At 40.5% G+C, this 109,134-nt stretch overlaps 2 protein-coding genes and 1 pseudogene across 5 annotated transcripts; 2 read left to right on the top strand and 1 right to left on the bottom strand.

The window, feature by feature from the left end:
- The first annotated feature begins 11,981 nt into the window (after positions 1–11,981).
- Serbp1 (SERPINE1 mRNA binding protein 1) lies at positions 11,982–27,365 on the top strand. Of its 4 annotated transcripts, none has more exons than XM_013020605.1 (8): positions 11,982–12,413; positions 16,021–16,171; positions 16,702–16,842; positions 16,970–17,041; positions 17,518–17,637; positions 20,765–20,942; positions 25,114–25,287; positions 26,751–27,365. In XM_013020605.1, exons 1-8 carry the CDS (start codon positions 12,101–12,103, stop codon positions 26,805–26,807), a joined length of 1,206 nt encoding a protein of 401 aa, XP_012876059.1. In that variant the 5' UTR covers positions 11,982–12,100; the 3' UTR covers positions 26,808–27,365. The 4 variants fall into 4 exon arrangements, with proteins under 4 accessions (XP_012876059.1, XP_012876058.1, XP_012876061.1 ...); XM_013020604.1 differs by having other exon boundaries at positions 16,952–17,041; XM_013020607.1 differs by having other exon boundaries at positions 11,983–12,413; positions 17,563–17,637.
- Positions 27,366–38,482: 11,117 nt separating this feature from the next.
- On the bottom strand, positions 38,483–102,272 carry Il12rb2 (interleukin 12 receptor, beta 2). The gene is made up of 16 exons (XM_013020654.1): positions 102,073–102,272; positions 90,149–90,256; positions 89,139–89,411; positions 87,548–87,653; positions 86,163–86,347; positions 84,011–84,153; positions 80,030–80,177; positions 73,541–73,620; positions 64,088–64,307; positions 58,773–58,973; positions 57,602–57,700; positions 57,356–57,514; positions 52,263–52,400; positions 50,428–50,518; positions 45,113–45,212; positions 38,483–39,778 (listed from the first exon to the last, which is right to left on the bottom strand). The coding sequence occupies exons 2-16, from the start codon at positions 90,222–90,224 to the stop codon at positions 39,251–39,253; spliced, it is 2,547 nt and encodes an 848-aa protein (XP_012876108.1). The 5' UTR covers positions 90,225–90,256; positions 102,073–102,272; the 3' UTR covers positions 38,483–39,250.
- LOC105988883 lies at positions 45,601–47,046 on the top strand (annotated as a pseudogene).
- Positions 102,273–109,134: the final 6,862 nt, after the last annotated feature.

Below are 109,134 nucleotides of genomic sequence, written 5' to 3'. Positions count from 1 at the left end.
TCCTCCTCCTCCTCCTCTTCTTCTTCTTCTTCTTCTTCTTCTTCGTTGGTCAAGAGGCTTGAACTCTGGGGTATGGGTGCTGTACCTGAACTCTTCTGCTCAAGGCTAGTGCTCTACCATTTGGGCCACAGTGCTACTTCCAGTTTTCTGGTGGTTAATTGGAGATAAGAATCTCATAGGCTTTCCTCCAGGGCTGGCTTTGAACTGTGATCCTCAGATCTCAGGCTCCTGAGTAGCTAGGATTACAGGTGTGAGCCACCAGTGCCTGGCTTCTTTTTCTTTACTTCCTTCTCTTTCTTTCTCTCTTTCATTTTTCTTTCTTGATTTTCTTCTCTTTTTCTCAGACCTTAACTATATGACCACTTATTACAAATGTTGTAGTTGTGCTAACTCATTGAATATTCACAGTCTTAATTACAACCCTACTTAATAGATGAGATGATTAAGGTTGGAGACATTCAGAACTGTACCCAGATCATATGGCTATGAAACAGGTGATGGTTTGATGGGAATCTTTATTCCTTGGTAGCTCATGAGAGCCAAGTTTGCATCATCTTTTCATATAGACTAGAGGCTGGAGGCATGGCTCAAATGGTAGAATACCATAACCTATGGGCAAAAGCTTCAAGTTCTGGTTCCAGCAAAACAAAATAGCCTCAACATACAGACCAGGCTCTGCCACCTCCCAGAATGATCAATAACTCACAATTGCTTACGATTATCTGTCATATCCCTGAAATTTTCACATTTCAACCATTTCCAAGAGGGCCATCCACATGATTCCTAAAAGATATTAAATGTATTCCAGTTCTAAGTGCATCTTCTATCCTCCCTCCTTAATTAGGCTGAGGGACTCTACTCCTGCAAAAAGTGGAAGAAATTCTATTTATTAAATCCCTCATTTGACAAGCAGTTATAGGTATGCATGCAACATGGCATCATTTGAAAAGTGTTTAAATTTGAGAGTCGTTTAAATTGTGTGTTTGACAATTACTTGCTCAAGGTCACACAACTTGTTATTTAACCTTTCAATGTCTCAGGTCTCCAATGTAAAATGGGTTAATGAAAATATTGACCTCACATAGTTATTATGAGATTATATTCATAGGGAATACTGAAAACAGTGTCTGGCACGTAGTAAGCACCAAGGTATTATTAAGTAGATATTTAAGGAAAAGAAGTATACTAGGGAGTGGAAGAAAAGGCCTCACAGCTGAGGATACTTTGATTCCTTCAATAGATACCTTCATGTACTAAGCACTAAGTACAGGGTGTATCCCTTACAGCTAATATTTACAAACCATTTGAAAAACCTAGGAACATGCCAGAGCAGCAAATGACTGGGCAGTCAGGAGAGCCTTGTCACAAATGAACACAAGGGCTGGAAATGTGGCTTAGTGGTAAAGTATTTTCCTAGTATGCATAATGCCTTGGGTTCAATTCCTCAGTACCACAGAAGCAGAAAAAAAAAAAAAAAGAAAGAAAGAAAAGAAAAGCGAACACAAGGTGAGGCCTCCTGGAGAAGAAATTTGCCAACAAATTGCTAGAGAATGGGTTATATGTAAAGTGGCTGTGACAGGTGCGTGTGCACAGGACACATATGGAAGAAGAAAGAAGAGTATCTTGGATCACTTGAAGGTTGGATACATGACAGATGGGTAGGAAAAATTTGGCACCAGCTTGTCAAAGACTTCAAGTTCTTTGCAAAAGATTTTGGATTTTATTCTTATATGTAGTGACAACAATGGAAAAGGTTTAGAATTACAGGCTCAAACAAGGTAATAGGATCCAGATCAGATGAGATCTGAAGTCAGGACTCCAGTACAGAAATACTCCTGGTGATGAATGCCATAGAATCCCAGCCACAGGGATGGAGAAAAGTATGTGTTTGGAGGATGAGAGGAAGAATACCTATTGGAATATAATGACTGATTAGAGTAGAAAGGAAGGGTGATAATACCCTATATTATCTAGCCAGTAATATACTGTTGGAAAAATTTTATAAGTGTAATAATCTTCCCTTATTTAGGATATACATTCTAAGATTCACTGTAGATGCCTGAAACCATGATAGCACTAACTTTTTCTTTTCTTTTTGCCAGTCCTCAGGCTTGAACTCAGGGCCTGGACACTGTCCCTGAGCTCCTTTTGCTCAAGGATGGCACTCTACCCCTTGAGCCACAGCACCATTTCTGGCTTTTTCTCTTTATGTGGTACTCAGGAATTGAACCCAGGGCTTTATGCATGCTAGGCAAGCATTCTACCACAAAGTCACATTCCCAGCCCAGTACTAAATCTTGTGTATAATCATTGTAATAGTCATTCTGATAGCTGAAAGAACTGCTAATTGACTAACAGACAGGTAACACCCACAGCATGGTTACACTGGACAAAGGGATGATTTACATTCTGGGTTGGACAGAGCAAAATAAGAGAATCCATCATGTTATTCAGAGCATCATATAAATGAAAACCTATGGAGGTTTAGTGGTAGAGTACTTACCTAGCATGCCCTATGTTTGATCCATAGCAATGTAAAACAAAAAAGAAAAGGGGGGAAAAGTGAAAACAAATTATGTATTGTTTACTCAGGAATTTTTCCATTTAATGTTTTCAGACTGCAGTTGATGGAGAGTTAACATGAACCATGTAAAGCAAAATTGTAGAATCAAACCATGGATAATTGGGGGTTTAACAGCTAACGATAGCAGACAAAAGACAACCACTGTATTGGCAGTATAACTGAAAGAACATGAGTTTTTTGGAGCTCCAAACAAATGAATTCTAATTAAGTCTTTACCATTGGCTGATTCTGTGTTTACTGTGGATAGCAATCCTCCTTCATTTTGTTATGATTATTCATAAAGTACCTATATATAAACATTCAGTATGGGAGTATTGTGAGATTTGAAAATAAACCATGGTCAAAAGGTTCATGCCAGAGAGCAGGTGGGGCTTTGAATGAGGTGCTTTTGTTTTTAATTCTTTTTAAATTTTTTAATGTTATTTTTATTGTGAAAATACCATATACAGGGATTACAATTACATGAGCAAGGTAATGAGTACATTTCTTATCAAGCATTGTTCCTTCTCCTTTGTTTTTCTGCTACCCTCCCTGCCCTCTCATCTCCACTACACCCCCCCCCACACACACCAAAGTTGTAAAGTTCGTTTTTCAACATAGCATCTTGTACATCTCATTGTTGCAATGGGTTCACCTGTATCCCTATTTAAACAATTTGTTTTTTTCCCTTACTCTCCCCAAATTATACCAACATCAAATACAGTGAAAACAGGGGTTATATCGGAGGGACATACAAAGCAGCAATATAATCATCTTATAAATATGTTAGAAATAATAGCAAGAAAGAAAAAAAAAAACACTTGTGTCCTTATCTTGGGGTTCATTTTGCCTAACATCATCTTATATGACTTTTTCTGCTTGTCTCAGACATATACTAGTTATTGCAAATAAGGGAAACCATGGTGTTTTAAAATCTTTTATCAAGATAAAATTACATACCCTATAACTCACCCATTTGGAGTTTAAGTCAGTGTTGTTTACTATATTCAGAGTTGTGCAACCACTTTTACAATCTAATTTTAGAACACTTTTATCACCTCTAAAAGAAATCCAATACCTATCAGCAATCACTGGACAATCTTCCCTACTGACCCGCCACAGTCCTAGGCAAACACAAATCTTTTTTTTTCCCCTGAGTTTTCTTTTTCCTCTGCCAGTCCTGAGGTTTGAACTCAAGGCCTGGCACTGTCCTTGAGCTTCTTTTGCTCAAGGATAGCACTCTACTACTTTAGCCACAGCATCACTTCTGGCTTCTTCTGTTTATGTGCTACTGAGGAATGCAACTCAGGGCTTCATGCATGCTAGGCAAACACTCTACCGCTAAAGCACATTCCCAGCTCTCCCCCACATTTTTTTTTAAATCTGGGTTTCACTATATAGCCAAAGCTGGTCAGAAACTCATAATCCTCCTGCCCCAGCCTCCCAAGCAGTGGCGTCACAAGTATTGGTTTAAACTACTTTCTCTGTAGATTTGTTCTTCAATTCTTCTGATGATTGGGTGAAAGTAACTTCTACCCTGAAAATATGCACAAATCTGGTGTGTAATTTCTATGTAGGAAGCCTTAGATTAAAATTTACAAAATAGTATTTTTAATACATTCCAACTTAGTAGTGTTTACTGAGTTGGCCCCAAAGGGAGGAATCCTCGTGGTGGTGTAGGGGGCAACAGTGAACCCTGGTAATTTTCACATGCACAATTTGCTCCCAAATTTCCACAGATAAATCTCCACTCTGGATGTCAGCTATGGAGTTCCAACTCATTTACCTTCACCATCTGTTTCCTCTGAAAGCAGCAGAAATTTAAAGGATTTTAGCCAGCAGTCAAGATTAGTGAAAGCTATTGGGATACAATGTTATTAGATGCGTATCACTAGTAAGTAATATGCTAACAATTATTGATCTTAGTTTTTCAGGTCTAGGAATATCATTGAACCTGCTCTGTATATGATATCACTATGAAGATAGCTTCTGTCAATCTCTATTTTGTATCAAATTCACTCCACACAAGCCAAGAAAAGAGTATGGAGAGTGAACTCAAACCTTAAATAGTTAAACACACACACACAAAAGCAATGTTTGAGCTAGCTCCCTCTAGAAGAAGTATGTCTTCACATTTCTATTACCTAAGACCTCAGATTAACACTTTAAGAAGCCATTGTTCTGGCCTCTTTTAAAATAAATGAAAACTTGAATTAAAAAAATGATTTTTTGCAGGGTGCTGGTGGCTCACGCCTGTAATCCTAGCTACTCAGGAGGCTGCAATCTGAGGATCGCGGTTCAAAGCCAGCCCGGGCAGAAAAGTCCGTGAAACTCTTATCTCCAATAAACCATTAGAAAACCAGAAGTGGCGCTGTGGCTCAAGTGGTAGAGCGTTAGCCTTGAGCTGAAGAGCTGAGGGACAGAGCTCAGGCCCAGAGTTCAAGCCCCATGACTGACAAAAAAAAAGGAAGTGAAAAAATGATTTCTTGGTTTAGATTTTGATTATCATGTTAGTTAAAGGTTCCTTTTTAAAAAAGAAATAGAAATAATGTGAAAGCACACACGGACTCAAGTACCTCTGTTTACACTGGGTTTGTCTTCCAGCTCAACTTTTTTTTTTTTTTTAAGATTATTACAAGGTTTATTAGAGGTGCCATATTTCTCCAAAGAGGGAGTACATGGCACCTGTCCTTATCCAGGTAGCAGGAAGGCCTCCAGCTCAACTTTTCTAACCCCAAAGTCTTCATAATATTTTTTTTTCTTTTCTTTTCTCTTCTTTTCTTTTTTTGGTTATGGGGCCTGAACTCTGGGCCTGGGTGCCGCCTCACAGCTCTTCAGCTCAAGGCTAATGCTCTACCATTTGAGCCACAGCGCCACTTCTATCTTTTTCTGCTTATGTGGTTCTGAGGAATTGAATCCAGGGACTCATGCATGCAAGGTAAGCACTCTACCACTGAGCCACCTTCCCAGCCCAAGTTTTATAATTCTTAGGTTTATTTATTTATTTGTTGGTCATGGGCTTGAACTCTGGGCCTGAGTGCTATCCCTAACTCTTCAGCTCAAGGTGAGCGCTCTATCACTTGAGCCACAGCACCACTTCCCTTCATGATCTTTTCACTAGAGGCAAGAAGAGAGGTGGGTTTGTTTTGTTTTTGTTTTTTTAATTTCAGAGCTTGTAAACTCCTTCCTATTTCATGCTCTTTTGCTTGCTTTTATTCCTGTTTTTTTTTTCTCCTTTAAGTCTTTGCAAGGCTGTTTTCTTCTGATGCAGGTTTCAGCTCAAAGGGCTTTGTGACTCAATTGTATGAGAATTTTTGTTCCTTACCTCACACTTCATAATTCATATTTCTTCCTGAAAATGATCGTGGCAATGTATTAACTCCCTGTTTATTTACTTCAGAATGTAACTGCCATGAAAGCAGAAAAATAGGGGCATTCTTAATTCATCCATCATAGAATCTGCAAGGTTCAAAACAAGGTTAAGCATACAGTTGAATGAATAGTTGTTGATTTTATAAATCAAAGTTTTTGATTGAATAAATAGTTGTTGATTTTTAACAACAAAATTATCATCAGAATTGATTAACAGCAGTAAGTATGAAATACATTACTTAAAATGGTTTGTATAGATATACTTAGAATATCATTGGATGTACTTAAAATAAAAAACATCCTGGGCACCAGTGGCTCACACCTGTAATCCAAGCTCCTCAGGAAGTTGAGATCTGAGGATTGTGGTTCGAAGCCAGCCTAGGTAGGAAAGTCTGCGTGACTCTTATCTCTAATGAACCACCAGAAAACTGGAAGTGGTTCTGTGGCTCAAAGTGATATATATAGCATTAGCCTTGAGCAAAAATCGCTCAGGGATAGTGCTCAGGTCCTGAGTTCAAGCCCCATGACTGATGAAAAAAAAAACCCAAAAAACTCCAAAACCTTGATATCCATCATAATGGCCACATTATTTTATAGAATATAATGAATAATAATAAAAAACCTTTTTTAAAGTTTTTCTTCTGGCTATGACAGTCCAAAATTAAGTTAAAAGAGGATATATTGAACACAAAAGTTAATTTAAAATATAGCCCCAATTGTAAAATCCTATAAATTCTTAGAAAGCATGCAAATGGTTTGTTGTTGTTTTGTTTTTGCAATAGCAATCAAAGACAGGGCCTTCTCTAAAGTGACAGGCAAGCACCCTACCACTGAACCCAGCCATTGGCTTTTTGAGATAGTCATACTGAGTATATATGTAGCTTATATGGCCTGCACCTTGATCATCATGCATCCATCTCCCTCTTGGTGGGACTACAGGCCTGTACTATTAATCTTGTGATACAAAAATCAATTGGAATAAAACATAGAGATAAATCTTTGTGAACTTGGGTTAGACAAAATCTTGGTTAGAAGCTTGGTGCCAGGAGCCATTCCTAGCACTCAGGAGGCTGAGATCTGAGTGAGGATTGAGATTTGAAGCCAGCCCAGTCAAGAAACTCCATGAGATCTTATCTCCAATAAAGTAAAAAAGAAAAAAGCTCAGGGACAGTGCCCAAACCAGAAAAAAATTAAACACAGAGTTAACATATAATCCAATAAGTCTCCTCTATCTTCTTCTCCCACTCCCTTTCCCTCCTTCCCTCTCTCTCTCTCCCCATATATATCTTTATAGATATATATTTCAAAAGGAATTAAACATATATACACATAAAATTTGTAAACCAATATTCAGGCCATTATTCCTAACAGTTAAGATATGTAAATAGCCAAGTTTCCATCAACTGATGACTGTATAAAATGTAATCTATTCAAGCTATGAAACATCATTTAGTCATAAGAAGCAATGAAGTATTGATTCACGCTACAAAATGCATGAACCTTGAAAACATCATGACACCTGAAAGAAGCCAGCCATAAAAGACCACACATTTTGTGATTCTATTTATATAAAACTTGCAGAATAGGCAAATGCATGAGAAAGAGAGTACATTAGTGGTTGCCTAGGAGTGAGGATGAAGGGAAAGAAGAGTGACTGCTAATGGGTATGGATTTCTTTTTGGGGTGATAAAAATGTTCTAAGATCAGATAACTGTGATGGCTGCACAAGTCTGTGAATATATTAAAAACTACAGAATAGTATTCACTAGGTAGTTGAATTGCAATGAATTATATCTTAATATACTTTAAAATTGTTATTGTTATCATAAAGGTGATACAGAGAAAAAAACTTTTATTATTTTTAGATTTTTGAAGAGAGCATAGAGTAGGAAAAAATAAAGGTTTAAAATCAAGAGGCTCAGGCTTCAAAGTTAAGTTTGAGATAGTAAAACAGCATGTAATATTTCTATATTTAGCTTTGATATTCTAACTTCAGCAAGAACCCTGACCTGCAATACTATACTTATCATTCCAATATGAGGCATAGAGGGTTTGCCCTCACTAGAAACTAGAACCACTTTTATTTATTTTTAATTAAAAATGCTTTCTGTATAAGAGTACACCAAAAAAATCAGTCTTATTTACTTTTATGTAAATAAGTGTTATAAATGAGTGAGAGTTTTATTCTGCTACATGTGCTAACCATAAGAGGGTAAAATGTTTTTCCCTCTACTATATGTAATACAGCATAATAGTTGAGTGCCTAGGCTATAAGAACAGGCTGCCGGGACTCTTTCAGTCATTGTGAATTTGTGATAGTTACTCAGTTTTCCTATATGCTATTTATTTCATATTGTTGTTCTGAGAACTCAAGGAAGTAAGGTACTTAGCATAATGTTTAGAACATAGTAAACACTAAGATTGTAAAATTATTAGTTACAGCAACAGTCATAGGGAATTGAGATTTTTATGAAATGGGTAAGGACTGGAAGAGTAGGTCAAGTGGTTGAGCAACTGCCTGGCAAGAACAAGGCCTGGATTTAATCCCCCATAAAACACACACACACACACACACACACACACACACACACACACACGATAACACGATAAAAACAAGATTGTGTGTAATATAACAGAATTGAGCATTAGTGTCACACACACACACACGATAACACGATAAAAACAAGATTGTGTGTAATATAACAGAATTGAGCATTAGTGTCACACACACACACACACGATAAAAACAAGATTGTGTGTAATATAACAGAATTGACACACACACACACACACGATAAAAACAAGATTGTGTGTAATATAACAGAATTGAGCATTAGTGTCCTGAAAGGATATTTTGTTTCGCAATTTTGCTAACACTAGGCAACTACTTTGGGTATTTAGTTAAGGTATTTGGATAGTTTTCAGCATTTATTGCTAGAGCTTTTTTTAGAGAGGCTTGCTATATACAGTTGCTACTGTGCTGTTACTTGAGTATTTTTTAGAGAACATGTGATTCAAGTATTGCTACAGACATGATATTTATACCACATTTCTGATCAGTGACATCTCATAACAAACTTGTTGCTTTATAAATCATTCATTGAATTTTAATAAAAGTCTGCTAGGAAGTCTTCTCTCCTTTGAGGATTTTTCTACCGATATTTTCCTATAATAGGAAGCTTTTAATATTTTAATATTTGGATTAGGGTGTGTGGCTCCATGCTTGAGACCTAAATTCAAACTCCAGTTTCACTACCCCCCCCCCGCAAAAAAAAGCTAGGCACCAGTGGCTCACATCTGTAATCCTAGCTACTCAGGAGACTGAGATCTTAGGATCGAGGTTCAAAGCCAGTCCAGGTAGGAAAGTATGTGAGACTCTCATTTCCAATTAACAACCAGAAAACCAGAAGTGGTACTGTGGCTCAAGCTGTATAGCACTAGCTTTAAGCTGAATTGCTCAGGGACAGCGCCCAGGCCCAGAGTTCAAGCCCCACAACTGACAAAAAAAAAAAAGGACTATGTATTTGTGTGTTGTGTTTTTGTGTATTGTTTGTGTTATACTATGCTGTGGTTTTAAATCAAGGCCTCATACATATTAAGTAATTACCACTTAGGTACTTCCTCTGCCCTAAACACTAATTTGATTTCTTAGGACAAAGAAAACATTAGTTAGAATAACTACATATAATAATACCTCAATAATTAATAACATGAAAAAAAGGTTTACCATATGTAGCTTTATTTACATACTTTAAAAATGGACTTTGAGTAAGTGTGGGTGGCTTACTCCTAGCTCCTCAGGAGGCTAAGATCTGAAGATCACAGTTTGAAGTCAGCCTGGGCAGGATAATCTGTGAGATTCTTACTTCCAATTAACCACCAAAAGAGCCAGAGTGGAGCTGTGACTCAGTGGTGGAGCACTAGCCTTGAGCAAAAAAACCTCAAGGGCAATGCCCAGGCCCTGAGTTCAAATCCTATGATTGGGAACCTTTTCATATATGTATACAATCTACACCAATCAACAACTACTCCACATCCCATAACCCTCCTTTACCCCCTCCCCTCTTAAAACAATCTCAATGTTTTCTCTCTCTCTCTCTCTCTCTCTCCAGTCCAGTCCTGGGGTTTGAACTCAGGACCTGGGCACTGTCCCTAAGCTTTTTTTTGCTCAAGGCTAGCACTCTACCACTTGAGCCACAGGACCACTAGCAGCTTTTTTTTTTCTTTTTCTGTTTATGTGGTAGAGGAATGGAACCCAGGACTTCCATGCATGCTAGGCAAGCACTCTACCACCAAGCCACATTCCCAGCCCTGTCAATAAGCTCTTTTCATACATGCAAACAAACTACTTGGATCATATTAATTCTCATTTACTACCTTTTTAACCCAGCACTTCTCCATTCCTCCCCCCCCCCTCAAACAAAGCCTGTTTTACTTTCTTGTATTCATTGCCCCAAAAGGTTTCAGCATGGTATTTCAGACGAACATCTTTTGCTCAGAGTAACATTATTGATCTGGGCTATTTTCAAAACATGGGAAAAGAATGGTTGAGAGCCCATTGTCTCTTGTCTCCCCGAAGAGTTACAAGAACCAGAACGGCAGGAGGGAGAGTGAGGTGGTGGTGGGGATGATCAGAGGAATGACAACAGCGAAACAAGTAACTTTGAGGAGTGGGAGAGGACTGCAAAACACAGTCATAAGGCTTGCTGCTACATGCCTGCAATATAACTTGTCTTCTACTTTCTGGGCCTTAGAAATTTGCTCAGTTTTGCTGTTGCAAACCTTAACGGATTTGCAACTATGTTTACACTTATTAGCTACTGGAAATTAAATAATCGTCCAACTTCTAACTGAGCAGTGTCTAGATTACAGAATTGATGTCAATAGTATCAGTTGTGTTAAAAAAAAAAAAAAAAAACTAAGGTCAGGCCCGAGCACCTACTGAGGGTGTAAACCTATTAAGTCATTTAGTCTCCCGAAATGGCTTCATCACCAGTGAAAAAAAGAGAACCTACTTACTTCAGATATTGAGATTGAAATAGTTCTAGCATCTGCCACTCGAGAGAGTTTGGTGTCCACGCAGAGAGGTTTTAAAATCACGACATATCGGAATACAGAGTTACTAAATTCTTTGACACTGTATTGCCTCAATTGGACTTACATTCGCAACGGATGCCAATGCTTTCCGTCACTGTTCAATAATTTCTGACCTACTTGCTCAAAGGGCTCTAAAATAGTATTTCTAAGCTCATTTCACTCCCATCACCGCCACCTAAGCTTTGGGTTGTCAGAGATCCCGGGCAATTAATTGGATCGATCCTAGAACACGTTTCTGCACGCCCTGCCCGGCTTCCAGCGCTGCAGACTCGGGGCTAACCACCGGGGTCCAGCACCGGTCGCCACGTCCGGCCAGGCGTGCCAGCGCGGCCGCGGGATGGCTCTACTTGGCTTTGTGGCTAGGGCTGCTCCCCCAGTCCCGGCGCCGAGGGAGGGCACCTCGCCTCCCGCCCGCCCAGCCCGAGCACCACGGCCGCGGTGGAGGGTCACCCCTTTTCCCGCCTCCGGCACTCGCGGCGCCGCGGACGCAGCCTACAGGAGGCCGGTGCGGCGCCTCACCTCCCACCCCCGGAAGTTTGTCTCCACTGGCGAGGTCTCGGAGTCACCTTGACTCTCCCCGAGAGGCGGAGAAAGTTAGCCCCGGCCTCAAGAGTCCGGTGAGTGAAACCGAAGACACAGAACACTTTCATGAGCTAAAGATGCCGTCACGTTTTCCTGTTTTCACCGTCAAGACCTGGCGAGTTTCGGGGTGACAAGAGCAGGTGGCAGGACTCCGCCCACCACCAGGCTTTTTCCCCTCCTTCGGCTCGCACGCTTCAATCGCTCCCTATGATCCCGCCTCTCGGGCGCGCGCGAAGAGTGGTCGCTCGGAGGATGCTGGGAATTGTAGTCCCGTCTCGGTCGGCAGCCTCGGTACAGACGACGGGGATCTACATATCCCATGGTGCAGCGCGGCATTGGCCGCTCCCGGATGTGTGCCTGGCGCCGGAAGAGAAGACGGCCCCCCTCTCTCGGCCCGGCCATCTTGTGGGAAGAGCTGAAGCAGGCGCTCTTGGCTCGGCGCGGCCCGCTGCAATCCGTAGAGGAACGCGCCGCCGAGCCACCATCATGCCTGGGCACCTACAGGAAGGCTTCGGCTGCGTGGTCACCAACCGATTCGACCAGTTATTTGACGACGAATCGGACCCCTTCGAGGTGCTGAAGGCAGCAGAGAACAAGAAAAAAGAAGCCGGCGGGGGCGGCGTTGGGGGCCCTGGGGCCAAGAGCGCTGCTCAGGCCGCGGCCCAGACCAACTCCAACGCGGCGGGCAAGCAGCTGCGTAAAGAGTCCCAGAAAGACCGCAAGAACCCGCTGCCTCCCAATGTCGGCGTGGCTGATAAGAAGGAGGAGACACAGCCGCCCGTGGCGCTTAAGAAAGAAGGTAAAGCCGGGGTGGCAGCGCAGGGAGCGCCGGGGATGAAGGGAAGGCGCCGGGGGACTCACGGCCACCACTTGCTTGTAGGACAAGTTGCGAGGATCGCTCGGAGACTCGGTCCTCTTCTCCGCACGTTTCCCCCACGCGACAAAAGCCAGGTTCCGCGCAGGTGCTGGGAGCCTGGCGGCCGGTCCCCAAGTTCACGCCACCGCCTGCAGGATTCGCGGAGCCACGCCGTTCCCGCCTAACCCTGGGCGAGGAGCCGGGTCCTGCGGGCCGGACCCTTCCCGCCGATTCCCCCGGCGGGCGAGAAGGCGGGCGGGCTCTTTTTGCAGCCTTTGGTTCGTAGGAAGAGTCTTAGTGGCCACAGTTCCTTCCCGGGCAGAGCTCTTCCTTCAGCGTGCTCCTAGGAGGTGTTGTGGTTTGCTTCGGGCTCTAGCTCTGCCATCTTGCCCCCACGATGGCGCGGGGCACCCTAAGTGAGAAACTGGGGCTCGGAGTTTGCACCTGAAGGTATCAGGTGTGGTTGGAATAGGTGCTGTTTGGAGCACCGCATGTGCTTTATTGTCCCCACTCCTAGAATCTTGTTCTAACTTGCAGAAGTGGATTGAACTGTGGAGAAGGAAGGGATTTGGCCCCTTTGGGTGAAGTGGGAATTCCGAATAAAGACTTGGTTGTTACAGAATTGAAGATTGGGTATTATAGAAGCGTCCCCGTGACCCATCCTTTCTCCCCGTTTCCAACATTCACGTTTGCCTTTGATCTGGTCTGGGCCTCGTGGGTGAAACGAGGATTGAGGCTGTCAGTGTTCCGCAGCCGAACAGTATAGTCTGTAGCTTGCCCTGTACATGTGCGTGAAGCATGGTCAGGACTTCGCTGTTCCTAGGGTGGTGCAAGATTCAATTTTGCATTCTTGCTTGTTACTGGTTTGTTGTGTGTGAAGAGGGACCGGACAATTATAAGAAAGCATGAATAATCTGTAACAAATAGGTGTGGACCTAAGACCTAAGCTCTGAATGTTTTGAGAGTCCCAGCATACATTGAAAGTTGAAGTTAGCCTATACTACCACGTGCTCCTGGAAGGACTTGTTTCTCGTTAGCGGAAGGACTTGTTAGCTTGGCTTTGGTGTAGGGACATTTTTAAAAAGAACTTTCGTGAGGCTTGGAATACAAAAATCTTGCACCTAGATGGTGAATTAAACACAAAGTCTTGCCTAAAATTATGTATTTGGCGGGGAAAACATACTGGAGTATTAGGAAGAATTTATACAAGTTAGGCTTTATAAAGTATTTAGCCTCACAATTGTGAATAAAGCGTTTAATTTCTGTGTCAGAAGGAGCACAATTGATTTATTTAAACTGCTTAAACTTAACTGTTTGGTCACACTAATTAGAACATGAATGAGTTGAGTCTAAAAAAATAAATACTGGGTAGACTTGTTTACTCGTTTGAAGTGTTTAAAACCTGAAACATGGTTTCAGTGTTTCAGATTTGATTATAAAGACCACCTTTTAAATAACCTCTGCAGTTATAAAATGTAGGAAAACAGTTTATAAATTGATAAAACTTTTGATATAAAATTGAATTGATTTTTGACATTAAATAATCATTCTTGGCTTGAAAAACTTTCAGATTAGTTATCATTGTGCTCCTTAGTATTTTAGTGGATGTTTCTTCCCCTCCCCAAAGTATTGGGTATTGAACTCAGCTCTTGGCATCCAACAGTTCTCAGCTATATCCCACATCCTCAACACTTTTTGATGTGACGTTTAAAAAATCAAGCTTATAAATACAGAGGAAATGTTGAATGGGAAAAGTAGTCATTTTCAGTTCTTAATGCCTGTTAGTCTTTTTTGGGGGGAGGGAATGGATGATACACCTGTAAACAAAGTCCCTACGCTGTAGAGTTGGAAAGATTACTCAGGTGTTGTGCCTTTGGTAATAGGTCCTAAGGCTGGGCTATAGGTGTTTGATATTTGTTTTACGTGAATTTTGTATTATAGCCTATTGCTAGCCGTTTAATTTACTTAGAATGTCAGTGAGTATAAAGAAATAACACCTAGATTTGAGTGCAGTTAGCTTGCAAGTATAAAGTACCTCAAAATAAGCTTGCATTTAAAAAATTAGTCATTTTTCACTATGTGAGGGTGTGTGTGTGTGTGTGTGTGTGTGTGTGTGTGTGTGTGTTTGGTTCTAATGGTGGACCCCAACAGATAACGTGCTAGGAAAGTACTTTTTTGCTGAGCTATATCCCCAGTCCTGCGATGAGTTTTTAAGATTTTTAGATTTTGTAGGCCTGATGTTGCTACTGGGTGGGGAAGCAAGCCATTGTTCATTGGGTGTGTTTGGCTTGGATATTGTTATGAGGGCTGGTTACATAGCTTTTCCCGAATACCTTACACCTCTGATGAAATTTATTTAAATGCTTTGGTACAGGCCTACATTTTTTTGTCTGCTCTGAGAGTTTACAGAAAATGAACTTGAAAATTTTATTAAAGAGGTACATATTTGTGTATGGCTGAGGTGGTAGGCGTTTTTGAATAATTGGGTGTGTCTTGATAGTGTTCCATTCTTAGAAATAGTGAAATACTGTAAGATCTTAAAAAATCATGTCTCAGCTGTGTTGTCAGAAACTGATTTGGGAATTACAGCATTCTTGAAGTCTTGGTCATGTATTGAATGAACAATCTCTTTGAGACTACCAATAATTCATATTGATTGCTTTTTGGGTGACTCACTGGTTCATTCTAATTTGGAGAAAAATAATAAAAGTAGGGAAATAATAAATGCTTTAGCTATTACTTGTTAATCATCTTTTTCTTCTGTGCTGGGCTTTATCCAGGATCTTGGGCATGCTAACATGCCACTGAGCTGTATCCACAGTTCTCTTACTGCATTTTACTTAAGGGAGGGGTCTTTCTGTGTCTGTTTTTAAGAATTATTTGGAAACAGATTCATGAAGGGAGGCCTTAATAAGAGACTACTGAATTATTTCCTAAAGGCTATATAAGTCCCCTCCCGCTCCAGGCTGGGACTCGAATTTGATATCTGATACTTTTGCCCGTTGTCTGGCACTCTACCATCTGAGCCATGCCTCCAACCTCACATAATCGTATTTTTTAAAAGTTCTGGGAGTGCATGCACTTTGTGTAATGGATATGAGGAAGATGATACTATTTTTCTGGTCAAATAGGTGTTTCACTCTTAATCTGAGACAGGGTTTCTGTAACTCAGAACTCATTCTAAACTGGAGATGTTCTGTAGAGGTCTTAAATGCCATTTGCTACCCTTTCACGCTTGTCATTTTAAGGAATTATGAGTATTCCATTTCTTCCCAGGTTATATATAGTATAGTACAGACATTCACTTTTTTGACTGTGTGACATCTTTAAAAATTCCTGATGGAAGTTAGGGTTACCCAAATGACTTCCAAGTCAGAATAATTGTAGATATGTGAGGGATAACTTGGCAAACTAGAGAGAAAGTTAAAACAAGATCATGAATGATGAGAAATTTACTCTAAAATATTTGGTTATACACTGGGGTGTTTTCTAATCCAGGCCTAAATTTCAATTGCAAAAATGATTTGGTGTGCTGGTTATTCATTATTAGGAATAAGACGAGTTGGAAGAAGACCTGATCAGCAACTTCAGGGTGAAGGGAAAATAATTGATAGAAGACCAGAAAGGCGACCACCTCGTGAAAGAAGATTTGAAAAGCCACTCGAAGAAAAGGGTGAAGGAGGCGAATTTTCAGTTGACAAGTAAGTTTTTTAAATAGTACTTCATGTTTTATTACTTTGTAGTTACATCTTAACATGTAGCTATAAATTGGGCATAATTGCCAGTAATAATGTAGCTGATTACTTCTGTCAGTTTTTCAGAGAAACTTGTGTGTTCATTGTTGTACTTAGATTTTGGATAAACATTTTCAAACATATATCTTGTACACTTTGGATGTTGATTTCTTTCACTCTCCAAATGTTGGGCTAAAAGGATGTTAATACTAATTTATTACAAACCAATAATTTATGTTGGTTAGATGTGTTTAAACTTTTGTATACATGTAAATAGTTTAATAGTGAATAGCATTGAAAATATATCACTAACAATTTTTAAAACCAAAGGCCAAATAATTTCGTTTCCTTTGTGTTCGGAAACAGACTTGAATTTTCTAAAGTGTGTGATTAGTTGCTATGAGTCAGTAAACATTCTGTATTTACAAGGCTTTGAATGGGTATCTTATTCCTTTTTCTGGAAACTTTGGAGATGTAATTGTTAATTTGTATTGTAGACCGATTATTGACCGACCTATTCGAGGACGTGGTGGACTTGGAAGGGGGCGAGGAGGTCGTGGACGTGGAATGGGCCGAGGAGATGGATTTGATTCTCGTGGCAAACGTGAATTTGATAGGCATAGTGGAAGTGATAGATCGTAAGTTTTATGTTGATTATTTCATTTCTTAGATGTTAATATGCTTATTTAATAAACAAAATTTGAATTTCTAGAACTAAAGAGTATTATGTTAACTCAGTTTTGTTAGTTCTTTTTCACATTACAGTGGTCTGAAGCATGAGGACAAGCGTGGAGGTAGCGGATCTCACAACTGGGGAACTGTCAAAGATGAATTAACGTTGGTATTCTGATTTTTAAGTTAAATTATTTCAATAAATTGAACTTGGAAGTTTTTTATATGCTTAAATTTTGCTCCTTAGACAAAGATGGATACTTTATCAAAGCTATTACTTACAAAATAATGTCTTAAGAGATAGGTTTGGTTTTTATATCATGATCATTTTCTATCCTATCCTTAAGTATCCTATCCTTAAGTATGTTATTAATGTAGCTTTTTCTAAAGCCCTACACTTGACATTTCAGTATTCTCATTTCATTGTGCCTGCAATAGTTCCTTGAATTTTAGTCTTTCCCATATGTAAGTCAGTAATACTTTGTTTAGGTTTGTTTAAGATTATCTTAGAGTTCTTGTCTTCTAGGGAGCAAATTTAGTGGGAATGTTAAAAAAATGTGAAAAATTTCTGTTTTTGTCTGAAGAACTCTTTGGTTACATGTAAATGGACCTAGATGCCTTTCTTTTCTTTCTTTCCTTAGAGAGTCCCCCAAATACATTCAGAAACAAATATCTTATAATTGCAGTGACTTGGATCAAACAAATGTGACTGAGGAAACACCTGAAGGTGAAGAACACCCAGTGGCAGACACTGAAAATAAGTAAGTGGTTCCTATGAGTGAGGGTTCAACACTGAATGCATTTAGGTTTTTACCAGTAAGGTAACTCATAGATTCAGTTCTTACTTAATGACAATAGAGATTTTATTTTGGGTCGGGGTACTTGCTGTGTATGTAGCCCAGGATGTCTTGAACTTGGAATCCTCTTGCTTAAGTTTGAGTGCTGGAATTGCCTGGTATATTATTTTTGTTTGATTAGTTGTTGACTACTTTCTTATTAAGAGGTGCACTATTTTAGTAAAGCCTATTAACACTAATCACAAAAATAACCTTTGAAATCCAAAGGTAACAGGGTTTTATACATTTGACCTGTGTCTATCTCTCTCTCTCTCTCTCTCTACCTCTATTTATCTAAAAGAGGTTTTTTCTCCCAGATATGTTCTTAATATCTTTGCAAAAATCAATTGACTGTAAATATGGCTAATAGGGTTTTGTTTCATTCCATGGGTTTATGTCTTTTTAGATTATTCTCAACTAGAGCACAGCCAAACCAGTCAAGAAGAGGATTCTCTTTCTAAAATTTTCCTTTTCCAGGAAGAATTGCTCTTAGGGTGAAACACTGATAATGATGAGAAGGGAGTACCATATTCCCTGACTTGGTGGCCTGAGAAAAAATGATTTATTATTGGAGAGAGCAGATCAGAGTGTTGTGTGGTATTTTGTACTTGCGGTAATATTAATTTATATGAAACTATAGAGTCCTAATTTTGTGTTGTAAACAATGAAATTGTGATGGTGACTTACATGAACCCTGTGTAGGATTAAGTAACCCCAGACTGCTGAAAACAACTTCATTAGAAAACCAATGCTTAAGTCACTTTCAACAAGAGCTACACAATTGTAATTGTATACCAGAAGTAAATGATAATATTGATAGGATTTGGCTCAGTATGAAGAAATAAATTTGGGAATAATGGGTCTAAAAAAGGTAATGATGCTTATCAAAACATTCTCTTAGTATTATATCTTGTATGTGGTAATATAAATTAAACAAAGCTTAATGTCTGAAGTTTCCAGACATTCTGTTGGTTTAATGTTTAGTTACACCTTACATCAGTCCTTAAATGTAGGTGTCATAACTCATTGTATTCAAATTTATGTTAAGTTATAATCTTGGCTGTGTCAATTGATAAATTACTAAATAGTAAGCTGATAAATATTCAGTACCTAAGACTTTTTTTTTCTTTGTCCATCATGGGGTTTGAACTCTGGGCCTAGACACTGTCCTTGAGCTCTTCAGCCTCCAGCTCAAGGCTAATACTCTGCTACTTGAGCCACAGCACCACTTCCAGTTTTCTGGTGGTTTTATGAGTCTCACAGACTTGTCTGCCTGGGCTGGCTTTGAACTATGGTCCTCAGATCTCAGCCTCCTGAGTAACTAGATGATCGTGAGCCATTGGTGCCCTGCTAAGGCTCTCTAACTTAATGTAAACTTGCTTTTGGAAATTTTAAGATAGGATTTGTCATATAATAAAGGGCAGTTTGGAAGATTAATAAAAACTTATGGTTAACTAAATTACTTGCTATCTTTGGAAATAGGGCTCCCCAAATAGGGAATGACTTGTTTAGTGGATTGACTAAAGTAACTTTAATGGATTCCTAGGCCTGTATTTCTGTAAGAATTATATTTAGAAATAACTAACTTTGTATTATGTTGAAACAGCTTTTGTGAACATATTACTAGTGAAACCTTAGATTGGTTTGAAGGTTGGATTGTACAGATTGTAAAATGTGCAGAAACTTGGCTTTTGGTTTATTTTGCATTAAGTGTGGGTGTTGAAGTGAAAAAGGATCTGTTTATATTAGGTTTTTTTTTTTTTGCTTGTTTTTTGTTTTTGTCAGTCCTGGGGCTTGAACTCAGAGCCTGGTCCCTGTCCCTGAACTTCTTTTGCTCAAGGCTAGCGCTGTACCATTTGAGCCACAGCGTCATTTCTGGCTTTTTCTATGTATGTGGTACTGAGGAATTGAACCCAGGGCTTCGTGCATGCTAAGCAAACACTCTGCCACTAAGCCACATTCCCAGCCCAAGATCAGGTGTTTGTTTGGTGGTTTATTTTTGGCTTTTTTTTTTGTCGGTCATAGAGCTTGAACTCTGGGCCTGGGCGCTGTCCCTCAGCTTTTCAGCTCAAGGCTAGTGCTCTACCACTTGAGCCACAGCACCACTCCTGGTTTTCTAGTGCTTTATTGGAGATAAGAGTCTTACAGACTTTCCTGTCCGGGCTGGCTTTGAACCGTGATCCTCAGATCTCAGCCTCCTGAGTAGCTAGGATTACAGGCGTGAGCCACCAGCGCCCAGCCTTTTTTTTTTTAACTGTAATTTTTTTGTCTTTTCTTTTTTGGTACTGGGGATCGAACCCAGGACATTGCACCTGATAGGCAGGCAAGTGCTTTGCCACTGAGCTACATCCCAGCCCCAGGATCAGTTTTTACATTGCATAATAAGAAGCCTGATAGCTTTACCATGCGTCCTTACTAAATTATTGCTTCAGGTATGTTATGAGATATATTAATTAGGGTGTAGAAAGTAAAAAATGTCCTTCAGGAGAATATAACCAGAGATATTACTGACAAAAGATGTTTTAAAGAAAGGCGTAAGTGGCTTATGCTTATACTACTAGCTACTCACAAGGCTAAAATGTGGAAGATCACAGTTAAAAGCCTGCCTGGGTGGAAAGGTCTGCAATACTCCATCTTCAGTTAACCAGCACAATGCATACTAGAAATGTGGCTCAAGTGGTAACCAAGAATAAGAGAGTGAGACCCTCTGTTCAAGTTCAGGCCAGTGGCATAAAAGTAGTTGGTTTGGTTTCAAAGAAATGTATGCTGAAGGGTTAAAGTCAGTTCAATATTGTTTTTATTGATAAATGATCATATGAGTTTAAGAGAATAATATGTATATTCCTAAGTTATGTATGTTCATTAATCAATAAAAACTGATCTCTTGGTCTCTACCATGTTAACGTGTTAAAATTGGATTATACAGAGAATTATAATGTTGGCAATCTTTCTAGAGAGCCAGAATTTTTTTATAATCATAACTATGTTTAAAATCTTACTGAATTGTACTAGCTACCTACCAAGTATAAAATTGAAACATCTTTTTCTGCAGGGAAAATGAGGTTGAAGAAGTTAAGGAAGAGGGTCCAAAAGAGATGACTTTGGATGAGTGGAAGGCTATTCAAAATAAAGACCGGGCAAAAGTGGAATTTAATATTCGGAAACCAAATGAAGGTGCTGATGGGCAGTGGAAGAAGGGATTTGTTCTTCATAAATCAAAGAGTGAAGAGGTAAAATTAAGATTTGTGGTGTTTGATGTGTTCAAGTGTGACTTGAATGAATTTGTAACTTTTGCTGTATATTTTACATTGATAATTTGTATAAAACAAAAAGGTTTTTACATAGATGATTGAGAGCAGATAAAAGTTGAACCTATTTTTGGAATTTTACTTGGAATCATTAAATGTTTCTTTTATTAGGTTGAAATGTTGACATTTTCCTGTAGTTTAACCTAAAATACTAGGCTTTCTCTAGTTAATACATTTCAAGATTATCTATCTGTGTTGTGTACAATAGTTAGAACTTGGTAAATTTTAGAAATCTTTACTAAGGAATGAAATCTTAGAAGACCAAATAATTAACTTATATAACATTTCCTAAATTTTGGAAGCATAGAAATAAGTGAAAATATTTGAGAAATGCTTCCTGGTGACTTTTGATTCAGTAGCCTTTATTTATAAGTCTTGGGGCATGTTGTTAGAAAAAGATCACAATGCTATCTCTGATTAAGGTTTGTTAAGTGTGAGATCTTAGCCATTATTTCTTTCTACTAAATTCTTTATCAGCTTCTTTTGACCTTTTGAGGTATGTACTTACATCATAAATTGGCTGTAACAAAACTACAGTGCATATATCCTATTATCCTAAGGTAAAGTTAAATGTTACATAGTTAAATGTTACATAGGCATAATAGAAAGATTCAATAACATTCTATTTAGTTTTGATGCTGGGGATTGAACTCAGCATTTGAAGTGCATGTGCTCTGCCACTTGGCACATTTACACCCAACTCAGTAAAATCTTATAGTAATTCAATAAGCAAAAAGCTGTGAAACATTTGGTGAATATTATGAAATAGAGGTTGAAAACACAAGTGGTTTTCTGAGTTTAGAGAAGAGTTGTTTTTAACAATTCTATCATAAATGAAAACATGGTCTTAAATGTATTACAGAAAAAATTATTTTCTTTCATTAGAATGCTTTTTGTTTTATTTTGCCTTTGGTGCCTGTACTAGAACTTGAACTCAGGGCCTCAAGCTTTCAAGCAAGGCTGGTGCTCTACCTCTTGATCAACATATCCACTCAGCTTTTTGCTGATGAATTTGAGATAGCAGTCTCATAATTTTGTGCCCAGGCTGACATTAAATTGTGATCCTCAGGTTCTCAGCATCTTGAGTAGCTAGGATTATGACCTTGACCCAGTCAGTGTCCATCAAAATGAACTTCTCAAATCTGTTTTATTGCCTGGTATTTGAACTTGGACTCACTTTTGCTCTTTCTTTGTCAGTAATTGAGGTAAAATCATCATTATGTCAGAGTAGAGCAGTATAGAATTTCTGATTCTGGAGCCATGAAAGTTTATGTTGGAGGATAGTTTTTTTTATATATAAAATTCTATTTGTAACATAAAGTGGATTTATTAAAACATTGAAGTCTACATTTTGTAAGCATCTGAGTAGGTATCCCAATTTAATATTTTTGCACTGGGCTTTTCAAGTAGCCTGGCCTTACCCATAGTTTTGAACATAAAGTCCAGAAATATTAAATGGAAAATCCCTACAATATCCATTCCATAAACTTTATGGATTGTATACTATTCTGAATAGTGTAGAATCTCAACACTGTCCTGTCTCTCAGAATGAATTATCTTCCTGTCCAGTGTCATTCTGCATTATATACATTACTTGCCCCTTAGTTGCTCAGAATCCTAAGTGTAGAAAAGCGGTGTATAAAAAGTACCAGCTTGTGGGCTGGAAAGGTTGCTCAGTGCTCATGTGCTTGCCTTGCATGATGAGGCCCTGGGTTTGATTCCTCAGCACTACATAAGCAGAAAAAGCCAGGAGTAGGTGCTGTGGCTCAAGCAGTAGAGCGCTAACCTTGAACTGAAGAGCTGAGGGACAGCTCCCAGGCCCAGAGTTGAGGCCCCACAACCGACAAAAAAAAAAAGTACTTACTGGTCTTTAGCACCCCATGTGTGCTTAGAATGTGTGGTCTTGGAATTTGTGGTCCTTTGCAGATAATGAGGACCACTATATCATGCAAAGTAAGTATATGACTACACGTTTTAGAAATTATAAAACATGAAACTGGTTATGAGGAGTTTTGAAACCAGGACCTTTGTATTATTAAGCCACTAAAAATCTATTAATGCCCTTGGAAATAGATGCTTGTTTAAACTGGTATGTATGCCTTTACCATTTTGGATGTCTAGGTCTTAAAGTGTGCTGTCTGTAATACTTTTACAGATATTTGTCTTTGTTACAAAGGAGGTTGAGGAAAAAAGATAATTTAGGAGTGGGGAAATGAGATAACCTGCTGTGTTACTGACAGCTTAATCAGAGTTAATCCTCATTCAGCAATTCCTATTCTAGACACTTAGGAAACTGTTGCACTAGAGTTAATATTTAGTTAGAAATGTAAACAAAACAACCGTTTTTCTGGCAGTATGGTGTTTGAACTCATGACTTCATACTTGGTTGGTTCTCATACTACCACTTGAGCCATGTTCTCCAGCCAGCTTTTGCTGATTATTTTGGAGATAAAAGTCTTCGAGACTTGGCCAGACTGGCCTTGAATTTCTATCCTTCAGATATCAGTATTCTGATTGTCTAGAATTATAAGCATGAACCACTGTTACCTGACTCACTTTGCCTGCTCCTGCCCTCCTCTATTTTCTTTTCTTTCCTTTTCCTTCCTTCCCATCCATCTGTGTGCATGTACCAGTACTGCAAGGGCTTATAGGGCCAGAGCATTGTCCTTGAGCAGCCACAGCTCCACTTGTAGTTTTTTGGTGGCTAATTGTAGGTAAGAGTCTGGGATTTGTTTGTTCCAGCTGACTTTGAACCACAATCTTAAGCTCTCAGTCTCTCAAGTAGCTAGGATTACAGACATGGGACACCTGTGCCTGCTTAAGACTTTTGTAATTGTACCAAAAGCCCTCTAGGGCTTTTTTGTTATTTGCTTTTCTGTTCTAAATTTTAAAATAAGTTCTAATTAATGAATTGGTATAATTTGTTTGAGATAGAACACATTTAAACACTACATCGTCTATATAATTGATTTGTAATTTGCTAGAGGTTTTTTTAATATTTATATCAGCTTTTTAGATTCCTTTAAAATTAATTTTTTTTGGGGGGGTCCGGTCGTGGGGCCTGAACTCTGGGCCTGGGCTCTGTCCCTCAGCTCTTCAGCTCAAGGCTAGCGCTCTACCACTTGAGCCACAGCGCCACTTCCAGCTTTTTTTCTTTTTGCTTATGTGGTGCTGAGGAATCGAACCCAGGGCCTTGAGCTTGCATGCTCTATCACTGAGCCACCTTCCCAGCCCAATCCTTTAAAATTAATTTTAAGAGAGCCTTTGAGTTGGCTTGACAGTGATGTGGATATCGGATGAAGAAAATGTACTTTTTCTCTTCAGAAATGAGGATTATACATGTACTTAGAGAAAGGAATAATGTACTTTTAATCAGCATAAGCAACATTTCCATCGGGGGAATAAACGTTTTATTCAGATGTACAAGAAATTTGATATTAAGCGATATAAAATGATTAATATATTCATTCATATATATAACTAATGTAAAAAAAGAAAAAGGGCTAGAAGAGTGGTAGAAATTCCTATCTTGCAAGGGGAAGATCTTGAGTTCAATCCCACTTGATATCAAAAGAAAAATTCTTTTGATTATATTTTAAAATGTGGTTTTATGTGTGTGTGGCTTTTCAAATCAGATGTTAAGCTTCATAAGTTGACCCAAATTTCAGATATATGAGTGGACAAACCTAAAATCTGTACATACTTTCCCAGACTGTAGTTTTGAAAGTGTTAAAAGAGAATGTTTAAATGTCTTATTACTAGTGGATACCTTAGGTGCACTTTCACAGATTACACTGCCAAAGATTACCATTCAGTAGTTCTAGAGGGGGAAGGGGACCAGCTACTTTAATCTTTTGAAGACTGTTGATAACTTGCAATTCAGAGCAGGTTGAGATAGAGGAAGGTTATAGGGAATACTTACTTTAAGGATGATGGTAGCTGAACCCAAAGCTAACTTCATTACCTATGAAATTTCTTCACATATGTAGAAGGTTGGATAGTTGGTCTTTTTGTAGGAGAAAGCTCATTACTTAGAAATTTGGTGATATTGCCTTTCTAGTATTACCCAGAATTCTTCACTTAACATTTTTAGGCTCATGCTGAAGATTCCGTTATGGACCATCATTTCCGGAAGCCAGCAAATGATATAACATCTCAGCTGGAGATCAATTTTGGTGACCTAGGCCGCCCAGGACGTGGTGGCAGGGGAGGACGAGGTGGACGTGGGCGTGGTGGACGTCCAAACCGTGGCAGTAGGACTGACAAGGTAATTGTAGTACTTCTTTTTCCCTTTTATGTAGTAAATCACTGGCTGAAGCCTTTCAGAATATGAGAAGCAAAAGTAGGCTTTTAATTTTTTTTAAATAGGCTGCTTAAGTACATTTCTGTTCAAAACACTTCAGTAACTTATTTTTTCCCCCATCCTGGGGCATGAACTCACTAGTGCCCTGCCACTTGAGCCAAAACACCACTTCTGGCCCTTCCTGCTCAGGCTGGTTTCCTACCATGAACCTCAAATCTCAGCCTCCTGAGTAGCTACCAGCACCCAGCCACACATGAATTATTAGGTGTTGGTGACAGTGCTGTGCTAAGGTACTTAGGTCATTTTTATTCTCTGTGGTGATGGCATCATTTAATAATGGATGAGGAAATTCAGATATGGGATATCAAGCTCATTCTTGGTTTACTTGAAATACCAATCTATTCCCTTTATTATTACTGTTGTTATTGCCAATTCTGGAGCTTGAACTCAAGGCCTGGGCACTGTCCTTGAGCCACAATGCCACTTCTGGCTTTTTCTCATTACTTTATATCCTATCTGTTATACTATTCATTGTTTGACATGTTTGTAAGACCACTGTTTTTTTGTTATTTCTAACTCTGTGACAGTTGGGATTCATGTTTCGTTTGGGTAGTATTGGGCTATGAATTTGTACTGTGCTTGATTGTTGGATAGATACTCTACGATGGAGGTTTGCTCCCTAGCCTGTTGTTTGTTTTTTGTTTTTTTAATACATAAACTATGTGGCTAGGTGGTTTCTTAGCCTGTATGTCACAAAAATCTACAAATACTAAAGAATCCATTATAAGGAAAGTAAGTTAGATATAATGATAAACTATTCCAATACTCTTAGACAGTAAAGAAGTACGAGGATATCAAGTTTGTGTGAGGCTAGCCTGGGCTGCTTAGTAAGACCCTGTGGTGCAATAAGGTAGTATAAGGCAGAGTGTTGATTAGCTTGCATAAAAAAATGCCCTGGATTTTTATTCCTGGTACTAGAGGGATAAAAAGGAAAAGGAGGGGCTGAGAACGTGGTTCAGTGGTAGAGTGCTTGCCTAGCATGCATTGAAGCACTGGGTTTGATTCCTCAGTACCACATAAACAGAAGAAGCTGGAATTGGTGCTCTGGCTCAAGTGGTAGAGCGCTAGCCTTAAGCAGAGGAAGTTCGGGGACAGTGTCCACGCCTGGAGTTCAAGCCTCACAACTGACAACCCAAAAAAGTGAAAAGAGACACTATCTGTGTTATTGTAGGGAATTTTAAGTCTTGATAGAAATTGAAAATGACTTATTGAAAGTAATTGTGATTTCCTTCTGACAATACTATCCAGTATATTAATTCAACGTTTGTTTTTGGAGGTCAATGGTTAAATGTGGATGCTGGTAGTATAGTATATTTTCAAATTTTGAGAATCGTGGCTAATTTTGGTTTTTGTTTTTTTTTTCCCAGTCAAGTGCTTCTGCTCCTGATGTGGATGACCCAGAGGCATTCCCAGCTCTGGCTTAACTGGATGCCATAAGACAACCCTGGTTCCTTTGTGGACCATCCTGTTCTAAAAGCTTTTGCATGCTTAAGGATCCCAAACAACTAAGAAATTTAAAAAAAAAAAACAAAAAAAAAAACAAAAAAAGACTGTCATTCATACCATTCACACCTAAAGACTGAATTTTATCTGTTTTAAAAATGAACTTCTCTCGCTACACAGAAGTAACAAAAATGGTAGTCAGTTTTGTATTTAGAAATGTATTGGTAGCAGGGATGTTTTCATAATTTTCAGAGATTATGCATTCTTCATGAATACTTTTGTATTGCTGCTTGCAAATATGCATTTCCAAACTTGAAATATAGGTGTGAACAGTGTGTACCAGTTTAAAGCTTTCACTTCATTTGTGTTTTTTAATTAAGGATTTAGATGTTCCTCTAATATACAGACTGGTATAAATATCGGACATTATCAGTTTTAATACCTGCTTTGCATTTTCACACATAGTCAACTGGGACATGTAAACTTTGATTTGTCAAATTTTATGCTGTGTGGAATACTAACTACTTTATGTATTTTAACTTAGTTTTAATTTCATTTTTGGGGAGAAATCTTTTCACTTCTCATAGCTGTTATATACGCTAAATCTTTATATACAGAAGTATCAGTACTTGAACAAATTCAAAGCACATTGGTTTATTAACCCTTAACTCCTGCATGATTCATTAGGTTTGAATTATATCTGATACACAATTGCAAATACATTTACCTTTAAAATGTGTGACTTTCACAGCTAAAAGCTAAACTAGATACGTTATTAGTGAAAGTTGTTTAAGATACTCTGGATAGACATCCTGTCAAGTGAAGTCATTTTAATGGGTATGAGTTTTTCTCCCCTTCCTTCCAACAGATTGGGTGGAATAGTTGGGTTAATGCACAACATTTATACTTCATAAAATAAGTGTCTAGCCACTTGCTGTGATTGGTGTATGAAAGATCCCCAAATCAAAATGATATATCCATAATAAATAACTCTTCTTGTTCTGAGGACACCAAAGGGCACTGGTTAGTGTGGTGAGATGGGGAGAGTATTTTGATTTTTAATATTTGAAATTAGACAGCTTTACAAGATTGGAACAGCAGCACCTTCCATAAAATATAAACCAAATGTATTAGTCTTTATACTATATTATTTGGCCTGAAGTTTATAGGTGAACGTTCCACTGGAGGTGATAAATATTTTTCTTCTTCCTCCATTAGAAAGTTAGGTAATGAACTAATTCCTTGAATGGGAACGATACCACTAATTAAAAAAATACATAAATAGAATTATCAATAGAGGTTTTCTAGATATTTAAAAGAAACCCGCCACATTATTGATTAAACAGGGAAGGAATTTAAAGTTTAAACTCATTTGTTATTCAGTTTTGTCAGTAATTTTCTACCTCTATGTCCTGTTTTTAAAATATTGGAGATCTTAAATCGTAAACACATCTGCTATTTAGTAGATTTGTTTTCACATACCCTTCTAGAAAATATTGTACAGTACAAGTTATTCATTTGATAAGATTTATTGATTTAGTTACCTACTAATAGTCTTGACATCTTAGAAAGGGGGTAATTGTTTTTTAATGATGGATAAACGTGTGCTGGTGTTTTAGAACTTATGATGTTGAGCATGTTCTGCACTGGTGCTATTGTCTAATTTTATAATCTACAAGTATACTTGCTACCACTAGGCAAGTATGAATTTAGTCCATATGGGCTGTTGACCCCTTTTGAGATTGCAGCATATGTACTCTTAAATCAGTGTGTTTCAACTTGAAAGTATCTACTTAATTTCTGGACATGTAACATATTTACAGACCCCTTGATATCCAGCAATATTTTAGAAAATATCTATTAAAACACAGGTTGTGTTAGCTGTTAGCTATTGTCACCAGAGAACACACAGCAATATTTGTTATGTTGCAAGCTTGAAGGTAGCTTAAACTTGAAACAGTTGGTCCATTAGTTGTACCTGATGGATGTGAAATTGCCTCCTAGTTCACTTTGTGTCAAGAGCTAAAACTGTGAACCTTTATTGGTGGGTAATAACTGAAAATAAAGATTTATTTTCATGCTCACTTCTTAAGAAGTCATACAAACAATCAAATAGGAGCCCATTTATCATGTTTCTGATTTCTGATCTCTGTATCCCTAAGGTAATGCAAGCAAATATTTATACAATGCTTCTTGATCATGATTACTCCTATCATTCTTCCTCCTTTCTCAGAACATCAAGTTTCCTAATGTTTTAAAGTTTGTCAATGTTTAGAAATTATATGAAGTTTCTACTTAAGCAGGATGTCAAATTACACTTGGGAGAAATAGCTATGGCAATAACACAGTCGGATAAAAAATTTAAAATAAGAATTTCAATGGCTGATAGAACAGCTGACTATTTTCTGTTAGCACTCATACTAAATATTTTTTAGTGACAAACTGGGTATAATCTAGAGCAGGGGTGGAGATTGACCAGTCAGTGAGTTGTGATCATTTGGTATGGAATAGGACAGCATGTATGTATGTTTACAAGCTGCACAAGGTGGCCTGCCTATATTGGTTTTCTGTTGCCCTTTGCAGAAAAAAAAATACCCACCACTGCTCTATGGACATGCTCTTAAAGGGTGGATTCCTAAGATACTGACAGTGATGCTGTCTTTTCAATTTTGTGTGTAGGTGGGTATGCAGTGTCTGTCCTTGGGCTTGGAAGTCAGCCTGGGAAATCTGAAAGTCTGAAATTTTAAGACATTCTAGCTTATATTGAATGACTAGGTATAGTACTGTTTTGTAGCCTGTGGAGTTACTGAAATATTTTAAATTTATCATCAGTTCCTATACCTTGAGTTCTTTAATTCAGATTTGTGTTAGAAATGAAAGCAAAATACTGACTACTTAAGTCATAATTCTGATATGGGTTGGAGGAAGAGTATTTGATTTGTATTTTGTAATTGCTAGAGATGCTTGCTAAAAATGTTAATAAGGAGTTGCATGCAACATCTAAATATTGCTTGTTGAACTTTAATAACAAGTCTTTAAGAGCTGTCAGATAAAGAAAGCAACAGGTATTTAAAGAGACAAAGCTAGTACCTGACAGTTTGATTTAAAGGTAAGATGGTGCAGTTTTAAAGGGTTAAAAGTAAATTTAGTGTCTTATTTTCAGACAAGATTTTATAGCTTACTGCTTAAATCTTTTAAAAAATTGGCTGTAAAATTGAAATGCCATTGTTCATAATGTTTAGTGGCACTTCAAACCACTTAGTTCTCAGCTTTCTGTTCTATACATATTTTTTTTCCATGAGACTTAACATGTCTTTTTATATAGGCAAGTTGAGCTAGGTCTGTAATTAATGGCTACTTGAATTTAGAATACCCATTTAATTTGGAGGCCCTTATTTGGGATACTGAGGCAGGAGGATCTTGAGTTTGAAGCCAGCATAGTGAGACATTGTGAAGAAAGAACCCAGTAGCTGAAATTGTGATTGGAAGTGTGGAGCCAGCACAGGCAGATAAGTCTTTTTCAGACTAACTAACCCCAGTTAAGAAGCAAGAAGCCAGAAATAGAGATTAGGCTCAAGGGATAGAGTGCCAGCTGGAAGCAGGAGCTCAAGGTTGGTAATACAAGACTCCAGACATGCACCAATAATTAAATAACCACTTTCACAGAATGTAGATTTGTGCTATATTCAATAATGAGTTCTCTAGTAAGTGGAAGAAAAAAATGACATGGCACATGATTGAGCTGTGTAGTTATTAATATCCCCCCCATTTGGGTGTGGCAAATATGCTTGGTTGGAGACTTGTGAAGGAAAAAATACAGGTGAAATATAGACTTGGACTTGGTTAAACTGTGTAGGCGATGGGTTCCTGCCAGATGAGACGACTAGTGGACTTTGTGGATTTGTCCTAGGAATATATTGCATTTCTGATATGAAATAGGGAAAATGAAGGAGGAGGAGTCAGGATTTCTATGTGTTGCCAAGTGAGGAAAATAGGGTTTAGTTTATCTTTGGATTTTGGTTTGCACTGTATAGTTGAAATTGTAGTTGGAGCTTAGCCATTTTTCTTCCAGAACTTAGAACCTACAAGTAGCTAATTTGGAAGAGGGTGTTGGTTTTCTTATACCTAGGTGAAGACTTAAAAAATGGTCCATGTTACAGCTGGGCTCTATAATTTTAGATACCAAGGAAGCTGAAAAACATTTGGGAGCCAGCTGGGCCAGAAAGCTGATAAGTATAGTGAGCCCAAAGCCCTGACTGAGTTCAAGGCCCCAGTACCATCAAAATAAAGCTCAACTTCATTTGGTTTCTGGCATTTAACTGCCTTCATATCCCTCCCCCCCCCCCACACACACACACATTAGGACTAAATGCTAGTCAATGAGTAATACCTGGGAAAATTGAACTTTAATTCTTCCTTGTTTCAAACCTGGGGTTGAATCTACAAAGGCATTTACTCAGCTTACAACTGACACTTCATGTTTGGAATTTTATTTCAAAGTTTTTTCAAGACTGTTAGGCTATTTGGGGAAGAGGTCTACTTCCAAGAGTGAGTGGGTTTTTATCCCACATTGCATGGCTTAAGCATTAGAGGCTTTTAGAGATGGGCAATTCCAGTTGCAGGATCTTAGATGTCCCAGGGCATCCTTAAACTCAAGCTCTTACCGCCTCAGTCTCCTGAGAGGGTTATATTACTCGCAATTGATTTGTTTCCCTGTTTTTCTTGGAAATTCAGCTTCCCAAGTTTCTTTTTTTGGCGGGGAGGTGTGGTCGTGGGGCCTGACCTCTGGGCCTGGGCACTGTCCCTCAGCTCTTCAGCTCAAGGCTAGTGCTCTACTACTTGAGCCACATCCCCACTTCCGGCTTTTTCTGCTTACGTGGTGCTTAGAAATCAAACCCAGAGCCCCAGGCATGCAAGCTCTCTACCACTGAGCCACCTTCCCAGCCCCAAGCTTCCCAAATTTCTAACTAACTAGATGTACTGTGAGTTGCATGTGTGTTTTTCTGCCTAAGCTGGCTTTGGCTGACTTTGAACAGAGATATCCTCAGAACTCTTCCTCCTGAGTACAGACAGTGAGCCATGAGTGCCTAGACAGCAATAACATTTCCTTCTTTGTTTTTTGTTATCCGTGATTTGGCTTTTAACTCAGGGCCTTGGTGCTGTCTCTGAGCTTTTGAGCTCAAGCCTAATTAATCCTCTACTACTTGAGACACAGCTCTGCTTCAGGTTTTCTTGGTATTAAATTGGAGATAAGAAAGAATCTCATACTTTATTGCCTGGGCTGGCTTTAAACCATGAATGATCCTTAGATCTCAGCCTCCTGTAGCTCAGATTACAGGTGTGAGCCACCAGTTTGTGGCAATGAGGCTCTTTTTAGGCAGTTATTGGCCACTAGTCGTGGTTGGGTGGGGATAGTATACATAGCCAGGTATATTTTGTGTACCTCTTTATTTGTTTAGTTTACAGTCTATTATACCTTGAAGAATAAAAGATCAAGTAGGCATTTGGTTATTTATCTCTAACAGTTGTAACTTATTAAAAGGTGGACATTACATTGACAGAAGTAGGGAAGTTCTTGATGCTGTGTAGCTAAGTGAGCTTAACACCTGAGGGGGAAAAGTTACCTTCAAGAGAAAGAACTTATTAAAATTGCTAACAAATATAATTGAACATAACCAGTACTAACCAGTTAAGAGAGCGTGGATATTTTTGTCTCATGCCTCATTCCCCTTCCTTGATCATTATTGTATCTTTAGAACTTTAACCAGATTTTTGAAAGTTGGTTTGAAGATTGGCTCTAGCTGGGGAGATTATATTTACAAATTATTTTTCTGTTACAAGCACATCAAACCTGGATGTCAATTTTTAAAGCTGTGTGCAACTTTTCTGAAAGCTACCCTTGCTGTAGACCAAAGGGGATGAACATGTGTACAGAACAAATAGTCAAATTGAGCTGTATAAGTGGAGGAAAAAGGGAAAGCTTTTTCTACAGTGTTGTGAAGATACTTTTTTTTGCTGCTTTGGTCATATAATTGACATTTTTAACAGGAGTCTTCGGATGTCCCATTTCCCTATAGTATCTAGGGAGTCTTCTGGCTCCTTTTTTGGGTCACTCAAGGAAACCACCCTCAGGTTATGAGGATCACATTCTCAGGACTAATTGTGGAGTAGCACATTTTGTTGTGAACTTTGTGATAATTCTATAGTGGTAGTAGGATTTGAACTTGAAGTTTCATACTTTATAGTTAAGTGCCCTTCCACTTGAGCCACTCCAGTCCATTTGTGAATTTTGGAAAGTGAATTGAGATTATTAGTTAGGTGGGAACCTTAGGCTATTGAGCTCAGGGTTTCCTACTCTACTACTTGAGTAATATCTGCAACTTCTTGGTTGCTTTTGAATCTTGCATCCCGGTGGGCCTGGTCTGCAATCCTACCCATGCTTTTCTGGGGATGATGAATTTGTGCTGTTTTCAGCCATTGGTTGAGATGGAATGTACTGGCCTGGGCTGCCCTTTGACCAAAACCTTGATTTCTCCATCTCCGCCTCTCAAGTTGGGATAACAGGTTTGAGTCACCACTTGCAGCTTGTTTGATTAATTTTCATCCAATTTTGAAAATGGATTGACAGTTTATTATTGTTTGTGCCAGTTCAGGAGCTTGAACTCAGGACCTGGGCCTTGTCCCTGAGCAAAAACGCTCAAGGCTAGTGCTCTACTACTTGAGCCACAGCTCAATTTTTGGTGGTTAAAGTCTCATGGACTTAGCTGCCCAGGCTGACTGTATCCTCAGATATCAGCCTCCTGAGTAGCTAGTACAGGCATGAGACACTGGTGTCAACCTAGGGAGGTTCCAGTCGTGGGGCCTGAACTCTGGGCCTGGGCACAGTCCCTCAGCTCTTCAGTTCAAGGCTAGCTCTCTACCACTTGAGCTACAGCGCTACTTGCGGCTTTTTTCTTTTTGCTTATATGGTGCTGAGGAATCGAACCCAAGGTCTCATGCATGCAAGGCAAGCACTTTACCACTGAGCCACCTTCCCAGCCCCACCTACAGTCTTTTATATGAGGGGAAATACCCTAAAGGTAATGGATACTCACTTTTCCAGTGGAAATTTAGTCCTTAAAGTTTCTTTTTAATTTATTAAATCCCAGTGTATAAATCATGTTATCTATCAGAGGCAAAATGTCTGAAATTAGAAAGGGAAGGTAGTTTAAATCTCATCTGACAAGAATTGTAGAACTTAAAAGTGGAACTTGGAATGTTATCTGCATTGACTTAAACGGACTCTGGCAGGTTTGGATGCTTCTAGAGATTTAGAGGAACCAACTTTTAAGTGGTTTTGACTTTGTATATGTTTTCAAATGACACAAAATAGACATTTACTATAGAGCATAAGGTATTTGTGTTTGAATAACAGGCAAGTTATATAACTTGAGTCAAATATAAACTATTTTTGTCCTAGAAATAGCCTTTATTTAGCAAAATGTGACTTAGGTGAATTGGGTGGAATTACACTTTTAATTACAAAGGAAGGGCATCTTAATAAGTCCACCCTTGATTATATAGTGAGACCCTAACTCAAAACCAGTCTCCCCAAAAAAGCATAATACGTTCACGGCTTTAAATACTCCATTTATTGTAGTTTCCTTAAAACTTGTTGGGACTAGTAGTTTAACACGTGGCTTGTAGAATTTATGTTAACTACTTAAATGCACGAGATTTAGGAATGTGACTTTTTTTGTCTTGCTATCATTGAATGTGACTGGTTTTTATGTTGATTTTTCAAGGGTCAAGATTAAGTTTAGGAGCATTGGAAATGCCAATTCTTGTTTGCACAGTAAAACTTTTGGCCTTGCTTCATTTCAAAGATTTTTGAAGAATCACAGTTATCAACTATAGCCAACCCTACCAGATAGAATTGTAGAAATGGTTATATAGAGCAGTTAGAGATTAAGCTTTGAAAATGACCTACAGTTGTGTGACTTCTGTTCTTTGTTTCCTCACTTGTACTAGTAATGATCACATCCAGCCTAACTTGTGGGAAGAATTTAGCTCTTAGATACATAAGGAAAACCTTTTATATCTTTGTTAGATGTCATGTTGCATTTTCTGTTGCTAGAACATAATGCCTAAAACCAGGTAATTTATAAGGAAAAGTGGTTTATTTGGCTCATTTGGGGATGGCAGAGCGGGCTAGCAAAAATGGGTTGTCAGACCTAGTGAGGCTCTTGTTGATGGAAGATTTAAGTCCTGAGGCAGCACAAGGTATCCAGTGGCCAAGGGGCTCATCCAAGAGATAATTCATTAATTTATGAGTGGATTAATCTCTCCCAACCTTGGCATAATCACCTCCTAATTCCTTATAGTAGGGTTACATTTCCGGTAGTTTGGGTGGGAAAATTGTTACATACACTTCTATTTAAATGGGAATTTGTTTTAAAAAAAAAGTTCAGTAAACTAGATATCAAAGACATTTGTTAAGATTTTTTTTATTGTGAAAATACTGTACAGAGGTTACAATTACTTGGGCAAGATAATGAGTACATTTCTTATCAAGCATTGTAGCCTCCTTTGTTTCCCCTTCCCATCCTCCCCCTGCCCCCCCAATCCTCCCTGCTTCCTCTCCTCCCTCCCCCCCCATGCGCACCAAAGTTGTAAAGTTCATTTTCAACATAGACATTTGTTAAGATCTTTACATCTCACTTGATAGGTCATCTCTTATCTTTCATCTCTTATCTTTGCTGCTGCCTGAAAGAGTACCAAGGGTCAAATGAAAGTGCAGACCCAAGGAAGAGAACTAAAGATCCATGGGTTACAAGCTGAGTGCGATAGTGCTCACTTTTAATCTCAGTACTATATTCAGAAGGCTGAGGCAAGAGGATGGAGAGTTTGAGGCCAGATACCACCTTAAAGTAAGAAGCCACAAAGACAGTAGTGTCTGTCTAGACCTACTGACCCAAGTTCGAATAGAAATTTATAATATTTAAATGGGATGTGTTGAGTTATAAGAATAATGAGTATTTTGGAATAAAAGTAAATTTATAATTGATAGGTAAGAAACAGCATTTTTAAGGTTCCAGATTTTGTGTTGGTTAGTAAAAGAAAAAAAAATTGTGTGTTGGTTGTGGGGCTTGAACTCCAACTGGGCCTTGTCCCTGTACTCTTCAGCTCAAGGCCAGTGCTCTATCCTCAGATCTCAGCCTCATGAGGAGCTAGGATTACAGGTGTGAGCCACTGGTGCCCGGCTTAAATGTTTTGATTGATTTGTAACTGACCATCTTGTCAAATAGGCTTTTTTTCCCCCTTTTCATTGTGGTTGAACTATGGCTCTTGTCAGTTCTAAGCTCTGTCCTAATTTCAGACATATTCAAATATGAAACCAGTTGGGGATGTTGTTCAGTGATGGAATGTTTGCCTAGGATGCACAGAACTGTGGGTTTTATCTCTAGAACCACTAAAGAAAAGTGCTCTTAGGACATAATGGCATATTACACATTAGCAGTTTTCTCTGTTTACAATTTTAAGTATTGGCATATGTAACAACTGGTAGAATCCGATTTTGTGAAGTTCAGTGTTTGATTATACAGATATTTCATTAGGTCCTTTTCTAAAGGGCATTCAAGACTCTTCAATCCTCTACCCTTTTAATTTGTGCTGTTGAAGAATCCATTCAGTTTAGTATATTTACACTGTCCGTTAGGCTAGCTGCACTGATGGGACTGGAGTTGCTTATTCAATTTTAATTCAATTTTAATGAATATCTAGCTGCTCTTCAGAACTAACACCATTTTCCCTGATTAATACTAGCTTACATAATACTGATATTGCTGGGTAGATTCTTCAGCAATTTGTTAATCTGGTTAGAAATATTATTTAATAGAATTTAGTATCCATTTCTTTAATTATAGATGACATCACATATACTGGGCATTAGTATGTACATGTAGGCTTTCTTTAAGGTACTGATTTTTCATATTGATCTGTAAAAGTGCCTTAAGAAGTGATTTTTGACATGTTGTAGATATCCGAATTTTGCAAATTAAAAAAATTAGTGTATTTTTGAGCTTCTAGGGTTTGACTCAGCCTTACAATTGTTAAATGTTCTGCCACTTGAACCTCCAACTGTTTGTTGTTGTTGTTGTTTTTGCTTATTTTTCAGTAGGTCTTTTTTTAAATTTTATTGTAAAGGTGATATACAGAGGGGTTACAGTTACATACGTAAGGTAATGAGTACATTTCTTATCAAACATTGTTACTCCCTCCCTTGGGTCTTATGTTTTTGCTTGGACTGGCCTCCAGGATCCTCCCAATGTCTACCTCCCTTGTATCTGGGATTATAGACTTGAGCCACTGCACCTGGTCTGTAAAATTTTCTTTTAATTTATTGGAAATTTATTTTGGCTTGTTTCTTTTCATCAGTTATCTAGTTGATTTTTTTTTTCCTCACTGCTGAAGATCAAAATTAAGACATTTTCTTGGTAGGCAAGTATTGTATCACTAAGCTACAACCCCATCCTGAATTGCTTTTTTTCTTTTTTAAAGGGGAAGTAGAGACTTTACTGCTCTTTTATTTGAGGGAATGCTTTCATAAAATTGTCTAATGTGAATATTTGTGAATACTATGGCCAAAGAAGAGGAAAATCAGCCTCTTTGGAGGTTTGAACTTTAATAGCAGGACTGGGACAAACTGCATCAGGTAGAAAAGGACCTGGTAAGCAAAATTAACTCCACGAATCAAATATGGGATGTTGTTGACTGTCTTGGCATATCTCTTTCCCTGGCCCGAGGACTTAGTGAGTTGTAGCTGTAGAGTATCAGTGGAAGCTGAAAAGTTAGGGCTAGGACGCGAAGAAAGCAGAAGGGGAAAGAAAGTGAACAAGAAAACTTAAATTAGTGCTCATCATTGTCTTTTAAGTCCTCATCCATAACACTAGGTCAGTGAAAAAGTATTTTTACTGGAATGTTCCTAGTTTATGTTGTGAGAAACAATTGTCTTAGAGACTCAACTTGAGCTGTGTGAGGGCCAGCTCAGAATCATCAGTAGTAAAGACAAAGAGCCCTCAGAGAAAGGGACAGCTTGTAAGCAAAACCTTGGAGGCTGGGTTGTAGGAACCTCATTGCTTCAGTCAGCTCCTGCTGTAGCAGAAAGAAAAGGAAACAAGAATCAAGTCTTTTCCAAGAGATCCAGAGTAAGAGTGGCTTGCAAAGGTCCTTTGGTGGCTTTAATAGCTCTCTACAAACTGTTCTTAGTTTGTTGAAGGGAAAATAAAACAACTTTCAAAACTAGGCAAGTTGCTGGGTGCTAGTGGCTCACACCTGTTATTCTAGCTACTCAGGAGGTTAAGATCTAAGGATTGTGGTTCAAAGCCAGCCCAGACAGAAAAGTCCCCATGAGACTCTCATCTCCAATTAACCACTCAAAAACTGAAAGTCGGGAGCCAGTGTCTCACGCCTGTAATCCTAGCTACTCAGGAGGCTGAGATCTGAGGATTGTGGTTCTAAGGCAGACCAGGCAGGAAAGTCCGAGAGACTTACCTCCAATTAACGACCACAAAGTGGTAGAGTGCTCACCTTGAGCTGAAGAGCTCAGGGACAGGGCCCAGGCCCAGAATTCAAGCCCCATCACTGATAAAAACAAAAATGCTAGCCTTGAGCCAAAACGCTACCACACCCAGTCCTTGAATTCAAGCCCTACAACTAACAAAAAACAAATTAGGAAAGTTGGGAAAAAGATGTCTAAAGATACAGTCATGACATCTTGAGTGCCCTTTTACATTAGAGTTCACCAGAGTCTTATGTCTCAGCCATAAAACTAGGTTGATTGAAAAATACTGGCATATTGTGCATCATAAGGTGTTTCCTCATGGCATTTTATTAATGTGTATGATATACTTTGGTCATATTCACACCCTATCTTGTTTTATTTGTTTTGAAGGCTTTCTAATTTACCTTTTAGAGTTGTATTCTGTATAGCAGCTATAAACCATGTATGGCTATTTACTGTAAACATTCATTTCTGTGGTCATGCTAGACACAGTCTAATATGTGAATATTGTCTACTCTATTGACTGCAGACAGAGCATTTCTGTGATGTCAATTCCGTTGAATAGTACATACTCAAAGATAGTTGTTCCATGAATGATCTTCTGGATCTTTACCGTTGTTACTCAGAATTTGGTCTCCACTCCCATCCCCTTTTCCTGGTCAGTGTATCTAAGAAGTTGCCAGGATCCGAAGTTACAGTTTCTAGGTCTACAATGTCGGAGTTGGCCCTGGGAAAGGCCAACTCTTAGAACCAAGAACTGGCTGGCCTGTCCTCTAGCTACAGCCAGATTTGATGCTACCAAAGATGGTGAGTAGGGGTGGGTAGATTGGGCATGCTGGGCTGGTTTGGGAACACATTGGCTTTCCAGATTTTAAGCTTCATTCAGTGTAGGAGGGAGTCACATCCCATCTTTAACTGATCCAGAGTCAGCTTTTCACCACAGGAGGTGAGTGGGTGAAGGGAATGAGATGCAAAAATAGAGAGAGAGATGTGCTGTGGCTCTAGTTCTTCTAAAGGGTCAGTGAGAGGAGCCTCCTGTGGAGGAAGCTCCTCTATGTTGGAAGGTAAGTAGCCCTCATGGTTGGGTAGGTAGTCCACTGGGAGGACCATCAAGGGACTGGCTGGGTTTTCTGGCTTTGAGTCATGACCCCTGCTTCCAAGCACCTTGTACAGTTGTCTTGTCTCAGCTGTAAGAGCTCTTGAAGGTTGTAAACTGGAGCTACTGTATGCAATGTCTTCTTTAGAGGTAAAGTGACCTTGCATATCTGGTCTTCTTTCTGGCCACTTGGTGCATTGTGAGTGTTGGAAAATTGGGGTCATTTGAAGAACTTCATTGATGACCAGGGGTTCCGGCTCTTCAGGAGCACACAGGGCCACCTGGATCCAGTCCCAGGGCAGCTGCATCTTTTCCTGAGAGGGAGAAGAAAGAGGCTTATATTACAGAGTAGATCATCTTGACAATCTACATCTCCAGGGTTCTCAAAGGTCTGATGACCTGCACTGCCTTAGCAACAGGTAAGAAACTGTCCATTTTCTCAGAGAAACATCAGTGAAACAATTAACAGTGGTTAGGGAAGTAGTGGAGCCAAAGACTCCTTAATCCCCTTTCTCCCTCACCCGCTTCTGCCAGGGGACTGAGTCACTACCCAGCTCAACCTTCAGCCAATGTTTCTAGTTTGAATAGAGCTGCACTACATGCTTTTCCATTTAGGATGGAGGGCGCCAGTACCATGGGTACAAAGGAGAGGTGGAGCTTTCCTCTAGGGAAGAGGTGAATGAAGTTAATCCTGAGGGACTAGGAGCATTTCCAGGTAGGACACAGTGGGCAATCAAATCTGCTGTTTAAGATACTGAAGATAAAACCAGGGGCCTCACCCGTAGAAGGTAAGTGCTCTACTACTTAGCTACATCCTCAACTCCATGGTTATTTCTATTCCTGGAAAGCACAGGCTTTGGAGATAGGAGAGGATCAAATCCTTTTCATGGAATGCCAAGGGGTTTGAAATATGGTGGGTCTCCTAGGTTTCAGGTAAGGTAATACCCTTGCCACATTTGCTTTTTAGGAAGACCTACCACTTGAATAACTTCCCTGGGAAAAATTTCCATTCTTTGTCCCCATTAGCTAGTTTTGTTTGTAACTGGGAATATTTGCTTTGAATTTCGTTAGTTCTCTTGCTTCCATTGATCACCAGCTTTGTAATGTACTCTTTTTCTCTCTAACTCTGCCAATTTGAGTCCAAGTCCTTACAGGATTTTGGGTTTCCCTTATATACTAGAAACTATCACGCACAAAGCCAAAGGCTTCCAAATCTTGTAATGACTAGGGTTTACCTATAAAGTCCTTATCCTGGTCAGGGTTCTGCTATTTCCTCTACCTTCCAGTTCTTTCACTGATTTCCTCCTTCAGCCCCAGGCCACACTTACTTTGTACCCTCTTCACAGTACCACCAACATACTCTTACTGCCTCTGTTTGTTCCACCATCCCCTGCTTGGCTCCTGCCTCTATCATTAGGCCCTTAATGACCATTCTTCCCATTGGAATCCTCCAGCTGTGGAGAAAGCACACTGTAGGTTTTTGGCAAGTGATGATACTTATTTTTTAACATGTTTGCAAACAATCTTATCATGTGGACCAGGTCTCAAGGGAGGAAAAAGATGATGTAAAATAGCCTTGGGAAAGGGCAAACCCTGAAGATTAATCCTAACTCCAATATTTTGGCCTGGGGAAGCTTGATTAACCTCTCTGGGCTATAGTTCTTGTCAAATGACAACTTGCTTGAGGATGTGGTTTGATCAGCCTCTGATATCCCCTCCTTGTGCCTTGGTCATGATAGATGAAGAAAGATAAGGGTGCAGTCAGACTTCCCTAAAGGCTTTTCTGGAGGAAAGGGGTGCTTGTGCAGTCTGTCTCATTTTAATCACTACCCAAACTGGCACTGGCACCTTGATCTGGATTGGAATACAGCTGGCAGCTGTGAGAAGCAGAGCTGCCAAAAGCACTGTCTCCATAGCTGTGGTAGAGATTACACTGGTTGTGGGAAGAGCTGGTTGTTTGCAAAAGGCGACGTGTTCCTCTGCCTACATTAAAGGCTGACAACACTGGCCAAGGTTGTTCCTTAAAGCTTTCCCAGAGAAGGACCTCTGGGAAGCCCTGCAAGAAGCTTTTTGAACCCACTTTGGCTAGGAACCTCATGGTCACTATTTTAAGCTTTTACAAGCTGGATAACATCCCCATGATCTCTTTTATGATTTTGCCTTTTCCTTCAGAGCTAGATCTTTAAAGGCACATGGTTACATCATAGGAAGTGGTAGGGAATATAAGTCCTAAGAGCTCAAATCATATTTTGCCTGGGGTGATACAATTTGATGTCTGCCTGAGGCAGGCATCAGTAGAACATTTGATTCTTTAAAACCAGTCTATTTGCTCGATGCTGGGTGCTCATGCCTGCAATTCTAGCCACTCAGGAGGCTGAGATCTGATGATTGCAGTTCCAAGCCAGTCCAGGCAGAAGTGTGAGAGTCTTATTTCTAATCAACCAGTAAAATGCCAGAAGTGGAGCTGTACCTCAAATGGTGGAGCACTAGCTTTAAGCAAGAAGCCAAAAGCATGAAGCTTTGAGTTTAAGCCTTGGGACCAGCATATCAAAAATAGTCCAGCTACTTGAAGGCTCAATCACATGCAGTTATAAGGCTGTCTAAATAAAGATGTTTTATCTTGAGATCATGTTTAAACTCATTAGTTTCTTTCAACTTTCTAATACACTATTTTGGCAGAAATATGTATTGAATTTTCTAAATTAAAATAAGTTTAAAATGAATATTTAATGAAAATCAAGTGTTTTTCATTTTTCCAGCTTTTTCCCCAAAAGCAACCAAATAGATGTTCTTTTTCTTTTTGGACTTAGGGCCTGAGCACTGTCCCTGAGCTGCTTTTGCTCAAGGCTAGTGCTCTACCACTTGAGCCACAGCACCACTTCCAGCTTTTTCTGTATATGTAGCACTCAAGAATTGAACCCAGAGCTTCATGCATATGAGGCATGCACTCTACCACTAAGTCACATTCCCAGCCCCCCTCAAATAGGTTTTCTATGTATGATATGTAGGCTTCTGGAAAAATCTTGTGCACACAGATGTGTGGGTATATTAAAAAATTATTTTGGGGGCTGGGAAGGTGGCTCAGTGGTAGAGTGCTTGCCTTGCATGCATGAGGCCCTGGGTTCGATTCCTCAGCACTACATAAGCAGAAAAAGCCAGAAGTGGCGCTGTGGCTCAAGTGGTAGAGCGCTAGCCTTGAACTGAAGAGCTGAGGGACAGCACCCAGGCCCAGAGTTCAGGCCCCACAACCAGATCCAAAAAAAAAAAAAAATCCTTTTGTTTCTCAACAAGTGAAACCCAATTCAGACAATTACACTTAGTTTGGTTGGTTTGAAATAAGGTCTCGCTACATAGCCCAGACTGGCCTCAAACTCAAACTCCTGCATCAGCTTCTTTGGTGCCAGGATTACAGCACATGCCTAAACTTTGCTTTTTTCTCTTTTAAGTATGTTGATGATCTTTCAAGTACATGTAGGTCTCGTTTGCCACTACCCTGTGGTGTGGATGTACCTGGATGGGCTTTACACTGTGTTCAATGTATTACTTCTATGTATAAGGCTGCAATGAATGTACTTCAGCTGTATGACTTTGGGTGTATACATTCCAGTCTGAGTTACCTCCCTGTCTTACTGACTAACCCTTTGTGCTTCTTTCTGAGAGATTCTAGGCTTATGGATCCATATGCCTATCACCAAGGCAGAGTCAGATAGAGCCTACGATGCCAAAGCAGCACTTGGAGGCCAGTATCCACACCTGATCAGAGCTGCTTCCATGCTGTGCTATTTTAGGCATTTAGGACCTTGGAATCTCAGCACTGGAAGAAACCTTCAAGCTCATCTGGTTCAACTCTTGCTACTTGAATCCCTTTTAACACAGGTAATGGCATCCTCTAAGCCTTGGTGCTCATGAAATATTCCCATAATTCATGTTAATATTTTCACCTAGTGTATGGACCTCTATAGTAAGGTGTAGACCACTAGAAGCATTGTTCATCCTCTGTTGGATTATGTAATATTATGGTCTACAGTGCAGTGGTGTGTAGCATAACTTGCTTGGATTTGAATCCAGGATCTACATTTATTTCTAATGTGTTGGCATGTTACTTGATCCTCTGTGCTTTAATGTTTTCATCTGAAAAATGAGGATACAGCACAACCTCTTATAGTTATTGTATGAATTGTTAACAGGAGTGCAATGTTTTTAAATGCCTAACATGTAGAAAGTTATATAATTATGTGAATTATACTAATACATACATATAAGATACTACAATTATATACTACAGTAACATACAACATGTAACATATTATACATATATTTTTGTCATAGTTATTATTTGTGCTGTGGTAACTGGGCCAAACTTGCTGCAATACAGAGGGATCTTGACATATGGGTCTTCTTGGGAAAAAAGTGAATGCTCTTTGCTGTGGATGGCTCATATGCTCTTCAAGATATCTTATTTAATCCTCATGACAGTTTGCATAAAAGATGCTGATCCTTGCTGTACAGTAGATGAATCTAGGACTTAGAGTTGGGAAAGTTGCCCACAGATGGAGAAAGTGGTAGAAGTACGTTGACTGGATTCCAAAAACACTAAAGTGAAGAGAAGGCTGGGATCAGCTCCTTCTCTAAGCAGAAGCTGGTCTACTGGCTTCTGTCTTGAGGCAAGGGTGTGGATGGCAGAAGCTACTGGGAGGAGGAGGGCTGTAAGGTTTGAGAAAGGGAGCCTGAGGCTGCCAAGGGCCAAGACAATGGAATGGATTATTGGCATGCCACTAGCCTTCCTTGGCTTCTCTGCTTAATCGTAGTCTTGCTCCATAACTTAGTTGCTTTAACTTTGCAGACTTGCCTCTGAGATGATCCGTCTTACCTATTATGGACTGTTCTCACTGCTGTCTTGAATAGCAGCAGCTCCTTTTCCTCTCAGTTTTTCCTCTGACAGCTGGGCACCTCTCTTTTATTTTTTATTTATTTTTTATTTTTATTTTTTGGGTCCGGTCGTGGGGCCTGATCTCTGGGCCTGGATGCTGTCCCTCAGCTCTTCAGCTCAAGGCTAGCACTCTACCACTTGAGCCACAGCGCCACTTCCGGCTTTTATCTTATGTGGTGCTAAGGAATCGAACCCAGGGCCTCGAGCATGCAAGGCAAGTGCTCTACCACTGAGCCACCTTCCCAGCTCCATGGGCACCTCTCTTTTAAAACCTTTCCTTTGCATAATGGAATTAGTTACTGGCTTCTTGCCACATCCAAAAGTATCTGTACTATGCTCAGACAGGACTGGGAAATTCAGGACTGGGTGAGTTTAATGCTCAGGCTAGTGGGGTGGCAAAAATGGCATGCTAATTGCAAAAATACTTGCTTGCTTCTTTTGAAGTAAGTCGAGGTAAAGATAATGGAGGGGAATATAAGGCCTGTGGAAGACTAAAATATTATGCGCCTTTTACTCTTTTGTTCGTAAGATTCAGAATTCCCAGTGCATGAGTTGCTGTTGAATCCAGGAAGAAAACCAAAAGCTATGAGTCATCTGTCATTCATCCTGAGTGTCAAGAGCTTATCTATAGGATCTCAGCCCTAGGTTTCCATGTAACTACACTGAGAATCAGATGTGGTCATCACTGGAACCCCACTTCCTGCCCTTCCTACCTTACCTCCACAATGGGATATTTCTTGGCCCAAGTGCTGTTTGCTGGGTCTGGGATTTCTCTGCTGCACCACTGAGGTCTGAGAGCAGAAAGGAGAACAAACACCCTACAGATTGAAAGAAAAAAACAAACCAATGACACTGAATGAACCATGTGCACAGTGTCATGAAAGCCCAACTTTTTGTGCAGTGATTTTCGAGAGGAGGTTTGCCTCTGCATGGGCAGGATAAAATACAAACCTGAAAGGCAAAGACAACATATTAGCCAAGGTTAGAACACTGTTCTGTGACATTTGGATTGATGATAATGAGTCACAATGCAGCTACTTAGGGTTTGCTAAATAAACTATGGAATTTTGGCTGACATAGTTTTTAGCAAACTATCCCTGTCCAGCCATGCATTCATTCAGCAAATATTGACTAAACCCCTAAATATGAGACCATCAGTGCCTCATGCTGGGGACAGAACAACAAACAAGAAGACATGGCCTGTACCCAGAGGAACTACTGTTGAGAATTAGAATGTTTAGAAAGATTGTAATGACTGATAAATTATGTGAAACACGTATATTAAAACAACAATGGGGGGAACTTTCCAGAACGCTCGGAGAGAGGTTGGAGGAGCGGCAGCTGCCCTAGCTGCGTATAGCTACACACTCCTTCCCACTCCCCCACCGGCCCCCGCCTACTCACACTCACCTGCTAGAAAATGGTGAAAGAAATGACTTACTATGATGTTTAGGGAGTAAACCCAATGCCACTCAGGAAGAATTGAAAAAGGCTTATAGGAAACTAGCTTTGAAGTACCACCCTGATAAGAATCCAAATGAAGGAGAAAAGTTTAAACAGATTTCTCAAGCTTATGTGGTTCTCTCTGATGCCAAGAAAAGAGAATTATATGACAAAGGAGGAGAACAGGCAATTAAGGAGGGTGGAGCAGGTGTGGTTTTGGTTCCCCCATGGACATTTTTGATATGTTTTTTGGAGGAAGGATGCAGAGAGAAAGGCAAGGTAAAAATGTTGCGTATCAGCTCTCAGTTACCTTAGAAGATTTATATAAAGGTGCAACATGAAACTGGCTCTGCAAAAGAAGGTGATTTGTGACAAATGTGAAGGCCGTAGTGGTAAAAAAAAAAAAAAAAAGGGGGGGGGGGGGACAGTGGAGTGCTGTCCCAACTGCCGAGGTACCAAGATGCAAATACGTATTCATCAGATAGGACCTGGAATGTTTCAGCAAATTCAGTCTGTGTGCATTCAGTGCCAGAGCCATGGAGAAAGGATCAGTCCTAAAGACTGCAATGGAAGGAAGATAGTTCGAGAGAAGAAGATTCTGGAAGTTCATAAGGACAAAGGCATAAAAGATGGCCAGAAGATAACATTCCATGGTGAAGCAGACCAAGAACCAGGTTTGGAGCCTGGAGATATTATCATTGTATTAGATTAGAAGGACCATGCTGTTTTTACAAGATGAGGAGACCTTTGCATGTGTATGGACATACAACTGGTTGAAGCATTGTATGGGTCCAAAAGCCAATCTCCACTCTTGATAACTGAACCATAGTTATCACTTCTCATCCAGGTCAGATTGTCAAGCATGGAGATATCAAGTGTGTGCTAAATGAAGGCATGCCAGTTTATGGACAACCATATGAAAAGGGGCGCCTGATGAGTTTAAGGTAAACTTTCCTGAAAACAGCTTCCTCTCTCCTGATAAACTGTCTTTGCTGGAAAAACTCCTTCCTGAGAGGAAGGAAGTAGAAGAGACTGATGAAATGGATCAGGTAGAACTGGTAGACTTTGATCCAAATCAGGAAAGACGGCACCATTATAATGGAGAAGCTTACGAGGATGATGAACATCACCCTAGAGGTGGTGGTGTGTGTCAAACCTCATAATGGGGCCAGTGAATAGCACCCACTACTGGCATTTTAAATGCAGTAGTAAATGATTGAAGGACTAATCATAATAAGTTCACAACTTGTTATTGTTTTTTGTTGTAATATTCACTGTAGTAGTGTTTTAAAAGTTAAATGAAGAATAAACAAATATAAAAGCTCTGACTTTGCTCTGTATGATGACTTCAGTGTGCAAGATGAACTTTTAATACCTGTAAAAACTACTTTTAAAATAGTTCCTCTAGAATCTGTTAAACTACATCTTGTAATTGATTCAGCTGTGTACATGGACAAAGCTTGAACTGAAATGCTAGGTATATGTGTTGACTTTGGTGTATGGCCTTTTATCATTAATCTATGGAGCTAAAACTTTGTATTTGACTGGTAATCTGAAAAAGAGAAATTAATTTGTAGAGAAATGTTGATTTGTCTAGCTATTTGTATTAAGTGGACTCATTGTGATACCTTTGCATATTATTGCCTCAACTATTACTTGAAGAGTGGCGTAATACATAATTTAGCAAGTGTTAACAGTGATACAGAAATGATACCTTCCTAGTGAAGAGGTTTATCATATGCTGCTTCTAAGGGCTTGCACTTCTAGAATTGCACCCCCTCTCTGTCATCTTTTTAAATATATAGCTCTGTGTGTGTGTGTTCATATATAAATATGCATATATATTATGTTGATTGGTAGTTATGTTCTTTTTCCCTTTGGACCATGATAAAGCCCTCGAGTAGTGACTTTCAGAGTTGGGTAGAAAAAAAAAAACAATTGAAGAGACCTGTACATTGAGAAGTTGTATGTATAACCCAGGAAGGTGTTCCTTAGATATGTTACAGGCTTACTTTAAATGCTCCAAAGTAACTGTAATTCAACGTTGGTAGTATAGCAAATTACAGTGAATAGCTTTAACTGTATGTTTAAAGTCATACGTTCATGAGCTTAAATCTGGATACCAGAATTTAAGCAATTACTGAAATGTATGAATGTCTCCTTAATATACTGATTACAAAGTAAAAAAAAAACAAAACAACAAAAATAAACCCAATGGGGCTGGGATGTAGTTCTGCGGCAAAGCACTTGCCTAGCAAATGCAGTGTTCTGGGTTCAATCTCCAGTACCAAAAAAGAAAAGACCAAGATATATGCAATTAAAAAAAACCCAACAGTACATAATTGTGTGAGTAGCTTGAACATAACCATGTTTTAGAAATGCCAAAAAATAGGCTCTGAGAGTGGCTCAGTGGTAGAGCGTTTGCCTTGCATGCCTGAGGCCCTGGGTTTGATTCCTCAGCACCACATAAGCAAAAAGAAAAAAACCGGAAGTGGCGCTGTGGCTCAAGTGGTAAAGTGCTAGCCTTGAGCTGAAGAGCTGAGGGACAGCGCCCAGGCCCAGCGTTCAGGCCCCACGACCGGACCCAAAAATAAATAAATAAAAATGCTAAAAAATATTTCCAGGGCCATATCTGAACTATTAACAGTGATTGCCTTTGATAGGCAAAGAAAATACAGGTTTTTATGATGTAGAAAGAAAAAAAATATTAAAACTTTTCTAATAAGTACATATGAATTAAATATCTTGCCTTCTAAAAATAATGGAGTGATAGGAAATGTTTTTAAACTTGGCATTAAAAGGTTTGATACAAAAAAAGTAAGCTTCTATAATTTTTTAACTTTTGGGCTAAGATGTGTTGTGTAATACAAAGCAATGTGTTTTCTCCTCAGAAATAAGAGCAGAAGTGTCTGTGTGCTGATATAGACCATGTTCATGGAGCCAGGTGATGGCTGGCCAATAAGATGGAGGAAAAGTAGGTTCACAGTGACTGAATGGACTGTATGAAAAGTAGGTTCCCAATGACTACACTCTAGGGAAAATTGGACTCTTTTATTGAAACCTCTGTATTTTGGGCCTTTTTTTTCTTCCTGCCTTTTTTTCTTTTTTTTTTAAGAGATCAGTAGGTTAGCCTTTACTCTAGCTGACTGTTTCCATGAACAGAATCCATGTGCTCCTAGTTGACTCTGGAGTTAAGCTATTCCAAAGTCTGCCTAAAGAGAGCTCTGTTTGAAGTATCTGCCACACATTGGTTCTTCAGTAAATGTAAGGCCTGGCAGATAAGTTCAATGGCAGGTAGAATGACTTTGGATCTATCATTTTATTTGGCATCTGTAGGAAGTGTTGTTTTGAACCATAAACTAATTAATTTTTATAAGTACTAAAGAAATTTTAGAAAATATAGTAAAATTTAAAAAACATTTCCTATAATTCTATCCCCAGATATAATCAACATTTCTATTGTATTCTGTATCTTTGAGATTGAGTTACTAATTGCTACCTGATATTTATGTTCCCTATTTCCTAGAAATAGGATCCTGATTTATTGAGATGACTGAGAATCCTGCTAAAAGACTACAGGTTTCTTTTCTTTTCTTTTCTTTTCTTTTCTTTTTTGTGCCGGTCCTGGTGCTTAAACTCAGGGCCGGGGCACTGTCCCTGAGCTTCTTTTGCTCAGGCAGCTTCACTTTTGGCATTACTATTGGTACTTTATTGGAGATGAGAATCTCACCAACTTTTCTGCCTGGGCTGGCCTTGCACCATGATCCTCAGATCTAAGCCTCCTGAGTAGTAGGTAGGATTTCAGATGTGAGACACCAGCCCCCCAGCTAAAAGACTATAATTTTAAGATTCCTTTGCCTCATGAAATGCTGTCCAGTGGGATGCTACCACAAGTGTCTGGTGTAATTTACTTCCTCTTGTGGTTGTAGAATGCGAATGTGGTAGCTGGAGTTTCTGCAGCTAAGGGAACATGAGATAAAAGTTGAGGATGGAAGCTATGTCAGGAGGATGGAGCAGAAAAGTAGAAGGTCCTGGGGAAGCAGGGAGCACTGTTTAATGACTAACTTCCTTTACCTGGACAAGAACTGCTAGTAGTTTAAATCTTACTATTTTGACTTTTGTATTATAGGCCACCAGCTTATCTATCTTATATATGTAGTGATTATACACTTTTTTAAAAAAATACTGTGTTGTAACCTGCTTTTTAAAATGCAGTATAGCAATCAGTAACATTTAATTTTCTTCCATATCCTCTTTATGGAAACAGATTGTGTTTTGAAATACACAGAGTTTTGTTAACCAATCTCATGTCATTGTACATTTATGTTGTTTCAAATGTTTCTTTATGAAAAACAGTTCAGTAAACACTTCTCACTAAATATCTGCATACATAAATATCTAGTTAGGAATCCTTAGATCAAAGATAAACATTTAAAATATGACACATATTGCCACCCAAAAGGGATGGACAAATTTATTGTGCCACTAGTAACATATCAACATTTCTATTCATCTGACCCACAGCAGCAATTCTTACTAATCTATTTAAAAAATGTACAATTACCAAGTTGGCAAGTATAACCCACTCACTTTTGCCGGAAGTACTGTGTAGAGAAGATGCCCACGATGACAATGGCAGTACAAATGCTTGATACCACAAATGCTTTCCAAGTGGCTTTACCTGAAAAGTTAGCAAATTATGTTAATGAGTTGTCTTCGATACTACTTCAAAATTCTCTGGACCCTAGCTACAGCTCCTGGGTAGCTGGGCATAGGAATAAAACCCATCCATTTTTGTCCATTTGCTTAGAGACAAAGGGATCTATGTGGGGCTTATTCTGTGGTACTGTGAGGAACTCCAGCCCTAAAGGGGCTCTACTATCTCACAGGCACAAAAACAGAGGTGTGGTATACTAAGTGCCAGTTGTGAATTTGGAACTCGGAGGTCTAGTCTCAGCTTTGTCACTAACAGATGTGGGATCTATGGACCTCAGTTTATTAATCTATAACATGCAAATGGGTATCTACTGTGCAGTTATGAAGATGGAAGATGGTGTTTTTAGAAAGCATGCCAATGTATCCAAACAAAAAAAATTCTCAAGGAATGGTAGTTTTTGATTTTATCAAACCATGGGTTTCCATGTAGACTAGGTCTTTGAAATTGTGCATATTCCTTCTCAAGAAAAGAAGTACATTTCACTACTTATTTATTAATCCATCTAACACTGAGCACCAACCAGAGATCAGGCAGGCCTGTGTTAGGTGCTGAGATACAAAGATAAACAGGACAGGATCCTGCCCCCCCTTTTTTTTCTTTTAACACCTATATTGGGGCTTAAATTCAGGCTCTCACATTCTCCCTTAGTTTTTCGCTCAAGACTGGACTCTATCACTTGAGCCACAGCTCTGCTTTTGGCTTTTTGCAGGCTAATTGGAGGTTAGAGTCTCATGGACTTTCCTGCCCCAGCTGTCTTCACACTGCAATTCTCAGATCTCACTCTCCTGAGTAGCTAGGATTACAGGTGTGATCTCCAACACTGGGCAAGGGTTCCACTGAGATCTGAGGATCACAGTTCAAAGACAGCCTGGGCAAGGAAACTCTGTGAGACTCTTATCTCCAATAAACCACTAGAAAACAGGAAGTGGCGCTGTGGCTCAAGTGGTAGAGCGCTCGCCTTGAGTTGAAGAGCTGAGGGACAGCGCCCAAGCCCAGAGTTCAAGCCCCACGATCTACCCTCCCACCCCCAAAAAAGTCATGATTACACATTCTTAGAGGAACACAAATGCTTAATGACTACATGCATCTGATCATATGAAGTAGTATTTATCAAAATGAACTCCAGAAAATGGAAACAAAAGGTTTTTTCAAAAACTAAAAAAAAGTCATTACAGTCCAGGAGACAGATTTGTAAAGAGGAAGCAATAAACCCCAATGCTATGGGCTATTGTAAAAGCAGGTATGAATAATAGTCTTGGGCAGTGTAGCATGGGTTACTGTTTCATAGTAGCTAAAGAAGTTTTGAGAAAGGCAAGATACCAAAAGTTAAGAGGTGAGCTGGATACCTGTGGCTCACACATGCAATCCGAGCTACTCAGAACACAGATCCAGAGGATTAAGATTTAAAACCAGTTCCATGCCAGTTCCATTTCCAAAATAACCAGCAAAAATCTGGACTTGAAGATCCGGAGAACTACAGATAACTTACAAGAGATGGAATATAGCCAGGTATAGTGGCACACATCTGAAATCCCAGCATTCAAAGGCTGAGACAGTGACATGGGAGAGCTCTACCATTTGAGGAAACAGCAAGAGTGAAATGTGGCAGTGAGAGGTAATTAGTGAATCTAGGAAAATCTGATTATCTTCATGGACATACATTGATACCAGTGTACTCATGTTTGCTGTCTTTAGAACCATCTCTTACCTTGTAGACGAAATTCTATCACATTTCCCTGGGGACTTTCACCAGCAGCTGTCAGAGCTGTCATCCACAGGATATATGTCACTCTGGTATGCAGCTTATTAATTGAAAATGAATTTTGGGAGGGTTTGTAAGGAATTTCTGAAAGGCAGATAAAGGAAAAAGTCATGTTTTCATTGAACAGTTGAATGCAGCCTTTTGCTTATTTATGTTGTTAATGCTTCATTTAGCTGGAAAGAGGAAAAAAGCACATCTTTAATTTCAAAAAGGACAATCCTAATTTCTCAGCACTTTATAATTCAATAGGTCTCAGCACTGTCATTTGTGGAGGTCTCCCTACCTAGTATTTCAGATACTTTTCCCATGTAAAAATCTTTTGAAAGAATTTTTTTGATCTTTTTATATATTTAGTCGGTCGTGGGGCTTGAACTCTGGGCCTGGGCGCTGTCCCTCAGCTCTTCAGCTTAAGACTAACGCTCTACCACTTGAGCCACAGCACCACTTCCGGCCTTTTTCTTTTTGCTTATGTGGTGCTGAGGAATCGAACCCAGGGCCTCATGCATGCAAGGCAAGCACTCTACCACTGAGTCACCTTCCCAGCCCAGATTTTGTCTTTTGAGCAGTGTTACAATGTTGTTTTTGTCTTCCAAGAAGCATGAGTGTTGGTGGTCTTTAGTAAGCTGTGTTTCTTCCTCCAGTACTCTGCTGGGTACATAGGTTTTGGAGTAACCTCTCAAAAGCTAGGGAGGTATGCAGGGAGTGGTGATGTGTACCTACAATTCTAGCAAAGATTGTAGTTCAAAGCCAGCCCAGAAAGAAGCTTGTGAGATTCCATCTCCATAATAACCAGCACAATGCCAGACTGGAGGAGTGGCTCACCTAGTAGAGTGGCAGCAAAACAAATTGAGAGGCCTTGAGTTCAAGCCCTAGTGCTGGAAAAAAATGTTGGGGAGGATTATAAATTCAAGACCGGCACTTGAGGAGTCATAGCTAGCTGTTAAGTTAATGCAGCTGTCCTGGGTCTGTGCCGGTGGTCAGACTGGAAACAGAACTCAGCACTTTGTCTCAGTCTCACAATGTGGTTCATAAGCCCTAGGCACACTCATTGATCTTCTGCATGTCAACCTATGGCAACAACCAGAACCTTGGTGACGGACTATACTAGCCAAGGCAGAGTGTTTGCATCAAAGAATTCACAATTTTATAACAAAGCCACACCACTTCCTCTGTCCCTCCACTGCACCCACAGGGGCTAAGGTCCGAGCAGATCATTCGATAGCTGTGATTATCAGAGCAATTTTTTTCATTTTATATCTTATTGAGAAAAGTTATCTTTGGAAAATTTCCAAGTCTACTCTAGCCTGGTGAAATAGCTTGCACAGACTTAAGCCATATGATGAGCTAAAAAAAAAACAACAAAAACCAACAAAAGAACAAAAAACCTTTCCCATTCCTAAAGCAAGGGATTAAAAAATTAATTTTAGAAAGAGCTTCTGCTCATCTTGCTTCAGCGAAGTATCAATGGGCAGCAGGGAATCAACTGCCCAACTGTGTACAGGAGTCCGGAGCCCAGCTGAGCTGGAGGAGTAAGCAATGGAGGAACAGAAGGGAAAAGAAGGGATTGGATGGAGGTTAGGCCCATACAGCTAGTTCACACACGTGTGTATTTGAAGAACAAAAATAGCAGCTCTATAGGGAGAGCAGCGATGAGGCTGATAGAGTCAGCAGTTTGGTTGGCAAAGTAGGCTGAGTTGTATAATGGGAGGAAGAAGTCAAGCAGGAAAAACTGGTCCTGCTGCCTCTGAGCTGTGATGCCCTGCAGAGATAGAAGGGGCCCTTCAAACCTTGGCAGAGGGCAGCTTTAGACTCTGGTGATTCCATTTAGGAAGATGTGGGAGCTGTCTGCCATCTGAAGGGCTGTGGGTAGGATGGCCAAGGGGACCAGGCCAAACAGCTGCAGTGTTGGTGGAAACCGGGTTTTCAACTGGTAGTATTTGTCTTCCTTATCAACTAATGGAGGAGACAGTAGTGAGCCAAGTGTATAGCTCCTGCCCTTTTACTTATTACCTTGGCCAAGATAATTAGATGGGTAGAAAGCATAATGTGCTGTTGGGAATGGAAGTGGGCTTGCCACTGTGGTATTGTAAACATCACTTTGTCTACAGACCCCCTGAGGAAAGCTGGGCTCCAGAGTGCCCCATGGAACTCACTGAACTGCAGATGCCAAAGCCCTCCTTTACAGGCAGGGCCAAGGCCCTCAGCTTTTTGCTCCTTATAGCACCTTAGCACTGCTTCTGGCCAGGAGTGCTAAACTCAAATAGGATGGAGCTCTTTCTCCATGGGACACCCTTCCTTTGCTGATCCCTCTCCTTAAAGACTGTTCTTTGGGTTCCCTACTGGTTTCTGGTTTGGAGCAAGTTGTGATGTATTATGAACTTCTTGCCTCTTTCTGTACACTCAACTATCTGACCATCAAGAATGTGCTACTAAAAGAGAAATTTCATCCAAACTGTTAGAACATATGAATCCATACCCCTCCTCCACTTTGACTTTTTTTTAGTGACAGACCGAAGGCTTGAACTCAGGGCCTCGGTGCTGTTCCTGAGATTTTGTGTTCAAGGCTAGCAGTTTACTATTTGAACCACAACTCTATGACCATCTTTTTGTAGTTTATTGGAGATAATAGTGCCATAGACTTTCCTGCCTGAGCTGGCTTTGAACTGTGATCCTCAGATCTAAGCTTCATGAGTAGCGAGGATTGCAGGTATGAGCCACCAGCACTAGCATCTTTATTTTAAAACCCTTAAGAAGCTTTAGATGCATTGGATTTGTGGCAAAATAGATGAGGATTTTCTTCCACATCTATAAGAATGTTGCTTCTTGGAAGAAGCAACAGACCACATTGATTTTTCTGGTTGTAAGCAAACATCTCAATTTAAATTCTACCAAAATGAAAATTACCTGGGGGCAAATTTCACCTGAAGAATTCCAAATAGCTCATGATGAATCAGGCTAAATGATTAGCTGGTGACCCCTTGGGGTACATTTCAGAACTGATAAACTTAGTGGGAAGTAGTGATCCATTCTGTTTATTAATGCTGGACTAATTAAACAATGACTGTAAGGCTTTGTAATGGAATACTATAGGGCCTGTTAAAAAGGGATTAAGAACTCAGGAGGCTGAGATCTGAGGATTAAATTTATAGCCAGCCCAAACAGGAAAGTCAGTGAGCCTCTTATCTCAAATTAACCAGCAAAATGCCAGAAGCAAAGCTGTGGCTCAAGTGGTAGAGCACTAGCATTGTGCAAAAAAAGCCCAGGAACAGCACCTAGGCCCTTCAATCAAGCCCCAGGACTCTCTCTCACACACACATACACATACACACCCAGGGGAATAAGAAATCCACATGGATTGATGTGGAAAGATCTGTAGGGTGTGTTACTGAGTGCTAAAAGTGTAGATCAGAATATAGAAAACAACTTCAGATCTATTCTTACATACGCATTATTTTTTTTCTGGGAGGAATGCATAAAGAACTTCCAAGAGCATAAGTGAGAAGAAAGGGAGAATTTTCATTTCATATCTTCTTGAGAAATTTAAATGTTTTTATCAAGGGTAAAGTTTTGTTTATGTGGTCAGTTTTGTCTTTGATACCAGAGTTTGAACTCTGGACCTTACACTTGCTCAGCTTGCTTGCTAATAAATGGTGCTCTACTACTTGAGTCAGCTTTTTGCTGTCCTTTTGGAGATGAAATCTCAGATATTTTTAGCCTTGCTTTGAACTTTAGATCTCAGCCTCCTGAGAAGCTAGAATTACAGGTGTGAGTCATGATGCTCAGCAAGTTTTATTTATATAATAAAAAATTAACTAGCTTTGAAAGCCATCATTTTTAGCAGAATAACACTGCAAATCTCCTAAGGTGAAGAGAAAAGACAAACTACTGAAGTTTGCTTGGGAAAGCCCTCCTGCAGGCATCACTACAGTGCATCCCAGCGTGGCTTCGTTTATTCTTGGACCTATTAACACTCATGAAAGAATAAAAATGTCCTCTCTTTATGATACATGCTACTGAAAACTAGCCAACTGCTCATGAGATAAAGGGGAGGTCAAGCCAAGAAAAAAACCCAAGCTCTGATTAAATACAAGATCGGAACATCTGATCTCTCAGTGACTATGTAGCTACAATGTAAGTAAGTCATCAAATCATTTGAGATAATGCTGGAGCTAGACTTTAATTGCTTTGACCTTAGAGTTATAGAATAATTATAGATCAGAAAAAGTTATTTAAACTGTATTGTATTTTATCCAGCTATGATAGTGATTTCAAATATAGGGATTTAAGAAGTTCTTTAAATGTATTCCTTACCATCCTTAAGGGTCTATATGGTTATCTTTCTATCTATCTATCTATCTATCTATCTATCTATCTATCTATCTATCTATCTATCTATCTATCTATCTATCTATCTATCTATATCTATCTATCTATCTATCTATCTATCTATCTATCTATCTATCTATCTATCTATCTATCTATCTATCTATCTTATCTATCTACCCACCTACCTACCTACCTACTTACCTACCTACCTACCTACCTACCTACCTACCTTCCTACCTACCTACCTACCTACCTACCTACCTACCTACCTACCTACCTAACTACCTAACTACCTACATACCTATCTATTGAGACAGAATCTTACTACATAGCCCAGATTAGCTTCAATCTTGTGATCTTCCTGCTTTACCTTCCTGAGTTCTGGGATTACAGGTATGTTACCACCATACCACACCTGGCCCTTTATGACTTTTTGAAATGATTCCTTGCCCTGTGAGGAAGTCTTTTGACAGCCTAGTCCACTTACTTCATTTATGTAATCTTAGAAATTTGGCAATGCATATATTAAACAATTTTACGTATGTGCATTTAAGGGTCTTGTATTTTTCTTCATTCATTCATTTTACAAGTATTGATGCTTACTTAGTGCCAGGTACAGTGCTAGCACTTTTGTGTAGCTGTGTCCATGTACAAACTTGTATTTCCTGACACCCAGGCAAGGAGGCCCCTCTGAAGTTGGTTTCCATACGTACCACAGAGCTCAGGCTGGGACTTGGAGTCTCGCTCCTTCCAGTATATCTTATAATGGAGGATGCAGCCCATTTGGTTTTGGATTGGGATGTGGTTCCAGAAAACAAAAGCACTCCCACTTTCCTCTGTGATGGTGTTGATGTGGGGGCCACTCCGTGGTTCTGTGAAGAAGACACAGGAGGTTCTGTTACCTTCTGAGTCCCACTCATTGACTGAAAGCAAAGCTTGGTAGAAGTTGCTGGGCTCACCTTTGTTCTTGGAGCTACCCTGGACACAGCTGCATCCTCTTCCACCCTCTGATAGCACATGCACGCAGATCTCATAACATATGTAGGGCTTTATATTCTCTGCCAGGAAAAGGATGTTCTTTTTTTTCTTTTTTGTCAGTTGTGGAGCTTGAACTTGTGGCCTGGGCACTGTCCTTGAGCTCTTTTGCTCAAGGCTAGTGCACTACCATTTTGAGCCACAGCGCCACTTTTGGTTTTCTGGTGGTTAATTGGAAATGAGTCTCATAGACTTTCCTGCTTGTGCTGGCTTTGAACTGAGGTCCTCAGATCTCAGTCTCCTAACTAGACAGGATTACAAGTGTGAGCCACCAGCACCTGGCCAAGCATGTTCTTAAACAGGCATGCTAAGTCACACAGGGAGCCATTTTATTATTGTTCTGGGTCTGGGGCTTGAACTCAGGACCTGGCATTACTCCTTAGCTTGTTTTGCTCTAGGCTAGAGCTCTACCACTTATATCACAGCTCTACTTTGGGGCTTGTTGGTGGTTAATTGGAGATAAGAGTCTCTTGAACTTTCCTGCTTGGGCTGGCTTCCAATTCTGATACTCAGATCTTAGCCTCCTGATTAGCTAGGATTACAGCTGTAAGCCACCAGTACCCAGCTGTCCAATTACTTTACAATATTTTTCAGCTGCTTTCTCTCACTTGATTCTAACTACTACCATCATGAACCTGAGGATTACAGATATCAATTATTATATACATAACTCTGGATTAATTATCACACTAATAACAAGTAGCAGAATAGGGAATAGAGATCTCCTAGTTAGCTTCCTTATCTGTGTGATGGTTTAAAATAATGACAATACACAAACTTACTTAAAGTTAAATGAATTGCTCAAAGACAAAGGCATGTATCACATAGACAGATTAACCACCTCAGCCATACTATTCTGTTGTTTTTTTTTCTGGTTCTATTTTTCTTTTGTTGGCACTGTGCCAGCAGCATAACATTTCAGTTCAGCAGTTCTATAGCTGTAGTAGTGGATTGTTCAGTGTTGTTGTAATGGGTTCTAGGTCACCACTGTCTCATTGTGATCATTGAAGGCAAGGCTCTGGGCCTCTGCCGGTAGCATCACCAAACAAAACTGGACATGGAAGCCCTCTAGAAGGAAGGTGAACTATTACACACCTGATACCAGAGCTGACACATTGTAGGAGGGGACCCTCAGCCAGTTTAGAGGGGGCTGCATGCTGGCCTCTGGATGGAATGACTTCCATTCAACCACATACTCCTGAATAGCAAAGGTAGCTTTTCTGGGAGGCCGCCAGGCCACCACAATGTCATCCATGCCCTCTGAGTTTGCAAAGACCTCACGAGGAGCCAAAGACCCTTTATGGGGGAAAAAAGAGGAGGGGAGAAAGCAGTGAAGATAAACATAGAAAATCACAATAGCTCATCCCAGCCACTATTCAGAAAGAACCAATCTGAGGACTTCCAGGTCACCAGTTTATGTTCATCCCATTTCTTGGGCCTTGGAGAACTAATATCATGAGCAGTGCGGAGCCCTGTGGAATGTTATTTGTGGAATTTTCTCCTTCGCATTCCGTTCCTGTGTTCCCACATGATCCACTCTAGTGAATTTAGTGAGAAGCCTTCTAATTCACCTTCCATATGTCTGTGTAGACATTTATACATCTTTGAAAATTAGCCTAGCTTTGTGGTTTGTTGGATTTTCATGGAACATACATGACAGACAGATAAATCTAACATTTTCTTTTTTTATTTAATCTTATGTGTCTGTTATATATTCATCCTCCTCCTTTGTCAATCTAGTTCATTCCTACAGACCAGTGCCCAAACCCTTTATGTGTGCGATCTCCAAGTGACTATCAGGAAGTTCCTTCTAGCTCTGTCCATACAGACCCAGGTACAGAGAAAATTCTGTTCTTGATCAGCTCTGGATATTCAAGCACAGAATTGCTTGATTATTGAGTAAACTTACATATCACTCATATATTACTTCATACCATCAGACTGATCTCAAAAGTAGCCAGCTGGGCTGGGAAGGTGGCTTAGTGGTAGAGTGTTTGCCTTGCATGCACAAGGCCCTGGGTTCAATTCCTCAGCACCACAGAAGCAGAAAAAGCCAGAAGTGGTGCTATGGCTCAAGTGGTAGAGCGCTAGCCTTGAGCTGAATTGCTGAGGGACAGTGCCCAGGCCCAGAGTTCAAGCCCTATGACCAAAAAAAAAAAAAAAATAGTAGCCAGCTGGCCTAGGGGTATAGCTCAGAAGTAAAAGGTTTCCTAGCAAAAGAGAAAAGGAAAGAAAGAGGGAAGGAGAGGATCTCAGTTCAAGGACCAGCCTTGAACTGAGATTCTCTTGATCTCTGTTTTCTGTAGCTGGGATTACATGTACAGGCATGAGTAACATTGTGCTTGCTTGGCTGGCACGCTACTACTTGAACTATGCCTCCAGTCTGGCTTTTTGCTGGTTATTTTCTGACTTCCAACTCTTCCTTTGTTTCAAGAGTTCTTGGGCACAAGTACTAGGTCTTTTACATCTTGGTTTATGGGTTTTACACATCTTTAATTTTCTTTTTTAAAAATATTGTTATTATTAAGGTGATGTACACAGGGGTACTGTTTTGTAAGTCAGGTAATGAGTACATTTCTTCCGGGCAATGTCATCCCTTCCTTTGCTCTCTCCAAGTTTCCCCCTCCTTTAATTTTCTTGACATGCAATGCTGTGGCAGATACGTTTTGCAAAAAAAATTGTACCTGCTTCCTCCACATCAACGTAAACTCACATTAAGTAATGTCGAGTCATTGTCTTTCCTTTCAGGTAGGAACACGCATAGGGAGGTAAACGCTAACATGATGGATGTGTCACTTTAATAAGCAAAGACTCTAGAATGAAGTTTTGTAACTTTCAGACTTCTATGCAGTGAGGTTTGAGGTTTCTTGAGATATGGTCTCACTAAGTCTCCTAAACTGGCCTCAAATTTGTGATCTTCCTGACTCCACATCCCAAGTACTGAAATTATAGATGTGTGCCATCACATCTGGCTTTAGCATACTACATTTTTAAAACAGCAGGGTAAGCTGGGCACCAGTGGCTCACACCTGTAATTCTGTTTACTCAGGAGGCTGAGATCTGAGGATCACAGTTTGAATCTGAATGGGCAGGAATGGGTATCTCCAATGAACAATCAAAAAGCCAGTAGTGGAGCTGTGGCTCAAATGGTAGAACACTGGCCTTGAGCAAAAAAGCCTAGAGACAGCATCTAGGCTTTGAGTTCAAGTCCCAGTACTGACAGAAAAAAATACAAACAAAAACCCAGCAGGATACTACCACAGACTTTACTTGAAAATTTTTTGTATGATGCCTATTCATTGAAGAAAAATTGAATCATTAAACAACAAAGGAGCCAAGTGTAGTGGACTTTACCTGCAATCCCAGCTATTTGGGAGACAGGAACAGGAGGATCTTGGTCTGAGATTGGCTCAGGCAAAAGTGTGAAACCTTTTCTGAAAACATACTGAAAGTAAAAGGACTAGAGGTGTGGCCCAAGTGATAGAGCACTCACCTAGCAAGTGTGAGGCCCTGGGTTCAATCCCCAGTAGTACCAAAAATACAAACAGGTAGAAAAATCACCTGCAATCCAATGACACAAAGAGAACCTCTGTTAACATTTCCATGTTTTCTAGCCTTGTTTTTCCTGTGTGGAAAACACAAGCTCATGTAAATATTTACATATTTTAAATAGATGGCATTGTCCCGTGTACATTTTTGAAAACATATTCAGTCACTTAGACTGTGTATCATTCCATGTCAATAAAAATATATCCACCTTGTCACTTGAATGCTAGTATGAGATTAAGACAGAGAGCATCCTAGTATGTTTAAACAGTCCATTTTCTATTATTGTACATTGGTGTCCCAAAGTTTCACCACTTGAAATAATTTTCAACAGACATCTTTGTACTTACATTGTAATACTTATTATTTGCTGACGATAAAGTTGTAATGGTAAAATTCCTTGGTCAAAAATACGTGCATATTTCAAGTTTGATATCTGTTGCCAAATTGCTTTCCAGACATTGTATCACCCACCAACAACTGACAAGTATTCCTTCCCCTTACACCCTCACTAACACCCAGTAGGTACTCAGATCTACTTATGCTGTCCATCTGACTTTGTCTTCCATGGTTTTCAGACTTGCATTTCATTGATCGCTACTTAAGCCAAACATATTTTAATATTTTTTTTATTTTTATCTTCTTTTTCTTTTGTTTTGGTCGGTCGAGGGGCCTGAACTCTGGGCCTGGGCCTGGGTGCTGTCCCTCAGCTCTTCAACTCAAGGCTAGTGCTCTACCACTTGAGCCATAGTGCCATTTCTGGCTTTTTCTGCTTATGTGGTGCTGAGCAATTGAACCCAGGGCCTCATATTTTTTTGGGGGGGGGGTCCGGTCGTGGGGCCTGAACTCTGGGCCTGGGCACTGTCCCTCAGCTCTTCAGCTCAAGGCTAGCGCTCTACCACTTGAGCCATAGCGCCACTTCTGGCTTTTTTCTTTTCGCTTATGTGGTGCTGGGGAATCAAACCCAGGGCCTCAGGCATGCAAAGCAAGCGCTCTACCACTGAGCCACCTTCCCAACCCCCTATTTTCATATTTTTATTACTCCTTTTATAAATTTTTTGGTGTGTATGTAGTGCAGGCCTTTAGCATGGTAAGCAAACACTCTGCAACTTCAGCCCTTTCCTCTGAAGTCTTTTGCTTTAATTAATTAATTAATTTAATTAATTAACTTATTTTTTTGGCCTGTTGTGGGGCTTAAACTCAGGGCCTGAGTGCTGTCCCTGAGCCTCTTGGTACTCAAGGCTAGTGCTCTACCCCTTGAGCCATAGTGCCATTTTTCTGAGTAGTTTATTGGAGGTAAGAGTTTCACAGACTTTCCTGCCCAGGTTGGCTTTGAACTGGGAGCTTTAGGTCTCAGCCTCCTGAGTAGCTAGGATTACAGCCATGAGCCACCAGTGCCTAACTGCAAAACTCTTAAGAGTGAAGCTAAGCCCTTCTTCTTTCCTTCTCTTCTGCAGCCTAAAAGGAAACACAGCTCTGGCAACCATCTTGGACCAGTTCCATGTTAGGGATGAGAGCCAAGCTTGGCAGAGGGAATGAAAGAGGAGCCCAGAGGCCTGAAGTCACAAAGCTGTCACCTACCCTGAGCCATCTTTCTGTGAACATCTTTCACATAAGATAATTAAGTCTCTGTAGTCAGTCCTTTGGTAAGAACAGTTCTAACTGCTAGGGGCCATGCCTAGTGAATGTGACAGCTCAAGGCCATGTCCAGAACTAGCTTTTCTTCCCTCAGTCATTTTATCAACTATATTATCTTTGGCTTTCTGATATATAACTGAGAAGAGACAGAACCAGGATGTAACAGTGAATTTGAGATCATGTTTTGGTAGACATTTCTTTAAAATGATTGTGCTAGACTCACATGTACCTAAAATTATTACATTAAATCTTAAGAAAGGGTCTAATTATAGAGTTTTATTCAGTTTACTCATTTTTTGATGTTAGGCTGATTGACAGTGTTGACATTGAATTCTTCTAGAATACAAATCTTGAGCAGTAGTATTAACATCCATTTTCTTGGCTAATCATGGACTTTTATTCTAAGGAGTTATTTTTCAAGACTATGACTATAAATGTGAGACTCTCCATCTCACTGGGAGTTTTTAGATGAAAATAATTGGATGCATATTTAAATTTGTGTAGTAAAGAGCCATGGTAGAGCAGAGTTTTTACTAGAGTTTCATCACAGTCAGAATCTCTTTTTAATATTATTGGTTGAAAAATACATTCTGAATAGTAAATCCAAAATGTTTTATGTAGAATTTAACAATAAGTATAAATCTTAGTCTAATTGAAAAATGTTAGCATTCAATTTAATGTAACTAATACTTTCCTAGTTAATATTTTATTAAGTGCTTGCTACACATTTGATCTTTTTTATAATTTTATTTTATTTTTTGTGCTGGTGTGGGAGGTTGAACTCAAGGGTCTTACATTCTCATCTTGCTTTTTCTGCACAAGGTTGGCACTCTACCACTTGAGCCACATTTCTACCAACAACTTTTTGCTGTTTAATTAGAGATAAGAATCTTATGGATTTGCCCATTTGGATGGCTTTGAACTGTGATCCTCAGATCTCGACCTTCTGAGTAGCTAGAATTACAGGTATGACCTACCAATGCTTGGTTTTGTATATTATTTACTCTTGTGGTGACCTGCAAGATAGGTAATACAATTCTTCTTTTATAGAGGAAGAAATTGGAGTGCAGAAGTGTGAAGTCACTTGACCAAGACCACTCAGCTGATTGAAAAAGACAGCTGTAGACTCCAGTGTTTAAACTCCCAACTCCTCATGCCAGGCTCCAAAGGCTGGGAGTATAAACTTTGGAGGTAAAAGACGAATAGGACAAAGGATCAGTACTTACCAGTGCTGCACAGATCCATTATCTTAATATAAGTGGGCAGGGAACTTCCTCTTGAGTTGGCTGCAGACACAGCTGCAGTCCACGTCCCAGTTCTGGGAATGACCCATGTCCAGGAGGTATAGCCCGTGATGTTCTGTAGTATAATTTTCCTCCCTGTCACCTCCTGCAAGGTCACCTGATAGTACAGTATTTGTCCTCTTGCCTCTGACACACTCAGATTCTGCAACAAAACACATCTACTTACTATTTCCTCTCCAGCAAGGTTACTGGATGCTCCCACCCTGGGCCTCCGTGTCCCTATGTTAGGTGGCTATATCTGAGTGGTTTTTAATTTATGCCTTCTCATCTCCACTTCATAGTTCTATACAAGGACCCAATTTAATCATTGTTGAAAGATAATACTCCAAGACACATGGACTTTCCTTCCTTTCTTCTAGGTGAAATTTACTAGTAGAAAGTAGCTCAATCTGGTCAATAAGACAGCATGGGATCTGAGCCATAACACAGACCCAGGACTAGGCTCTCAGTCCCTGTAGTTCTCCATTTCTAAATTTGTGAAACACAGACACACAGATACACACACACAGCTTTGTGTAGAAAATATAAAGCTGCTCAAAACATCAAACCCAAGACATTCAAGAGCTGAGTGAGCAAAATCTATACTTGGTGAAATGAACTAGCTATCTGTGCTGGGGCTGGGAAGGCAGCTCAGTGGTAGAGTGCTCACTCACCTAGCATGCATGAAGCCCTGGGTTCGGTTCCTCAGCACTACATAAACAGAAAAAGCTGGAAGTGGCACTATGGCTCAAGTGGTAGACTGCTAGTTTTGAGCAAAAAGAAGCTCAGGGACAGTGCCCAGGCCTTGAGTTCAAGCCCCAGGACTTGCAAAAAACAAAAAAGAAACCAAGAAACTGCTCATAAATGTGTGTCTAAGTGTTATAACTGGGGAGATTCCAGTTATGGAAAGTAAGGTGAAAACAAATGACTTACAATCTTGTTTGGGAGACAGAAGCCTGGAAAACGGACTTGTGGAGGGAAACCCACAGTGCCCATCCCCTCTCAGCATGGGGGCTCAAGCTTCATCTGCTGAAAGAAACACCTTAGGCACAGCAAATGCCTCCTGCTCTGGTTCCCTCATCACCAAGATTTCCTAAGTAGCTCATCTATCAGAAAGGCTAGGCTATCAAGAATGTTAGCTCACTTCCAATCTCTGTTTTTTCATTTTAAGAGAATAAAATGGCTGATTATAATTTGACTCCCAAAGCAATTAGCATTCTGGGAGAGAATGTTCAATGTTCCTATTTGCTGACTCAAGCCTTCTGTTTGGCCCAACAGCTGCACGTTTGCTGTGAATTCATCCGGGAGCCCCTGCCTTTTTTATTGTTGTTTCTGGGAGTCAGATCAACATAATACATCTGTACCACATGGCCTAAAATCAAATCTTCAACCATGGCTAGGTGGGTGCCAGTGACTTACACCTGTTATCCTGACTTCTGAGACCTGGATGATCACCATTCAAACCCAACCCCTATGCAGAAAAGCCCACTATACTCGGTCTGTAATTAAGCAGCAAAAAGCCAGGCTGGACATGTGGCTCAAGTAATAGACAATCAGCTGAGTCTGCAAAGGTAAGTGTGAAGCCATGAGTTCAAGCCCTGGTACTAGCAAAAACAAAAAAAATAACAACCCTGGTCAGTGTACGAGGTGAATGCAGGTTCCTAAAGTTAGCATTATTGAAGACAGTCCCTCAGTTATTTCTCACTGTATCCTTTTAACTGCTCTGTAGATCAAGCAGAAGTATATTACTCCTCCCCCATACCTCACCTCAGCACTTCCCAAGAGTTAAACAAGCTCAGTTAGTTCCTTCTTCCAGAGCTGGGTACAGGTGGCTCATGCCTATAATCCTAGCTATTCAGGAGGCTGAGATCTGAGGATCACAGTTCAAAGCCAGCCTGGGCAGGAGAATCCATGCGACTCTCTTATCTCCAATATATTACCAAAAAGCCAGAAGTGGAGCTGTGGCTCAAGTGCTAGAGTGCTAGCATTGAGCAAAAGAAGCTCAGAAACTGCACCTAGGCCCTGAGTTCAAGCCCCAGGATTCACTCTAAAAAACCCCAGAAACCAAAAGGCAAAACAAAGTTTCTACTTCCAGTGACCTGAGATTTAAGCCCTACTTTAACAAGTAAGTAAACAGAGAGTAATAGAAGAAAACTCCACAGGACCTTGCAAATCAGCCTGTATTATCTCTCTCCTTCCTATACCCAGACATCTCATTCTGTCCAAGAGTATAATACTGAAAGAGGGGAAAGAGTTACTGGGAACTTGCATAGCCACCCTTGCAGAAGTGCAACTGGTGGTAACATCTGGTAAATGAAGGGGCAGGTCAGAAGCTTATAAAGGTCTCCAGGACATAGTAAAGGGCCTGGACTCGAGCTTCTGGGTGGGTATCCAACTTCAGATCTCATGTTTCAGAGCTTAGAAGATGAGTGAAAAGATAAGGTGAGATTGAAGTGGTTAGACAGGTAAATGTGGCATTCTGGGGGTTATGCTTATATAAAATGTCAGGCTTGGGTAAAGGTTAGCTGCTTGTGGGTAGTTGGTCTCCTTAAGCAAATTGGAAAACACACCTAGAGTTCCAGTAGGGTCCATGGAACAGAAACCTTAAAAAAAAAATAAAGCACATTGAAACAAGTATTGAACTAAATAGGCTCTTAGTCTCCTGAAGTTGCTGGAGACTGTCTGGTTTTAATAGTGTAGAAGAATAAGAAGAAAGAAGAAAAAGGAAAGAAGAAGAGGAGAGAGGAAGGAAAAGCAGGAGAGGGAGTAGGAGAATGCGGAGCTCTCTCCTGTGAATCACTGCTCCTGAAGCTACAGGCATCAGTGAACTGGTAGGTTGGTTCAGGACTTGTTTCAGCACTGGGATCCCAGCCACCTTCCTGCCCCAAGTTGCAAAGCAGCTTCTCTAATGGGTTGTTGTGATGCACTCTGTCATATAGCATCATCAGCAGTCATAGATTCAACAGATGGGGGTGGGTGGAACCCCAGAATTCTTTTTCTGCCAGGGTCAGCAGGCTCTGAGTTACAGGAGTCAAGCTGTGAATCCAGAGAACACTGTCCTGGGAAGCCAGGCACCTGCTTACTCAGGTGACAGAAGGAAAAGAAACATTGATTAGTCATCCCAAGCCAGGAACTTTGTGTCCATGGTCACAGTTAGTCCGTGTAACCCCTTATTCTGATGAGTGAGCTGAGTCAGAGAAGGAACTGTCTCAAGCAGTCCCACAGGGGAAGCACGTGAGATTTTAAGGTGCCCTCTGGTGGATGCAAGGGAGAAGGGAGTTACCCCAAATGGACATCCTGTGTCCTTGGGAGCAACACCTAGAACCCCTTCTACTTTCTCTGGCCAGTGGCCCTACTGTCCTCATCCCACTTTCCTTCTGGTTAGAGAATGAGAAAATGGAAAGTGCTGTCCTGCTAGTTCCCCCCTTCCATTTCCTTTCTGCTCTGTTGTCCTGGGGGAAATGACTGAGACCTTGTATGGAAACTCTCTGACAGAGGTGCATCTGAGAAATGGTGAATGGATAAGTCTCTTAATAAACCTGTTGGAACAGTTCTGCCTCAAAAGGCTGTCCATCTAAAAAACAGTCTACAAGAAAAAAATCTCACACATGTCACAATCTGCCTGTTATATTTTTATTTCTTTATTTTTAGTGGCCTGGGGCTTGAACTAGGGGCCTAGGTACTGGCCCTGAGCTTTGTTACTCAAGCCTTGTGCTGTTGTACCACTTGAGCCATAGCTCCACTTCTGGCTTTTTTTGGGGGGGGGCGTTAACTGGAGATAAGAGTCTTAAAGACTCTTTAGCCCAGGCTGCCTTCAAACCCTGGTCCATTTATCTCAGCCTCCTGAGTAGCTAGGATTATATTTTATTTTTTAACTCAGACTCTATTGTAGAAAGAGTATCTCTGATCTGTTAAGTCATTTTTTCTTACTACTTAAGTCTATTGCAGTTATAAAGGAGTGCTTTATTCTAGTGTCTTCTGATGCAAATAATAAAAGAGAAACAAAACTTATAAACCTTAGCCTATGTCAGAGAGTTTATATCAAGGCCTCTGGAAGGCTGGGGAAATTTGAACAGATTAACCACTGCTCTTCTTTCCTTTGATTTTGGTTTCATAATACTGTCTTCCCTTGTGCCCTGCTCCCTTATCAGTGATGCTCAAGAATGAATCCAGGGTCTCGTCCATGCTAGGCAAGGGCTCTCATGCTAAGCTATATCCCCAGACCCAAATCTCATTCAGGAAACCTTTAGCTTTCTTGCTTTCCTGCATAGCAGCTGCATAACTTTAGGCCATTTTTTTTTCTCGAGCTTTAGGTGCCTCTGTATTCCCATCTGTAAGTTGAGAATAATTTCATGCCTACTGGAAGCTACTGGAGCATCCAAGGACATAAGCTGTTAAAAGAGTACATGTGGCACATGCAGGCCTAAAACTCTTGGTGAGTCCTCAGTTACTGTGGTCAGGCACGACCCTCATGATGGTGCCTTATATGCTGCATGCCTACGATCTTTCTGCATCTCTGCATGGATTCTGCAGCCCTGTTGCTTACAAAGTACATACAACTGATATGTTTAACCTGGCTACCTTGATTTTGGAAATCATGGCTGCCCTCAGCAATCCCAATCCAAAGTGAAGAAGTAACTCAAATTTTTTCTTGTTCCTTTTTTCAGGTGGGGTCTTGCTTGCTATGTTGCTTGGGCTGGCCTCCAGTTCTTGGGCTCAAGAGATTTCTCCCTACTCAGCCTCCCAAGTAGCTGAGACTAGAGGTACATGCCAACTACTTCATACTTACAACACAAGGGTCTCAAACTCATTCCCCTGAACTCTTCCATCTATGGATCTAACTCCCCCTAGCCTGTCAGCTCGCCTTCACATCCTTCACACCCACTCTTAATTTCATAATAATAACCTTCTTTGAAAGATAATACTGACAGGGCTGGGGACAGGGCTCCAGTGGTAGAGCACTTACAGAGTAAGCAGAAGGCCCTGAGTTGTAGTATTGGAAAAGCAAAACAGAAAAGAGGAGGCTTAATAACATATTTGTCATTTGAATGAATGACAAAGTGCATTCTGTTTCTTCTTCCTTTTTTTTTTTTTGTCATGGGGCTTGAACTCTGGGCTTGGGTGCTGTCCCTGCACTCTTCAGCTCAAGGTGAGCACTATGCCACTTGAGCCATAGTGCCACTTCCAGTTTTCTAGTGGTTTCTTGGAGATAAGAGTCTCATGGAGTTTCCTGCCTGGGCTAGCTTTGAACCATGATCCTCAGATCTAAGCCTCCTGAGTAGCTAGGATTACAGGCTTGAGCCACCAGTGCCCGGCTTCTGCTTCATTTTTACACAGGTTATTTCTCTCCTACACTCCTGGCCTCAACTATAACTTCAGAAAGATGATGGCTAGCTATAACCAAGACTGAAGAAATTCAGAGGAAAGTTTAAGGTTAATGTGGCCTATATTTTTTTAGTATTATCAAACATATTATGTTTCAGGTGACTTTCTTTTGAAGAATACATGTGGTATTAACTGGAAGAAAATGTCTTTGAATCATGGATTGAAATGCCTGATCAAAACAAAGGAAAACTGGGAAGAAGGAAAGGAGGGAAGGACCCAAGCTAGAGGCCACTGGGAAGGGGTCTCGGCCCTACCATGGCCTTTGTGATTCAGCAATACCTTCTTACTACATTTGTTGTTTAAATAATGCCCATGTTATTTTGTTTCATAGATCAAATGTCTTGGTTTCAGGAGAGAGACTACTTTTTCTCTTAAAAAGAGCTGTGAGATGCTGGGCTCCAGTGGCTCATGCCTATAATCCTACTCAGAAGACAGATCTGAGGATCATGGTTTGAAGCCACCTCAGGAAGAAAGTCTCTGTGAGACTCTTTAATAAACTACTTGAGAAAGCTGGAATTGGCACTGTGGCTGAAGTGGTAGAGCACTAGCCTTGAGCACAAAGAGCTGTGAGATGGTTCCAGTGGCTCATGCTTGTCATCTTAGCTACTTGGGAGACTGAGACTGGAAGGACCATGGTTGGGGGTCAGTCCAAGCATAAACATTTTCAAGACCCCTTTTCAATGGAGAGCTGTCAGTGGTGGCATATGCCTGTCATTCTAATGGGGATGGGGAGCCTAACATAGGTGAATTAAGCCCAGATGCAGGCCTCACAGAAAAAGAGACTTTTCCTCCACGAATAACCAGCTGTAGATAGGGCTGGAACATGGCTCAAAGACCTCACTGGGAATCCCATGCCACCGATAGACCTTTGCTCCTTTTCTTGGTGAAGTACGTTGGGCTATAAAGCAAGTTTGTGATCTAGCTGTATGTTCTCTCTTGGAAGACATTTAACAGAATCCCGGGACTGCCTCATGCCATTCCTGGAAGTTCCAAGTCAGCAGGGCTTGGCATGAGACTCACTCCTCATGGGAGCAGGCACGTGGGTCCAAACAGAAGAGGCAGAATTGTAACACAAGGTCAGGGTCTACTGGACGTGCTGGCTAACCTCCCTGTGGCTCTAGAGGCCTGTAGGCCTATTGTGCAAGAAGGCAGGAAAGCCCCTCCTGGTGACTGGTCAATGATTCTACTCCTCTGCTCAGGGGAGCAGCCTATTTGGGATCACTGGACAAACCCAGATTTGACTTGATCCTTGACAACTCTGCAAAACTTAACACTGAACCAGGAGCACATGACTCATGTCCATAATCCTAGCTACTCCAAAGGCTGAGATCCGAGGCTCAGGATTCAAAGTCAGCACAGGCAAGAAAGTCTGTGAGACTCTTATCTCTAATTAACCAAAAAAGCTGTAAGTGGAGCTGTGAGTAGTGGAGCCCTAGCCTTGAGCACGGAGGTTCAGGCCCTGAATTTGAGCAAACAATACTGGCCCAGCTTTCCTGGGGACCTACTAGGCTTGAGCATCATGGAATAATGGCATGTAGCCCTGTGATGACCATCTGGCTCCAAGTCATAGAATGTTCCAACTCGTAGAAACTTCTTGTTGACCTCTTACATAAGCCAGCTCTAGGCCAAAACATCCTTCTTGAGCCTCCAGTTTATGGTTACACAACAAGAAGGATTTTCTAACGGTAAAAGATGTCTTGAGTTTGGTCTGGGAATGTGGTTTAGTGGTAGAGTGCTTGCCTGGCATGCATGAAGCCCTGGGTTCGATTCCTCAGTACCACATAAACAGAAAAGGCCAGAGTGGTGCTGTGGCTCACGTGGTAGAGTGGTAGCCTTGAGCAAAAGAAGCTCAGGGACAAGTGCTCAGGCCCAGAGTTCAAGCCCCAAAACTGGCAAAAAAAAAAAAAAAAGATGTCTGAGCTGGACGTTGGTGACTCATGCCTGTAATCCTAGCTACTTAGGAGGGTGAGATCTGAGGAGTGTGATCCAAAGCCATGGCCCAGGCAGGAAAGTCCCCGAGACTCTTCTCTCCAATTAACCACCCCCAAACCAGAAGTGGAACTGTGGCTCAAAATGGTAGAGTGCTAGCCTTGAGCACAAAAGCTAGGGATAGCCCCCAAGCACCGAGTTCAATCCCCATAACCAACAAAAAGAAAGAAAAAAGCCTGATCAATCATAGGCTGCCATGTCCCAACAGACTTTTGTTTGCCCTGGCAGGAGTAGGCTGGATGTTTATGAGAGAATGGGTAGATTAGAACGGCACTGAAGTCCCTTAGAATTAGAGGAATCACTTAGCACTTCAGCTTTCTAAGCTAGACCAAAACGAGCAGCAGAGAAGAATTTGTATGTGCACATTTGCTCAGATAGCTGTGGTTAAGGAAGTATTTATTTGCCTTCTGTCTAAAATTGCTTTCAGAGTACCATGAAGTGTAGGGTAGAAAGTCTCTTTGCCACCATGATGAGCACAGAAGCAAGGCATGGGGCAGGTGACTCTGACTGTTAGGATAAACATTCGGGATGTATTACCATCTACTTTTACCTTGGTGGCACTTGTGATCTGTGCCTTCTCATTTATGGATCCCCACTATGGCCTTGTTGGTTTGGTGGTTGCCCATATAGTGACCTTCTTTCTGCCATGGAAAATCTTGAGAAAAGAGACGTGAAATGGAATAGCATGACAGTCTTCTAGACTACTGTGGAGGACTCTTGGAGGAAGAATCTTCCAGGGAGGAGGATTTTGTTTTTAACCAGTTACTTCCTTGTGAAAATGAGAACCCACAGCCAAGAATCCAGCTGGATTCTTTTTATAATATTCACAAATTATGACTGTTTTGCAAGTCTTACTTTGAGAATCGTCTTATTAAAAGTGGGTTTATTTTCAAATAAATTTTGAGCAGCAGCGTTAGTTTCAAAGAGCTTCACCAAGCTATTTTTAGTAGTCTTTCTTATACTAGACATTTCATGTGTAGAGAGAAGAGGAAAAGAGATAGAAGGAAGCCATTTCTTAACCTTGAAGAAGATTGCAATGATCAAAATCCATGAGAGGACTTCATCACCATGATTGTGACTCTTTAGGCTTCCAGCTCAGTGGGTGAATAGTTCAAAACTGTTTCTTTGTCTTCCACTGGAGGAGGAGGAGTGAAAGAATGTGAGTTTTGAGAAGGAGAGTGGAGTGTGCCTCACCAGGAAACTTCATGAGCATGCCAATCAGTAGTTCAATTCAAATAGTTTCAACAAAGATGAGTCATGGGGAAGCAGGAAAGGTCAAGATGTGGCCTCAGTCCCTGTTCTGTATTTAGTGACTGGGTAACTTTGGGCAGGAGCTTCATCTCTCTGACACTGGGTTTTTTCTATTATAGGAATACCTCTCTTAGACCCATGGGGGTCTTCTGAGGGTTAAATGAAATGGAAATAGTGCTTTCAGCATTTGGAGAAACTTTCAGTCTGTAATGACAAAGTTAGGCTCATTGTGTTCTGAAAAGTGGTTCAATTTATATATGTTTTGCAACCATTCCTCAAGGAAAGACCATTGCCTATTGCTATTCATGCTACTTTCTACTATTAGAATTCTGGTTGCACTCTCTCTTTCAATGACTATAGAAAATACATTTCTAACAGTGCTATCCATGCTTCTCACCTTTCAGTCATTCCCCAGCAGGTGAGTGAGAGAAGGCAGCCTGGTCACAGCTAGGCATATTTAGGGAAGGGAGGTGGTTGGAAAGGTGGATAAAAGTCAGAAGAAATGAAGTAGCTGGAGTCAGAGGACTCTGCCAGGGATGGGGAAGGACCTTGATCTGACAAGAGGGGAATGAAAGAAGTAAGTGAATGTGCAGAGAAAGTTAATGGGCCTGGCCCTCAGGAATTCTGGATATGTCTGTGAAAATGAACTCTAACAAAATCAGAAACCTCATGGCAAAGCCAGGGTGGGAAAGAAGGTTTCTTTCTGTCCTGAAAATACATAATCATTTGTATAGAATTTCCTTGAGTTTTAAATTGACCTTGAAAACTTACCTTCCAGAAAACAGAAATCTGTTGTCTATTGTAGTCCACATGCTGCTTCATGTACCAGATATCTAGTATCCCAGTAGGCTCTGATTTGAAGGGGGGGAAAAGTATTTTCATATGAAATAGGAAACTTTTACCAGTCAATTGGTCATTCAATAAATGATTCTAGAAATGGGATCATAGGATACATTCAATTTTTCCTTTACTGGTATTCTCTTTTGTATTTCTTTTCCAAAATTAACACAAAACAACAGACATTAACCATAAACATGTATATCTTTGACCCAAAAGTTGTGGAAAAGAAAGTTTTGAAAAATGATGAGGAGATTCATTTCCTAACTTACCCTTAAAATATATGAATGCATGGTTTCATTTGTGTACAAGTAATTAATAAAAACCTAAAGAATAGTAAAAAATATTAAATGATAAATGGGTGGCCATTTATTTCTGTAATGAAGTGGGAAAGAACTCTTGGCAGAAAAGTAATGACACAGGAGAAAACTGTTTAGGTATTTTTTTAAAAACAACACAAATACAAATGACAAACTTTGTATTTATCTGTGTTCCCGAATTCACACTGTAGTACAGTTTTTTGGTTTTTGATTACTAGACAATGAAGTGCTTGAATGGATGGCCTATATCTTTTATGTTGTCATTCTTAACACCTAGAACAATGTTTAGGATGCCATAAGGCTTCTGATAGTTCTTAAACAGTGAGTGAGCAAATGAATAAATTTGTCAATATTTTTAATGCCCAAATATATTCTGACCTGGTAAAAGAAATGAGAATTAGCCTATGAGACAGTGCTTACAATTGCTTAAAAGTTCCTGTTTAAAAGTCATCACTTCTATCACAGTTGCTTAAACCTTCCTGCTTATGGTAGCTTGACTCTTGTTGATTATTTTGCTAAGACAATATCAGCAAGTAAAGAAAGGGAAAGAGGAACTATGTAGGGATAAAGATTTTTGAAATATAAGGTTTTGTCTTAACTGGTTGTTCCAAGATGGAATGAAGGCACACCTCAGATTGTTCAAGAAAATAGCAGAAGGTATATGCTTTGAGATTGCTTGCATACTGTTAATCAACTTATCTCAAAATCCCCCTTTTTTTTCCTGTTTTTAAGTCAGTTCGAGGGCTTGAACTTAGGACCTGGACTTTGTCTTAATGGTGGCCATTTAATGCAAATACATCTTACCTTCTTCATAGTACCCAATCATGAACCTGAGCTGGGCCAATTTGAGCAGGGGGCAGAGCTTGTTGCATTAAGAATAGAAAGGGAGAAGCCTGCCTGCTCTGTGTGCTTCCTTACTTGAGTTTTGGCCAATAGTGCACACTTCAGTAGTAAACTTTGCCTGGGGGAGAAGCAGGGAAGCAAAAGGGAAAGGCGGGGGCGGAGTCCTTTCTGGATGGGCCTGTGTGGCCATTTACAGCCATGTCACACCCAGTGAATATATGATGAAGCTTCAGTGAGGGGTTAGCTCAGACAGTGGCTAACCTGTGAGCTGTGAAGCCAGGCAGGCCATCTACAAACCAAACCCGGCTCTGTGATCTTCAACACACACCACCCATGTCCTTTGGCAAGCTTCCTCATCTGTCAAACTAGAATGATATTTCTGTATATCACGTGAGGTTGCCTTGAGAAGTTAAACAAAAGAATAATGGCACCTGGCAAGCTCTCAGCAATTCTAGAGGTTTCTGTTCTCTTCCTTTGAAAATGGAACTGCTGAGAGGTTAAGGGACTTTGTTCAATACCCCAGAACTACAAATTAAAGAAGCCACAGGAACATTTGATTCCAGTCCATAGTTTTTGCTCTGTGTCACATAATTGCCTGGTTCTGAGAAAGATTGTGCTTTCTCTATAATCCACCCATTCCCCTCAGGTGGGCCTCTTGATGGCTCTTCTCTTCATTTGTCACTTTTTTCTGTCGTTGTGCCCTCTTTTCTTTTTTTAAACATCCCCTTTTGTTCTTCCCTAAAGCCTTCTCCCATCACCCCATCTCATCTCCCCAATGGTTCTATTTACCTTTGCAGGGAAGACTGAGAGGCAAGTTCCCATTAAACATTCTGAAAACCACTTCTTCAGTATCTAGAAGAGTGGCCCAGGAAGTGACTTGGGACATCGATGTACTAATAAGCCAGGATACAAAAAGAAACAAAAGTCACAGGCAACTAAAGAAAGGAGACAAGTTTCAGCCACTTCCTCGGCACAAGTTCTTTCTAGGAGGCTGATATGGCAGGACTCTATAAACAGTATGTGTCCGTCCCTGTGTTGCTTTGCAGACCGGCATGCACATCTAAAGTCAAGCCAAGTGCAGGACTCTAGGTATCAGCAATGGAATCACAATAGCTCAGGGCAAGGAGGAGAGGGAATGAGAAAGTCATATAAGGGCGAATCTGATCTAAGTGATGTGTGTGGAAACATCATGATGGAATCTCTTACAACGCTCCAATTAATAAACCAATATCATTTAAAACCAATATCATTTAAAAAAAGGCTAAACAAGAGAAAGTAGTAGTTGTACAGGTTTGTCTGTTTGTTCTTGCTCTTGTTTTAGTGGACACTAAGGAAAAGTAGAGAACTCTGTATAGTGAGATTGGAACCTGAACAAAGAAGAAAACAAGGCAAAGGCTTTGCGAGAACTTGCAGACAGCAGACCAAATGAAAACATGGGAGGCTTGCTTTTGGCTTCCCCTCCTTTGGCTTGATGCTCCTGCTGAGCATCAAGACAAAGAGGAGCCATTTACCTCCTGGGTTCCTTGACATATGCTTTCTGGGCTGTGATACATGTATTCAGATCTAGTTTTGAGCCAGGCACTAGTGGCTCACACTTGTAATCCTATTTACTCTGGAGGCTGAAATCTGAGGATTGAGAGTTCAGACCAGCCTGGGGGAAAAAAAGTCTGTGTAATTTTTATTTCCAATTAACCATCAAAAAACTGCAAGAGAAAGAGCTCAATCATAAATCAGTCACGGTTTTAAAGAGTACCTAAAAAAAGCTTACGAGTAAGTTTTTAAATGTCAAGTTGCACATGAGTACACCTTCAAAGGGTTAAAAGAAAGAAGTGTGAAAAAAAACTTCACACCTTTTAAGTTTACATCAGTTAGTGTTTCATAAAGAAACTGATGACAGAAACAGTGGTGAGGGGTGAAAAACCGCACAGCGTAGGGTAAGAGCAAGTGAACAGCCCAACAACAAGCCACAGAAAGATCAAACTGAGGAAAGGGAGATTGAAACTGAAAGGGAGCCCATGGAGCGTGGTGAGAGTCAGGTAACAGCAATGTGCGCACAGTGTGTTGAGTGTTGGTCACAGCCTGTGATAGTATTCACTCTAAGGAAATGGTCTCCTAGATCTGCTCACAGCCAATAACTGGGTCATGACCATTATGAGTCACTATACTCCGTATGATTGAGGTTTATTTCATAGGATCTTAGATTTACCACCTTGCCTTGAAGGAGTTGTAAATCCAACATATAATGTTTAAAAAAGGTCTTCACTAAATACAAGAATGACAAGAAGTCACAAGTCCAATTACCTTATTTTACAGTTCAGCCTAATGATGTTGTGTTAGTATTTATCAGCTTGTTACTTACTATTGGGTTGTAAAATATGGCCCATTTAAGATTATTTATCTGTATTATATTAACTAAACCTAAGCCATGAGGTGGATATATATATATATATATATATATATACATATATATATATATGTATATATATATATATACACACACACACACACATATATTACTTTGACTCTGTATAGAAGAGACAAAGCTCAGCCTCAAGCTGGTGGTTCATACATGTAATCCTAATTACTCAGGAGGATGATATCTAAGGATCACATTCCAAGCCAGCTCAGACAGGAAAGTCCATGAAACTCTTAATCCATGATCTCCAATTAAGCACCAAAAAAGCTGGAAGTAGAGCTGTGGTTCAAGTGGTAAAGCACTAGCCTTGAGCAAAAAAGCTCAGGGACAGTGCCCAGGACCTGAGCTCAAGCCTGAAGACTGACATACACACACATATACACACACACAAAAGGCAAAGTTCTGGATTATAATGACAAACAGAAAGCAAGTGGATCAACATTAAGACATTTTATCAAAAAGTAAGAGATAATTCACTGTCATTTGTTGAATAAATTCATTTTAAATATAGAGAAATGAAGTTAATATAGGAAGAAAGTAAGATTATTCTATAAATGGGATGTTAGGTATGATGCTCTTTTTGGACCTTGTATGCCACTGAAACATTATTACTAAGTGTCATCAATTACCCAAACCATTAGGAGTGCAAAGAATGTCACTAAAAGGCTACTTCATGCATGCACACATTCATAATGTTCAGGAAGAAGCATTTAGATTTTTGCACATTGGGGTCATTCTAAGAATGTGGATTATAGATTTTCTTACATTAATATTAAGCTCCAGATCATAAGCAATGGATTTTTTTCTCTGATCAAATTTACAAAAATTACTAACTTCTATACCATGGTATCAATTGTAGATTTTTTAGAGGTATTAATATAACTTTTATTTCCATTAAAATATCATCTGTACAATAGTGTGTGTGTGTGTGTGTGTGTGTGTGTGTGTGTGTGTGTGTGTGTGTGTTGCTACTAAGGCTTGAATGCTGGGCCTCAAACTCCTGCTTAGCTTTTTCTGCTCAAGACTAACACTCTGCCATTTGAATCATACCTCCACTTCTGGTTTTTTGCTCATTACTTGGAGGCTGGCTTCAAACCAAGGTCCTTTAGATCTCAGCCTCCTGAATAGCTAGGATTCTAGATGTGAGCCACCAGCTCCCAGTGTGTCTATATAAAATTTTGATTTACTTCCTTCTCCTTTACCTGTTCTATTCAAATTTGAATATTTAACATTGATTCACCATGTAGCTAACATGAGACTTACATATTTCTCAACCTTATGTTAATAAGATTTAGTTGAATTCAGTGTTCTCTTTCTTATTTCTTAATACTTCATGTTTCGTGTAATAAATTATCTTTCCTACACTTTGTCTACTTGAGTAACTATGTAATGAGTGTCTCTTCTCTCACACTTGGCAATATGAGTGAATATAACCACCATTTATAACATCAGTAACAGGACTCATCACCTAAGCCCTAAGTCATGTCAAATCTCAAAAATGACCTGGGGTTTTCACGGGAACTTTATGTATTTTAGTCACTCTTACACTGTTCAAAACTGATTGCCAAAATTAAGGTGTTAATTTAAAGGCACGTTTCAAATCCAAGACTCAACAATCCTTGCAGCTGCATATACAGTGTTGTGAGAGGCTCTGCTTAGTTAATGCTTCAAACTCAACACAGCTTCCTCTGGGCACAGCAGCACCCTGGGCAAGCAGCTCTAGAAAGAGATTTGCTCTGAAAATGCTGTTTGGTCATTTAGTGACCACTTATGTTAGCCAGTCAAACAATTATATCCACATTAGTGAAGGCACAGTATGAAGTTTTCAGAAGTTCACCATCTTTGTAAGAACTTGCTTAGTTTAGTCTTTTACTGGCACATGCCAGTAGAGCAACTCTTTTTTTTTTTTTTTTTGGTCGGTTGTGGAGCTTGAACTCTGGGCTTGGGCACTGTCCCTGTGCTCTTCAGCTCAAGGCGAACGCTCTACCGCTTGAGCCACAGCTCCACTTCTGGTTTTCTAGTGGTTTATTAGAGATAAGAGTCTCATGGACTTTCCTGCCCCGGCTGGCTTTGAATCGTGATCCTCAGATCTCAGCCTCCTGAATAGCTAGGATCAGCGCCTGGCTAGTAGAGGAGCTCTTAAAAGGTCCATACCTAGCTGTCCTGAACTGTAAATAGTCCTTTCAAGTTTTAAGTATGGCTTATAGAGTCATTTTAAATATCAGAGAATAAAAAATATGATAAAAAGGCATCAAGGTTTATGGAGAAAGGAATGAAATTCATTGCTAGTTACAGCTTTGTAGAATCACAGTTATGGAGACCCTAAGGGAAACAGGGAAAGGATTTAAGGAAACATGAATTATAAATTTGTACCAAAGTGACCAGGGGCATTTTATCTAATGTTAAAAATTTCTAGCTGGGCACTGGTGGCTCACGCCTGTAATCCTAGCTACTCAGGAGGCTGAGACGTGAGGATCACGGTTCAAAGCCAGCCCAGGCAAGAAAGTTCGTGAGACTCTGATCTCCAATAAACAACTAGAAAACCAGAAGTGGCACTATGGCTCAAGTGGTAGAGTGCTCACCTTGAGCTGAAGAGCCCAGGGACAGCTCCCAAGCTCAGAGTTCAAGCCTCATGACCGACCCCCCCAAAAAAAATTCTATCAGTATACATATGTCTTTGCACAATTTCAGTACTTAAGTTAATGCCAAAATCTACTTGTCAAAATTGATTAAGCATCAGTTAAGGCAATCATACTTTTAAATTCAGTACCAGTACTTCAGAAATTCTATTCTGAGGAATCATTATGTTTTCACTCCTTTCCCTCCCCCTCCTCCAACACTTACCTGCCTCTGGTGTTTGTATTCTCAATGATTCACTCCACTCACTCCAGCTTCCTTTATAATGTAGCTTAGAGGAAATCTGAAATTCATATTCTGTAAATGGCTTCAGATCCAGCAAATCATGTTTTCCTCGGGCAGTTGTGACATTAACCTTCAATCAGATAATATTTATTTTTCTTGAATATATATTTATATATTTTTATGGGTTACATTATGATTCAATACATGCATATAATGTGTAATAATCAATAAGCATTTCCATGTTTTCAAATATGAATCTTTTTTTGTTTGTTTTGGTTGGTTGTAAGGCTTGAACTCAGGGCTTGGACGCTATCCCTGAGCTTTTGTGCTCAGGGCTGGTGCTCTACCACTTGAGCCACAGGTCTACTTCCAGTTTTCTGGTAGTTAATTGGAGATAGGAGTTTCAGACTTTCCTGCTTAAACTAGCTTCCAACCTTTATCCTCAGATCTCAGTCTCCTGAGAGCTAGCATTATAGCATGAACCACCAGCACCTGGCTCAAACACTAATCTTTCGTATGTGTTAGCATTTCATACTCTTCTGGTTACTGAAAATGTACCATAAACAATTTCAACTTGTAGTTCTTCTATTGGGCTGAAGAAGACTCGAAAGCTGTCTGCCCAATCCACTATGTTTTGATGTATCTTAGTGAATTCTTTCCATCTATCCCCACCTGACCCCTAGTGACAAATACCGGTTGGTATTTGTGAGAACTAATCAGTTAATCTTATAGGAGAACAGAAAGGAATAGCTGAATGCATAAGGTTTTTTAAAGAAGCATCTGATATACTAAATTAACATAAAGACTTTTAATGTTAAGGGAAGAAACCAAGCCAGGTGCTGGTGGCTCACGCCTGTAATCCTAGCTTCTCAGGAGGCTAAGATCTGTAGATTGTACTTTGAAGCCAGCCGGGGTAAGAAAGTCTGTGAGACTCATCTCTAAATAACCATCAGAAAACTAGGAGTGGAACTGTGGTTCAAAGTGGTAGAGTGTTGGCCTTGAGCAAAAGAGCTCAGGGACAGTACTCAGGCCCTGAGTTCAAGCCCAATAACTGAAAGAAGAAGAAGGAGAAGGAGGAGGAAAATAGAACCTATGACCCTTTTGACTCTTCAAATCCGTCATTCAATGAGAAATATCAGTGATTGGTTACTGAGTACACATGATGTCAACCTAGAATAATAATTTCTCATAAAAGAGCAAAAGTAGAAACAAAAATCTCTTGGGACAGACTCCATCTGTTCAGGTTCCCAGTGGGATCATAAAATCAGCTGAGAATTGAGCAAAAGTTGAAAACTCAATTTTCAAAAGCCTTGGTGAGGTTTCTACACTAGATATTATTATTTGTTTAGTTACAGTTAGCATGTGATGAATGTTTTAACACAGTCATAGATTAAGTTTTGTTTGGTTACAATTAACATGCGATGAATGTTTTAACACAGACATACAACTGGCTTCAAAAGAAAACTTTAGTTAACCAATCTCAAGTATCAGCTCCCTGTGGAACTGATCCTTTGTGATGTTCATAAGTCCCTGGGTTTTGCAAAAATTCTGGAAGGAATTAGAACCCAATTCATTTTACTGCAAAAAATGTTATTCCTTGGAATATTTAGTCCTCTATAAGGTTCTGTGGAAATTCTCCCATTAACATTTCTTTTTAATGTTTAAAAATGTTAATTGGGCCGGGCGCCGTTGGCTCACGCCTGTAATCCTAGCTACTCAGGAGGCTGAGATCTGAGGATCGCGGTTCAAAGCCAGCCTGGGCAGGAGAGACTGTGAGACTCCTATCTCCAATAAACCACCAGAAAACTGGAAGTGGCGCTGTAGCTCAAGTGGTAGAGTGCTCGCCTTGAGCTGAAGAGCTGAGGGACAGCGCCCAGGCCCAGAGTTCAAGCCCCAGGACCGACAAAAAAAAAAAATGTTAATTGGGCAGGGGATAGTGAAACAAGGAAAAATAAATTATTTCATTAAAATAACTGTAGAAAAAATAAAATAACTGTAGAAAATTATTATTGGTTTAGAGAAATGTGTTAGAAAATTCAGAATCACAATACATAGCCTAAAATTTTTAAGAAAAGTGAGGGAGGGGGTGGTTTGGGAGGAGGGAGTGAGAATTTTGAAAGGTGTGACATAGATCAAGATCTACTATATTCATGAACTGCTTTCTTGAATGCCAACTCTTTTGTACAACTACCTAAAGAAAATAAAAATATTAAAATTCAAAATCAGTGATCATGTTTTTTTTGTCTAGTCCTGGAGCTTGAACTCAGGGCCTGGGCATTGTCCCTGAGCATTTTTGCTCAAGTCTACTGCTTATCACTTGTGCTACAGTTCTACTTCTGGCTTTTCTAGTGCTTAATTGGAGATAAAAGTCTCACAGACTTTCTTGGCCAGCTGACTTCAAACTGAGATCCTCAGATCTCAGCCTTCACTTGAGCTACAGCACCACTTCCAGCTTTTTCTGTGTATGTGGTCCTGAGGAATTGAACCCAGGGCTTCATGCATGCTAAGCAAGCACTCTACCATTAAGCCACCTTCCCAGCCCTATTTCTTTTTAAAAATATATAATTTTATTGTTGCTATTTAGGAGTTATACTGAGGAGTTAAAATACCATAAATCAGGTAATGAGTACAATTCTTCTTGGACAATACCATTCCTTCCTTCATTTTCCCTGTCATCAAGTTGCATAGTTCATTTTTTTGCAAGCTACATAGTTAATTCTAGTATATATTGGATATCAGGACTTTAATCCTTCCCTCCATTTCTGTGCCCTCCTTTTGCCCCCTAAAGAACCCACAAAAAACCTGAAAACAAAAACAAACAAACAAAGTGGCGCTGTAGCTCACGTGGTAGAGCGCTCGCCTTGAGTTGAAGAGCTGAGGCCCAGAGTTTAAGCCCCACGACCGACAAAAAAACAACAACAACAACAACAAAAACCCATGCTTCCATTTTCTAAAATGTGTTTTGATAATAGTAGTTTAGATGTTCCGAGGAGTTATGTCTTTGGGTTCCTCCCTAAGACTATCCGCCTTCAGTCTGTATGTGAATGCTTACAGTCCTGAATAAGTTATCATGTCTAACTGTATTTTAGATCTAGTTTCCACATGTGAGAGAAAACATGTGCCATTTGTCTCTCAGAGCTTGGCTCACCTAACTTAACATGATTTGTTCTAGGTCTATTTATTTTCCTACAAATGACATATAGTATTCTTTCTAATGAATGAGTAAAATTCTATTGTATATATGTACCACATTTTTTTGGGGGGGGTCTGGTCGTGGGGCCTTAACTCTGGGCCTGGGCGCTGTCCCTCAGCTCTTCAGCTCAAGGCTAGCACTCTACCACTTGAGCCACAGCGCCACTTCCGGCTTTTTTCTTTTTGCTTATGTGGTGCTGAGGAATCGAACCCAGGGCCTCAGGCAGGCAAGGCAAGCGCTCTACCACTGAGCCACCTTCCCAGCCCTGTACCACATTTTTTTAATCCACTCATCTACTGAAGGGCATCTAGGCTGTTTCTACAACTTGGCTATTATGAATAGTGCAGTAATGATCATGGATATGCAAGTGTATTTACTGACTGATATTTCTTAATAAAAAGAAGGACACATGACTATCTAATAGCTCTCCAAGGTGTATCTTCAGGCTGTGTATCTTCCTCCTTCCTGCTCCTCCCCATTCTGCTCTCCCTCCTCATTTTCCTCTTCCCCTTCCTCTCTCTCTCTCTTTCTCTTCCCTCCTCCCTCCCTCCCTCCTTCCCGCCCTTCCTTCCTTCCTTCCTTCCTTCTTCCTTCCTTCCTTTTTTTTCTTTCAACAGCATCTTACTATACATTGCAGGCTGATCTTGAACTCATTTGTAGTCAGGCTAAATACTCCAAACTCCTTATTTTTCTCATATAACAAGCCAGAGGTCTGTGAAATGATACTGAGAACTCCTTAATTATATCCCCTTTCCTTTAAAGAACATTACCATATTCCAGAAGCTGCTGCTCTTGGGCCGATATCTAAGTCGATTCAGCAGCACCCAGCCCTCATCTTCCCATTGAAGGGTGCATCTGCTTGAAGAAGCATTGAGAAAGTTGATTCTCATGTTCCATGGAGGGAGAGGCTTCACTAGTCACCAAGAGAAACAAAGTACAAGTCAGACTTTATAGGCAGTAATCACTTCATATATTGACATGAACTATAATAAAAAAGAGTTGGTTTTACCATATATCCTTTAATCCAATTTTATGTTTATGGAATAGTGCATGTGTTGACTTCACTTATGCCAGTAATTTAATGAAAACCAATGTGCCAATCTCAAGATCCAGTGGCCAAAAAGGCAGAGGTGGCTAGTGGTGATTGTCTCAGGAGGAAAAGAAATGTTGGTATGGAAATTCATAGCAATTGGAATAGAAGAATAGAACAGGGGGCCGGGGTAGTGGAAAGGTGGCCGAGAGACAAGTGTTTGTGAAGAGATACAAGGCAGGATGGGGAGAAGAGTAGAGGAAGGAGTTCAGCGAATGCCTATGGTCAGATGCTTGGGTAGCAGTATGTATGCAGGGAGGAACCACAGGAAGGGAGAAGGGAGACACCCAGGGGGAAGTGGAACCTTCAGGCAGCCCAGAAGCCTAGGTTCATTCAGTTTGACCAGAATTTGGGTTGTCTGAAATGGCTTCTGGTTCAATTGGGCCAATTACACTTCCTGAGACTAGCTTCCAGGCTGATGAGAGGGCATTTTCAGAGCAAGATGTTTTTGTACTTTGATACATTCTATACATACTGAACTATGAAATAACCATTGGGAAAAGAGGATTCCTTTATCAAGGGGTCTTTTCTTATTTTTTTTCTTTTTGTTTGGTGATACTGAGGTTTGAACTCAGGTTTTCATGGTAGCTAGTTAGGTGAACTACTGTTTGAACCCCATTTCCAGGCCTTTTAGCTGTGTGTGTGTGTGTGTGTGTGTGTGTGTGTGTGTGTGTGTGTGTGTGTGTGTGTGTCAATGGCCAATTCTGGGTCTTGAATTCAGGGGCCTGGATGCTGACCATGCGCCTTGAGTCTGAGCCTTGAATCACAGCTCTATTCCCGGCTTTTTACTGGCTAATTAGAGTTGTATAGTCTTTCCTGCCAAAGCAAGGTCTAATCTGAGATCTCAGCCTCCTGAGTAGCTAGGATTACAAGCATGAGCCACCGGCACCCAGCTCTATCTCTGGTTATTTTTGAGACAGTATCTCACCTTTTCCCTGGTTAGTCTGGACTACAATCCTCCCATTTACACTCCCTATATTGTATGGAATGGTAAGTGCACACTACTACCCTGTTCAAATGTTTTTTTTGTTGAGATAGGGTCTCATCGTTAACTTTTTGCCTAGGCTGGCCTGGAACTATACTCCCTGCAATCGCAGTCTCCCTCATAGATGGGGTGATAGGTGCCCAACACCACACTCAATTACTGATTGATAAGGAATTTGATGAACTTTTTGCCCTGGCCTTGAACAGTGATTCTCTTTATTTCTATTTTTGAATCAATCAGAATTACAGACATGAGCCACTGTGCCCAGCCTACACTGAGTTCCTTGAATGGCTCTTTCCAGTGAATGGTACCTTAAGTGACTGATGCATTCATGAGGTTTGAAGCCAGGCATCTTATTTCTCCAATAGAGCTCATTTTGTAAAGTCATCTCCTCATGGCTCCCATCACAGTAACTTCTATCTCTGCCTTGTGCCTATGGGCTACTTGCCATCAACCTTTATCCCTCCTGTAACTGCACATAGAAGGTATGAATGATTTTAGCTGGGTGTTGGTGGCTTACATCTGTACTCCTAGCTACTCAGGAGGCTGAGGATCGTTATTCAAAGACAGGTGAGGCAGAAAATCCATGAGACTCTTATCTCCAATTAACCAACAAAAAGCTGGAAGTAGAACTATGGTTCAAGTAGAACAACACCAGCCTTAACCAGAATAGCCAAGCAACAGCACAAGACTGTAAATTCAAGCCCCAATAGCAGTGAGTACACACACACACACACACACACACACACACACACAAGAACATACACACACAAGAAGTTATGAATGGTTTTAAAATTAATATTATATGTCAATGAATGACACTGACAAAAGGTGAAGTAAAATGTACCTATGTCTGAGAATGTAAATGTAGACAGAAGTGAAGAAGTGTTTCCAAGACTATTGGTGGCAGTGACCTTGGCTGTGAACGTGGATTCAGAATACTCAGAGGGTAGGTTGATTCCAAGATCCAGCCACTCAGGGCAATCCTTCCTGCATTGCTTCTGACAAGTTAAATTTTTTGGCCCATTAAACCTAAAAACAAAACATAATTGCATTTAGAAAAATATTTTAAGAGCTACTTTGTCTTTTTAGTACAAAAGAATAAAATGTTCAAACATTTAAAACTTGAGAATTTTTCCCTCCCTCCCTCCCTCCCTCCCTCCCTCCCTCCCTCCCTTCCTTCCTTCCATTGTTCCAAGACTGAGACTCTATCTACCTGATGCTTTGCTCGTTGGCTGGTTCTCTACCAACTGAGCCATGCCAACAACCCCTAAAACTTCAGAGTTTTTAAAGCTTAGTCTTACTATGAGATACACCATGGGAATATTTGCATTATATTCTTATAAACAAACCTGCATTTCATCCATTCTTCTTCTTCTTTTTTGGTATAACAAATTTATTTCCTTTTTAATGCTCATATAAATAAGTAAATGTGCCTACACTGAATTCTCAAAATCCAGGCTGTCATTTTGGCATCCCAGGGCAGGTTCAACATTTATCAGAGACTCTGTGACCACCGCATCATCTACTGCACAGAAATGTCAGCTCCTGGCACTTCAGGGGCCAGAACAGTGGTCATTCAAGCGCTCTTCCCCAAGTCCTGCACACTCAGCCACAGTGCCCATCAGCGCGATCTGTAATGGGCTTGTGGAATCTGCTCTTAAGAACAGAATCTCCCCACAATCTCTCTTCCTGTCGACTCTTCCATAAGCCAACTCTGTCTTAAAAGCAGTCTCTCCAAGCTAGTGAAAAATGACTACAAGAAAGAGTTATGAGGGGCTGGAAAGGTGGTTCAATGGTAAAGTGCTTGCCTTGCATGCCTGAGGCCCTGGGTTTGATTCCTCAGCACCAGATAAGCAGAAAAAGCCGGAAGTGGTGCTGGCTCAAGTGGTAGAGTTCTAGCTTTGAGCTGAATAGCTGAGGGACAGTGCCCAGGCTCAGAGTTCAGGCCCCACAACCAACAACAACAACAACAAAAAAAAGAGTTATGACCCCAAGACTACAACTAGAGCAGGGAAGAATATCCTCCATTTGGGCCTGGGTGACCTAAAGAGAGCTCACGACCAGAGGTCAGGTCTCCCAGTTTGGATGATCAAATGAGATTGCATTGATGAACTCTAAAATGGTTTTTTCTCAGGAATATAATTGTCTAGAGTATCCAGTTCCGCTTGCCCCTGGCAGAGATGACTGTGAGGTAAGCTAAAGGTCATGTGTGTGCAGTCTCCTACTCACTGTAATGTATACAGATACGTGTCTCTCCCTCGGCTCCATGTGCAGGCCACAGTCCCACGTTCTCCCGTCTGTTCACAAGACAAGTTTTGAGGCTGCTCTGGAACTACTTTCAAAAGAAATAGATAAGACTTTGCATTTTGAAATAGCATGTGGGAGAGATTACAGTCTGAATTGTTATTATTCACCAACAAATTCACAATACCTCCTCCCCAATCCTCCCCAATTCAGACAATGGATTCCATCAGGTTCAAATTTCCCCTAAAGGTATATATTTCTTATAAGAAGAGTAGTACTAGGGGCAAATATCAATCTATCAATCACTGTCAAGCCCTACATAAAATGGCAAGTAAGCACCTAGTACCAGCTTCATGTGCTCTTTCTGAGGATGTCCATAAAAGGCCAACTAACCAGATATACTTCCTGTTGAAACTACTACCAGCTCAATATCATCAGCACTTTTTTTTTTTTTTTGTCGGTCGTGGGGCTTGAACTCTGGGCCTGGGCGCTGTCCCTCAGCTCTTCAGCTCAAGGCGAGCGCTCTACCACTTGAGCTACAGCGCCACTTCCGGTTTTCTGGTGGTTTATTGGAGATAGGAGTCTCACGGTCTCTCCTGCCCGGGCTGGCTTTGAACCGAGATCCTCAGATCTCAGCCTCCTGAGTAGCTAGGATTACAGGCGTGAGCCACCAGCGCCCGGCCATCAGCACTTTTTATACCACGTTGTGTCACACAATGATGTGTTGGTCAATCACATATAATGGTAGTCTCATAGGATCATATGGCCTAGTGATGTCCTAGCCATTCAGTCTGTGAAAGTACTCTATGATGTTTGTATGGCAATGAAATCAACTAGTGACACAGGTCTCAGAACCAGCCTCAATGTTCCTTGACACATTAGTCATATTTGACCAAATTCTCATTTAGACTCGCCTCCTCACGCTTGGCTTTCTGAAAAGTCCTTCTCCCTTTTGAAGTGTTAGCATGTCCAGGCACTTGCCTAGAGAAATCAAGAAAAGACCATAAGTATGGTCACCATTTTAACCTCCACTATAAGTGATATCCAGGGGTCAGGGGTGAGCATGGATGGAATGATGACTTTCTATGTATGACGTGAGAGAGGGGAGAGGTGTTTAGCTGTATGCAGTCAGCCTGAGCTGCAAGATACTCTTCCTTAGCTTTAAATCAACTTCCAAAAGTCAAAGGGGGCACTATGATGTGACTGCAGACATCCAATTCCTTCCTAGCACTGCGGTTCAAGTGAGAAAGAGAGGAAGAGAGAAGAGTGAGCAAATAGGAGGGAAAAAGGAGAGGAAGGACAAGAAAGAGGAGAAAGAGGAAAGACAGAAGAGAAGAGAGAAAGCAGATGATGGGGGAAGAGAGGAATGAGAAGGGATAGAGAATAGGGAGAAGCCAATGACAGGAAAAAGAGAAGGGGGGGAATAAGACCCTCATTCTATTGGCCTCTGGCCATCCCACACTGAGGCTTTCATGCTGGGATCTAACTAACACCTCATGTGGTGAGAGAAGGAAGAATTCTGCTTAACACACAACAAGCACCACCACTCCTGTAGGAATGTGGAAAAGCCATTCACCTCCAACTGAGATCACTACTCCGCACACTGGCCAGATCTCTGCCCTGTGGGCAGAGACCAGCTTGCAGACAAACAAGGTTTTCCCCAGGGGGAGATGAGTGACTTGAGCACTGATGAAACTCCCCCGACCAGAAGCGATTTGTATGCCTTCCCGTTCGAGGATTAACTTGTTAGCACTGGCATTGTTCTTCAGAGAGCAGGAAATATTGACAGCTGATCCAAGGGAAATCACGTGGGAAGGCTTCGCTATGACATTGCCCTTGGGGCACACATCTGCAGGTGGAAGAAGGAAATACAGTCTCACTCTCAATTTTCAAATGTGACAGGAAGGCTCCCTTGACAATCTCTTTTTTTTCAAGATGGTTGAGTAACTTGAGGATTGCTTGGTTCAGCTACCAGAAAGATGAATTTTTTTTTTACATTATTTAAGTCAAGTAAAGAAAATAGTGAAAATTACTTTAAAATAAAAATGAAGTCTCACCCTTAATCTTACATGTTCGATCTTCTTTCATTTGAATGGGTTCTAAAACCAAAGCTAAACTCTCAATCTTCTTTTTTTTAAGCCAGCTTTTTTTTTGATATATGTATTTTTTTTGGTATGAACTTGAGACCTTCCATTTGCATATTACACTTGAGCCATACCTCTACCTTAGCTTTTTGCTGTTATGACTATGGAGTCCTGTAGGCATTTCTGTGCAGGCTGGCTTTGAACCTCAGTCCTCTATATTGCATCGTCTCTGGAGCAGTCTTGTGATACAATGGACTTTTATGTGCAACATGCATTCATTATGCCTTAGTTGCCCAGCCACTTTCTTAAGAACAATTGATATAACTGGACTCAATTGTTAAAATAAATGAAATAAAATGCATATTACTTATACAACTAGAGCCCTATATTTAGATGAAAAAAGACTATAAAAGACCACTTGGGATATTTACCATGAATGCATCTGTGACTGAGAGTTTGAGGGAGAAATCCTTGTGCAGACCAGCTTATAGAACTACCTTACCTATATTTGCTTGAATCAACAGCCACGTGGTTATAAAAACAAGTGCCAATGTGCATCCCCCAACAGTAAGGGCCATCAACAGTCAACTCCGGGATACAACTGGTTTTCCTGGTAAAGAAAACAAATTCATTCATGTGAAATACATCCAGAAAATACCAGAACCCAAATTATCCATAATAGTTTAAAGCAGCACTTTCTGTTTCTCCATGTTAAGATTTTGGTGTTTGTTTGGTTTTTTTTTTAAGGAAAAAATACCCTTGATATTAGTAAGCTGAAACATCTCAGTCACTTTGCAACCCCCATTTTAATGAAGCTTCTTAGAGTCAACACAGGGTTGGAAGACAGGTGCAGTGGCACTCATGTGTAATGCCAGGCAGGAAGATTGAAAGTTCAAGGGCAGCCTGGACTAGAAATGGAAACAGATGGACAGATAGATGAATAAATGAAACAACAACAAATTCAGAAGGCCTGGAGAGAAGCTGGTGGGTCATGTACATGTCTCCATCCATTACTGAAAAGTTCAAAATCAAGATGCTATATGATTCAGTGTCTGATGAAGACTTGTTTTCTCATTCTTAGTGCTCTCCAGCTGGGTCCTCAAGAAGTAGAGTAAGGCAGCCCAGGCACTAATCTATTCAAATGGGTTTTGCCCTATGATCTAATCAGCTCCCAAAGGCCTAATCTTCTAATTCCATAGAAATTCAGCATTCTCTTGCCCCCCATAGAGCTCTAAAAAGGGTCCCTTTGATTCCTTCTTTAGCCTGATCATCATTCTGGAAGTTCCAAGTAGTGAAAGCATCTTGTCTCTAGTCTCTGCTAGCTGTTCTTCTGTCTTCTGTTGATGCAACACTATGAGGACCACAGGACACTCAAAATATATAGGTTTTGCTTTATTTCTACTTTCTCCTTAGGAATCTCATCCAGTGCCATGGCCCTATCATCTATAAGCTAAAGCCCCAAGATGCATATTTACAACTCAACTACGCCTCTGAGCTCTGGTTCCCTATCTATCTGTCACCTTAGCTTTATCACCTCTTGGGTGTCTAACAGTCTTCTCAATATTAACAAAGTTAAGTCAAATTCTTGGCCTCTCTCTCCAAGCCAGTTCTGCCAGCCTTTTCTATCGCCACAAATGACATTCATGTTTCGATGTTGCTACAATCCCAGTAGTCACCTCTGATTCCACCCTCTTCTTCATCCCCCACAACTAAACCATCACCTGTCCTGTCATTTCCCTCCAACACACACCAGAAATCAATCCACTTCTCTCCACTCTACTGTACCAATAAGTGACATCTCTCCTTAGATTACAAGAGCCCTCTAACATGTCCCATCCTTGACCTTTGGAAATCATTTTTTGAGTACCAACTAACTTTTAGAAACTCACTCCACATGACCACAGTGTAAAACTTTCCTGTGGGTTCTCATTGCTGTTAGAATGCAATCTGAAGTCCTTATCACACAGGGTCTCTTAGCTATGGCATGACCTCCCTCCCCCTGCATCTTGTTCAAACAACTCTGTCTCTCTTACACTGGCCTTCAGGCATTTTGGGAAGGGGATAGGCTGTTAGCTGCCTGTGCCCTCTTATATCTTCTGACTGACTTATGTCAGATCTTATCAGAGAGCCTCTCCCTGGTTCTTGCTGACCAATGTGATCTTCCTTATTATTTTCTATTTACCACCTTGTTTTCTGTCTTCATGGCACAAGCTGTAACTACCTGGTTTCTTAGTTACTTGTTATTTATCTTCTATATTAGAACACATACCACGATAAGAAGAATATTAACTATTGCTCATTGCATTTATCACCAGGTAAAAGTTAGTGTCAATATATGTCTTAAAAGAGAGCAAGGGGGGAGATGAAGGAATAAGAGCTACAGAAATCTCCCAATGAATATCCAAATGGCAGGTAGAATGGACCACTGAAGCGTTCATCTATAATCCCCAGGACCTTGTGACTATATTACCTGAAGCAGCAACATGGATATGTGATTAAAACTAATGACCTAGAGATTATCTTGGATTGTTCACATTAACTCAATCTTATCATGTGGATCCACGAAAGAACAAAAGGAAGATGGAAGACTTGGTCAGAGAGACATGATGTAAGAAGGACTCAACCTACCACTGCTGAGTTTGAAATGAAGGAAGGGGCTATGAGCCAAGGAATGCAGTAGCCTCCAAAAGCTAGGGGTGGACTTCAGTTTACAGCCCACATGAAATACAATTTCTGTAAGTCTTGGTTTAAATGGAGAAACACAGATTTAACTCAAACTTCGCTGTTCCCCCTACTCTCCCTATCTAACCCAAGCATCCAAGGTCAAGGCATATAAAGGCCTCTGGAAATGAATTCTACCACTATCTGCTGACACTTCATTGTGTAACCACCCTGAGGAAACAGTGTCTCTGAACCTCCTATGTCTATCAGGCTCTGTGTCTCATATTCATGTGGGTCTCCTTGCATTTCTAGGATTCTTAGACTGATGGCATCTTTTTAAGTCAGATGATTAAATCAAGCCACTTTGGTAATTAAGCCACTGCTATGTTTCAGGAAATAGGAGTACAAGACAGATAGGATTGTAGCTCATGTGGAAACAACATTCTGGAGTGCAGAAACAGACAACAAAGGAGATGGTAACACATCCTTTCAGATAGTCACTACAGAACAGAAAAGAGGCAACAGAGCTTGGAGAAGAGAGGGACAGGGGATGCTTCCTGGAGGAGCTGGAGCTGAGCCCGATGGGGGCTCAAGCTGAGCCTTCCTGAGAGGGAGCATTGAGTGCAAAGCTGCAGGCCTCTGTCCACAGAGACAAGACCAGGGCAGCTTCACAGCTGTGGAGAACTGGAGAAGGCAGTAGACAAATCCCTTCCAAAATTAGGTCCATAGCAGAAGTGGCTCCTGCCTTCTCCCTCAGGCCAGCCAGAAACCACCACAGAGATCCAGGGACAGTGCCGCTGATATGCTCCTCAGCAGGGCCTCTCTGGGAGCCTTACTTACATGTTCAAGTCAGACCCAAACCTCCTCCCAGTATCCTGGTAGCATCCTGGCATTGTCTTTTCTTAGCACCTGCCTGTCTTGGCCATTGCTCTGCAAGCTCTTGAGGAGCAGGGGCCACATTCTGAGATGAGTAGCATGAAAACATTTAAGCAGGGTTGCTTATGCTTTCTATTTCATTGCTAGTTTACTTCCATATGGTTTCATTCAACTATATTCCATCTTCTGCTACATTGTGGCTGGCATCATTGGTACGTTTTTAATACTGTAGTGAAGAGATTTAAAGATGCTCTCCTGGGCTGGGCACTGGTGGCTCACCCCTGTAATCCTAGCTATTCAGGAGGCTGAGATCTAATAATGGTTCAAAGCCAGCCCAGGCAGGAAAGTTTGTCAGACTCTTATCTCACTCAGCTCTTCAGCTCAAGACTAGTGCTCTACCACTTGAGCCACAGCGCCACTTTCTGGTTTTCTGGTGGTTTATTGGAGATAAGAGTCTCATGGACTTTCCTGCCCCGGCTGGCTTTGAACTGCGATCCTCAGATCTCAGCCTCCTCAGTAGCTAAATTACAGGTGTGAACCACCGACGCCCAGCTTTCTTATTTCACTCCTATCTGTTAACCACCAGAAAACCAGAAGTGGTGCTGTGGGTCAAAGTCGTAGAGTGCTCGCCCTGAGCAAAAGGGCTAAGAGAGAGTGCCGAGGCCCTGAGTTCAAGCTCCATGACGACCACCAAGAACTACAGAAAGACGCTGTCCTGGCGTATTGACTATGTGCCACCAAGACACTTGATTCTGAGCAGGTGTCAGGATGTCATTTTGCTCTTCATGCTATTTTGCAAAAGCACATGAAATTCCTTGGTGAAAGACACTCTCTGGTGCAAGAAGCAAAGGCTTTATCTTTATCTTCAGGGATGGGAAATTGAGACTGAGAGAATACGGTATAGACCTTGTTAGAATAACTCTTATCTTTATCCTTTAGTCATATTTTGGCAGTTTATTGTTTGTTTTGCAAGTTAGTACGTAAGTAACTAAGGGCTTCTTTGGGGCTTTATTTCTTTCCTTCCCCTTTCTAGTACTGGGATTTAAGCTTAGAGCCTCATGCTTGCAGGCCAGGAGCTTTACTACTTGAGTCATGTCCTCCATCTCACGTTGCCTTTTGATATTTTTGAACAGGATCTCGTTTTTGCCTGATCTTCCTAGTTACACTTTGTGAGTATTTAGGATGACAGATGAGTGCCACCACACTCTGCACCCAGATGTTTTTGTAGGTTGAGATGAAATCTTGCTAACTTTTTGCCCAAGATGGCCTCAGTGATCTCCTGATCTCTGCCTCCTACATTGCTAGGATCATAGGCATGGGTTACCATACCTAGCTTTTTTGTTGTTGTTGTTTGTTTGTTTATCAGTTGTGGGGCTTGAACTCAGAGACTGGAGCTTTTTTTGCTCAAGGTTAGCACTCTACCATTTTGAGCCACAGCTCCATTCCAGTTTTTTGTTTGTTTGTTTTTTGAGTGGTTAATTGGAGATAAGAGTCTCACAGGGACTTTTAGGTTTGTCTTAAACTCAGGATTCTTCTGTCTTGGCCTCCTGTGTGCGAGATTACAGATGTGTTGCACCATGCCTAGCTCCAATAGCACTCTCATAGGGATTTTCAACATGCATTGGGATTATTCTTCAAATAATGAAATACTTAGATGATCATGCCGAGGATTACTATCTCATATCATACATCTGAAATATGTGTATGTATAGACATATCTTTATATATTAAATAGGTTAAAATGCATAATCTATAGCTCATGTAACATTACATATATATATATATAGTACTTAACCTAAACATCACATGCCAAGATAAAAATAGGTATTTTTATTTCATGTCACACGTTGATCCAAACATAAACATTTATTTTCTCTAAATACCAAGTGAAAACAAGTCCATTTATGAGAAACCCAGAACCCCCAAAGACCTTCAAGTAAATGAGGTATCTTCCAATAAAATGAAACCGCCTAAACATTGTAAACATCCTTCATTTAATCAGTCAAGAGGGTCTGTAGTAAAACTACAACTCTGTCATGAATCAGAATCAAAGAGTATGCTATGTCACTGAGTCATCACCCACTCTGTGACAATTTCCAGACAGTGTCAAGGTCTCAGGGGAAGGGGGAGGGGTGGGAGCCAGGCATGAAATACCAAGTGGCAGAAAGGCGGAGCTGGGGGAGGCAGGGGGTGGAGGGGGTGGGGGGGAGGGTGCTGCAAACTTCTCCTCCTCAGCCGGTCTCTGTCCCTATAGCTCCAGAGAGAAGCACAAGATAGACAGATGCTCAAAATTGACTGATGGGGCTTGGAAACACAGCTGTTTTTGTTTTTTTTCTCCTCTGGTTATGATCTTGTGTAGGTGGTGCGCTGCACTTCTACATTAGCTGACTTCTGTTTGAGGAAAGGGATGGTCTTGTAAAAGGGAGAAGACTAGAAATGTTCAGTGTTATTGTAGGCTGTGACCTGTACTTCATTCACCAGCTAGACAGAGTTGTTATGAAAAAAAATGAACACATTGTGGACCCATGCAAACACCAACCACAAAATCAGCTATGCATAGACACTGTGTTTCCTGAATCTTCCTTTGAATCTCTTTTGCAAAACATTTAAGATTTTCAATGTACAAAAACTTTTTTTTCATACGTGTGTGTGTGTGTGTGTGTGTGTGTGTGTGTGTGTGTGCATGCCCTTGCGAATACTGGGGCTTGAACTCAAGGTCTTGTGCTCTGTTTGCTTGTTTTTGTTTTTGTTTTCACTCAAGGATGGTGCTATAGCACATGAACCATAACTCCTAGCTTTTTGCTGAAATAAAAGTCTCTTGGTTTTTGTCTGTTTGGGATGGCTTTGGACCTTAATCCATAGATCTCAGCCTCCTGAGTAGCTGGGATTACAAACATAAGCATTAGGTACCCAGCCATGTAGTGGAATTGTGTGTTATATTATAGCAGATAAAACATTGCATGTTAGACAATAAGGAAAAAAACTTCAAAGGTTACCTGGCAACGATTCTGCTTCTGTTGTTCACTTTGCCTCCCCACAGCTGACATGTCTGTCTGGGATACCAAAGGACTAACAAACCATGGTTCTGAGTGTGCAACCAGGCTGGCTGGCTTACACATGCTTCATAACAGCAGACTCAGGGACACAGGGTGCGTGACTTTCCCTTCTATCACAAAGTTCCCTGAGACATGTTTTACTGGTGGTAGGTCAGTCAGTACACAGGCAGTGTTCTGGAGGTCATTGTTGCCACCTTCCCGTTTTATAAATGGACAGAGCAGAAACTTGGTTTTCTGATTTCTAATCCAACAACTTTCCTAGCATGTGAGACCAATTCTAATCATAGCAAAAACAGCAGCATCGTACTAAAGATATTGTGAGCTACTTAAAGATAATTTAAAAAATGATGACCTTAGAAAAGATAATGTGAAATTTAACATCATCTATAATGCTGAAGATATGAAGATATATATATATATATGTCCATGGCTTAAAGGAGAAGGGGAAGATCTACCCACTACCTCTACTTTTCCCTTTCTATCCAATAGTTGAACATCACAGACATGGGCTACATGACCAAACATCTCACCAACATAACAATAAGAAGGAAAGAAAGAAAAGAGAAACAAGGCATGGATGGAGATGGAAACAGCATATGTGCAAACATGATAACATTTGCTGCCTGGTCTCTTTCCTGTCTCTGATTGACTCTTGTAAGTGTACAGTTCTTATGATACTTGTTCAGAAAAAAATTGTAAAAATCCAGCCTCTGTCTCCTCTGTTCACCTCCTCCTAGAATTAGAGGGAAAAGGAAGCTGAAGGATGGAAAGGGCAAGGCACCCATTGCTGGGGAGACTGGGGTACCATCTGCTTCTTTCCCTCTACCTGGGAGGATAGTGAATTGGAAAAGCCATGGAGTCCAGGGCTAGGAGACTTGGATACCAACTCTGCTTCTTCTATTGCTCCTGTGTCATCATGGAGACTAATTCATACTTCAAAGCCACTTTTCTTTCCTTTAAAAAAGGCAAGCAAGAGCCAGGTGCGGTGGTTCACATCCATAACCCCAGCGATTCAGGAGGCTGATATCTGAGGAGTGTAGTTTGAAGCCAGCCCAGGCAGAAAAGTTCATTAGACTCTTATCTCCAATTAGCCACCAGAAAAAAAAAAAAGCCAGAGGTGGACCTGCAGCTTAATTGGTAGAGTGTTAGCCTTGAACAAAATAGCTCAAAGACAATACCCAGGTCCCAAATACAAGTCCCAGGACTGGCACACATACACATTCACACACATACACAAGTTAAGCAAACTCAGGGGCTGGGAATGTGGCCTAGTGATAAAGTGTTTGCCTAGCATGCATGAAACCCTGGGTTCAATTCCTCAGTACCATATAAACAGAAAAGGCTGGAAGTGGCACTGTGGCTCAAGTGGTAGAGTGGCTAGCCTTGAGCAAATGAAGCTCAGAGACACTGCTTAGGCCCTGAGTTCCAGCCCTAGGACTGGCAAAAACAAAGACCAAAACAAACAAACAAGTTAAGCAAACTGGCTGTGGTAGCATACTCCTGTAGTCTCAATGTTCAAGAAATTGAGAGGAAAAGGAATTGGAGCTCAGGAGTCCAGGATCAGGCTGTACAGCACTGTGAGACCCTCATCTCAACAAAATAGATGCAAAAACAAGCTCTCTCTCTCTTTCTCTCTCTCTCTCTCTCTCAGACATACACAAACGCAGAGAGAGAAAACAAAGGAAACAAGCAAAAGAAAAGGCAATTAATGCCTTTTGCTATTGTCTTCCTTGGTTTATTGGCAAGCTCTCTTCATTGACATGCTCAGTCTCTAAAGTCTCCATTTGTGAAAAGTGGTTCTGTTGAGAAGAAGAGAAGAAAAGCTGTCTTCCAATCTGGAAAAGCCTGGCATGCTATCTTTGAATACTGGAAAATCCTGGCAAGTTCAAGTTACCTTGTAACACCAACCCCTGTCTTTTCCTAAAGTGCTATAAAGCACTTAAAATAAGTCAGCATGTTACAATCACATTATTTTGAGGGTTTTCCAAGAATCTCATGATTATCTTAAATCTCGTTATTTCTAGGGAAAGAGGTTAAGAAAAAAATAAAACAACAACTAAGGCTAATGACCACACCACAACGTTTCTTATATAAATTGATAATTCAATGGAAGTTTTTGTAGTAAACACCCCTCATTGCTACCTGATATTTATACAATGCCTTCATTTTCCTGGCCCACTGCACAAAGTAGATTTCAAGTCATAACTCTAAATGTTAATAGTCTTTTCTGGCATTTTATCATAGTACAGAACATACCATTTTGCTATGAATAGTTAGTCCGTTATGTAAAACATCTCTGGCCTACAGGGGAGAAATCTGCACAGTGACTAGAAAATCTAGGAGGAGAACCACAAATAGATCACAGCTGTTTTCCATGTTTCCCTTCTTCACTAGTAACAAATGAACAAACAAACACTCTTTTTCTCTCCTCTTCCTTTTTGGCCGTACTAAGGTTTGAATTCTAGGCCTCCTTCTTGTTAGGCAAATACTGGATTACCGGAGTCACACCTTGAGCCTCTTTTTGCCTTAGTAGTAGTAGTAGTAGTAGTAATAGTTGTTGTTATTATTATTAGATAGCATCCCCTCTTTTCCCCTAGGCTGGCCTTCAAACCATAATCCTCTGATCTGCACCTACTGAGTAGCTGGGATTATAAAAGTGAGCCACTGTACCTGCCTAAACGCCTTTTCAACTCTCCCTGTATATTTAAATGCTGTGCAAAGTGGCTTAGACTCGTTTACTCAGTAAACTCTGGTGCTGCCATGCTGATGCTACCAAGTGACCAAGTCAAAGATGAACAATCACATCACCTCAGTGAAAGCTCGCAAAAGAGCCCCTCTGAACTTTGACAATTCTAGCTTTGTGGCCAGTGACCCTGAGCCTGTGTTTCCTTATTTGTAAAATGGGAATAAAATTGTAGCCATTTCACGGGTTACTGTGGGTGTTATATGAGATTCTCCCAGCATAGCACCCTGTCCATAGCAAAAGCTCAGGAAATAACACCTGCTTTATGATGATGATAAGACAAAACACCGTTATCACTTACCTTTCAAGGACATTGTTAGAATTAGGTTAGCAGCCTTTCTCTTGACTGACCTTTTTTTTTTTTTTTTGCCTGTTCATCTGTATTTTGCTAATTCTTATTTTCCCAAGCAATTTTAACTTCTAAGAATAGAAACTGGGTCTTGTATTTTTTCAATATATTATAATGTCCAGCAAATGCATTGAGAATAATCGGTATTTGATGTGTATTTGTATGTGAAAAAAAAACCCATCAACAACAAACACTGTAACTACTAGAAAAGAGTATTAGAAATTTCCCAAATCAAAGGAAATTATTTAAGAGATATCCTGGCTTTCTTTTCTAAGAATTCTATTTATTTATAGATAGTAGAACAGTACTTTGACTACAATTATAAAAATGACAAATACTGTTAGCACAAAACAGGTGAACTAATATAAAGATAAGTCCAATACTGAGAGATGATTTGCAACACTTACTGTTCTACGAAGATTCTTCTTCCTTAAAAATCCTACCTGTGCAAGTCTGGTGCTGGTGGCTCACCAGCTACTCAGGAGACTGAGATACAGAGTAAACTCTATCTCCAACTAAATAGCAAGCTGCCTAGAGGTGTGGTCAAGTGGTAGAGCCCAAGCTACGTAAGCTCAAGAAATCCCCAGCAAAGTGGGGGGGGGGAAGCTATGCTTTAGAACATTTTTTTCACATTAAAATTTATTCTAAGAATAAATGATGAGATTCAGGGCTGGAAATTTACCATCCTATCTAACCAGGATGACGTTCAAGAACCATGACACATGATTAAGGGCCTATAGCAAACTCTTCCAGGGCCCACTGTACCTAAGAGCCAAGAACTGAATATTTCACACTGAAATGGGGGAAGAAAGTGTCAGCTCTTAGCCACAAAGGTCCTCTCAGTTACATGCTGTACAGGAAACTAGCATTGTACCACTCTTTACTGATGGAGAGTAAAAATCTAAAGCGTATTGGCTTCTGTGAAGCTGGATATAATATTAAAAGCTAGCAATGCAAGCCAAAGGAACATAGACTTTGGAGCCACAAACCTGTAACTCTCTTTGTGTGTGCACAACTTTCCATATGTGTAAAATGGAAATACTGATAACACCTTCATTGTGTTTATAAAGAATTTTATAGGATAACAACAAAACCCAAGGGTCAAGTATGTGGTAGGTGTTCGACAAGGAGTTTCATTCATATAGAGAGCACACCACACATTGTAACAATTACCAGACTAGAAAGAAAGAAAGAACAAAAGAAGGAAAGAAAAAAGGACAAAAGAAGAAAGAAAGAAAGAAAAAGAAAGAAAGAAAGAAAGAAAGAAAACTGACTCATTTTGCCCTATTCTTTAAGGGGCTTGAACTCAGGCCTTGTGCTTTCTTTTATTTAGCTTTTCCTCTCAAAGCTGGTGCTCTACCACTTGACACACAGCTCCACTTCTGGGCGTTTAGCTGATAACCTGGAGATAAGAGTCACAGACTTTTCTTCCTGGAGTTGGCTTTGATCCTCAGATCTTAGCCTCCTGAGTAACTAGGATTACAGATGTGAACCAGGGGCTTGCCTTCATTTTTGTCTCTTCTCTTCCCTTCCCTTCCCTTTCCTTTCCTTTTCCTTTTCTCTTCTTTTCCTCTTCTCTTCCCTTCCCGGTCCTTTTCCTTTTCGTTTCCTCTTCTCTTCTCTTTTCTGTCCCTCTCTTCCTCCCTCCTTCCTCTCTCCCTCCCTCCCTCCCTCCCTCCCTCCCTCCCTCCCTTCCTTCCTTCCTTTTTCTCCCTCCCTTCCTTCCTTCCTTCCTCCCTTCTTCCCTCCTAACCTCCCTTCCTTCCTTCCTTCCTTCCTTCTTTCCTTTGTTCTTCCTCTTTCTTTCCCTCCTTCTTCTTTCCCAAGGAAAATCTTTACGTTTCAGAGTTACTATTTGCAAAACCTGAATAGAAGTGCACTTACACAGGCGCCCTTGCAAAGCGCAAGAAGCCCCCCCCCCCAGAAGGTAAGAAGAACCTCACATTTCACATCTGATGGTCGTGACCCCACAGGCCCCTGCTGGTTACCGGCCAGGCCACAGAAAGTGCTGTCTGGCAGGGCAGTATACCCTCATCCAAGACAGAAGGAAGATCTCCCAAGGGTCTTACCGCACGGCAGATCCGTGGGCCTGGGCCAGGGTCTGGACCCCGAGGGGTCCCTCTGCTCCGTCCCACAAGCAAGCTCAGCTCAGCGTCCCCGTGAACTCCAGGGAGGCTCCGCGTGAGCGCCGTCCTCTCCCTCCAGCCTAGCTCCAATCCATCAGGAACTCGGTGAGGAGAAACCCCCACTGCAGCTCCAGGGGCTCAGCTCGTGCTCGGGATCCCCAGCTCCCGCCGCCCACAGGAGCCGCCGATCAACTCACCGCTCATGGCCAGCCCTGGTTCTCCGGCCCGCGGGGACCGCACCGGGGCCCCCGATGATCCTCTGGGCCACACGTGCGTGTGGCTCCCCGCTCACCCGTGCTCGCCGCCCAGCCCGAAGTGAGCACACCGGGCCAGGGCGAATCCCAGCGTCCGGCCGTGTCCCTGCCCCTGACCATGACGGTGACCGCAGCCGTCAAAGGGGAAGAACCCGGCTTCCCCAGCAGCAGCGGGACTCGGCTGGGCCTCGTGCCTGCGGGTGGCCCGTCCGCTCCCCACCACCAGCCGCCCGGCCGAGGTTCTGCCACCTGGGAGCCCGGCGTGTGTCACCGTGCGCCAGGCAGTCCCCTCTCTCCCCGGGCCACCTTGATCTTCGGAGAGCAGAGTCTGCCTCCTGGGACGGAGCGCAGACAGACTCACCAAGATATCTGAGACACCCAGATAGAGGCAGGATAAAGTCATCTTCTCGGCTCCCTCTGCTACGCACAAGCGGCACTTTTGTCGTTGCAAACCTCGGGGGAATTTGTCCCCGAGTCTGAGCTTCCTCTGCGCCCTGGACCGTAGTAGCAGTGAGGGAGCACTCACCGAGCCGGGCAGGAACTGGTAGAACCTTCCTTCAATGTGCCGTCTAAGAAGCGAGAAAGAAACCTCTAATGAGGGACTTCGGTGCGGTTCTGAGAGAAGGGGCCATCCAGTGAGAAATCAAAAGAACCTCCACAGAAACTCTGATACGCTGCTGCTTCATCACCGGATCATTTCCGTTTCCATTTATTCATTTCAAGGTTCTTCTTTTTAATGAACTTTTTTTTAAATTGTGAAAATACCGTACAGAGGGGTTTCAATTACATGGGTAAGATAATGAGTACATTTCTTATCAAGCATTGTTGTCTCTTCCTTTGTTTCCCCTTCCCGTCCCTTCCCATTTCTCCCTCCTCCTCCCTTCTCTCCACCCCCCCCCCGCCTTTTCGACATAACGACTTGTACATCTCATTGTTGCAATGGGTCCACCTGTATCCCTGTTTAAATGATTTGTTTTTTCCCTTCCCCTCCACAAATTATAACAACATCAAATACAGTGAAAGCAGGGGTTATACCGTGGGGGAGGGACATACAAAGCAACAAAGAAATCATATATGTGAGAAACAATCTCAAGAAAGAAAAAACATTTGAGACCTTATCTTGGGGTTTATTTCGCCTAACATCAACTTATCTGACCTTTTCTGCTTGTCTCAGACATATACTAGTTATTGCAAATAAGGGAAACCATGGGACCTATGTTTCTTTGGGCTTGGCTTACTTCACTTAATATATTTTTTTCCAAGGTTCTTTTTAGACTATTACAGATGTGTGTTTATGATCTATCATTCTTTTGCTTTCAAAAAAGTGAAAAGAAATTTAAACAAAATAATTTAAAATTTTTTAAGATATTAACAGAGTAGGATACTCCTGATAGCTTTCATGTTTCACTCAGTGTCATCACAAGTGACCTGTTAATAAAGCAGCATTAAAAAAAATACTACCCTACTCCCCACCCCAAGTATTCTTCAGGCCCTGGAGCAGAAAGAGTGTGGGTTGGCTGAGGGTGTTTAGGTACAGGGTGGCATGCGCAAGAAGAGAACTCTGTTACCATACTGCCCAGACAGTACCGTGAGATCTCTCTGATAATACTCAATGAACATGTGTAAAGATGAAACGTAATAAATTGAGGGCATGGGTATGATTGAGAGAGATGGGGGAGAATGATGAAAGGGGTGACACTGATCAAGATGCATCGCTCTTAAACTGACATGTTGAATTGAAACCCTTTTGTACAACTACTGAAAGATAATAAACATATAAATTGAACAAAGACCTCTCCCAAATTTGGTGATGTTCAATAGGAAAAATGGACAGCAAGCCGGGTGCCCGTGGCTCATGCCTGTAATCGTAACTACTCAGGAGCTGAGGTCAGAGTATCACAGTTCAAAGCCAGCCCAGGTAGGAAAGTCCGTGAGACTCTTATCTCCAATAAACCATTAGAAAAACCAGAAGTGGCGCTGTAGCTCAAGTGGTAGAGTGCTAGCCTTGAGCTGAGGAGCTGAGGGACAGTGCTAAGGCCCAGAGTTCAAGCCCCATGACCTACAAAAAAAAAAAAAGAAAAATGGAAATCAGTGATTTGTAAGTATGTATTTTAATTTATATGCTTTAGTAACTTGTTTATGTGAATACTTTGTTACAAATGAATCTTTTTAAAATTTTATTTTATTGTAAAAATGCTGTATAGAGTGGTTACACTTACAAGAATAAGATGATGAGCACATTTCTTGTTGAACATTGTTACTCTCTCCTTTGTTTTTCTTATTCTATCCCTTCCCTCCCCTACCTCCCTCATTCCTTCCCCCCCACCAGAAGTTGTAAAGTTCGTTTCGCACATAGTGTCTTGTATCATTGTTGCAATGGGTCATCCTGTGTCCTTGTTTCAGCATTATTATTCCCCTTCTCCTCCCCAAATTAGATAAATGTATATACAAGATGCAGGGTACCAAAATAAAATACAGTGACAACAGGGCATTTATACCATAGGGGGAAGAACATACAAAAGAAACAAAAAAAATCACATAGTCCTTTAAAAACAATAACAAAGAAAAGCTTCTTGTATCCATATCTTGGGGTTCATTTCAGTTAGCATCATCTTATATGGTCATATGCACGTAACTTTTGAGCTTTTCTGCTCATCTGATAAGATTATCCCCTAGATGTATACTAATTATTGCAAATAAGAGAAACCATGGGACTGTATTTCTTTGGGTTTGGCTTACTTCACTTATTATTATTTTTTCCAAGTCTTTCCATATCCTAAAAAATGTATATATACACCACATTTTCTTGATCCATTCCTCTACTGAGGGGCATCTGGGTTGGTTCCATATCTTAGCTATGGTGAATAATGCTATGATAAACATAGTTGTGCTGGTAGATTTAGTTTGTGATCAACAAATGAATCTTTTTAAAATTGTAGCATTATAATACTGCTTTATCACAAAATGGTACCTGATTGTAAAAATCGTTTGTAACAATTAGGTATCATCTTGTGACAGTTTCCTTTCTTTTCTTTTCTTTTTCTTTTTTTATTATTGAAGTTGCATTGCTTTTTTTTTTTGCCAGTCCTGGGGCTTGAACTCAGAATTCAGGGCTTGGGTGCTGTCCCTGAGCTTCTTTTGTTCAAGGATAGCACTCTATCACTTGAGCCACAGTGCCACTTCAGGCTTTTTCAGTTTATGTGGTACTGAGGAATCTATCCAGGGCTTCATGTATGATGCTAGGCAAGCACTCTACCACTAAACCACCTTCCCAGCCTATGACAAAGTTTTCTTGTTAAGAAAGTTATTTAATATGAGTTTATTAGAAATATTTTTATAAAAATAAATATCCAAACTTTCTGAACTTCTCAGTACTTATATGTAGTTCTTTCTCAGTAATATGTTACTCAATACTCAAAGATTTTTCTAAATGAAACATAAAAACCCAAACCCACACGTAATTTTGTTCCTTCAAACCAATGTTAACCCCAAGTGAAAACATAATGAGAATATTTTAAAGCAAATATTTCAAGATCTTGCCATCAGGTTATGGGATGTGTGTGTGTGTGTGTGTGTGTGTGTGTGTGTGTGTGTGTGTGTGTGTGTGTGTGTGTGTGTGTGCCAGCCTGGGGTTTGAACTCAGGGCCTGAACATTGTTTCCGAGCCTCTTTGTGCTCAAAGCTAGTGCTCTGCCATTTGAGCCTCAGTGCCATTTCTGGCTTTTCTGAGTAGTTTACTGGTGATAGGAGTCTCATGGGGCTGGGAATATGACTTAGTAGTAGAGTGCTTGCCTAGCATGTATGAATCTTTGATTCCTGAATACCACATAAATAGAAAAAGCCGAAAGTGGCACTTATGGCTCAAGTGGTGGAGTGCTAACCTTGAGCAAAAAAGGCTTAAGGATAGTGCCCAGGCTCTGAGTTCAAGCCCCATGACTAACAAAAAAAGAAAAAAAAATAGTCTCATGGACTTTTCTGTCCAGGCTGGCTTTGAATCACGATCCTCAGATTTCAGCCTCCTGAGTACCTAAGTATGAGTCTGTATAATTTTGATGGTAAAAATTAGATAAATTTGTCAGCTACACAAACATGTTTTTTTAAAGTAATGGAACCTATTTACTTACTACCTTTCAGTCTCTTAAATTTTTTTTGCCAGATTCTATTTAATAGAAATAAACCACATTTTATTAAATAAAGCAAAGGGAAAGTAATACAAAAACTGTGCAAGTTAATTGAAAGAATACATAGGTGACTACCAATTACAATAGTTACAATAACTAGAGTTAAGTGAAGTACAATTTATTTTAACAAATGTTCTTAAACAGCACTCAAGGTTTCAAGTAACAATTGAGCGACTCTTGTTAACTTATTGACTTTGGGTTGGATGGACAGCAGTGTAACTAACATGCATTGATTTGTTTTAAGAATTCTCACTGTAATACAGAGCACCAGTGGCTCAAACCTGTAATCTTAGCTACTCAGGAGGCTGAGATCTGAGGATCGCAGTTCAAAGTCAGATTGGGCAGGCAAGTCTCTGAGACTCTTATCTCCAATTAACCACCAGGAAACCAAAAGTGAGGCTGTGGCTCAAAGTGGTAGAGTGCTTACCTTGAGCTGAAGAGCTTAGAATAGTGCCCAGGCCCAGAGTTCAAGCCCCATGACCACCACCAACAACAAAAATTCTCACAGTGGAGGATAGTATCATAGACCTCTCAAAATCCAGCTGTCTAATTGAGCACGTCAATAAACTTTAAGCCTATTTGTTTGCAAAATATGAATATCCAGAAGCTTCTGATTAGTTTGAAAAGACAACTGATTGATATCAAGGATAAGGTAACGGCAGTGCATATTAATACCAAGATTCTGTAATTTATGGATTAGATTAAAAAATACTTTGTAGTGAGGAGAAAGCCTTTCATTTTATTTACATCTTTATTGACATATAAAGGAAAAAATGGAACATATTTTGGGGATGTGGTTTTTAAAATCCTTTATATGTTTATTTTTTTCTGAAGGACTAATTTAATATGTTGAGATATCACTGTTCTATTAACCAGTAACTCAGCAGCTTATAACATTGTTAAGTCAAGGTCATTTTCAAAAGCATCTGGGCATTTTCTCTGAGGGACAAGGATTTGAATATAATTGTGAAACAAACATAACAAATTATGAAAACACAATATGATACAGGTAATGTGGATAGTTTGCTATAGTCATCTTCTCAATATGCAAGCAAACTACAGGATGAACTACTTTGCATAGTTCTAAAAGGATCAACATGGTCTAAGTCCAACAGTGTATCATTCAACTCAGGGATCATGTGAAAATTTACACTAATGGTTATTGGCAACAGTGGTTCTCTCATTCTGCATGTTCCTTGGTATACAAGGAATGACACATGATTCCATCTCATTAGTTTTGGTCAACCAAAGTTAGAGATGTTGAATCTTCCAAATAAATGTTCCATTTAGTTAAAAAGTAGTTGAGCTATACATAATTTTTCTTTTTTGTGTGTGTGTCCGGTTGTGGGGCCTGAACTCTGGGCCTGGGTGCTGTCCCTCAGCTCTTCAGCTCAAGGCTAGCACTCTACCACTTGAGCCACAGCGCCACTTCCGGCTTTTTTCTTTTTGCTTATGTGGTGCTGAGGAAGCGAACTCAGGGCCTCATACATGCAAGGCAAGCGCTCTACCACTGAGCCACCTTCCCAGCCCTACGTGATTTTTCTTAGCAAGTCAATAGTCTTTCAGTTGTAGAGACCTTGATATTATCTACCATCCATTTTATTTCCCCTCTTCTTCTTTTATTATCTAGGGAGTTTCAGTAGCAGAGACATGACTATCATTACCATGGGTGTCAAGGATTGCCTGTGTAGTTAGAGGAAAACCTTGCTTCTGTGCTTCCTGAAGGGTAAGCCCTAGACAGTGGTAAAGAGCTGGAGAAGCAAGAGCCTAACACAAAAAGTCAGCCTCTGATTTTGCAGGTGATAAAGAATCTTATGTCTCTGGGTGTGATGCAGCCTTCTTTCTGCACAGACAAATATACTTGCAAATCAACAGCTCAATTAAGCGAATAACCACAGTGACAGTAACAAAGCCTTTTCTAGGAAATGTGAGTTCAGTTTCCATTTCTGTGTTTCTATCCCTTTAAATGTCTATTTTCGTTCATTGTTGACACTAACCATCTTGAAAAGACTTCATCACACTGTTCTATGAGTAACTGAGATGTACTCTGTTTAAAATGTCACTTAGGGTAAATAGTAAGAGGTGTTTGCCAACACAGAGATTAGGGGCATTAGAGGAATACTGCTACTAATTAAGCTCTGTAAGAAGATGTTAACATACATTTAATCTTGTATTGATAATGAGAAGACTCAGAACTAAGACTGACAGTTCATCTTTGCTGTCTCATTTTGAGCAAGTATTCCTTTTTACAGTTTTCACTGACAGGAGTGTCATTCATCATTCCAAAGTGTAAAACACACAGGATAGAAATCAATTTATCTCCTATATATATTCACAGTGTCATATGTTGAAGAGGTTTATACATAAAAGGGCAATGCGGGATCCTCAGATTCTAGTAAACCCCAAAGGTTCTCAAAATGCAAAGCTGTAACTTCTCCTCAACTGACATTCAGCAGGCGCAGACACTGTGGGGGTGAACAAAACATGTGGGAACTCCATGTCTCAAAGAGAAAAGTCAGAGCCAGGTGCTGGCAGCTTGTGCCTGTAATCCTAGCTTCTCAGGAGGCTGAGATCTGAGTATTGCCATTTGAAGGCAGACCAGGCAGGAGAGTCTTTGAGACTCTTATATCCAATAAACTACTCAGAAAAAAACCAGAAATGGCACTGTGACTCAAGAGGTAGAGCACTAGTCTTCAACCAAAGAAGCTCAGAGACAGCTCATAGGCTCTGAGATCAAGCCCGGGAAGGGGGGGTGGAAACAGAGAGACAGAGGCAGAGAGAAAGAGGGAAAGAGAGAGTGAGAGAGAGAGATCAGGTATTGTCAAGAAATCTGAGGTTTCCAGAGGCCTAGCTAAATGAAAATAAAGGCTAGAAAAGTAAACAGACAGTGAGACAAATTTAAAACACACAGTCCTGTAATATATAAACTTGATTCACAAACTGGCACTGCTATTCTTGGCTGTTCTTAAGTGTAGACATAAGAGTTACAGGATTCATAGATGCTACCACATGATGCTGGTTACTTGACTCTCAGCAGCAAAACTTTGGCACATTCTTATGAAAAGGAGAGCAACTCATATAAAAGGGAAATTTCTTACAAATATTCCTGTGTAAAACCACATATGTTTCTTGTGTGTGGGTTTGGGTTGTTTGCTTTTGCTGAGTATTGAAGGTAGGGCTTTGCATTTGCTAGGCAAGTGCTTGGGTACTGAGCTACATACATCTTGTATTCAAGGTTTTTGT

This window comes from Dipodomys ordii, unplaced genomic scaffold, assembly GCF_000151885.1.
Source record: "Dipodomys ordii isolate 6190 unplaced genomic scaffold, Dord_2.0 Scaffold51, whole genome shotgun sequence".
Lineage (NCBI taxonomy): Eukaryota > Metazoa > Chordata > Mammalia > Rodentia > Heteromyidae > Dipodomys > Dipodomys ordii.
The sequence above is the reverse complement of the archived record's forward strand: the minus strand, read 5'-3'. Positions and strand labels throughout refer to the sequence as shown.

Coding starts and splice junctions, on each gene's coding strand:
- Serbp1 (XM_013020604.1), top strand. CDS start 12,101: ATGCCTGGGCACCTACAGGAAGGCTTCGGCTGCGTGGTCACCAACCGA. Junction 17,638..20,764: donor GTGGCAGACACTGAAAATAA/GTAAGTGGTTCC, acceptor CTTTTTCTGCAG/GGAAAATGAGGTTGAAGAAG. Junction 25,288..26,750: donor GTGGCAGTAGGACTGACAAG/GTAATTGTAGTA, acceptor TTTTTTTCCCAG/TCAAGTGCTTCTGCTCCTGA.
- Il12rb2 (XM_013020654.1), bottom strand. CDS start 90,224: ATGGCCCTTACTGTTGGGGGATGCACATTGGCACTTGTTTTTATAACC. Junction 89,412..90,148: donor GTTGATTCAAGCAAATATAG/GTAAGGTAGTTC, acceptor TTCCACCTGCAG/ATGTGTGCCCCAAGGGCAAT. Junction 86,348..87,547: donor ACGTATCTGTATACATTACA/GTGAGTAGGAGA, acceptor TTTTGTTTTTAG/GTTTAATGGGCCAAAAAATT.